This window comes from Bombina bombina, chromosome 1 (assembly GCF_027579735.1).
Source record: "Bombina bombina isolate aBomBom1 chromosome 1, aBomBom1.pri, whole genome shotgun sequence".
Taxonomy (NCBI): domain Eukaryota; kingdom Metazoa; phylum Chordata; class Amphibia; order Anura; family Bombinatoridae; genus Bombina; species Bombina bombina.
Window position 1 is genome coordinate 1,234,281,216 of NC_069499.1, and position 121,896 is coordinate 1,234,403,111.

The 121,896-nt window shown below is 36.0% G+C and overlaps 1 long non-coding RNA gene across 1 annotated transcript; it reads right to left on the bottom strand.

Annotated features, from left to right (window-relative positions):
• Window positions 1-43,719: 43,719 nt before the first annotated feature.
• On the bottom strand, window positions 43,720-120,699 carry LOC128642133 (uncharacterized). Its single transcript, XR_008399627.1, has 2 exons — window positions 120,649-120,699; window positions 43,720-46,703 (listed from the first exon to the last, which is right to left on the bottom strand). It is a non-coding gene; the product is annotated as an uncharacterized LOC128642133 (long non-coding RNA).
• Between the last annotated feature and the right edge of the window lie 1,197 nt (window positions 120,700-121,896).

The window sequence follows — 121,896 nt, forward strand, 5'->3', positions numbered from 1 at the left end:
TTGATCAGCCAATCGGATTGAACTTGATTCTGATTGGCTGATTCCAGCCCCCGCTTGGGTTGGATGAAGATTTTGGAGCCAGGACCGATCTGTGATACCCGGTGAGGTGAAGGCAAGGTAGGATGATCTTCAGGGGCTTAGTGTTAGGTTTATTTAAGGGGGGTTTGGGTTAGATTAGGGGTATGTGGGTGGTGGGTTGTAATGTTGGGGGGGGGGTATTGTATGTTTTTTTTTACAGGCAAAAGAGCTGAACTTCTTGGGGCATGCCCCGCAAAGGGCCCTGTTCAGGGCTGGTAAGGTAAAAGAGCTTTGAACTTTAGTAATTTAGAATAGGGTAGGGCATTTTTTATTTTGGGGGTCTTTGTTATTTTATGAGGGGGCTTAGAGTAGGTGTAATTAGTTTAAAATTGTTGTAATATTTTTCTTATGTTTGTAATTATTTTTTTATTTTTTGTAACGTAGTTCTTTTTTATTTTTTGTACTTTAGTTAGTTTATTTCATTGTAGTTATTTGTAGGTATTGTATTTAATTAATGTATTGATAGTGTAGTGTTAGGTTTAATTGTAGGTAATTGTAGGTATTTTATTTAATTAATTTAATGATAGTATAGTGTTAGGTTTAATTGTAACGTAGGTTAGGATTTATTTTACAGGTAATTTTCTAATTATTTTAACTATTTTAGCTATTAAATAGTTCTTAACTATTTAATAGCTATTGTACCTGGTTAAAATAAATACAAAGTTACCTGTAAAATAAATATTAATCCTAAAATAGCTATAATATAATTATAATTTATATTGTAGCTATATTAGGATTTATTTTACAGGTAAGTATTTAGCTTTAAATAGGAATAATTTATTTAATAAGAGTTAATTAATTTCGTTAGATTTAAATTATATTTAAGTTAGGGGGGTGTTAGTGTTAGACTTAGCTTTAGGGGTTAATACATTTATTAGAATAGCGGTGAGCTCCGGTCGGCAGATTAGGGGTTAATAATTGAAGTTAGGTGTCGGCGATGTTAGGGAGGGCAGATTAGGGGTTAATACTATTTATTATAGGGTTAGTGAGGCGGATTAGGGGTTAATAACTTTATTATGATAGTGGTGCGGTCCGCTCGGCAGATTAGGGGTTAATAAGTGTAGGCAGGTGGAGGCGACGTTGAGGGGGGCAGATTAGGGGTTAATAAATATAATATAGAGGTCGGCGGTGTTAGGGGCAGCAGATTAGGGGTACATAAGGATAACGTAGGTGGCCGTCGGCAGATTAGGGGTTAAAAAAAATTAATCGAGTGGCGGTGATGTGGGGGGGCCTCGGTTTAGGGGTACATAGGTAGTTTATGGGTGTTAGTGTACTTTAGAGTACAGTAGTTAAGAGCTTTATGAACCGGCGTTAGCCCAGAAAGCTCTTAACTACTGACTTTTTTCTGCGGCTGGAGTTTTGTCGTTAGAATTCTAACGCTCACTTCAGACACGACTCTAAATACCGGAGTTAGAAAAATCCCATTGAAAAGATAGGATACGCAATTGACGTAAGGGGATCTGCGGTATGGAAAATACGCGGCTGAAAAGTGAGCGTTAGACCCTTTTTTGAGTGACTCCAAATACCGGAGGTAGCCTAAAACCAGCGTTAGGAGCCTCTAACGCTGGTTTTCACGGCTACCGACAAACTCTAAATTTAGGCCTTAGGATTTATATTTATTTTACAGGTAACTTTGTATTTATTTTAGCTAGTTAGAATAGTTATTAAATAGTTATTAACTATTTAATAACTACCTAGCTAAAAGAAATACAAAATTACCTGTAAAATAAATCCTAACCTAAGTTACAATTAAACCTAACACTACACTATCATTACATTAATTAAATAAATTAACTACAAATAACTACAATTAAATACAATTACATAAACTAACTAAAGTACAAAAAATGAAAAAAGGTAAGTTACAAAATATAAAAAAAATAAGCTACAAACATTTTAAAAATATTACAACAATTTTAAGCTACTTACACCTAATCTAAGCCCCCTAATAAAATAACAAAGCCCCCCAAAATAAAGAAATGCCCTACCCTATTCTAAATTAAAAAAGTTCAAAGCTCTTTTACCTTACCAGCCCTTAAAAGGACCTTTTGTGGGGCATGCCCCAAAGAAAACTGCTCTTTTGCCTGTAAAAGAAAAATACAACCCCCCCAACATTAAAACCCACCACCCACATACCCCTAATCTAACCCAAACCCCCCTTAAAATAACCTAACACTAATCCCCTGAAGATCATCCTACCTTGAGTCGTCTTCACTCAGCCGAGCAACGATGGAACCGAAGAGGACATCCGGAGCGGCAGAAGTGATCATCCAAGGGGCGCTGAAGAAATCTTCCATCCGATGAAGTGATCCTCCAAGCGGCGCTGAAGAAGTCTTCCATCCGGGCGATGTCATCTTCCAAGAGGCACTGAAGAAGTCTTCTATCCGGGCGATGTCATCTTCCAAGCTGGGTCTTCAATCTTCATCCCGCCGACGCGGAACATACTTCTTTACCGACGGACTACCGACGAATGAAGGCTCCTTTAAGGGACGTCATCCAAGATGGCGTCCCTTCAATTCCGATTGGCTGATAGGATTCTATCAGCCAATCGGAATTAAGGTAGGAAAAATCTGATTGGCTGATTGAATCAGCCAATCAGATTCAAGTTCAATCCGATTGGCTGATCCAATCAGTCAATCAGATTGAGCTCGCATTCTATTGGCTGATCGGGGGCTTTGTTATTTTATTAGGGGGCTTAGATTAGGTGTAAGTAGCTTAAAATTGTTGTAATATTTTTAAAATGTTTGTAACTTATTTTTTTAGCTTTTTTTATTTTTTGTACTTTAGTTAGTTTATGTAATTGTATTTAATTGTAGTTATTTGTAGTTAATTTATTTAATTAATGTAATGATAGTGTAGTGTTAGGTTTAATTGTAACTTAGGTTAGGATTTATTTTACAGGTAATTTTGTATTTCTTTTAGCTAGGTAGTTATTAAATAGTTAATAACTATTTAATAACTATTCTAACTAGCTAAAATAAAAACAAAGTTACCTGTAAAATAAATATAAATCCTAAGATAGCTACAATGTAATTATTAATTACATTGTAGCTATCTTAGGGTTTATTTTACAGGTAAGTATTTAGTTTTAAATAGGAAAAATGTATTTAAGTATAGTGTAGTGTTAGGTGTAATTGTAACTTAGGTTAGTTTTTAGTTTACAGGTACATTTCTCTTTATTTTAGCTAGGTAAGCTATTAAATAGTTAATAACTATTTAATAGCTATTGTACCTAGTTAAAATAAATAGAAAGTTACCTGTAAAATAAAAATAAATCCTAAGATAGCTACAATATAATTATTATTTATATTGTAGCTATATTAGGGTTTATTTTACAGGTAAGTATTTAGTTTTAAATAGGATTAACGGAGGCCTAGATTTGGAGTTCGGCGGTAGAAGGGCTGTTAACGCTCCGCGGGCTTTTTTCTGGCCGCACCATAAATTTAACTCTGGTATCGAGAGTTCAAACAAATGCTGCGTTAGGCTCCAAAAAAGGAGCGTAGAGCATTTTTACCGCAAATGCAACTCTCGATACCAGAGTTGCTTACGGACGAGGCCAGCCTCAAAAACGTGCTCGTGCACGATATCCCCATAGGAAACAATGGGGCTGTTTGAGCTGAAAAAAAACCTAACACCTGCAAAAAAGCAGCGTTCAGCTCCTAACGCAGCCCCATTGTTTCCTATGGGGAAACACTTCCTACGTCTGCACCTAACACTCTAACATGTACCCCGAGTCTAAACACCCCTAACCTTACACTTACTAACCCCTAATCTTCCGCCCCCGCTATCGCTGACCCCTGCATATTATTTTTAACCCCTAATCTGCCGCTCCGTAAACCGCCGCAACCTACGTTATCCCTATGTACCCCTAATCTGCTGCCCTAACATCGCCGACCCCTATATTATATTTATTAACCCCTAATCTGCCCCCCACAACGTCGCCGACACCTGCCTACACTTATTAACCCCTAATCTGCCGAGCGGACCTGAGCGCTACTATAATAAAGTTATTAACCCCTAATCCGCCTCACTAACCCTATCATAAATAGTATTAACCCCTAATCTGCCCTCCCTAACATCGCCGACACCTAACTTCAATTATTAACCCCTAATCTAACGACCGGAGCTCACCGCTACTATAATAAATGGATTAACCCCTAAAGCTAAGTCTAACCCTAACACTAACACCCCCCTAAGTTAAATATAATTTAAATCTAACGAAATAAATTAACTCTTATTAAATAAATTATTCCTATTTAAAGCTAAATACTTACCTGTAAAATACATCCTAATATAGCTACAATATAAATTATAATTATATTATAGCTATTTTAGGATTTATATTTATTTTACAGGCAACTTGGTAATTATTTTAACCAGGTACAATAGCTATTAAATAGTTAATAACTATTTAATAGTTACCTAGTTAAAATAATAACAAATTTACCTGTAAAATAAATCCTAACCTAAGATATAATTAAACCTAACACTACCCTATCAATAAATTAATTAAATAAACTACCTACAATTACCTACAATTAACCTAACACTACACTATCAATAAATTAATTAAACACAATTCCTACAAATAAATACAATTAAATAAACTAGCTAAAGTACAAAAAATAAAAAAGAACTAAGTTACAAAAAATAAAAAAATATTTACAAACATAAGAAAAATATTACAACAATTTTAAACTAATTACACCTACTCTAAGCCCCCTAATAAAATAACAAAGCCACCCAAAATAAAAAATTCCCTACCCTATTCTAAACCTATTCTAATACCCCTAATCTAACCCAAACCCCCCTTAAATAAACCTAACACTAAGCCCCTGAAGATCTTCCTACCTTGTCTTCACCATCCAGGTTCACCGATCCGTCCTGAAGAGCTCCTCCTATGTCCTGATCCAAGCCCAAGCGGGGGGCTGAAGAGGTCCATGATCCGGTCAAAGTCTTCATCCAAGCGGGGCAGAAGAGGATCTTCCATCCGATTGAAGTCTTCATCCAAGCAGCATCCATCCGGAGCGAAGCGGCAGGATCCTGAAGACCTCCAGCGCCGAACATCCATCCGGCCCGACGACTGAACGACGAATGACTGTTCCTTTAAGGGACGTCATCCAAGATGGCGTCCCTCGAATTCCGATTGGCTGATAGGATTCTATCAGCCAATCGGAATTAAGGTAGGAATTTTCTGATTGGCTGATGGAATCAGCCAATCAGAATCAAGTTCAATCCGATTAACTGATCCAATCAGCCAATCAGATTGAGCTCGCATTCTATTGGCTGTTCCGATCAGCCAATAGAATGCGAGCTCAATCTGATTGGCTGATCGGATCAGCCAATCGGATTGAACTTGATTCTAATTGGCTGATTCCATCAGCCAATCAGAAAATTCCTACCTTAATTCCGATTGGCTGATAGAATCCTATCAGCCAATCGGAATTCGAGGGACGCCATCTTGGATGACGTCCCTTAAAGGAACAGTCATTCGTCGTTCAGTCGTCGGGCCGGGTGGATGTTCCGCGCTGGAGGTCTTCTGCCCCGCTTGGATGAAGACTTTGACCGGATCATGGACCTCTTCAGCCCCCCGCTTGGGCTTGGATCAGGACATCGGAGGAGCTCTTCAGGACGGATCGGTGAACCTGGATGGTGAAGACAAGGTAGGAAGATCTTCAGGGGCTTAGTGTTAGGTTTATTTAAGGGGGGTTTGGGTTAGATTAGGGGTATGTGGGTGGTGGGTTGTAATGTTGGGGGGGTGGTATTGTATGTTTTTTTTTACAGGCAAAAGAGCTGAAATTCTTGGGGCATGCCCCGCAAAGGGCCCTGTTCAGGGCTGGTAAGGTAAAAGAGCTTTTACCTTTTTTAATTTAGAATAGGGTAGGGAATTTTTTATTTTGGGGGGCTTTGTTATTTTATTAGGGGGCTTAGAGTAGGTGTAATTAGTTTAAAATTGTTGTAATATTTTTCTTATGTTTGTAAATATTTTTTTATTTTTTGTAACTTAGTTCTTTTTTATTTTTTGTACTTTAGCTAGTTTATTTAATTGTATTTATTTGTAGGAATTGTATTTAATTTATTTATTGATAGTGTAGTGTTAGGTTTATTGTAGGTAATTGTAGGTAGTTTATTTAATTAATTTATTGATAGGGTAGTGTTAGGTTTAATTATATCTTAGGTTAGGATTTATTTTACAGGTAAATTTGTTATTATTTTAACTAGGTAACTATTAAATAGTTATTAACTATTTAATAGCTATTGTACCTGGTTAAAATAATTACCAAGTTGCCTGTAAAATAAATATAAATCCTAAAATAGCTATAATATAATTATAATTTATATTGTAGCTATATTAGGATGTATTTTACAGGTAAGTATTTAGCTTTAAATAGGAATAATTTATTTAATAAGAGTTAATTTATTTCGTTAGATTTAAATTATATTTAACTTAGGGGGGTGTTAGAGTTAGGGTTAGACTTAGCTTTAGGGGTTAATCCATTTATTATAGTAGCGGTGAGCTCCGGTCGTCAGATTAGGGGTTAATAATTGAAGTTAGGTGTCGACGATGTTAGGGAGGGCAGATTAGGGGTTAATACTATTTATTATAGGGTTAGTGAGGCGGATTAGGGGTTAATACATTTATTATAGTAGCGCTCAGGTCCACTCGGCAGATTAGGGGTTAATAAGTGTAGGCAGGTGTCGGCGACATTGAGGGGGGCAGATTAGGGGTTAATAAATATAATATAGGGGTCGGCGGTGTTAGGGGCAGCAGATTAGGGGTACATAGGGATAACGTAGGTGGCGGCGCTTTGCGGTCGGAAGATTAGGGGTTAATTATTTTAAGTAGCTGGCGGCGACGTTGTGGGGGGCAGGTTAGGGGTTAATAAATGTAATACAGGGGTCGGCGGGGTTAGGGGCAGCAGATTAGGGGTACATAAGTATAACGTAGGTGGCGGTCGGCAGATTAGGGGTTAAAAAATTTTAATCGAGTGGCGGCGATGTGGGGGGAGCTCGGTTTAGGGGTACATAGGTAGTTTATGGGTGTTAGTGTACTTTAGGGTACAGTAGTTAAGAGCTTTATGAACCGGCGTTAGCCCAGAAAGCTCTTAACTACTGCTATTTTCCTGGGGCTGGAGTTTTGTCGTTAGAGCTCTAACGCTCACTTCAGAAACGACTCTAAATACCGGCGTTAGGAATATCCCATTGAAAAGATAGGATACGCAATTGACGTAAGGGGATCTGCGGTATGGAAAAGTCGCGGCTGAAAAGTGAGCGTTAGACCCTTTAATCACTGACTCCAAATACCAGCGGGCGGCCAAAACCAGCGTTAGGAGCCTCTAACGCTGGTTTTCACGGCTAATGCCAAACTCCAAATCTAGGCCTTAGTTAATAAGAGAAATATTATTTAGATTTATTTAATTAATATTTAAGTTAGGGGGGTGTTAGGGTTAGTGTTAGACTTAGGTTTAGGGGTTAATAATTTTATTACAGTGGCGGCGGTGTAGTGGGGGGCAGGATAGGGGTTAATAAATTTATTATAGGTGGCGACGGTGTAGGGGAGGCAGGATAGGGGTTAATAAATTTATTATTGGTGGCGACGGTGTAGGGGGGGCAGGATAGGGGTTAATAAATTTAATATAGGTTGCGGCGGGTTCAGGGAGCGGCGGTTTAGGGGTTAAACTATTTATTTATTTGCGGCGAGGTGCGGGATCAGCAGGATAGGAGTTAATAACTTTATTATAGAGGGCGACGGTATAGGGGGGCAGGATAGGGGTTACTAGGTATAATGTAGGTGGCAGCGGTGTCCGGGAGCGGCGGTTTAGGGGTTAATACATTTATAAGAGTTGCGGCGGGGTCTAGGAGTGGCGGTTTAGGGGTTAGTAACTTTATTTAGTTGCGGGAGGCTCCGGGGGCGCCGGTATAGGGGGTAGAACAAAAAAGCTGTAAAAAAGCCGAAGAGCAGCGAGATCGGATGAGTGATAACTCTCACAGTCCGCTGCTCATCGCCCCGTACTTGGTGCGTGGCTTTTTGACAGCTTTTTTGATAACTTAGGCGAATTTTTGCAGGTCCGCGGCGGCGATGTGAGGCAAGCTTAGGCGGGCGTATTGGGCCGGCGAAGGCAGAAAAAGTAGACACGTTGATAACTACCCCCCCATAGTCTCATTTTGTCCAGAGAGAGCTCCACGTTTTTTGGGGTCAGTTGCTGGGTCTTCCCACTGCTTTCCTAGAGCTCGTTGGAGGGGCTAACAATGTTGGAAGTTCCAGTACAAACAGTGCAATAAGGGTGCTCCCTGTTTGTTTTGACATGTTTGCTGATACTGAAGAGACCTACATCCTGATGTCAACTTCCACAAAAAGTGAGATTAACCAGAAGATAAGGCAGGATCATATGGTCCTGCTACTTAAAAGTGTATCCACTCCACTGAGTTGGGTCACTCTTGAACCTAGGCAGTCTGTCAGCTAGTTTGTTGATGAAGGTTTTGAGAAAGGGGTTTCGGCCTGATACCTGATAATACTTGCAATGATAAAGCATTGACGTATGTTGTCTGTGTTGTATGAAGTCTACAATAGTTGTATCTCACCATCCAAAAGGACAGTCTGCTGCAGAAGGTTAACAGGCCCATGGATCCCACGGGGACCACCCAGCCCTGTAACAAACAGCACACAATCTTTTCACTGGCAACTCATTGTCTAGAAATCATGGCACCAGAGCAAAGAAGACTGTAGCTATAGTGGCTATAGAGACAGGGCTCAACAAACATATTTATTGAAAAATGTTTAAAAACATAAAGCTATAAACAAACACATATGTTTTCAAACAATGTTTAAATAAACGTGTTTTTATAAAGAGTATACTGATTCCAAGAGTAGAATCAGAGTTTTACAGGATATAGTGTCAGACCTGAGGGTATCGGAAAGATTTTTTATGTTGATTTCAATGAGGTTTGTGTGCAGAACAGTCCAGCGACTTCAAATCATTCTCTTCACTTATTCACTGATGTAGCAAGTGAGTTTGGTTATGGTGTTTACCTTGTGGGTGAATGGAGAGTCTTAGCCTACTGGAGGGTACAGAATGGTTTGACTAAGAATCTTTATGTGTTGGAACTTTTTCGTATTGTTTGGCTACTGAGCTCTGATCTGGTCGTTTGTGTGGTCCTTCAGTGGTCTTTTGGTGCAGCAATTTGAGTATAGTATATTCCATTCATTGTTTGTCTGCTGCTACCCCTGTAGTTGTCTGTTTTCTTTGTCATTTAGTGCTGCGCTGTCTGAAATTAATATCCATTTTACAGCAAGACATGTGCCCAGGGATTTTAATGTAATGGCTGATGCTCTATTGAGGTTTAGATTGAAGGAATTTAGGTTTTAACCATACTTAGCTGATAGTGTTGGAGTGGATGTTATCTTTGAGGAGCAGGAAAATTAAAGTATTTTTATTTTCCAGATCATTTAGAAACATTTTTGCTCAGGCAAAGGGTGCTATAAAGTTCAGCATGCTGATATCTGGGAGCACATAATAATCTATTTGTTTATCTGTTTATGAGGTTCATCTGTTTCAAGTAGCTTTTGCACTGGTTTTGCATGGGGTGTTGTGCATTGGAGAGCTGGTTGCTATGTTGATGATTGCTTGTGGTTTTGGTTTGCAATTATACCGTGTTAGGATTTCCCATGATGCTGTTTTGCTCTTTGCCTTTCATTCAGTAACAGATCATGAGGGGATTTGGCTCTCCCTGAAGAGCTTTGAGGGTTTGTCTACTTGTCTGGTTAGACTTTTGTCACAGTATGTTGGTTTCGGTCCTTCTACTGTAGGTCAATTATTGGTTCACAAGGATGGTTCATGGCTCAGGTGTTCTCAATAGCACAATCTGATTTGTATGTAATATTAAAATGGCATTGTAAATGGTTGTTTAGTTCTTTGTGGGTTGATGGCAAAAGCTTTTTGTTTTGAAAGTGGTCTCTTATGGTGAGTGGTCTTGGCCCAGGTGGCAAGCAGAGATCAAGGAGGAGAAACTGACATTGATAGGGGGAGAGACAACCTTAGATGCAGAACTGAGGGTGCTCCTCCTGGGTATGGGTGGGCTGAACAGCTTATGTTGCTTCTCTCTAGTAGGGTGTTGTAACTAGGCTGCACACTGTGTAAGACGTTACAAAAAAGTCTTTCTTCATTTTTTTTACTTAAGCTTAAGTGCCTTTAACAGCGTGGTCTTTCATTCCAACTCTCTGTGCCTGTGTTGTTTCTTTAGTTAGAATTTATTTATATGTGTTTCTACAGTTATATTGTTTAATTGAATAAGTTGGTGTTGTTCACACTGATAATGATAGGTCATTCAGTCCCTTATAGTAGTGCAGGGCTGAAATTTAGCTTGGAATGTGCTAAGGGTCAAGGGCCTTAGGTGGTTGTGTTAATGTGTGTGGGAGTGTAGGTATATTCAACTTTGTTGCATTGTTTGGGGAGGACTTTTATTTAGAGGCTAAAAGGAAGATTCCAGAGGCTTCAGGCCTCTTTCCTTCTGGACACTATGAAGTTTCTCCCTCCCTTTCTATCCTGATAGTCAGAAATCATTTTACAGCTGCATTTAAGGTCACTTTAGTATCAAGGTGCTGACAGGGTTAGTCGACTCACATTTTTGGTAAGTTCTGCATTGGCTATATAGCAGCTCCCCTCGGTTTACTGGATGCTGTATGACTCACTGAACTGGGGCCCTTATGGATGGAACAATGTTTCCCCGAGTGGTTGCGGTTGTTCTTACCCCGGGCATCAGGCAGAGAGCAGGGAGAAGTGACAGCCATTGACATGGGGAGTGAAACCCTTAGGTTTGGGCCTGAGAGTGCTCCTCCTGGGTGTGTGGTGGACTGAACAGCTTGTATTGTGTTGCCTCTGTCTGGTAGGGCATGTTGCTAGGCTTCGCACGTTGTTGGCATGCCAGGGCCTACGACCAGTTTTACAGGGCTTATGTTAAAACTTTATTGATGCCATCATGAGTTATAAGATACAACAAAGTTTGCCTTGATGTTTTTCAAGTGCCTTTAATAACGTGACCCATGCAGTCATTCCTTTTAACTCTCTGTGTCTTTGTTATTTGCTTAGAATGTATATATATGTGTTTCTCCAGTTATGCAGGTCAATTTTTTAAATGCCGGGCAGACATGATTTGCTGTAGCGAATCATGTCCACCCGACATCGCTAAATGATGAAAGCTGCACCATGGGACCGCTGCATCTTAACTTAAGTTTCCGGCAACCCGGAAACTTCGGACAGAAAAAGCAGCATCCGCACCATAATAAAGCTATCCCATGGTGTTTAATTGAGGTATTTGTGGTTTTCACACTGACGACGATAGGTTATTTAATTCCTTATGCATGAAAGATACATACCTAGAGAAGACAAAATGCTAAATCTGTAACCTAGGTTTTCAAAATACAGCAAATTGCTTAAATCAGCTATTTGAATTACAGCATTAGCAGAATCCTCTTTGCTTTTTGGCCTCCTAGGGATAGTGGGGCAAAGCACATCACACAAAAGAAAGGGATGTTTAAACGGACAGTCTACTTGATTTTTTGTTATTGTTTTAAAATACAGATAATGCCTTTACTACCCAATCCCCAGCTTTGCATAAACAATATTCTTATACTAATATACTTTGTAACCTCTAAGTTTGCCTGTTTCTAAGACGCTGCAGGTCACCCCTTATCTCTGTGCTTTTATTAGGTTTTTAAATCTTGCACAACAGCCAGACATGTTCAAGTTTGCCATATAGATAACATTGTGTTCCAAGGAGAATGATAATAGTTATACAAGAACCAGCACTGATTGGCTAAAATGCAAGATTGTAAATAGTACTGATATAAGGAGGCAGTCTTCAGAAGCTTAGATACAAGGTAATCATGGAGGTAAAAAGTATATCAATTTAACAGTGTTGGTTATGAAATACTGGGGAATGGGTAATAAATTGCCAACACTAAGATGAATACTTCCCCAGACATAACTGTATCAGCCTTTTACTCCACCATCTCAAACCAGATATCCTGCTAATGCTTACAACTCCCAGAAGTCAGTGGGTATTAAAATGTCAATGAAAAATTAAGCCACAACTGCAATTATTCAAAAATTAAGTGCCACTTAGTTGTGAAAACTTTCAGATTTTTTTTAACTTTCTTAAATGTTAATGATTTATTATTTGAAGTTCTTTTAAATTCAACCTTTGGGTGTTGCCGTTTATTTTGGGGGGGAAAAATACACATTGTTATGTTGCAATTCAGGCTACCAAGTACATTCTTCAAAATGTCCATTCAAAATATGTTTTTTGTTTTATCATAAACAATACTATTCAGTAGTAAAATCAGTAAAAATGTATGATTAATTAATTTGAATACACCATGATGTTAAAAAATTCCATCATTGAAAGAAATCGACTGCAATTTATTATTAATTCTTAGTGAAAAGATAATTACAATTTAAAAAAAAAAAAAAAACATATTTGTTTCTCTTTATTTCTTAAGGTCTCAGTAAATTGTTGGAATAAATATTCCAGAAATAAAATGTATTTTACTGGTTTATGCATTCTAGATGATTTTCTTCTTAAAGGGGCATGGAATTCAAAATTAATTCTGAATCAGATAGAGCATAAAAACACCTCTCCTTTTTACTTCTGTCATTAAATATACCTCTGTATATTCATTGCGTTTTCCAAAAATGATAAACAGCAATTTTAAACAACTTGCCAGTTTAGCTTATTATTTAATTTGCTCTGTCCTCTTGGTGCCATTTGTTAAAATGAATACCTAGGTAGGATAAAGAGCAGCAATGCACTACTGGGAGCTAGCTGCACTTACATGCCTCCTGTCATTGGCCCAACCAATATTTTCAGCTGTCCCTGACAAAGTGCCTCCGGGCAAGAAACGCGTCGGGAAAAATCAGTGCTGCAGCATTAATATGAGCCGGAGCCATAACGCCTTTTTAATCTTTACTAATAAAAGTTGTTTTTAACTCAGCTACGAGCGTCTTACCTTTTCCATAGCTGGACCAAGACTCATGTTTGTCTAAGTCAATATTTTCAACTAGCTCCCAAGATAAAGCAAAAAATTCAGACACATAATTGGTTTAAAGAACCTTGCTATGAGATTGATCGCAATCTATGCTTTGATAATTACTGGCATGTTAATGGGAAGGTAAAGTAAAAAATAAACTTTCATGATTCAAATAGAACATGCAATTTTAAACAACTTTCAAATTTACTTCTATTATCTAATTTGCTTAATTCTTTAATGTCCATTGTTGAAATCAATACCTAGGTAGACACAAGAGCAGGAATGCACTGCTGGAAGCTAACAGCTAATTGTTGGCTGCACATATATGTCTCTTGTCAGTAGCTCACCTAATGGGTTTAGCTAGCTCCCAGTAGTGCATTGCGGCTCCTTCAACAAAAGATATGAAAAAATTTAAACAATTAATTTTGATTATAGAAGTAAACTAGAAATTTGTTTTAAATTGTATGCTCTCTCCAAACTAAGAAATAAAAATGTTGGGCTTTATTAAAGGGACAGTCTATTAAAAATTAAGCATTTATGATTCACATAGGGCATGCAAATTTAAACAACTTTCCTATTTACTTTTATCATCAAATTTGATTTGTTCTTTTGGTATTCTTAGCTGAAAGCTAAACCTAGGTAGGCTCATATGCTAATTTCTAAATCTTGAAGGCAATAGACAGTTTTTCCCAGCTAGAGGGCGTTAGTTCATGTGTGCCATATAGATAACATTGTACTCACGCCGTGAAGTTACTTATGAGAGGGCACTGATTGGCTAAAATACAAGTCTGTCAAAAGAACTGAAATAAGGGGGCGGTCTGCAGAGGCTTAGATACAAGATAATCACAGAGGTAAGAAGTATTTTAATATAACCGTGTTGGTAATGCAAAACTGGGGAATGGGTAATAAAGGGATTATCTATCTTTTTAAACAATAAAAATTCTCGTATAGACTGTCCCTTTAAGTTTAAGCTGCTGTCCAGCTGACCATTTGCTGCTGTAAAGATGTTTCCCATAGGAAATAGATTATGAATGGATTTTAATTAACTAATTCTGCTTAACAAACATTGGACAAAACAATATTTTTTTCATGACAATTTGTTAAAAAATGTTTATTGCACATATTTAGTGCTTGCATATCATCTGGAGAAGAGACTGCATATACTGTCACATTTGGTTGCATTTTCTAATAGTGTTACGTAACTTACTATTATATAAATCATTAAAAAAAAGATGTAGGGACCTTTTTTTATAATCGTGGGAGCCAATGACTCAATGCACCATTATCTATCTCAATCTTTTTTTTACTCACTTGAACTTGAAGGCTGATGTCAGATCTGGCGCTGCTGAAGAAACAGGGATTCCAGGTTGTATGAAAATCAAGAAAAATTAGCAAACAGGGAAGTCCACTGATAAACAGCTACTCATTGAAAGACTGAAGTGATTGTCAAAGCATATTTTATCACAAATCTAAAAGATAATTGATCAAGGTAAAGGAAAGCAATCAGATTTTATATTTTGTTTATTAATTAGAAATTCCCTTGAACTTCTATATTGAAACATAGTAGTTTAAAATGTGCCAAATTGCTTTTACTTGAGTGTGATAAAATCACAACTCTGCTGGATATCTTCATAGAACAAAATCTGCCAGTGAGTAATAGAGTCACAGAACTTAGTTGTACACAGTTATACTCTTTGGCCCCTATTTATGAAAGGCCTGTCGGACATGATCTGACATTGCGGATCATGTCCGACAGACCTCGTTGAATGCGGAGAGCAATACGCTCTCCGCATTCAGCATTGCACCAGCAGCTCTTGTGAACTGCTGTTGCAACGCTGTCCCCTGCAGATTCACGGCCAATCACCTGCTAGCAGGGGGGTGTCAATCAACATGATCGTATTCGGTCGGGTTGAATTACGGCGATCTCTGTCCGCCTCCTCAGAGCAGACGGACAGGTTATGGAGCAGCGGTCTTTAGACCGCTGCTTCATAACTGGTGTTTCTGGCGAGTCTGAAGGCTTGTAAGAAACACGGGGCTTCAAGCTCCATCTGGAGCTTGATAAATATGCCCCTGTCTGTTAGTTTCATTTCAACTTTACACAGATTTTACTTAACGGTTTTTCATGATTATTGTTTTTACAATTTTAACTGCTGCTATTTTGAGTACTATATTTTGAGTACTATATGTCTTTAAGTCGAACGTGTTTAAGAAAGTCCTACGAAGCGGCCCTCCCTCCCTACCTTTTGGTAAATAAATTTGCCAACTGAAGATCATTGAATTGATACAATGATTTAAAAGTAAATAAATATAATGTATTCAGTAATTGAGTTTTAGAACAATTTGTGAAAACAATGTTGCATACACTAATCTGTGATCAAGCATTACTTTTTCCTCTGGCTTTGACACTTTAATCTTAAACTGAATAGAAATGCCTGAAAGTTCTCTCCAATGTCTAATCTCTCCGGTCTCTCCAGCTCCTTCACCAGTTCCTAAATTATTCTAAGCAGCTGATACATTAAAGTTAACACATCTCTCTTATGCCTCTGGTGCCACTGGGGAAACTGTACACTGAGTTTGCCCACAGAGGCAGTGGCATTGCTAAAGATTAAAGGCCACACATTGGGAAAATAGTTTTGCCCCCCCAAATGTAATACTAAGTGGTAACTAATTATTAAAATTGAAACTAAAACATTGATCATATAACAAATATAGCACAATGTTTATTCAATAACCAAAAACAGAGGCATTTTGTCATCTATATATCCAAGCAAAACTTCAGATCAGATGCATGTCCCTGCTGTTACCAGTGTTCTAGCTATATACAAAAGTGATAAATCAAATTAGATGTATGCCCATGTTGTTCTATTTGTGCTAGCTATACATTCAAGTCAGACCTTGGATCAGTCAAATGTCCCTGCTGTCACATTTGTACCAGCTATATACCAAAGTCAGAACTCAGATTAGATGTGTGACTTACTTCTAATTGTGCTAGATATATACCAAAGTGAGACCTCAGACCAGATGCATGCCCCTACTGTCTCATTTGTGCTCGATATATACCAAAGTGAGACCTCAGACCAGATGCATGCCCCTACTGTCTCATTTGTGCTAGTTATAAACCAAAGTGAGATCTCAGACCAGATGTGTGCCCTAGTTCTATTTGTGCTAGCTATTTACCAAAGTCAGACCTCAGATCAGATGCGTGCCCTTGTTCTATTTGTGCTAGCTATATACCAAAGTGAGACCTCAGACCAGATGCGTGTCCCTACTGTCTCATTTGTGCTGGTTATATAAAAAAGTGAGCTTAATGCCAGCTATTTAAATACACTATACATCAGGTTAGTTACATGATCCCTGTATCTGCCACATGCTAACAATATGCAAACATTATTATTATCGGTTATTTGTAGAGCGCCAACAGATTCCGCAGCGCTATAAACATTAGAGCTCAGATCAGATACTATCACCTTTATACCAGTTATGTGCCCAAATTAGATATCAAATCTGACTGCTGATGCAATGTCACACTAACAGCAGAGCAAAATTAGAGCATACAGGCATTAAAGAGAAAGGATAAGAAGGTGCTGCATGCACAAGCAACTCTGTAAAGACAAGTCTCCAGTAAGAGCTCAGAAGGTGAGGTCTGACTATGCTTGCTGTGTCTGGTATACTGTAGAAGTCTATTATTTATCTGTGCAAAGTTGATATAATTATACAATGAGTTAAGTTATGCTTCTTTATTTTATTGATTCCAAAATGGCCAAAATGGAAGCTGTGCTCAATATGAGCAGATTAAAGGGGCCGGATTATCAATGTCCACCGCACATCGATAAATGCAGACAGCATACGCTGTCAGCAATTTTCATTGCACAAGCATTTTACTAGAAATGCTTGTGCAATACCGCCCCCTGCACGATCCCAGCCAATCGGCCGCTAGCAGGGGGTTTCCATCAACCCGATCATATGTGATCAGGCGGATTGTTGTCCGCCACCTCAGAGGTGGTGGACAAGTTAAGGAGCAGCGATCTTAAGACCGCTGCTTCTTAACTCCTGTTTCTGACGAGCCTGAAGTGAATACGGGGCCATACGGGGCTTAATAAATGTGTTGAATAATTTCAAAAACATAATCTGACACTGTTAGTTGTAGAGCAAATAGCAACATTGGGGGTCTCTTCATGAAATAATCTCTTCCCAAAATATGCATTTCAGGTTTGCAGGCTACTACAATGTGTCAGATGGGTACAGCAGATGTTCCCTTGTGGTATAGAATACAAACAGAGGCATATAAAAACCATATATACTGTGGGTAGCAGAAAAGCTAAATATTAGACATTTCAGTGGCTTGTGGTGGTTTGTACCCCTTAAATCACCCCTTCCCCTTATACTGCCCCTTTGCAATATTTAAAACATTTGACATAAGAATGGGTGTAAGTTGGGATTTAGTAATATTAGCAGAAGAATACTCTGAGAACTTAGTAAAGCACAAATATGAGTCTGACAGATTCAGAACTGGTGTAACTTTTAAGTATTGTGTAGTTTTGTTTTTTTAGTGCACTGGACTTTGGCTCAGTCAGAACCCAATTACCCACAATAAGTTTAGCTTATAATTAAACTGAAGACCAGGGTCACATGGAGGGTATCATCCCTTATATACAGCCATGGATCATTGATTTCTGATACAATTAAGAAATAGAATACATACACCTTAAATGTGCTGCCCTTTAAATCATGTGGTCTTAGGCTCATGCCTAGTTGGCTTAGGCCAAAATACACCCCTGATTTTGTGGGTTGTGGGTTTGTGGTTACAAATAATATAATTAAATAGTAATTATTAATAATATTATGAATAAATAACAAATGATAATATTAGAAATCTCAAATGATCTATCTGTCTGTCTATCTATCTTGCTATCTATACTTGATAGAGAGATATATAAATATATATTTTATTTTGTTCTTGCTGTGAGGTATTTCTAGAATGCATACAATAATCCATGCATTTTAAGACATTTTTTTATGTAGGCTACAGCTAATATACTTACTTAAATATATAAAGTCTGTAGCAGCCTGGATGCTGTAACCAACTTATGTTGGAACATTATGTATTCTACGTGAACCAGAAAAACCTCATACAGCTTCACTGTTTCCTAATTTGATTGCAATTGTGTTGTTTCTGATACTTTGTTCAGCTACCCGCATAAATATCTAAGCTCATGCATAATAAAATGCCCCATCTAGCCCAGAATGCATTCTCCTTTGGGGAGAGGAAAACAAAGAAGTCATCCGGATATTAAATAAAAATAATAATCATGATTTGATTCGGAGCCGCAATTGCTTGAGTATCTGCAAGGAATCTTTATGTGGTAATGCAACAAAGCAGTGGACTCAATGCTCAGTGATTGTAGCAGACTTGTATTGTGCTAAACAGATCTACTGACTGCAAAATGCATTGTTTTATTTTATTTTAGAAATCAGTGTGTTTTTAGCACATTCCTGTAATACATAGTTTTTGTTTATGCATAGAGTACAAATCAAATGATTATCATAATCTTTTAAAAAGGATTTAAAACTGCAATAATTTTTTTGTGATGTATAGGAACTTTTTCTTATTGCTCTATTGCTTACATGTAACTATGTGTTTATAATTCCCAGGGTTAAACAAGTGTTAGAGCTCCATTAATTAGCCTGTGGAAAGACAGCTGCTGCCTGAATTTATCATTACACAAGCAAATGCTTGGCAGTCCTGCTCTTGCGCAACCAACCACATGAGAGCAGAGCTTGTCAATCTCTACTGCTTGCATATAACTTTGTTAAACACAGTTAAAGTCAGCCAAAGTGCACTGCAGATATTGAAACGGGTTGGTTTATGTGCATAGTCGTCATTCACTGTATTCAGCGCTGAAGGTAAAGTACATTGTCATTCCAGAATTGACTTTAACTATGTGTTTACCTAATGAAAAATCTTTTCCTTCTTCCCTGTACTTCTCTATTATAATTTTGTTTAGTATCCTCACATTTACTCAGTTTTTACACCAGAAACACAACACCTGAAAGTCTCCTTGTTTTTGTCAGCTCAATGATTCAGCCCATATACCAATTCCACTGATTTGTAGCTATATTTAATTTCATTCTTACTGCATTACACTAGCATAAAATATTAAAAAACTCCCCCAGTGAATCTTATTGCTAGGTTATCTTATATAATTAATTCATTTAAATTTGGAGAGCTGCTGCGCACTTAAAGGGACATGAAAAACGATTTGTTTTTCTTACAGATAGAGCATACAATTTGATACAACTTTCCAGTTTACTTCTATTATTTTATTTGCTTCATTCTCTTGGTATTCTTTGTTGAAAAGCATACCTAGGTATGCTCAAGAGCTGCACTGCATTACTGGGAGGTAGCTGCTTATTGGTGGCTGCACATATATGTCTCTTGTCATTGGCTTACTTAATTTGAATATCAAGAACATGAAGCAAATTTGATAATAGATGTACATTGTTAAGTTGTTTAAAATTGTATGTTCTATCTGAATCTTGAAAGAAAAATGTTGGGTTTCATGTCTCTTTAAGTGAATCAGCACTGTAGTGTAACACTTTAATTATTACGTTTTCTCAAGTTGGAGAGTTCTTTAAATTGTTAGTAAATTAAGACCACTTTTTTCCTCAAGACAAAGAAAAATGGCACTTACTCAAAATAACAGTTCTCTGATTCACAGATTTATCTTGTTGCCGACTGTGATTGACTCAAAATGAATAGTATATATTACTGTACCTTCCAAAATGTTGTAGATCCCTTGGACTGGGCTTAAAGGAACATTAAACCACATTTTCTTTCATGATTCAGATAGAAAATACAATTTTAAACAACATTCCTATTTACTTCTATTATCTAATTTGCTTCATTCTTTAGATATCTTTTGTTAAAGAAATAGCAATACACATAGGTGAGCCAATCACATGAGGCATCTAAGTGCAGTCACCAATCATAAGCTACTGAGCCTATCTAGATATGCTTTTCAGGAAAGAATATCAAGAGAATGAAGCAAAATAGATAATAGAAGTAAATTAGAAAGTTGTTTAAAATGGTATTCTACATCCGAGTCATGAAAGAAAAAATTGGGTTTTAATGTCTCTTTAAGGAGCTTAAATATCTGAAACATTTTAGTTATTATAGGGGGATTATTGTATATTGGGTGTAGGGTTTTAGAAGTTGTCTATTTCTAATAGAGAAAACAGAACAAAAATAGAGAAATGACACAAAAATGTCTAAGCTACCTATTTATAACAGTCAGTAAATTATTTTGTTACTAGAAGTTTTACAGCACCCTGCTGTTTTCATTGAATCTTAGCCTTTAACAAACTGGGTTAGTATGCGCATCAAAGACCAATATTTTTCTGTGGCCAATGACGTGCTGTTAACATTACAACCTCCATCACTGGTTCATGGGGCAGCATACAAGGTAGGAAGTCATTTGGCTGCTTGTTCATGCCCTATGACCTGGGCTGAGAAGTGCACAGATCTTTAGACTATCCAGACATGTATATGTCAATAAGGTCCACAAAGCCCAGACATGTATATGTCAATAAGGTCCACAAAGCCCAGACATGTATATGTCAATAAGGTCCACAAATCCCAGACATGTATATGTCAATAAGGTCCACAAAGCCCAGACATGTATATGTCAATAAGGTCCACAAATCCCAGACATGTGTGCAAGTTTAGATGGATGCTACTTGTTGTTGCGTGCACAATCCAGTTCACCCTACTCATTTCTCCTCCCATCTGTTCCACTTTGTACCCCTTAATTAGCTAAATTATTAAAAATAAAGCCTGTATTGCAAACTCCTATGTATTTTCACACATATTTACCATCCTCTTTACACTATTATTAATATCTTGTAGTTGGGTTTCATTTACCAGTTGAAGAAGGTCTAACATAAACCCCTATTCACATTTATAACTTACCCACATAAACCTCAATCAATTGACTTGCCAATACTTCCTATCCCCTGAGATTCACTAATGCAGTAATGAATTAATAATATAAAGGTGAAGCAATCGTATGTTTAGAATCAGCTTTTGACAATTAATAGAGACTAACATTTATTAGTGTTATAATTAAAATAAATACAAAAAACATCTTGCATACTTGGCTTGACTGATGTATGCTGCTCTGATTTCTCCATTAGCTCCTTTTGTTGCCCTCAACCACCACAAGTGTTGCCTGTGCAGATGAATAGAAGAGAAGGATAGCCTGGCTGACAAACAGCCTGACAGCCAGGCAGAAATATAACAAGTGTGGCAACAAAAGCTAAATGAGCCCTAGGTGTAGCATACTGACATTAAAAATCCCACCTATTTGCTGACCCCTGCACTAAGACTTTAAATAACTCTCTAGTGAGATTACATTATCTTCCCATATAATCCAATAAATGTAAATAACAAATTAATTTGTGAAGTGTGAGGCAGCCATTAGCATTTAGTGTAACTGCTTCTCAGTATAATATAATGCCTATTCTTATTGATTGAATTCTTCACTGTGACCAGTAATACCCTACAAAATAAATGTATCAACACCAATGACATTAACTAAATTAGCATCAATATGTATATACAGTATATTTATAGTAATAATTATCATGCACCTACTGGACTAACCTTGGCACACTGCAACACACAAAATAATATTTCCACAGCACTCACTTGATGAATAGTTTATTCAAGGAAACATATCCAGGTTACAAACTGCAACATTTGTGTAGTGCACCCTTCCCTTGCATGACTAAGGGTGCATTACCCAAAACATTGCAGTTTGTAACCTGGATATGTTTCCTTGAATAATCTATTCATCAAGTGAGTGCTGTGGAAATATTATTTTGTGGATCTATTGGAGAGTTTGGCAGTTAGCTCTTGTCTTCACGTGCACTCTTTGCTAAAAGGGACATAGCTGGTTTCCATTTGTACACTGTAACACAAACTACAGAGCTATAAAAATGCACTATAATGATTAACCTCAACAGAGGTCACTTTAAAACAATTGCAGCATCTATATAAAATTTCTTTGAAAACTTCATACTCCAGTTTTTACTTTACCAAGATCAAATATTTGCTGGTTATTTATATTTTAAAAAACTTGGCATTAAATATGTTCATTCCTTATCTGTAAACCACATTGTTATCTGCTTTGATTATTCCTGTTAATAATATTTCAGACCCAAAAATCCCTCACAAACAAGGAGAGATCCCACAGATTTTATGACTGTAATACACATCATTAATTAAAATAAAGGATTTGTGCCCTATTTTTGTTGCCCAAAACTCAGGAAATATCAAGGACATTCCACAGGTCCCCTCCCCACTGCTGGGACCCTACATTTCTGTTTTGTTAATTCTGCTGAGGTTAACTTTTTAGCTGCCACACAGCAGATGAACACATTGCATATCACTAAATTGAATCCATCTTTGACAGCCAAGGGGGTTAAGGGAGTATCATATAAATGTAGCAATATATATCCCTCCTTCATCCAAATACACTGACACTGATTTATACTTCCTAGGGTGTTGGTCAAGTTGCCAGTCTAACATTGACAAATTTAACTCAAGAAAAACAAGAGTTGGATTTTTTTATGACATCAACTCTTATCTATTAATCCAATATGCAGTTAGAATTTCAGGGAGTATTCTGGCCTTTATGTGACCTAACATGTGACTAATATCATACTAATGAGCCAAAACACTAAGATGTACATCTCAGGATTATACCCCTACACATTTCAGTTTTTAACCCTTTATCCCACCAACATCGTGTTTAAATGCAGTTTACAGGGCACATCTTACTATAATATGCACACTATATATATATATATATATATATATATATATATATATATATATATATATATATATATATAAATATATATATATACCGGAGATATATATATATATATATATATATATATATATATTATGTGTTGTAGGAAATCAAAGATATATGACTTTCAAGCCCAATAAATAAAGAGTATAGAAAGAAAAAAAAAAGTGGAGTTTACTTTTTTAACACCAAACGCCCATTTTTCCTAAGCTATTGATGATTTCTTTTCAGATTTGAATATAAGCCATTATTACAGCGCATTGGAAGGATTTATAACTTGCATGTATCAGACTTTCTGGCTTCAATTTTATTGATCAAACCAGGTAAGCAAGGTTGTGTAAAACTACAGAGGTGACTAAGTTTTATATATACTGTATATATATATATATATATAGATATATATATATATATAGTCCTCTAATGGAGCTGCCCATGGTTATGTCAGAATGCATAACAATGCACTAAAGGCCTCTAGGGAACTCATATGATTAAAGGGACATCATTCTGATAGGGCCTGTAATTAAAAAAAAAACATTTCTACTTTACTTCTATTGTCAAATTTGCTTCTTTCTCTTGGTATCCTTTGTTGAAATTCTGCTCTTTTACAGGACAAAATAGCTAAATAGTCTTAGGAACATATGAGCGCTTTATGTATAACATTGTTTCAAACATTGTTGCAAACTGCTGCAATATAATGCTTGTCCTACCTCAGTATGCTTTTATGGAACAAATGCTAAAGAGACAGTCAAGTCCAAAAAAACTTTCATGTTTCAAATAGGGCATGTAATTTTAAACGACTTTCCAATTAACTTTTATTACCAATTTTGCTTTGTTCTCTTGGTATTCTTAGTTGAAAGCTAAACCTAGGAGGTTCATAAGCTAATTTCTTAGACCTTGAAGGCCGCCTCTAATCTAAATGCATTTTGATAGTTTTTCACCACTAGAGGGCATTAGTTCACATGTTTCATATAGATAACATTGAGCTCCTGCACATTAATTTACCATGGAGACAGCTCTGATTGGCTAAAATTCAAGTCTGTCAAAAGAACTGAAATAAGGGGGCAGTCTGCTGAGGCTTAGATACAAGGTGGTTACAGAGGTAAAACGTGTATAATTATAACTGTATTGTTTATGCAAAACTGGGGAATTGGTAATTAAGGTATTATCTATCTTTTAAAACAACAACAATTCTGGTGTTGAATGTCCCTTAAGTTTCAACAAAAGATCTCAAAATTTGATTTTAAAGGTAAATTTGAGTTTTTTTATTTTTTTTTTAATAAACTTCCATCAAAGCAGAATTGTTTACACTATGCAGAGCTTTGTTGCAAAGTGAGAAAACACATTAATGTTTTTGATGTAATTTATAGACGTCAATCTACAAAAAATTACAACAGAGAATGATATTTTCAGAGACTAGTTCTTACATAGAATATTGTGAGTAATATATAAGAAAAGATTCACATCACTGAATTTAATAATGTGCTCTGTGTCTATTTTACAGTAAAATTATAATACAAATATATATTCAGGTATTCTTTGTTTCTACACAATACACAAATTCCCCATGATACCTCTAGTGAAAGCAGCTTGATTACCAAATATATGTAAAATGACACTTTGATATCCAACTTTTTTGGGGGGTTTTAATTTTGATTTATCGGCCACTTTAATTCTCACATTTGATTCATTGGTTCATTTATATTCAGGATTTGATTTATAGATCAATTTCTTTTTGGTTATGATTGAAATCTGCATCAAAAGCTATTTTTAAATAAAATGTGTTCACAACAAAGGTGTAAAACCGTTAACAAATGTGTAAAATCAATTGCATCAAATGACGGATGTCTTTATGCATAAACTCAACACATCCACATTTTCGAGTTGTGCTAGAAGATTTAACCCATCATCTCTCAGAGAGTGCTGTATTGCATTGGATTGGGAGTCATCATGAACAGGCAATCTACGGTAAAAAAGGGAGAGGGGAGAAAATGACATTTTAATGTGAGTAGTATAATCTTACCAGTGACATTATTTTCATATATTATTATATGATGAATGATTATATGGTGACTTGGACGGCAGAAGAAGTTGATGAATAATGACTACACAAAATATACAATTTGTGGTCTTAAAGGGACATTTTTGTGCCCCAAAATGCTGGTCTTGAACAGGACACAATTGTTGAGACAATCAGCAGTGGTTGTGGCACAACTCTGCCAGTCACCAGTTGTGTTCTACTCAGGCTCTGCAATGCTTGCTACTGCCATGTGGGACTTTATCTATGTATTATCTGCTTTGCAGTGGTTAAACACATGTAGTTGGAGAGTTGGTGGTGCAAAAATTACATTCTACAATTAATTTAAGAATTATATATTACGATAAAATGTCCCTTTAAGTCCTTGTGTGACAGAAAGGGCTGCAATGTAATGATATCTACTCACAATTGCCAGTTAAGTGGCCGTACTCTACAACCGACTTTCATATCCCAAGTCAGTTTGGTAAAATAAAGTAGCTCACTTGCTATTACAGACTATTAAAATCAGCAGTCCACAAATAAATGACTTGCAACCTGATTAAGAGTTCATTACATTTAAAGCTGCAACAGGAGCACCCTTTCAAATGGGTTGTAGTCTCTCTCTCACCTCCACTGGGAGGTTGATTTCTGCTGCTGTATCTTGTTTACATAGCATCTCTATAACCAAAACAGCAGTATCAAAATTCTCAATATAGATGGCATTTTTCAATAGGATAAATCAGCTATTTTAAATGACAAAATAAAGGTAAATGAGCTTAATATGTACTCTTCATCTATTGGCCTATAAACAATAATTATGGTTATTTACAAAAAGAGATATTCCAATGCAATGATTAACATTGCAAACACAACCGCCTTTAGTATTCTCTTGTTTTAAATACATTTATACTTACATTAAAACATTCCACAAAATCCTCTTCAATTATTTAAATTAAGAATTTTTTAAAATAAAGTACAAAATCATTTAAAAAGTTACTTTAACTGTCTTTTGTACAATTCAAACACAGGTAAACGCAAATTTGAAAAAATACATAAAATCAGCTGCTTTTAAAGTCCGTTTACATAATGGTTACATTTAGCTAATTTCAAGTCAGTCAAACTCAGCTTCTGAGATTAGGTGGACTTTTAGCTGACTTTAGGGTTGATTTCATTTTGAAAAACTTATCAAATGATGTATCTACAATAACCATCACAGGGGCCGAATGATCAAATGCCTGGCTGACATGACTGTAGCGTATCATGTCTGCCAGACATTGCTGAATGCGGACAGTATACGCTGTCCGCATTCAGCTTTGCACAAGCAGTTCTAGTGAACTGCTTGTGCAATGCTGTCCCCTGCAGATTTGCGGCCAATCGGCTGCTAGATGGGGGTGTCAATCAACCAGATCGTATGGGATCGGGTTAATTGCTGTACGCCGCTCAGAGGCGGCGGATACAGTTAAGGAGCAGCGTTCTTAAGACCGCTGCTTCTTAACTGCGGTTTCCGGCGAGCCTGAAGGCTCGCTGGAAACAAGGCAAGATGGCCCCATTCGGGCCATCATAAATCAGCCCTATATAGTTCAATGGTGATTTTCTGTTGAAAATCATTACAAAAGTATTTCTAAATTATTATGATTGACCCCTTAATGTTTGAGCTGGGATTGCTAAAAATAAAAAAAAAATAAAAAAAATTGACTGGACAGTCCCCATTTATCATGTTCGCTACCCCCTTAAACATTGCATAAGCTGCTGCTTGTGCAAAGCTGCCCCTTGCTTGCGTGTGGCAAATTGCATGTAAGCAGGGGTTGTCAAGCATCTTGATCAGATCAGGGTGATTGAAATCTACCAAGTTTTGGTGGCAGAAAGGTTAGTAATCAGCTACTTAATTAGAATTTCAGGCTCACTTGCACTGGGGCTCCAAAGTCGCCTTAAAAATGTAGCCCAATGTCCTTAAAGGGACATGAAACCTCAAAATGTTCTTTCATAATATAGGTAAAACATACCCTTTTAAAAAAAATTCCAGTTTACTTCTATTATCCATTTTTTTTCATTCTCTTGCTATAATTTGTTTGAGGAGCAGCAATGCACTACTGATTTCTAACTGAACACACGGGAGAGCCAATGACAATCAGTATATATAGGCAGGCACCAATCAACAGCTAGAACCTAGGTTATTTGCTGCTCCTGAGCTTACCTAGATAAACCTTTCAGCAAAGGATAACAAGAGAAGGAAGCAAATTAAATAATAGAAGTAAATTGGAAAGTTGTTTTAAATTGTATTCTCTGTCTAAACCATGGATGTCTAATAATGACTTTACTGTCCCTTTAAATCTTGATGAAAAGGGATTGTTCAGTGAAGAAAAGTTCTCCAATTGTCAGAAAATGTATTTTGTAGCTTGTGCAGAAATATGTTAAAGTGAATGTAAAGTCAGCTTGTTCTCTAAAGTTCTGCGTAACAGTGAATGTTAAATAACATGAGTTTAATTCATCAAATTTTTTAAAAAATTGTAATTACCGTGATTTTTATTGATTATAGCCTTGCACCCGTCATTGTAATCCTCCGCCCGGCATTTTCGCTAACTCTCTGTGATTGTATGCACGATCCTTACAACCAATTACTGGATTAACCACGGGGGGACCAAACCCCTTTCTGTGTCGTCACGCGTCCGTATTGCGCTTGCGTTAGACTGCTCTTCCTACGTTTTACTCAGAAGCTCGTTCACATTTCACATTTCGCGCATGCGCAATTGGATAATTATCGGACTTCATTCATTCAAGAAATCTTATAGCGCTAGGTAAGTTTATTTTAAAAGGGCTACGTATTCGACAATCACATATGAATAAATGGGGGATGAGGATAATATGCTTTGCTTCGCTACCCAACGATAGTATTCAGTGAATGTATTGATTCACTGAATACTATGTTGACTGACAGCGGAATCGGGGTTTGACGCATGCGCAGTGATTAGCAGAGACGGGAGCGCGCATTGCCACTACGTAAACAGCGGGTGGGACCGCTGTATACGTAATGTTGAACAGAATAAGGAAGTTTAGAGTGGGAGGAGCAGGTATAGTCAAAGACCGATATTTAGAAATGTATATAAAAATATTATTACACATTTTATGAGAAAATGAAAGTGGCGTTTTTTTTATTATACTTATAAACTATTGAATTATACTTTCCTAACATACAAAATTTACATTCACTTTAAGCATTAGATGGACCCTACATGTAAAGTCTATCGACTTAAAGGCAGATGAAAGACATAATTAAACTTTAAGAGAATTTTCAATGTAGTTCTATTGTAAAATTGACTTAATTTTCTTGGCATCTTTTGTTAAAACGTTTATCTAGTTACCCTTAGGACAAGGCACTGCTGAGAGGTAACTGGTGATTGGCTGCTACAGATATATGCCTTTTGTCATTGGTTAATCAGATGTGTTCAAAGGGCTCCTATTAGTGTATTGCTGCTCTGGAGTTGACTTTATGTGTTGGACATTTGTGCAGAGGTTATACACATGGTTATATGCAAGGACTAGTGCCATAATGAAATGCGCAAACACATTTTTATGTGCCTTTTATGTTAAATGTTTGAACAACTGAAAAAAATACAATACATATATATATATATATATATATGTATATATATATATATATATATATATATGTCACATATAAGAATATAGAAATAAAAAAGTACTGGTTATTATAATGGGTTTAGAACATTTTGCTATACATAAAACATATACACATAGGATGTATATATATATATATATATATATATAGGTGTAAAAACAATATAAATGGATTTCAACAGTTCTCCTTCAGGTCAGATAGTATAAGACCTTTTATTTGATCCCTTTTTGGGTGTCCACTTACTTTATACTACCTCAATCGCTATGAGGTAAGTATAAGACGTATCCAGTGTATCTGCTCTCAGGTGAATGTTTTCACAGTAGCTTGTCTTGGGAAAATGATTCCTTTTGTCAGTGGTAGAAACCTCCAGATTAGAAACTTACTCCCAGGTCATTGTATATTCTTGTAGTTCTCATAAAATAGTGAATAAAAAAACAACAACATCAAAATAGTGTAATACTGTTTATTTAAAGTCACAAGTAAAAAACTTTCAATACATCACACTCACATTTGAAAACCTCATATATGAGGTATTGATATAGCACATAGAGATTTCACCAACTGGAACCCTCTGACAAAGAAGGCGCTCTGAAATGCTTTACTGACCTTCGAAACGCGTAAGGGTAGCAAGATTGGGGACTTTATATATAGACCCTTGTTGTTTTTGAGTTTTTTTGTGTACTACTTGTCTATTCGCTTTTACCTTGGGATTGAGCACTGCATAGAACATAGGTTCCAGAGACTTGCTATATTTTCTGTAAAGCTGAATGCTAAGAGATAGAAAATTATCTGTACTGTCGATTGGGAACTGCAAAGAAAAAACACCAGTTGGTTAAATCTCTATGTGCTATATCAATACCTCATATATGAGGTTTTCAAATGTGAGTGTGATGTATTGAAAGTTTTTTACTTGTGACTTTAAATAAACAGTATTACACTATTTTGATGTTGTTGTTTTTTTATTCACTATTTTATGAGAACTACAAGAATATACAGTGACCTAGGAGAAAGTTTCTAATCTGGAGGTTTCTACCACTGACAAAAGGAATCATTTTCCCAAGACAAGCTATTGTGAAAACATTTACCTGAGAGCAGATACACTGGATACGTCTAATACTTACCTCATAGCGATTGAGCTAGTATAAAGTAAGTGGACACCCAAAGGGGGATCAAATAAAAGGTCTCATACTATCTGATCGGAAGGAGAACTGTTGAAATCCATTTATATTGTTTTTACACCTATATACTGTATATACATTCTATTGGGAACTTTGTGAATATCAACATATATATTCTGTATACATATGTGTATATGTTTTATGTATAACAAAATGTTCTAAACCCATTATAATAACCAGCGCTTTTTTATTTCTATATTCTTATATGTGATATTAGCGTTAAGAGAGATCTTGAGGAGGATCACTCTGATTTTAGAAATTAGCAGCAGGTGATATAATTGGTTTAATATCAGCTCTTACTTGTTAACCATCAGATATACTAAGTAAACTATACCAATTCTTGGAGTGCTTTTAAATCTTGGGGGTTTCTTTCGGTATATACCGAGAATCCTACTTGTATTTTAATTTATATATATATATGTATGTATGTATCCTGAATAAAAACAACTTGAACCCTTGACTTTTTGCATTCTTGGCATTTTCAATGTAATAATGCAAAAGCCTGTAAAATGATGACTTTTTTGGTACATCTGCTGTGACTGTCATTCTAAACAACATCCTTCACAAAACATCTGCTAAGTATCTTGTAAGCACAAACCATCAAATGAGATACAATACATCTTGTGTTAGTTTGAACGTTGCATAAATTTGAAAGTGTTTTTGAAAAAAAAAGTTTGAGATTTCTAAAGCTCTGCGCCATCTGTGAATAAAGGGCAATTGTACACTTGTAAGGACTTCAGTCTAGGATCTGTCAATGTGTGATCTCTTGTACAAACAGCACTTTGCTCTTCTAGTACATTTTTGATATTCCTACTTTTGAAACATGAACAACAAATAAAAAACTTAAAGGGACATGAAACCCAGCGTTTTTCTTTCATGATTCAGATAGAACCTACAATTTTAAACAACTTTCCAATTTATTTCTAGAAGAAAATAAGCTTCATTCTCTTAGTATCCTTTGTGGAAGGAGCAACAATGCACTACTGGGAGCTATCTGAGCAGATCGGGTTAGCCAATGACAAGAGGCAAATGTGCAGCCACCATTCATCAGCTAGCTCCCAGTAGGGCATTGCTGCTCCTGATCAGATGCACAGATCCTATATTATAAAAGGCCTGGTATAGACAAACATACCTGGTCGTAAGAAAGGATCAGCAGTGACCGCCGTGAGGATCAGACAGCAGAGAGGGTGTGCGGGGGTGGAAGGGGCAGGGCGGGAGAGGGGCATGGCGGGGCCTCTGTACTGCAGAAAATGGCCTGTGTACACAGGCTTTAAGATTAGTAAGCACATAATTTACTTAATCAAATGCTAATGTGGAAAACAATATATACAGTAGGTGAGTCCACAAGACTTGTTAGAGAGAGAGTGCGTGAACATATCCTGTCCATACAAAATGCATCAGAGGACAAGAATAAAGATCTTCCAGTACCTAAACATTTTTCCATATGCAATAATTGCAACAACTGCAACTTAAAACATTTTAAATATACAGCAATTGCCAAATTAAAATCCAATTGGAGAGAGGAGGTGATAGGGAGAAAGAGTTATTAAAACTTGAGAAAAAGTGGATCTGCGAACTAGAGATCTTGCAACCAAAGGGCTTTAATATTGAATTTAATATCATCCCTAATTTAAATTAAATAGGTCCAGATCACTTTAACTCCTTTTTTGTTTAGTATATTTAATAGTATCTTTCGGGGTATCAGTAAGATCATATGACATGATCTACATTTTACTTCTCTGTACTGTTCAACATTTTATTTATTTATTTTTAATCATAGAACAAATCTATAATAGAAATTAACTTTTATTTGATAATTATTTGATAACCAGTTAGTCCCTGCTGCTGCTTTAAATGTTTCAAGGTAATTATATGATTTTTTTATATATTTTATGGGTTACTTTTAAGAAAGATACAATATGGTTCACTAATACATGTAACATATAAATGAAATGTTGATTTATATCTTACTTATTAATTTCTCTAAAAGTGAATAATTGGAGGCATCAAATAGCTACAAATATCCTGCTATTATAAGGAACTAAACAAATGAGGATATAGACTGTTTTTATGTATTGCATATCCGTTAATATCTGCCAAACATGATTATAAGTAGGATCCCAATAATACTTTGAAACTATGGAGTATCAACATGTGATAACAATTAAATCCTAATTAAGATTGACTGGATAGGGTATATAAAGTCTCAGGGTAATGGTAAACAAGTTGCTTGAGAAAGGCTGAGGATACAGCTGAAACGCATAGCAGAGTAGAGAAAACGTTGGTGTCCCATCAAAGTTGCCATACACTAAAGGCCGACACTCCCCACATGTCACGTGATCGTTTTGTCTGACACACAAGCTGAACGGTTTTGTGGCGCTCATAACTTTCAAAGATGGAAAAGGAGATGATCAGAGGCTATAACCAAAAAGAGAGCTAATACAAGCAAAGAGGCTTAAAGGTTCTTATTGGGACCCAATGGCATTTTCCGGTATTTGCAACACAGATAATCTGGAAGTCTGCCATACTTATACAAATCTTATATAAACTGTTCGCATTAAGTTGACAGATATTGAAAACTGAATTTTAAAGTGAAGGATAATGAACTCTCCAATGGAATTCCTTTAACAGACATTTTTAGGTTTTATTCCGCTAGGATAGATTCGTAATGATACTGACCCAGGTCACATGTAAGGTTTATTTATTTACTCTTTTTAAGATTTTATACTTCATGGTATTAGATCAAGGTATATTGGTTTGAAATTTAATACAGTTATGAAATCAAAAGGCAAAGATTCTATGTTCTGAATGTATATCCAAATGTTATGGGTATTTAGGCGCATCTAAATATTTTTTTGTATTCTAAAGATTCTTAATATAATGCAATTTTAGGTTTTATTGGTGTTCAGTTTTAGATGCTGAATATAGTATAATTTTCAGCTAAATTAGAGCGCACTTCGGTGGTAGTTAATTTATTTTTCACATTGATGCTCCCTAACCTACTTAGATATGCTTTTCAATAAAAGATACCAAGAGAATGAAGCAAACTTAATAACAAAAGTAAATTGGAAAGTTGTTTAAAACTGAATGCTCTTTCTGAAAAATGAAATTTACAACACATTTTAAATGCTTGAATTAAAGCAACATGAAATTCATAGCATATATCAGTAACTAAGCCCTACAATGCAAAAGGAATGTTTTAAAATAATTTAACACTGTCATTTTTGTTAACAAAATTACAAGTTTTCCTTGAAAAACCTAGAGGAATTCAGATGTCTGGCCTCCTTTGGCCATTTATGGTCAGATATAAAAAAGCAATCACTTTTGCAGCAGGAGATCTCTCTTCTTAGTCAAAAGGGCATTCAGTACTGCTTTTAATTCTGAAAAGTGAAAAAAAAAGACTTGCAGCGGGCAGCATTGTAGTTCAGGGACACACCCCATTGAGTGTTGTTTCACTTATCTGCTTTGCTGCAGCCAATTAGGAACAGCTATCAATGAAGTCCTGCACTGATAAAGCAATCAGTGCACAGAATGCTGCAGGATTAAAGTAATTCATTCCACAGAAGCAATCCAGCTTCTCTGGTGGCAGTGTGAAAATATTAGCTGGAGCAGTGTCATGAAAAGTGAGTTAATTTTTCAACATTTTTTTTTCAATATATCTTGAAAATTAGGCAAATGTCGTTAACAAAATGATTATCCTTTACTAAAAACTTACGCCTAGATTACGAGTCTTGCATTAGCCTTAAAAAGCAGCGTTGAGAGGTCCCAACGCTGCTTTTTAACGACCGCTGGTATTATGAGTCAGGCAGGTACAGGTGTACCGCTCACTTTTCTTCCGCGACTCAAGGCTACCGCAAATCCCCTTACGTCAATTGCGTATCCTATCTTTTTAATGGGACTTGCATAACTCCGGTATTACGAGTCTTGGAAGAAGTGAGCGGTACAGCCTCTACCTCCAAGACTCCTACCGCATTTAAAAGTCAGTAGTTAAGAGTTTTTATGGGCTAACGCCGGAACATAAAACTCTTAACTAAAGTGCTAAAAAGTACACTAACACCCATAAACTACCTATTAACCCCTAAACCGAGGCCCCCCCCACATCGCAAACACTAAAATAAAATTTTTTAACTCCTAATCTGCCGACCGGACATCGCCGCCACCTACATTATACCTATGAACCCCTAATCTGCTGCCCCTAACATCGCCGACACCTACATTATATTTATTAACCCCTAATCTGCCCCCCCAATGTCGCCAACACCTACCTACATTTATTAACCCCTAATATTCCGACCCCAGCGTCGCCGCTGCTATAATAAATGTATTAACCCCTAAATCTAAGTCTACAATATAACTAATAGTTACATTTGTAGCTAGCTTAGGGTTTATATTTATTTTACAGGCAACTTTGTATTTATTTTAACAAGGTACAATAGTTAATAAATAATTATTAACTATTTAATAACTACCTAGCTAAAATAAGTACAAAATTACCTGTAAAATAAATCCTAACCTAAGTTAGAATTACACCTAACACTACACTATCATTAAACTAATTACCTAAACTACCTACAATTAATTACAATTAAATGAAATAAACTAAATTACGGGAAAAAACCCCACAAAATTACAGAAGAAAAAAAAATTACAAGAATTTTAAACTAATTACACCTATTCTAATCCCCCTAACAAAATAAAAAAGCCCCCCAAAATAAAAAGCCCTACCCTACACTAAATTACAAATAGCCTTTAAGGTAGGAAAAATCCTATTGGCTGATGTAATCAGTCAATCGGATTGAAGTTCAATCCGATTGGCTGATCCAATCAGCCAATAGGATTTACCTTGCATTCTATTGGCTGTTCCAATCAGCCAATAGAATGTGAGGTCAATCCTATTGGCTGATTGGATCAGCCAATCGGATTGAACTTCAATCCTATTGGCTGATATCTATTTATAAATACTTAGAATAGAACATATTCTGCTATGTGCAGAGCATTGGAAACTTTATTAAATATTAATATTGCATAAATATGATTTTACATGTTTTCATCTATTTAACTGCAAACGCTCCAATATATATATATATATATATATATATATATATATATATATAAAAAGAAGCAAAGGGAAAGTCACTCACAGGGTCTTGCAAAAAGATACAGTATTTATTTTGACGTTTCAGGTGTTACCCCTTTCTCAAAAAACAGCAGTGTGAAACAGTATACTCACCCCCCTTAAATACCCCTCCACAGCAAACAATCAGTGTGGCAAACACCCTGGCACCCGGAAGTAAAACCACGTCACATGACACAAGGTCAAGCCCCGTTGGCATAGCAACCAGAAGTTCAGTAGTGTAAACCAAGTGAAAGTTAAAAACATAGTGAAAGTTAAAAACACAAAAAAACAGATTGTTAGGAGCAATATACAAATACAAACATGGGTTTAAACAAAAAATGTTAACAACCAAACAAGCAGTAGTATATTATCATGCTGATAGCATTAATCACCAGGGTGACCGTAATCACACAGCATAAATACACGTAGCCATATACAGCCTCAACCATATCATATCATAAAGTACAGGTAATGAACTACTGGACAATTTTCGGAGCCCAGGTATAGAACTACCAATTGTCCAGTAGTTCATTACCTGTACTTTATGATATGATATGGTTGAGGTATCAGTAAAACACAAGTTAAAACATTGAAGCAGTTACTTCCATATAGTGAAAACAGTCTGGTTTGCAAGTGATCTAGCAAGGATCAATATTAGCCCCAAACAGCGTGTATAACATCACCAGATAGCTCCGGGTTATTCCTTACGCGCTTCGAAGGTGTCTTCCTTCTTCATCAGAGGATTTGTATATATATATATATATATATACATAAATATATATATAAATGTGTGTGTGTACATAAAATATAAAATGTATTTATGTATTTATATGTGTATATGTCTGTAAATACATATATAAAGATATAAATACATATGTATATACAGTAAGTAAGTGAGTACACCCCTCACATTGTTGTAAATATTTTATTATATCTTTTCATGCGACTACACTGAAGAAATGACACTTTGCTACAATGTAAAGTAGTGAGTGTACAGCCTGTATAACAGTGTAAATTTGCTGTCCCCTCAAAATAACTCAACACACAGCCATTAATGTCTAAACCGTTGGCAGCAAAAGTGAGTTCACCCCTAAGTGGAAATGTCCAAATTGGGCCCAAAGTGTCAATATATTTTGTGTGGCCACCATTATTTTCCAGCACTGCCTTAACCTTCTGGGACATGGAGTTCACCAGAGCTTCACAGGTTGCCACTGGAGTTCTCTTCCACTCCTCCATGACGACATCACTAAGCTGGTGGATGTTAGAGACCTTGCGCTCCCCCACCTCCCGTTTGAGGATGCCCCACAGATGCTCAATAGAGTTTAGGTCTGAAAACATGCTTTACCCTCAGCTTCTTTAGCAGGCAGTAGTCATCTTGGAGGTGTGTTTGGGGTCTCTATCATGTTGGAATACTGCCCTGCGGCCCAGTCTCTGAAGGGAGGGGATCATGCTCTGCTTCAGTATGTCACAATACATGTTGGCATTCATGGTTCCCTTAATGAACTGTAGCTCCCCAGTGCCGGCAGCACTCATGCAGGCCCAGACCATGACACTCCCACCACCATGTTTGACTGTAGGCAAGACACACTTGTCTTTGTACTCCTCACCTGGTTGCTGCCACACACACTTGACACCATCTGAACCAAATAAGTTTATCTTGGTCTCATCGGACCACAGGACATGGTTCCAGTAATCCATATCCTTAGTCTGCTTATCTTCAGCAAACTGTTTGCAGGCTTTCCAATACATCATCTTTAGGAGAGGCATCCTTCTGTAACGAAAGCCATGTAGACCAATTTGATGTAGTGTGCGGCGTATGGTCTGATCCCTGACAGGCTGACCCACCAGCCCTTCAACCTCTGCAGCAATGCTGGCAGCACTCATACATCTATTTCCCAAAGAAAACCTCTGGATATGACGCTGAGCACGTGCACTCAACTTTTTTGGTCGACCATGGCGAGGCCTGTTCTGAGTGGAACCTGTCCTGTGAAACCGCTGTATGGTCTTGCCCACCATGCTGCAGCTCAGTGTCAGGGTCTTGGCAATCTTCTTATAGCCTAGGCCATCTTTATGTAGAGCAACAATTCTTTTTTTCAGATCCTCAGAGAGTTATTGCCATGAGGAGCCATGTTGAGCCTCTAGTGACCAGTATAAGATAGTGTGAGAGCAATAACACCAAATTTAACACACCTGCTCCCAATTCACACCTGAGACCTTGTAACACTAATGAGGTAAAATGGCTAATTGGGCCCAATTGGGACATTTCCACTTAGGGGTGTACTCACTTTTTTAGACATTAATGGCTGTGTGTTGAGTTATTTTAAGGGGACAGCAAATTAACACTGTTATACAGGCTGTGCACTCACTACTTTACATTGTAGCAAAGTGTCATTTCTTCAGTGTAGTCACATGAAAAGATATAATAAAATATTTACAAAAATGTGAAGGGTGTACTCACTTTTGTGAGATACTGTATATATATATATATATATATATATATATACAGACACACACACACACACACACATATTTAGATATGTATATGTATGCATCTATATGTGAAAGCCCTTTGCCTGCTTTTTTTTCTCTAACACCTGAGACCTCATATATTTGAGCCCTTATAACTTTTGTATGCAATATTTTTTGTGAATATATTTTATTAGATAGTGTTAATATGAGTGTAAGTGTACGTTCTAATGTATTTTTGATGTGTTTTGTGATACTTTTTAGTTTTTCCACACAGTTACCCAGAGCTCTGAAGTCGCGGTAATCATTCTAGTGTAAATCGCAATTGCGCTGAAGTGATCGCGTTTTCTTTCAACTTGTAAAAAACAGTGGTAAGTTCGACGAGTGCAAAACCCTGCGATAAACCCCTTATCGCTCCACTCGTAATCTGGTCTATAGACTTTTGTAACTTTACTTTTTAAGCAAAAGTGTATGCTTTAAATAGTTAAATCATAATTGTCAGGCCTAGAGTAGCTGCCCTGCCCTGCTTATATTTTACCATTTTGGAAGGTAAGTTAAGGCTACATTTCCAAACTGTATCAGACATAAACAGGACAGTTATGATATTAATATAGAAGATAAAACATATAAAATTGCATCTCCATAAAAGTTTTCCCATTCTTTTTGCTGTGTGTTCTGTTTAAAATAAGAAGTTAGCAACGCTCTGAGTCAGCGTATCCGACTTCAGCACAATATCTGAATGGAGATAGTTCAGCACTTGCATAGCTTGAAAGCACTTATCAACACGTGCACACCAGCCTCAGATACTGATAACGCTCTCATTTAAAAAAAAAAAACGTGTTTTTGAAAGCGAAGAGTACAATAGAAAAACATGTTTTGTATAGCAAGTGTCAGACAGTGAGATTGTGTGCATGTAAATGTTATTAGTTCCGCTGTATTTGTCATTCATTGCTGTAAAGCCCACATGGATGGATCACACATATGAAACACAGATCTGCTGTACAACTAAAATTCAGCACACACTGAACCGCACAGAAAACCGGAGTTACTGTAATCAGATCAGTTCCAGACAGGTTCATTTACTCACCTATTCTTGCTATTGGTATGAAAAATAAAATATTGTACGTCTCAGCATTTTAAGCTGAGTTAGTGGAAGGACCATACCAATAGCGAACCTACTCAACTGAGGAACCTGGTGTAATATTTTTTGTTGTTGGGCCTGCCAAGGGTAACTCAGTAGTAAGCAATAGTAGATGGATAGATAGATAGATAGATATATAGATAAATTATAGCTAGATAGATAAATGATAGATAGATAGATAGATAGATAGATAGACAGATAGCTAAATGATAGATAGATAGATAGATAGATAGATAGATAGATAATAGCAATATAGATAGATTGATAGATAGATAGATAGATAGATAGATAGATAAATGATAGATAGATAGCTAAATGATAGATAGCTAAATGATAGATAGATAGATAGATAGATAGATAGATAGATAGATAGATAGATAGATAGATATATAGATAGATAAGTGATAGCTAGATAGATAGATAAATGATAGATAGATAGATAGATAGATAAATGATAGATTGATAAATTATAGATAGATAGATAGATAGATAGATAGATAGATAGATAAATGATAGATATATAGATAGATAGATAGATAAATTATAGATAGATATATAGATAGATAGATAGATAGATAGATAGATGCTGCACCATTGGTAGTTCCGCCCCTGGACTATACATATTGCAAAGTATAATCATGAGCAGATGTTCAACACCAGTGTCTAGAACTAGAACTATCTGTATAACATATCAGGCCAGTTGCTCTCTAAACTGTTCTTCTGCTTTCTGAATTGTTTCTTGCTGACATTAGAACCTCAAAGCAAGCTAAGCATCTGCCTATAATCAAATGACATGTTTACCTTAATTGTGACTTTATCACCAAGTGCAGTGTGTATATATATATTTGCTTCATAAGGTACAATGCAATAATGATATGACAGGTAGAGAAAAAAACATTGTGTTTGTGTATGTAGGGGAACAAATTAGTATATAGGCTTCCTTAAAGGGACAGTTTACACCAGAATTTTTATTCTTTTAAAAGATAGATAATCCCTTTATTACCCATTCCCCAGTTTTGCATAACCAACAGTTATATTAATGTACTTTTTAACTATGTGATTAACTTGTATCTAAGCATCTTCTGACAGCCCTCTGATTACATTACTTTTTATTTATTATCTATTGACTTGCATTTAAGCTAATTAGTGCTGTGTTGTGCTGACTCTTAAATTACTCAATGGGTATATTAATATAACAATGTTTGTTGAATAAAGCTGGGGAATGGGTAGTAAAGGTATTGTCTATCTTTTTAAACAATAACAATTTTAGTGTTGACTGTCCCTTTAAATCTTTAAATTGATATGAAGCTCAAAAATAAGATTTGCTTCTTTCTTTAATATCCTTTGTTGAATGAGCAGCAATGCACTACTGGAAGTTAGCTGAGCATATCAAACGAACCAATGACAAGAGGCATGTACGTGCATCATCTAAGCAGCAGCTAGCTCCCAGTAGTGCATTGCTGCTTCTGAGCAGTAATTTGGGACATTGTTTAAACTTGAAAGTTTAATTATGACTTTACTGTTTCCTTAAATGGGTCTGGTGGATGTATAGTATCTTGAAAAACTATTAACAAAAAAATAAATGTTATATATATATATCTATATCTATATCTATATCTATATCTATATATATATATATATATATATATATATATATATATATATATATATATATATATATATATATATAAACATGTTGGCACACAGAGCTGTGACTGTGAGACATTCATAGCACCACAGGATATGATACAATTTTTTACTCTTCAATTGTTTTTTAACACCAACAATTAAAAGAAAGTAATGATAATTATATAGATTATAGAAGGTTTATTTTTTAACAATTTTAAATGGATTCTAAGTAGTGATATAGTAAGCATTTGAATATGGCTCATTATTATGATTTGAAATCATTTTTAAAACTGTAGACTGAAATTATTACTTTCAATTCCTCATACATCAGATGGACACCATACAAAGTACAAATTATTTTCGTTATTATATTACCTTCCAAGGGATACTAAGCATTTTCATGTGACAAATGCTTGAAATTCATTTAAAAATATTTCCTCACAGAGCATACAATATTATCACAATCAAGGAATTAGAGTTTGTTTACCTGAAGGGGTTGTATAATCCTTATGGTGAACTTTCAGAATGCTTTAAACACTTTTTATAGCTATTTTTTTTTTTTCAATTTGATGTGACATTAAAATCTCTATATAATGCATAGGTTGAAAATAAGAGGCATTTTAAATTTAAATAGCATACTTACCTTAAAGGGACATGAAACCCAATTTTTTTCTTTCATGATTTAGAAAGAGCATGTCATTTTAAACAACTTTTTAATTTACTTATATTATCTAATTTGCTTCATTCTCTTGATATCACTTGCTGAAAAGCATATCTAGATATGCTCAGTAGCTGCTGGTTGGTTGCTGCACATAAAGGCATTGTGTGATTGGCTCACACATGTACATTGCTATTTCTTCAACAAAGGATATCTAAAGAATTGAGCCAATTAGATAATAGAAGTAAATTGAAAAGTTGTTTAAAATTGCATGCCCTATCTGAATCATGAAAGTTTAATTTTGACTAGACTGTCCCTTTAAGATTAAAAAAAACTCTGGTGTTGGTCTGGAAAGCACCAAAGGCAATGAGGTCTCCAGTGCTTTCCACTGCCCTCAGGTACAGACATCATATCAGCTAAGATCATAAGTGCAACTATAGAGCCTTTTTTGTTAGATAAATATCCTATTTCAATTTAAAAATGGCTCTTATTTCCACATTATTCAAGTATTATGAAGGTAAATATATGTGATTTTAAAATATAAACATTTAAAATAAAGATACTGTTTTGTAAAATTCATGTTCCTCATAGACACTATGAAAACAGCTATCAAAATGTATGAAAATCAATGTTCAAATGTTAAAGGGACAGTCAAGGCAAAATTAAACTTTCATGATTCTGATAGGGCATGTCATTTTAAACAACTTTCCATTTTACTTTTATCATCAAATTTGCTTTGTTCACTTGATATTCTTTGTTGAAAGCTAAACCTAGGTAGAAAATTATTTCTTAGCTGTTGAAGGCTGCCTCTTATCTTAGTGCATTTTGACAGTTTTTCACAGTTATACAGTGCTAGTTAACGTCTGTTATATAAATAGCATTGTGCTCACTCCCATGGAGTTATTTATGAGTCAGCACTGACAGGCTTAAATGCAAGTCTGTCAAAAGAACTGAGATAAGGGGGCAGTCTGCAGAGGCTTAGATTTAAGGTAATCACAGAGGTAAAAAGTGTATTAATACACTATCTAGACCTAATACATCATTTTGATGACTTGGTTGTAGATTTACCAATGTCTGTCCGACATGATATGCTGTAGCGTATCATGTCCGACAGACATCGCTGAATGCCGACAGCATACGCTGTTGGCATTTATTATTGCACAAGCAGTTCACCAGAACTGCTTGTGCAATGCCGCCCCCTGCAGATTCGCGGCCAATCGGCCCCTAGCAGGGGATGTCATTCAGCCCGATCGTATAGGATTGGGCGGATTGAAGACCGCAGCCTCAGAGGCAGCGGACAAATTATGGAGCAGCGGTCTTTATAACTGCTGTTTCCGGCGAGCCTGAAGGCTCACGCGGAAACAAGGGGAACAAGGGCTATTCAGCCCTTGTTAAAGCTACCCCTTATTGTTGTATACCAGAGTTGTAAGAAGTACATGAAACATTTAAATATTCATCATTTGTTAGGAGTTGAAAATGGCCACCAAGCTCCGCCTACCTATTGCGTTTATATTTTGGTATGTTAAGATTCTCCAACCATGATCGACTCTTAAATAAGCTTTCCTACTTGCATGCGCTGATTTGTGCATGTGCAATTTGAAATAGCTAACTAAAAATTTTAAACGTGAACTGCTAAACTTTCATTTAAGAAAACAACTTGCTGGACAAAAAGAAAGCTGTGGGCGGATCTTGGCAGCCATTTTCGTCTGCTAACAAACGATTATTTAAACGTTTCATGTACTTCTTACAAGCTTATAGATGTGGAACCGGTTGCAAGATGCTTTTCTGGTATGCAACAATAAGTAATAAAGAATAAGTATTAGGTCTAGACCGCCACTTTAATATAACAGTGTTGGCTATACAAAACTGTGTAATGGGTTATAAACAGATTATCTATCTTTTTAAACAATATAAATATTCAAGTAGACTGTCCCTTTAATATCTCCATTTTTTTTGTTCCCCCCCCCAAACAGAATTTAGCTTTAAAAAATGTGAAATTAGCATTCCGCTATAGAAATATTCAGCAATAAAAGCTAATGTCAAGGGGATTGTTAATTCTGTTATTCAAATTACATTTTTTAGATATTCTCATAATAAGCAGTTTCTTAGAAAAATAATTTCAAAGTAACAACAATTATGTATTGTAAATGTGTATTTATGCAGCATCACTTCCTGAGAGCTAGAAACATAATCCCCTGCTAGGACACATATGGGTTATTTGCGATGGTATAACATATCATTGTTTGAGCAGAAATCACCATAAACCCTTAGTTATTTGGTAGTTCTTCAGAAGTGGAGTTTTCAGGGGTGGAATGTCCGCTCACAGTCCTAGTGAACTATTCCAGCCCATTCTTCTGTTTAGTTTGGTTTCCTTTAGCTTACAACAGGGATGGCCAACTGGCAGCCCAAGGGCCTCATGCTGCCTTGTGCAATAGTTTTTGCGGTCCCAGGGAAAAAAAACAGGAAAACATAAAAAAAAATGTGTGCTTTGGGTGGCCAAGACTCAGGGGAAACAGAAGATGAGGGTGCCCTGCAACTTTACCTAAAGCTCCTTATTATTCAATCCCCTTGTAAATATTATTTGTGTTTAATAATCATACATTTGGCTTCTAAATATTGACTTGTGGCCCCTTGTGTTAGGAAGTTAGCCATCGCTGGCAGACAATTAAGCAGGCTGCATTTGTTTCAGCGGCTAGTTCTCTTTTTAAATTGCTCTTTGAGAAGCAGATCAACATGGCTTTATGCCTGATCATACAAGTGCCAACCTTCTTTCAGGAATACATTCATTTGTCCTGTTTGTTGTGTTCCAGAGATCATAGGTAAAAAGACACATAAAGCAGCAGAATGTGATTCATACACCCAGGTAGTATGTATGTGTGTCAGAAATAAATGCAAACAAATAGATTGATATTGCTTTAATACTTTTACTTCTATCCTATGATATATACACACAGATTTGTTTATTTCAGTAGGTGACTAAGGCTTTCCAGTCTGGACATAGCGAAGAATTCATTATACATTGTAGTTTATATTTTGTACAGAAATGAGCATGAAACTCATTATTGTAAGACCATATACATTGTTACTAACAATACATGCCTAATCTTTTATTTATTTCTTTGAACTGTGCTTCTGTTTTTTTTTCCTCCCATAAATTGTCACAGATTGACAACAAAAATGGTGATGGCTATGAATAATTGATTTAATTCATAATATCAGAGCCTATGACATTATTCAATATGTTTTTAGCGGTTGTATCCAAGGCACAACATCTTGTGTTTTAGAAAGAGCAGAGTCAATAGATTTGAAAAAGATTATCAACTTGTTAGTTCTAAATGTGATCTGATTACTAACAAAATCATAAAGGGGACTAATCTAACTGTGTTTGGAAAAATGGATTAATTTAAAAGTTTTGACTGCTTTAAGTGATAACTCATATCATGCATGTCACCTCCTGGTGATATTGCAGTAGGCTACATGTATCTTCCTCCTGCACATGCGCCAAGTCCTGATGAAGCTATGTAGCAAATTAAACAGAGGGAGAATGTGCATACTCACAGCAGGCCTTGTACTAGCAGTGGGTACTGATAGTGTACATTGTAAAAGTATTCACAAAATCAGTCACTACTTTTAAAAGAAGCATTTTAACAAACACAACTTTATTGCAAACATATTTCGACTTTAATTTAAAATGCACTATTGCACATTTGTGACCCTTTAATAAAATAAAGCCATAGCACCACAAATATCTTCAAAGGATATTATCTTTATTCAACAGAAAACATGCAACATTTAGGCCTCATAGGCCCTAATCATGCAATTTGCATGATTGAGGCTTAGGAGGCCAAAATTTCACGTTTTCTTTTGAATAAAGGTAATATCCTTTGAAGATATTTGTGGTTCTGTGGCTTTAATTTATGGATTGATGCTCTATATGAGAGGGGAATGCCGTAACCCCTGCTACGTGCACCTACCACAAGATTGGAACTAAGAAAAATTGTGTTCAGTGCTGGGACTATTTATAATTTGTGCTCCTTTAAGGAGACATTGGGGCATATGTATCAAGCTCCGAATGGAGCTTGATGCCCCGTGTTTCTGGCGAGTCTGCAGGCTCGCCAGAAACAGCAGTTATGAAGCAGCGGTCACAAAGACCGCTGCTCCATAACCTGTCTGCCTGCTCTGAGCAGGCGGACACACATCGCCACAATACAACCCGATCGAGTACGATCGGGTTGATTGACACCCCCCTGCTGGCGGCCCATTGGCCGCGAGTCTGCAGGGGGCGGCGTTGCACTAGCAGCTGTTGTGAGCTGCTGGTGCAATGCTGAATACGGCAAATTCAGCAAGGTCTGGCGGACCTGATCCGCAGTGTTGGATCAGGTCCACCAGACCTTGATAACTAGAGGCCATTGCCTAATAATGAGAGATTACATAATAACTAAAACTTGGAATAATTAAACGTTATATGTCTGTTATGTTTGCTTGACGCAACTTATGTATTTCTGGTGTGTACTCTCCATGAGTTCATCAAAATACACTCCTCCCTCAGTTCATAGGGATTGTCATAGGGTATTTTACTAGATTTGTGAGTACACGACTGGGCAGCTGCTCATGCTCAGTAAAGACAAAAGTGTGACATCACCAGTATGAGTCTGCATAGTCAGTGAACATTCCCCTGCACCAGAGGTGACATATTTGACTGTTTAACAGTTGCACATATGGACGTCCTAACAGCATAGCAGCTTCTATGAACCGTGGGTACAAGTGTAAATAGCTAACATGGAAATAAAATGTGCAAATATAACTGATATATTCTTTAAAGTGCAATAATTTAGTTTAAGTATGCACTCTAAAGTCATGTTGTCTAATGCCTCCTTAGCTGCCCTGTTAATTAAACGATGAATTCTTAGCTGAATCTGCATCCATTATCAGGAATGTGCCAAATGCTACAGTTAATTTATAAAGCACAGAAACACAATTCTAAAGAACACAAACTAAGATATGTTTTATTATGTATTATTTACCTGTACTGTCTTACAATGTTATGTCCATGTACCTTTTTTTTCCTTCTACAGATCTGACCACATTTCTTTACTTTATCAATGTGTAAAGAGCTTTCAAAAAAACCTTTATATACAGTGGAAGTTTGTACATATGTATATACAAATATGGTGTAATTGCTTCATCAGTGCCATCATTAAATAAAAAAGTTTTAATGTCTGTATGGAGTATCCACTTCTCAAGCATTGTCTATGAAAGTATAAAAGGAGATGCTCTAGCTATACACTGTTAAGCACAACTGGAATTGTATTTACTGTATGGTTGTAGTAAAATTTCATGTGTCTGTATGGAAGATCAGCGATGTGTATAAATCTCTGGTCCTGAGGCTTAGCAGAAAATGTGTGATATTTTGCAACATTTGAAAGCTGGAGCTGTAATGTTAATTAATGTAAGGTAGGTCACAACGCCCCCTGAGACGACATTTGGGGCAGGGTAGCACATTTCAGTTCAGTATCATGGATGAATCCACTTCAAATGTGACGAGAATGAGAGAAAAGATCCTACTCGGGCCCCGTTGCAAGGGAATATTGAGCGGATGCATGTCGTACGTCGAGTGGTCATCTTTAGGAAGCACTAGAAATATATTAATAAAAGCATGCACCCAAAAGTGTTGAGAGAGAAGGTTGTGACCAGAACTGCGACCAGTTTCAATGGTATTTACAATGATGTGCATTCCCCTTGTCCTTAACAGCATAGGAAGTGGAATTACAGCAGGCCTCTGTGGGTAAATTTTCAGTCCAAAAATGAAGAGAATTACATTGACTGAAGTCCCTGGGAGCAGAGTGGGGGAGCTCTCACAGTAAGCTGCCCGACTTTACTTGACCTGCAAATAAAAAAAGAGTACTTCAGCTTTATTTACAGCAAGACTGTTATGATTCAATGACATGCCAGTTACTTAAACTAAAAAATGTCATATTTGACCATTCTGATGGGAACAAATTGTCATGGTTTTGATTTATGCTATACTGGTGCCAGTTAGTGTTTAAAGGTATACTATAGTCCCAATCAAAATCTATTTCCCTTGATACACCTGTAAAAATCACACACATATCTGTGATATAAATAAATAACATTTACGTGTTTAAATGCCAAACCTCTAGTCTTTTTCCTTTGCCTTTTGTACATATTGGCCAATAAGCACCCAAATATGGCTGCAAGGTGTTAAGTATTCCTCATCAGTTCATGCATATAATTCAGTTGTCAAAATGTTAAGCTTTGAGTAAAATTATGTTACAGATATGGCTGATATTTAAGGGTCTATGAAGGAAAATAGATTTATAGTTTGCCTATAATGTTGTTTTTAGCTAAGACTTTGAGAAAGTGACTTCCTCTAGGAAAGTATATCCTTGTAATGAGATAACGTAGTGAGTGATACCTGAAGGAAATCAAGTTGGCTGCAGTTAATGATGCCTTTTAGTGGATTCAACTATAATTTGGCTTCACACATAATTTGTAGAACCACATATATAATTTGTTCTTACAAAAGCTTTGCAATTCAGCTGTGAAGAACAATTATTGTGGTCCTGTAATAGGCATCATTAACTACTGCCCCACCAGGTTATTAATGTAACATTTTACTGAGTGAAATAGCAATAAAACATATACAGTATATATATCTATCTTCAAGTGCAAATATTAGAGAGATACATTTAAACAAGAAAAAATTGTATTCTATTTTTCAAACATAATGGAGTTAGTACATTTACAAGAACCATAAAAAACAGGCTAAACAGTCACAGTGTCATTTCACTAAGTAACTATAATTTGTCTATAAAAGGGGAGTTTATATTCTATTTTAAAAAGGGATAAAAACAGAACTGAATTTAAAAGATTCCCTATATACTTTAAAGTAAATTAATAAAATGTTTAAAAGCATTTTAAGGGGGTATAGAATATAACTCCAACCTGGAAAGAATAAAGTTATTGTTTTTTTCCACAAACTTAACAACCCCATTTACATATATGAAGTTTCTACCCATGCACATTTTCTGTTAGTATTGTAGTAACAGTTAACCTCACCCCAACATATCTTAATTGGTTATTTTAATTTGTGTAATTCCAAAAATACTTTTTGCAACCAAGTAAACACAGCTGGTGAGCCAATCAGGAGTGGCAGTTGCTAATCAGCAGCTGTGTCCTGCTGGTTGCAGGCAGGGCCGGATTTACCATTAGGCAGAGTAGGCGTTTGCCTACATGAGCCTTTCATATCGGGTCGCCTGTCTCTCTGCTCCATATCCCTTTTCTGCATACCTCTGCAGTTCTGCCCTCACTCACCATAGTAGAAAATAACTTTGCCATAAACAAAGATGGCCACCCCGCTGGCAGGTCCGTTCTGTTTCTCCAGTGAATGCAGCCAGAGCGGTCTGAGAGTAAGTGTGTGGGGGTTAGTTATTTTATGGGGAGTGACAGTGAGTGACTATTTGTGCACTATTACAGATTGCTCTGAGTGCACGGTGGGCATGTATCAGCTGCAACAGCAGCGGCTGTAAAAATCAAAATGACAGATTGTACAGTCAGAGGGCAGTCTTTCACATAAAATACCATAGGTATGAATATTATAGCTAAAATTCTAAATGCCAGGGCTGTTGCACAGGATAAATACACTTTAAAAAAACAACTGACCCTTGGTTGATTGTGAACATTGCAGGCTTGGTCAGCAAAGTTTTTAAATGAAGCCCTAGGGGCCTATCTATCAAGCTCCGTACGGAGCTTGAGGGCCCGTGTTTCTGGCGAGCCTCCAGGCTCGCCAGAAACACCAGTTATGAAGCAGCGGTCTAAAGACCGCTGCTCCATAACCCTGTCCGCCTGCTCTGATGAGGCGGACAGGAATCGCCGCAATTCAACCCGATCAAGTACGATCGGGTTGATTGACACCCCCCTGTTTGTGGCCCATTGGCCACGAGTCCGCATGGGGCGGCGTTGCACCAGCAGCTCTTGTATCGCTCGCCGCATTCAGCGATGTCTGTCAGACCTGATCTGCACTGTCGGATCAGGTCCGACAGACATTTGTTAAATAGGCCTCCTAGTCTAGACAACCTGCACTTTTCTTGTATACATAATACATTAAAAAAAAATATTGTTCTGACTGGAAACTCATCATACTGGGCAAATACTGTCTGGAGTGTTTTGTTAAAGATCTTGGACAGTCTTTTATGTGGCAAAATTAGCAGCTGCTGTAAAAAACAAATCATAATTCTATAAAGTTTTAGGCTGCGTCTATAGGTTCATAGATGTGAGCCAGGAGCGCGTGGGGGCGCTTTAGATTTTGGTGCCTACAGGCACCTGGGCTGTAAATCAAGCCCTGGTTGCAGGATGTGATCCACAAAAATACTGGGGGTTAACTGGTTAGTGGGGTCACACAATGACCACCCCCCAAAGCTTTCTTAGTCCCCACCCTTAAAGGGACATTATACACTCATTTTTTTCTTTGCATAAATGTTTTGTAGATAATCTATTTATATAGCCCATAAAGCTTTTTTTTTAAATTAATGTATAGTTTTGCTTATTTTTAAATAACATTGCTCTGATTTTCAGACTCCTAACCAAGCCCCAAAGTTTTATGTGAATACGCTCGACTACCTACTCCAGCTTGCTCCTGTTTGTGTAAAGGGTCTTTTCATATGCAAAAGAAGGGGGAGGGGGGAGTGTCTTATTTGCCACTTGCAGTGGGCTTTCCAGCTAACTTTTCAACAGAGCCAAACTGACAGCTTCTAAGTAAGTTTTTAAACAGTTTTATACTGGATTTTTATATCAGTATCTGTGCATATTATTCTTTATAGTAGTGTCTATTACATGCAGTTATATGAAAATGAGTGTATACTGTCCCTTTAACCCTACCAAATATATAATATATATCATTTTTGCAACTAATGACTTTTTGGCTGCCAGCAAGACACAAATCAGTGTATGTACCTGTTGGCTGCCACACACACAGAGCAGTGTTTTATACCTTCCTTACCAGTAAAAAACACAAAGTAGTGAGTTTACTTCTGTGGCTACAAGTAACACACAGAGCAGTGGTTTTATAAAATCACAACCAGTAAAAACACAAAGTAGAGAGTTTATTTCAGTGGCTACATGTAACACACACAGCAGTGTTTTTATACTATCACAACCAGTAAAAACACAAAGTAGAGGGTTTATTTCAGTGTCTACATGTAACACACACAGCAGTGTTTTTATACTATCACAACCAGTAAAAAAACACAAAGCAGAGAGTTTATTTCATTGTCTACATGTAACACACACAGCAGTGTTTTTATGCTATCCCAACCAGTAAAAACACAAAGCAGAGAGTTTATTTCAGTGGCTACATGTTACACACACAATAGTGTTTTTATACTATCATAACCAGTAAAAACACAAAGCAGAGAGTTTATTTCAGTGTCTACATGTAACACACAAAGGAATATTTTTATACTATAACAACCAGTAAAAACACAAAGCAGAGAGTTTATTTCAGTGGCTACATGTAACACACACAGCAGTGTTTTTATACTATCACAACCAGTAAAAACACAAAGCAGAGAGTTTATTTCAGTGGCTACATGTAACACACACAGCAGTGTTTTTATACGATCAAAACCAGTAAAAACACAAAGCAGAGAGTTTATTTCAGTGTCTACAAGTAACACACGCAGCAGTGTTTTTATGCTATCCCAACCAGTAAAAACACAAAGCAGAGAGTTTATGTGGCTACATGTAACACACACAGTAGTGTTTTTATACTATCACAACCAGTAAAAACACAAAGTAGAGAGTTTATTTCAGTGGCTACATGTAACACACACAACAGTATTTTTATACTATCACAACCAGTAAAAACACAAAGTAGAGCGTTTATTTCAGTGTCTACATGTAACACACAAAGCTGTGTTTTTATACTATCACAACCAGTAAAAACAGAAAGTAGAGAGTTTATTTCAGTGGCTACATGTAACACACACAGCAGTGGTTTTATACTATCACAACCAGTAAAAAAACACAAAGCAGAGAGTTTATTTCATTGTCTACATGTAACACACACAGCAGTGTTTTTATACTATCACAACCAGTAAAAACACAAAGCAGAGAGTTTATTTCATTGTCTACATCTAACACACACAGCAGTGTTTTTATACTATCACAACCAGTAAAAACACAAAGCAGAGAGTTTATTTCAGTGGCTACATGTAACATACACAGTAGTGTTTTTATACTATCACAACCAGTAAAAACACAAAATAGAGAGTTTATTTCAGTGGCTACATGTAACACACACAGCAGTGATTTTATACTATCACAACCAGTAAAAACACAAAGTAGAAAGTTTATTTCAGTGTCTACATGTAACACACACAGCAGTGTTTTTATACTATCACAACCAGTAAAAACACAAAGCAGAGAGTTTATTTCAGTGTCTACATGTAACACACACAGCAGTGGTTTTATACTATCACAACCAGTAAAAACAGAAAGTAGAGAGTTTATTTCAGTGGCTACATGTAACACACACAGCAGTGTTTTTATGCTGTCACAACCAGTAAAAACACAAAGCAGAGAGTTTATTTCAGTGGCTACATGTAACACACGCAGCAGTGTTTTTATACTATCACAACCAGTAAAAACACAAAGTAGAGAGCTTATTTCAGTGTCTACATGTAACACACACAGCAGTGTTTTTATACTATCACAACCAGTAAAAACACAAAGTAGAGAGTTTATTTCAGTGGCTACATGTAACACACACAGCAGTGTTTTTATGCTGTCACAACCAGTAAAAACACAAAGCAGAGAGTTTATTTCAGTGGCTACATGTAACACACGCAGCAGTGTTTTTATACTATCACAACCAGTAAAAACACAAAGTAGAGAGCTTATTTCAGTGTCTACATGTAACACACACAGCAGTGTTTTATACTATCACAACCAGTAAAAACACAAAGCAGAGAGTTTATTTCAGTGGCTACATGTAACACACACAGCAGTGTTTTTATACTATCACAACAAGTAAAAACACAAAGCAGAGAGTTTATTTCAGTGGCTACATGTAACACACACAGCAGTGTTTTTATACTATCACAACCAGTAAAAACACAAAGCAGAGAGTTTATTTCAGTGTCTACAAGTAAAACATGCAGCAGTGTTTTTATGCTATCACAACCAGTAAAAACACAAAGTAGAGAGTTTATTTCAGTGGCTACATGTAACACACACGGCAGTGTTTTTATGCTATCACAACCAGTAAAAACACAAAGCAGAGAGTTTATTTCAGTGGCTACATGTAACACACACAGCAGTGTTTTTATACTATCACAACCAGTAAAAACACAAAACAGAGAGTTTATTTCAGTGTCTACATGTAACACACACAGCAGTGTTTTTATACTATCACAACCAGTAAAAACACAAAGTAGAGAGTTTATTTCAGTGGCTACATGTAACACACACAGCAGTGTTTTTATACTATCACAACCAGTAAAAACACAAAACAGAGAGTTTATTTCAGTGTCTACATGTAACACACACAGCAGTGTTTTTATACTATCACAACCAGTAAAAACACAAAGTAGAGAGTTTATTTCAGTGTCTACATGTAACACACACAGCAGTGTTTTTATACTATAATAAACAGTAAAAACAGAAAACAGAGAGTTTATTTCAGTGGCTACATGTAACACACGCAGCAGTGTTTTTATACTATCACACCCAGTAAAAACACAAAGCAGAGAGTTTATTTCAGTGTCTACATGTAACACACACAGCAGTGTTTTTATACTATCACAACCAGTAAAAACACAAAGTAGAGAGTTTATTTCAGTGGCTACATGTAACACACACAGCAGTGTTTTTATACTATCACAACCAGTAAAAACACAAAACAGAGAGTTTATTTCAGTGTCTACATGTAACACACACAGCAGTGTTTTTATACTATCACAACCAGTAAAAACACAAAGTAGAGAGTTTATTTCAGTGTCTACATGTAACACACACAGCAGTGTTTTTATACTATAATAAACAGTAAAAACAGAAAACAGAGAGTTTATTTCAGTGGCTACATGTAACACACGCAGCAGTGTTTTTATACTATCACACCCAGTAAAAACTCAAAGCAGAGAGTTTATTTCAGTGTCTACATGTAACACACACAGCAGTGTTTTTATACTATCATAACCAGTAAAAACAGAAAACAGAGAGTTTATTTCAGTGGCTACATGTAACACACGCAGCAGTGTTTTTATACTATCACACCCAGTAAAAACACAAAGCAGAGAGTTTATTTCAGTGTCTACATGTAACACACACAGTAGTGTTTTTATGCTATCACAACCAGTAAAACACAAAGTAGAGGGTTTATTTCAATGTCTACATGTAACACACAAAGCAGTGTTTTTATACTACCACAACCAGTAAAAACACAAAGTAGAGAGTTTATTTCAGTGTCTACATGTAACACACACACAGCAGTGTTTTTATACTATCACAACCAGTAAAAACACAAAGTAGAGAGTTTATTTCAGTGGCTACATGTAACACACACAGCAGTGTTTTTATACTATCACAACCAGTAAAAACACAAAGTAGAGGGTTTATTTCAGTGTCTACATGTAACACACACAGTAGTGTTTTTATACTATCACAACCAGTAAAAACACAAAGTAGAGCGTTTATTTCAGTGTCTACATGTAACACACACAGCAGTGGTTTTTATACTATCACAACCAGTAAAACACAAAGCAGAGGGTTTATTTCTGTGGCTACATGTAACACACACAGCAGTGTTTTTATGCTATCACAACCAGTAAAACACAAAGTAGAGGGTTTATTTCAGTTGCTACAAGTAACACACACAGCAGTGTTTTTATACTATCACAACCAGTAAAAACACAAAGTAGAGAGTTTATTTCAGTGGCTACATGTAACACACACAGCAGTGTTTTTATACTATCACAATCAGTAAAAACACAAAGCAGAGAGTTTATTTCAGTGGCTACATGTAACACGCACAGCAGTGTTTTTATGCTATCACAACCAGTAAAAACACAAAGTAGAGAGTTTATTTCAGTGGCTACATGTAACACACACAGCAGTGTTTTTATACTATCACAACCAGTAAAAACACAAAACAGAGAGATTATTTCAGTGTCTACATGTAACACACACAGCAGTGTTTTTATACTATCACAACCAGTAAAAACACAAAACAGAGAGTTTATTTCAGTGGATACGTGTAACACATGCAGTAGTTTTTTAACAACCCTCCTACAACTGCTAGAAACCAATAAGACTTGTTTTGCTTCCTTAGGCCTCCAGTAACATACAGAGCTGAGCATGAGCTATATTTACAATGCAAAGAGGAAAAGAGACCTATAAAATGTATCTGGCAGTCAGAGGATGACACAAGCTGGACTTTGCAAATGTGTTTAACTCCTTTTCTTTTAAACGCATAACAATCTAGTGTCAGTGATACAAAATAACATGCCCTAGAGAATTTGATTGTGCAATTTTTGCTGTAGAATGTTTGGTTGAAAATAAGCAGATAATTTCTATGTTCCTAGATACTGCACCAAGAAAACTTTCCATAAATGTTGTTTTTGATTATAAATTCTCTCTTAGGTATTCTGTTTATGGTTGAGACTCAATAGATATGAAGTAGTGATGAAGTATGGAGTTAGTCTGGACAAATTTCACACAAACTTCAACACAGTCAACCTAAACTTGCTGATTAGAACCTTGTGCTGTAAGGCTGTACGTATATCCTCACCTAGTTTATGCCTCACATTCCCTTGAAAATAGAGAACTTGCTTTCATCTCATATTCTCTTTGTTTTCACTTACAACATCTCAAGCTCAAAAGTAAAAACCTTATCAAGCTATGAAAAATATGACAGGCATCTTTTCTAGCAGAAAAACACCTAACTTTTTTTTTTCATTTGTAATCATCACTATTTACATATAAGCAACCAGTTACCTGGGAATATGATGTGTAATATGACAAACACATTTATTGGGGTTTCTATGTAATGTATGTGTGAATATGTTAAGATACATTTTGTGTGCTCATTATAAAACAAAACAAAACTGAAGGGTGAGATTGTGGTGCAAGTAAAGCTTTTATCAACATTGTAATGCGTACACCTAAATAATCTGCCAAATAAAGCAGACACAAAAAATCTAGTGCACAAATGAAAAGTTCTATTTTGTCATGGCATTTTTATTTGTAAATAACATCCTTCCCTTTATCATGTGTTTAATTTCTCCAAAGAAGTTAAATACATTGTCAAAGTTGTGCACCTGAAACTATAGCTCATGATATAAATTACATGAGACTGCTTTTAGCTAAATACAGTGCGGGAAAAAGTTATTTGATCCCCTGCTGATTTTGTACGTTTGCTCACTGAAAAAGAAATAATCAGTCTATAATTTTAATGGTAGGTTTATTTGAACGGTGACAGACAGAATAACAACAAAAAATCCAGAAAAACGCATTTCTTCCAAAATGTCCACCCCCAATCTCTATATAACTGTCGACAACTCCATCATTACCCCTACCTCACATGCCCGATGTCTTTATTTCACTCCTCACATTCAGTCCTTTGCTAAATCCTGCCGCTTCAATCTTAAAAATATCTCTAAAATTAGACATTTCCCTTCACAGGACACAACTAAGATTTTAATCTACTCTCTCATCCTTTCCCACCTCAACTAGTGCAATTCTGTCCTCTCTGGTCTCCATTGCTGCCGACTAGCTCCTTTACAATCCATAATGAATGCCTCTGCCAGGGTCATCTTCCTTACATATCACTCTTCATCTGCTGCACCTCACTGCCAATCCCTTCGCTGGCTTCCTCTTGCCTCCAGGATTAAACACACAATTCCGACTCTGCCATACAAGGTCCTCAACTGCACTGCTCCCCCCTTTATCTCAGATGATGAGGCCTATCTATCAATCTCCGAATGGAGCTTGAAGGGCTGTGTTTCTGGCGAGTCTTCATCTGTCTGCCTACTCTGAGCAGGCGGACCGGAATCGCCGCAATTCAACCCAATCGAGTACGATCGGGTTGATTGACACCTCCCTGCTGGTGGCCCATTGGCCGCGAGTCTGCAGGGGGCGGTGTTGCACCAGCAGCTCTTGTGAGCTGCTGGTGCAATGCAGAATACGGAGAACGTATTGTTCTCCGCATTCAGTGAGGTCTTTTATACTTAAATTTCCCTTTTATTCAGTACTGAGAGTCAATTTACAAATCATGCTGAGAGTCTACAGATACAGTATTATGGCTATTACAGTGACAATGCTATATGTCTTGTCAAGCAATAAACCAGGATGCTTGAGAGCATTTCTATTTGTAAAAAGGGCATCTACTACTGACTATGCTCAAGCTCAGGGCATTTCTCTCCGTTTGTTCATGTAAGTGTTGTAATAAATGTAACATATTATCATTAATGCAACTTTCGCCTGTATAGTGCTTAGTAATATGCTGGAGCTTTAGGGGTTCCTAAAATGTTTTGCTAAGTGACACTATTTTGCAAATTGTGTTCATCTGAACTTATTCTTAATAAACTCAAAACCCTAACTTGAAATCAATATTTCAATGCGCCATGAGCAATACTACCCTTATAGATCATCTGTTTTAGGTCATCCACTTGCACTGTGATTACTTTACAGTATCAGGTCCATTCAGGTCTATTGTGCCCAAAACAATCAAAAGACTCTACCAATAGGTCTCTAAGTGCTAATGACTTTTGTGTGATTTCCTGTTTCCCTCTAAGCCTGTAGTAACTGTAATGATACATACGGGCAGCGGATCCTGTTTGTTGCTGCACGTATGTTGCAAAGGCGAGTGGACAACTTCTCGAGTTGAGAAGCTTGTCCACTCGACCTTTGGTTTATGGGGCCCCCTGTGTAAAAAGATGATCATTTTTGTGTAAAAACTCAGATTTTCCTATAATTAGCACATGCATACGTAGATCACACTGACAAACTTCATAAAAAATAGATCCTTTCATCTCACTAAAGTGTGTGCACTTACTGTCAGTAATAAATTATTCTTATTTTTATATATATTTTTTTATTTTATATTTTGTTTTTTTCTTTTGTGTAGGGACCCACCTCACTCTCCCACCCACCCAAGATATTTTTTTTCTGTAGTGTAGGGTCCCCTCCCGACAATATGTTTCCGTAGTGCAGGGCCCCATCCCTCCCATTTACCTTCATTGCCTTCTGCCGTAGTTTAGGGAACCCCGCCCTACCCTCCTCTCTCCTCCGCTGGACTGCCCACCCGCATCTCTGCCACCGTTCCCACTCGGCACCAATGGAGAATCATTACAGAGAGTGACAGAGACAGTGTCACTTTCAATAACGATTGTCGAGCTGGATCATCATCAATTCATCATTTTTGTCCTGGTTATGATGATAAATGACACCTATTTTAACAGAATGGGCTCTCTTTTTCAATATAGTGTCCATATATTATAATATAGCAATCATCCACTACCTCAAGAGCATGAGACCTCTCCCTTAAATAGGGGGATTAATTACTGATATGAATGGAGTTTGTGGTGAATGTGATAGGAGTTTCTTAGGAGCCTGGGTAGTAAATGTATTCCATGGTAATCATTTATCAGTGAGAGGGCATATCAGTTTTAGTATTTTATTGGGAGAGAGGAGGTCCTCCCTATCAAAAACCTCTCTGAATGCCTTCTAGGGCAGGTGATTATCAGCTTATTAAAGGGGAATGAGACCACTCATTCTTTCAACTGAAGGTTTTCCGTCCCCTACTAGTACTATCCAGATGCACTACTGTAGCTGCTAATTGGGTTAGCAGCAGTTTGCCTTTGGGAGCAGCAGTTCCCTGGACATCTGAGCAGTACTTTAACTGTGTGTTTAACTACTTTCCAGGAGATATACAAATAGAATTGCAGTGTCATTAGTGAATGGTCTTGAGAACTGATATATACTATGCATGGTGCTCGGACAAAATTCCGACGGACAAAATGCCGAAACACATTCGTCCGTCAGACATATGTCCGAAATACACTGCTTCCGACTGCACGCCGAACAGCACAATCACGCAATCACGTAATTGCGTAATTGTCATCAGTAAAAAAGCGGAAAATTTAAATATATATTGTGGCTACTGAGGTAAAAAAACAACACAAACACTTAAATAAATAAATTTAAAAAAAACATCAAATTAAAAAAATGGAGTTCATAAAGACGTGTAAAGGAGGAAGAAAAATGTTATATGAAGGTTATGCATACATTGTAGACAAAAAAAAAGAAAATGTCACATATTGGAGATGTGAAAAAAAAGGTTTTTGTGGAGGAAGGCTAAAAACCATTAATGATATAATTGAAAAAGATGCATCAAATCATTCACATCCACCTAATGCAGCAAGAATTTTATCTATGAAAACAATTGAAAAAATAAAAGAAGTTGCTAAAAATTCAGAGGAAGTAACATCAAGCATAATACAAAATTGCACATCTAATTTCCCCCTTGAAGCAGCAGGAGCTCTACCTAAAAAAGAAACTCTTGCCAGAATGGTACGTCGACATCGAACAACACCAAATGGAAACATTTTAAATGATGATTTAAGAAAAACAACCAGAGGAGAAGATTTCATCATGTACGAAAGTGAAAATTTAATCATTCTGTCTACTAAAAAAAATGTAGATCTTCTTTCAAAAAAACAACACTGGCTCTGTGACGGAACATTTGACTCAGCTCCATTAGGTTTTCAGTTGTATACAATACATGTTTTAATAGAAGATAACCATACCATACCATTAGTATACTGCATATCAAAAAATAAAAATCAGGAAACTTATAATTTAATTTTTAGTATTATAAAAGAAAAAAATCCAGATATCAATCCTATATCAATTACTGTAGATTTTGAAAGAGCAGAAATAAATTGCATGACAAATTTTTTACAAAATACAATAATTTATGGATGCTTTTTCCATTTTTCCCAATGCCTGTGGAGAAAAATACAATCTTTGGGCTTAAAAATATGGTATAATAATGAAAAAAATGCTCTGATCATAAAATGCTTAGAAGCATTAGCATTTGTGCCAGTGGAAGATGTAGTTGAAACATTTAATGACTTTGTAAAATCAATAGAAAAACAAAACAGTAACATTTTATCTGAATTTTTAAATTATTTTTAAAAAACCTGGATTGGCGAACTACAACAAGGTACAAGAAGAAAACCTACTTTCGATATTACGATGTGGAACACTTTTGAAAGAACAAAACTAGGGTTACCTAGAACAAACAACTCTCTAGAAGGATGGCACAGAGCATTTGACCAACGAATGTCTATAACCCACCCAAGCATTTGCAGACTAGTTTCAAAAATAAGAAAAGAACAAGCAGAATGGGAGTTAACAATTGAAAAAATTAATTCTGGAGTTGAACTGAGAAAACCAAAAAAAAAAAATATGAAATCATAAACAACAGGATAATGAAAGTTTTAGAAAAATACAGTGAATACTCAAGATTAGACTTTTTAAAGGCAATAGCACATAATATATAAGATTTACTTAAATAAATCAAGATACATTCGGCCGAGGGCAGATACGATCCAAAATTTTCTGTTACAATCAGTGACTCGGGCGCCGCAACCGCCTCTGGGAACCTATCCATGGGTCCCTACCCTCACGATGTACTTTTAACACATAATATAATTATTATAATTATAATATTATAATTAATATGTTATATATAAATTGATTTAATTGTCTTTTGTCAGTCCACTATTAAAAATGTTATAAATGTTATATATTATTTGATTTAATTGTCTTTTGTCAGTCCACTATTAAAAATGTTATAAAACAGTGATTTTTAAGCTTCATTCCCACCCAGCAGCCGGATAAATGTCTTTCGGAATATTGTCCGTCGGACAAATGTCCGTCGGACAAGCGTCAGTTGGATAACAGTCCGGCCACGACTATGCATATATTAAAGAGACATATGCATATATTAAAGTAACATAGTATTCTAAATATAACATTCACATGTTGATTTCCCATTGACTTTAATACGAGTCATTATATTTGAATATTTTTTTTCTTTATTTTGAATGTCAGCATTTTTCTAAAACATTTACTTCAAGATAGAAAAAAATCAAAACAGAGAAATTAACATCTGAATAAACCAACAAATGTTTGAATACACAGCAAACATTCAAAATTCTATTAGAATAACATTCCTACACCTATGTCTGCACAACACAAGTAGACCCTTTAAATCTTCCACAACAACAAAAAACATGCAATGTGGAGACATTTTAGAAACAGCAAACTATATATCTTGGTGTTGTAAGTAGGAACCCTAGCTGGTAATTAAAAGAGAAAAGCTCCCACTGAAAGAATTTGATTTTGTTTCTTTTTATGTTGGAATTTTAGTAGCAAATATGTTCTCTGAGCAAATTCTCTCCTTGCTTGCTTGGCTCAGGTGTTCTTTCAGTGTTCATTAATAATGTATTGGTTATTGCAGAAGTACAAATATATCTTTCTTTCATGTATTGTAGTTCTCTTGAATACAGTATTCTAGCACTAACAGACAGTCTTCGAAAAGAGATAAAATGAGCTTTTAATAAAGTGAGTATCGCTAGGAAATGGCATTTGTTGCGCTCTATGGGGTCAATTTGTTAAAGTCTGGCGGACATGATACACTGTAGCGTATCATGTCCGCCAGACAACGCTGAATGCAGACAGCATACGCTGTCCGTATTCAGCATTGTACACGCAGTTCTAGTGAACTGTTTGTGCAATACTGCACACTGCAGATTTGCGCTAGCAGGGGGTGTCAATCAGCCCGATCGTATAGGATCGGGCGGATTGCTGTATGAAACCTCAGAGGTTTCATACAGCTGCTCCTTAACTCCTGTTTCCGCCAAGCCTGAATTGGCCCAATTCGGCCAATAATAAATTGACCCTATATCTGAAATGTACCAGATTTATTTTTTATTCAAGTCTGAACAAACACAAATATAATTAAAACTATGCTCCTTCTTAGGGATTTACTACTGAAATGCTGGCACTCGTAATTCTGGTCAAAATAAAAAAGTGTAAAGAGTGAACGATTTTTAAGAATGCTGGCATGAAACATACACTGATCAATATAGTAAAAAGGTTTAGGTCAAGGTTAAGGATAATGTTAGTAACCCAAGCCTAACCCAAACCCTATCCCTTATTTAAACAACATAGTAAATCTCATACTATTCTTTCTGAGAATTTATTAGTATTTTGGTGTTTTCATATAGTAAATCAATTTTAAAAAGTATCATTGCAAAAAAAATAAAAATTCTATATTTTCAAATCCTCTAACACATAACTGCTGTGAAGAATATTTCACAGTGTGTACCATTTAATTTATCTAATGATGTCACAGAAAGTGCTGGACTATGCTTCGACTATGAAATGAGTTAAAAAAATCTTCAAGTCAGCTATTCTGTAAATGCAAGACAGGTGTAAAGTCACCATGTTCTCTGGAACTCTGAAAACTGTAGTATTTCTACTCCTATCAGAAAGGTCAGAGTGCATTTCATGGAATTCCGTACCCTGACACCCCCCCCTGCCTCATGTGCATGCTGCACAGTGATTGGTTGTTGGGGCTCATTTATACCTGTCTCTATCTGGTCACAGCAAATAAGATAAATTTGAAAACAAACATTCAGGAGGCTTTGTAATAGGGGTGTCCTTAAACTGCAAAACAATACAAGCTGCAATGTGGGCAGAGACAATCCCCAGGAAACAAGACATTTGCCCTTACCTGTGGAGCTGTGGGAGGTGCAACACATTTTCTATTTTTGCTTTGCAAATTGTACACTTAAAAATATAAAATTCAGAATATGTTGTACATAATATCATATTACTCTTATGATGTCTTTATCTTGATTTTCAGTTTTCACTAAGTAACAAATTAGTCGATACACATATATATATACTATATACTTTAGAAACACTAAAACAGAAAATAGTTAATCATGTCTGGAAGGAAATAATTGGGCTAAATGTCAGGAATTTCTTTATTTGTACAACAAGGATTCTGCATTTCCATTGTCCTGTATGAGAATTAAAATGCTACTGCTGTGTAAGCGATCAGTTTTTTTAAAAAAAAGATTGCTGCTGAGTTTGTAATACAGTGTGGCCTGTGTATTGGGCTAGTTAAGAACTCAGCTTCTGACATAGAACTCTGGATGTAAAGGTGAGCGAAGAAACCGCCCCAGTTTTCAGGGAAAAACCCAAAATTTAATTCCTCATAACATATTTAACCCTTTTGCTGCTGAGCCATTTCATTCATTGCTGGAGCTGTTTTTAGATAATTGGTGCTCATTTACAAAAAAACAAACAAAAAGAAATATCCATTTTTTTTCTGCAAGGTATCCACACAGATAATAACTTTAGTCTGCAGGAAAACATTGGTATCGGAGAACACTACCATATGAAAATCAAAACAATAAAATGTTTGTGTTATTTTTTTTATAGCGTCATTATTTCTGAAATATTTTTTACACACTTCATATGGTCTCAAATTTAGCATCAGTTTATCTTCTCAACAACAAAAAAAGGTTTCTATACTTATATTGTTCAATAAAAAAATAATTAAAAATCAGAAGATGAAGTATGTTTTGTCACTTTGTACCATCTTGTAAATTTTAGGCAGAATAAGAATAGTGAGAAAATAAGTAACAATACAAATATGAAATGTATTTTAAAGTTCACAATCCAGAGGGGTGACTTAACACATTGTGCCTGATAATCATACACTCGCCAGCGTAAAAATCCACATCACAAAAAACATTTGGGTTTGGGGTTTTTGAGCATTTTATTATAATATATTTATTGCTCTTTCACATTTAGAACCTGCATAGCAAAATAACAGCTCACCAGCCAAAAAATTGCCTTTTTAAAAATTCTTTGAGGGACTTCACAGTACTAAGACTTGTTAGATGATTTTGCCAGAGCGGTGAGCTTTAGATTATCAGATCCAGTATGACAATGTATGGATGCTCCTACCCCTAACCAAACCAAAAAATCATCCTTTAGAGAATTTCACAAAATATCATCTTTTTTTTGCTCTCATGAAAATCATTTTGATTCCTATAATTAATCATGGATATATCAACCATAAAGTCAAGGACACTACATAATGAGGCTAGGGGCTGCCAGGTCACCATTATTCCTGTGTCTATCACTTGATAACTTTCAGGACACACAACACCTTATATGAATTGTGGAACTTCATTCTTTCAAATGAAGGGTATCGCAATATATTTCTATGGTGAGGGGGTAATACAGTTGTCTTAAAATCACCAGAACCCCCAAAATAGAAGCAATACTGAGTGGTATTTATCATTGATATGACAATCTGCTTGCAGTGGGACAGACACAGACCAATCATTTGAAAGAGAAGGATTGTTGTTTTCAAGCAAGGGGTCTCAGTTTTATCTATGTAGTGTATAGGGCAGGTAGCTGTAGTGCTTATTTTGGGGTGCGAGGAGCCATTTTATAGCCAAGAGCACTTTAAAATGCACTGATTGGACAAACAATTGCAATTTCTCTGGCCATCAGCTGCTATCTAAAGGGAACCCTCAATGGGTAATGCCATCTATGTGTGTGACATTGGGTTGTATGCTGCCTTTAGGGGAATATATCTCCCAACATTTTCAAGCAATCTGGAAGGCGGCAGTTGGTGGCTTAGGTATGGGCTCTATTTGTATTATTATCTATCTGAGATCTAGATAATCTTACATAGTTCCACATACTAGTTCACCAGACATCTGATAAATAGTTAATCACTGGCATCTATGGTCGGTTTGCTTTTTCCCCTCTGTTATTTTTCCTGTTCTCCTGTCTATTAGTCTATTTTGTTTCCGTTCAGTTTTAGCAATTAATCTAAAATTAGTCTTTCCATCTCCAATTACTTCATTTTATTTATCTTATGTTTGTTGGTAATTAGAGTGCCTAGCAGTTGTGTGAAAGGGTGGGGGAAGGTCTAAGATTGACATTTAAAAGTAAAACAAATATTTGTCCATGGCATTAGGGCTACTAATCTGAATATTTAATTTTAATATTTTAAGTGTTTGTTTTTTAATTGAATATCACATTTGATTGCCAAATGTTACATTTAATATATTGAATGCCATATGTTCAGAAAACATTCAACATTTGTTTAGAACGTATAATTTCAGAAAAAATTCAAAATAATTAAGAATGAACATACATGTAATTATTTATTTATTTATTTACCATAGTTTCCTTTGTATTTCTTTTTGGTGACCGGTAAATAATAATGTGGTCATTTAACATATTATGCACATATATATATATGTTTGGCAAAGACTAGATTTACTAAAGTATTGTGCATACATTTTAGAGGTTTGTATATGAGTCACTCTGGGCAATACTGGCTGAGTATTATAAATATTATAATAAAAAGTATTAGAATGTTTTATTTATTTATTTTTATTTATTTTTAAAAACAGATGTCTCTGCCCTGAACAAAACATCATTTTTCATGGTTGTATAGCTGTGTCCCTGTCCACTAAGAGCTGTAGGTATTGTCCTTATTAACCAATGGGAATCAACCCATTTAATCAGGGGCGGAACTACCATTGGTGCAGCAAGTGCAGTGTAACCAGGGCCTAAGAGCTGGAGGGTTCCCATAACAGCCAGGCATGTGCACAATGTGTACAATTCTAATGCAGAAGAGCCTTTTATTAGTGCAGGTAGAGCAGAATCTATATTATTACTTTTGCTTTCTACTGAGTTACCTTTGGTGGGGCCCCAAAAAAACTTGCACCAGGGCCCTCTGTTGAGTAGGTCTGCTACTGCTTGGAATGCACCGTGCATTTCATATCTACTCAATAAAGATTTATCTTGAGCTTTTTCTTTCATACAAAATAGTTTCAACTTATTTACATCACTCAATATGGTTAAATTGAATGTGCCTGTTTGGAAAGCTTCTGATATTTAGTTCACTTTCTAATCTGTTTTTCCTTCATCACCTTAAATAGTTTGCAGGATAAACATTTAAAACTATATCCAGTGTAATATAAAGAAGCATTTTTACACAGTTTTTGCAGAGTATATGTTCCTGACAGCATGTTTTTGTTTTTACTTTCATAACCATTTACAATATTTTTCTATTATAATATTTGTAATTGTTTTTTGCGTGTTTTTGTACTGTGCTAAGGTATTTCTAACACAAAATAGCAACATTTGCAATAATTTCTGCCAATCAAGGAGATAAAGGAATATTAAAATATTTTTTTGTATGCATAGATTAAGTAGGCAATTTTAAATACCTGCATACAAAATAAAAGTTTTAGGGACATTTAAAATTTTCACAATTTAAATTAAGTTATTTAAATTAGTAATTTGCAAAAATTACTTTACAAATCTGGTGAGTATGTTTATCTTATGTTCCTTAAAGGGACAGTCTACAAAAAAAAATAGTTTTAAAGATAGATAATCCCTTTATTACCCATTCCCCAGTTTGCATAACCAACACAGTTACATTAATATACTTTTTTACCTCTGTGATTACCTTGAGGCCTATTTATCATAGGTCTTGCGGATCTGATCTGACAGTGCGGATCAGGTCCGCAAGACCTCGCTGAATGAGGAGAGCAATACGCTCTCCGTATTCAGCATTCCACCAGCAGCTCACAAGAGCTGCTGGTGCAACGCCGCCCCCTGCAGACTCACCAGAAACACGGGGCGGGGCGTCAAGCTCCATTTGGAGCTTGATAGATTGGCCCCCTTGTATCTAAGCATCTTCTGACAGCCCCCTGAATTCAAGACTTTTTATTTATTATCTATTGACTTTCATTTAGTACTGTGTTGTGCTAAATCTTAAATAACTCCTTGGGTGTGAACACAATGTTATCTATATGGCCCACATGAACTTGCAGTCTCCTGTTGTGAAAAGCAAATAAAAAAGCATGTGATAACAGGCTGTTTTAGTGGCTTAGAAACAGGCAGACATTTAGAGGTTTAAATGTTATAAAGTATATTAATATATCAATGTTGGTTGTGCAAAGCTAGGGAATGGGTAATATAGGCATTATGTATCTTTTTAAACAATATCAATTTTAGTGTAGACTGTCCCTTTAATTATGGAGAATTAGGGCTATCTGTAAAGGAGTTTGTCCACTGATATAACCAATCACTGTCTACTATAGTAGCTAGTTTAGACAATAACCTTAAAGAACCTTAAAAACAAGAAGGGTTAAAATTGTGCCTGGTGTCCGTAGCAAGGTCATGGCAGATGGAACGCATGGTTGAATGGATATGGAAATTCACGCAGCTGAGATCATAGCTTTTAAAATCAGTTGGTGGCTTTATTTTTCAGAACTCCTTCCATAACTCATCATTCGTTATCCTATCCTGTTCCAGATCTGCTGTCATTGCTGACGTACTTCACACTATAACTCACTCTACAAATGGCTTCTCTAAAATAGTCTCACACTTTTGGATCCAAGACCCATTACAAGAAAGCTTCAACAGTCATTAAGGAAAGTGCTAAGTATTCCAGAAGACTGAATTTTGCTTCTAAGTTACTGACAGGACTCAAGAACAGTTTAGTGTGATAAACACACATAAGGCAACAAATATGTCTATGCAGTTACACAATAAAAAAAAGGAAAAAATTAACTTAAAGTTAAAATAAGAAGCTGACAGACTGACAGAATAACATCAGGAAGTACAGAGGAGTTTTACATTTGTCTCTTGTCAGGTTATACCAGAAAACCACATTTTTCTAATGTCTACTTAAGTTTTAGATTGTATAAAACTAGATACAAATTACGCCAATATGTGTATAGGTTAAACTGATATATGTACAGAGGGGTCAATCACAATTCTTTAGAAAAATCTATCTGATTATCAACACAAAACACCAAGTCCATGGGTATTTTTGGAGGTAAGTCATTTGTTATGTCTTCCTAAAGGATTGTGATCAACCAGTAGAAATACACCGGCAAGAGTCTCTAAAAATGCAGAGTCCTTAAAAAAAAAAAAAATTCTGCCATGCTTTTAAGGAAATTCAATAAAACATGAAAGGTCTGTGTGCATGTGCACAGGGCATGTGCAGTCTCAATTTCCCAAAGAAACAGCTGGGAGCAAGCTGCCCTTCACACTAATGGCACAAACAATATAGCCTCTAAATCGGATCTATAGACCTGCAGACCAGATACTGCAAAATAATAGCAAAACACCAGCTGCGGTGCCAAGCAGCTTACCTACGGAAGTGCAGGAACTTTAATCAAACAACTCCCCCAATCTTGGAGTGGCAATGCAGTGGCTGCTCATAATACAAAAGGCACAAAGAAGTTAAAAAAAAAAAAACACAAAATTAATTTAAAATGTATAAATATACAGACATGGATAGCGTCTAGGTACAGGTAGTCTGACGCATTTCATTCCAATATGATTAGGCACCACTAGGGGGCGGGAAACACATCAGACTACCTGTACCTAGACACTTTTCATGTCTGTTTATAACCATTTTTAATTATTTTTGTTTTAAAACAGTGTTTTTCATTTTTGCACATCTTGTAGTGCCTTTACTTCTTTGTGAGTGCAAAATAATACGTTTTATTTAAAATATGAAAATTAAAAAAAAAATAAAAAAATTTAGAAGGCATCTTCACATTAGTAAACTAAAATGTAATGCATCACTACCATGTCCTTTTAATTGCTAATGGAATATGCATAATAGAACACTATTGCCACAATATACCTTTAATAATTGGTCTGATCAATTATTTACCTATATTTACAACACCTCATATATCTTCAGACTTTATAAAGTATTTAGTAGGAGCTAAATACCCTAAATTGTATTCTCAGAGAGGATGAAAATGTAATTAAATATTTTCTGGCTTACTCCACCCAAAGCTCTATGTTTTGCATTGTATTTAAGTGGTTTTGTATAAAATTGTATTGCTCATTTCTTTTGAATAATTACAAGCTGCCTTATGTACTAAAGATATGATAAAAAAAATCCCACAGCCATGCATATAAAGAATAGTCCTTGAGTAGATTTAAAGAGGGACCATAAAAAAATATCTAAATTTACATGTTTAAAGTATTTGTTTTAGTTTATACAGCTACAATATATTAAATAAATATACTTCAGCAGAATTACCTTGGCTAAAGTTCTCACTACCCCTTATAGACTAATTAAATTTGTTTAACATGACCCATCCCTTGTAAAACTATGCTGCTGACTCTCTATTTATAATCTTGTTACAATGAACATTTTCATGTAAAATATCCTTAAATAACCTTTAAATAAAAAATGCAGGTATACTTCACATTCTGACAATCTGGACACAAAGGACCAAAATGTTGGTAAGTTTAAAGTAACTTTCCCAAACTTAAATTTTTCCTCACTAAATTATCATAGTTTAGCAATTTAAAGGGACAGCAAAGTCGGAATTAAACTTTAAAGGGACACTGAACCTACATTTTTTCTTCTGCGATTAAGATAGAGCTTGATAAAGGCTACGGCCGAAACGCGTAGAGCTGCCCACACTCTATCTTTGTATTACACTGTGTGCAGGTTCACACAGTCCACAGCAAAAACCGACATAAACTTTTAATTAAGAAGCCGGTACATTTGAATTCTTTTGGCGCCACACGGAGCATCTGACACGCTCAGTAGATAACGGCTCAAGTTATCCTGCAAAATCTCAACACCGTGACTACTTCCAATACTGCTATTACTACTACTTTTGGATTGCAACAATTTTGCTTCTACTTGCTACTTTGGATTACAACACAAATTTGATATCCTGTAACGGAGGTCAGCTGTCATAAGAGCTTGTAAAATCTTTCACCTGCCTGAGAAGCACAAAGCAACGGAGACCTGAAAAAGATCCTAGTCCATACTGATTGAGAGTATTGGGACACCGTAACCCACAAAGGTGTATGAAAAATCTCAGGATCCATAGCTATTACTAATAGCAGCCCTCTGACAACAGGTACTATATAATTTTTATCCTACCTAAGAATATTTGAAAACGCTGAACGCTGTACACTACAGAATTAAAGCTATTACTAATAGCAGACCATTTATTATCACATGTTGGTATTCTGTAGACCTATTTGAAATATTCTACAAAACCATTCTTAAGGCATACTCAATTATACAGCATTTTCCTCAACGGAGTCTGCCACAAATAGTATTGAAATATACGTCTTTCAAAGTTACACTGTATCTTGTTCCATTCAAAGGCTCTCTTAAAAAAGTTTTTTATCTGGCATTTCTGTGACTCTTTTGTTTTACATTATCCACTGCAGTGTGATTTATTAATTTTACTAACAGCACAGATATCTGCTATTTAAATGTTTGTTTTCCAAACTGTTTTTTTAACTATATGAGCTCATATTGTATCAATATTGTATCTGACCTTTTGTTAATTAAGATTTTTTAACTTTATTATAAATTTTGATATATCTGTTTACCTATTAACAATATAAAACGAATTTTACATAAACTCTTCATTTTTTTTAAATCATTTATTAGTTCATTTTAGATATCAAATTGCACTAAGTACACACACATTTCTGCACTATTACAAAGTTTTTTTAACAATTTATTGTAAACAATTTCTTAAGAATTTTTGAACATATAATCAGCTCCCCTTCACCTTTCCTAATTATTCAGATAGATAGATAGAGCATGCAATTTGAAGCAACTTTCTAATTTACTCCTATTATGAATTTTTCTTTGTTCTCTTGCTATCTTTATTTAAAAAAGAAGGCATCTAATCTTTTTTTTGGTTGAGAACTCTGGACAGCACATTTTTATTGGTGGATTAATTTATCCACCAATCAGCAAGAACTACCCAGGTTGTTCACCAAAAATGGGCCGGCATCTAAACTTACATTCTTGCATTTCAAATAAAGATACCAAGAGAATGAATAAAATTTGATAATAGGAGTAAATCAGAAAGCTGCTTAAAATGTCATGCTCACCAGATGTGTTCAGTTAGCTCGAAATAGTGTTTTGCGGGTGGTCTGCTCAATCCGAATCACAAAATAAAAATTGTGTTTTATGTCCCTTTAACGCTCACAATATCATGCATCAAAACAGGCTGTTCCCAGGTTTCATATAGAGAAACCAGGAGAAAGGGCTAGCTTCATAGACACTGTTGAGGGTGCCGAGAGGTCTTGCTGTGAAGGCGATGTAATGTGCCATATAAATTAACCATTGAATCACCTAATTGTATACAGATGTGGTAGTGGACTTTCCTGACATTAACATCAATAGTATTAAGTCCTTAACACATGAAATGAAGACTTATTGCTAAGCAGTTAAAGCAATTACAAGTGGCATCACCAAAAAGTAATAATAGGGGGCACTTGTTGAAGGCCCATCTGCATTCTGCAGGTTGGTCTGCAATGTTAGGAGCAGGGCAGGGTGTGGCATGGGTTGGGGATGGGACCAAGCATGCTGTGAGTGAGGCTTAGTGGGATGTTTCACAGTGTGGGTGGGGAAGCCATTATGCTAGTGACCCACTGCAACAACAACCTCAGAAACAGGCTTGATGTTTGATGCAATTGTTTTTAAGTGTAAAATATTTCCTTCTCTATCTGTGTCAGGAACTTCATAAACACAAACACGGATCTTCTGGGGTGGTCTGGGGGTGTGGTCAGGATCATTCATCTACACTAGCACCAATCATGCAGAATTCATAAAGACTCTATATTGCCCCTGTGAAGTATGTATTTGTTTATTTCATGCATGATAGATGGGACTGTTTCATTGAGGGTGTTTCTACAATTTTATTTAATTTGTTCTGTAAGGTTTTCGAGGCTTTTTTGTTATGTAATTATCTTTCCCAGTGTAGCTCTTTCTTGAGAGGTGAACGATTATGAAATAGGCGCTGCTCCATTGATTATGATGAGAGTAACTGGCAAATCATGGATGTTACAAGGGGTACAAACAGGGATAGGCAAGGTGTCCGTACAAGGACACTGGTGTCCGAGACTAGCCCTTGCAGTGTCCGCAACAACCATAGTATATCTTTTCTGTCTGATTAAATAATAGGAATAAAAAAAATATGTAGTGTGAATTATCTAAGTGGCTTTTCAAAAGACTGCTAGTGATATTGGGTCATAAGTTATGGAATAAATAAAGCCTGAGTGAAATACTGTATGTGTATCTGCATCTGTATAATAACGCCAAGCTATATACAAAGACACAGTAGTGACACAGGCACATGCGTATAGCCAGAGAAGGGCTGGCTATAGGATCAGTGGTATCTACATCAGTATAATAACACCCAGCACTATATAATGACACAGTAGTGACACTAGTTCATGGGTATAACCAGAGGAGAGTTGGGTATAGGATCAGTGATATCTGCATCAGTATAATAACCCCAAGCACTATACAAAGATACAGTAGTGACACTGGCTCATGGGTACAGCCAAAAAAGGGCTGGTTATAGGATCAGTGGTATCTACATCAGTATAATAACACCAAGCACTATACAAATACACAGTAGTGACACTGGCTCATGGGTATAGCCAGACAAGGGCTGGTTATAGGGTCAGTGGTATCTGCATCAGTATAATAACACCAAGCACTATACAAAGACACAGTAGTGACACTGGCTCATGGGTATAGCCAAAAAAGGGCTGGTTATAGGATCAGTGGTATCTGCATCAGTATAATAACACCAATCACTATACAAATACACAGTAGTGACACTGGCTCATGGGTATAGCCAGAGGAGGGCTGGTTATAGGATCAGTGGTATCTGCATCAGTATAATAACACCAAGCACTATACAAAGACACAGTAGTGACACTGGCTCATGGGTATAGCCAGAGAAGGGCTGGTTATATGATCAGTGGTATCTGCATTAGTATAATAACACCAACCACTATAAAATAATGTTTTTAATTTCAAATGTACCTTGGTGTCCTTCACTAAGGTCTGTGCTTTGGAAAATGTCCGCCACAGCCTTTGTCTGTGCCTATCCCTGTGTACAAATCTCTTTGAATTGTTCAGTTGTCTAATGCTGTGGCAAGTTATCTGTGAGATATTCATTATATAAATGGGTTTTTATTGAGTGCAGGCTGTGGGGAAAGGTGGAAGAGTGAGATTAAACCCTTCACACGGGACTATTTTACAAGATGAGGTATTGCTCTTCATTTGGCTACGTTTTGGCATTCTCACCAACAGAATTTGAATTTGCTTATATCTCATTATGTTAAGCCACTCTAAAATGAAAATGGGTGAACATGCCAATACAAGACTTTTTTGCAGACAGACACAGACACATTGTTGCTGATGGCTACCGTGTCTGATTGCTTACAAGTTGTTATAGTCTTCAAGCAAGCTCAACTCATGTTATGTACATAATTAACAAACCATTCCCTTATCAATTTTTTTTTAAAGGGCCACAAAATACAGTACAATTGAATAAATGGCATATACACAATAAAAAGACAATGCAATAGCACTTACTTTGAATTTTAAATGAATAATAGAATGAATTCTGGCAAATTTTAAAGTGGATCCAATTTTTCCCTCCCCCTATATCATATGACAACTATCAGCTAATCACAAAATGCATATATGTATATCCTGCACACTTTTGCACATGATCAATAGTAGCTGGAGCCTCAGAAAGTGTGCATATAAAATGAAAGTGCACGTTTTGATAATGGAAGTATACTGTAATGTTTTTTTTAAATTGTATGCTTTTTTTTAATCAGAAAACTTCAATATAAGCTTAAAATCTTTACAACACTTTAACCCTTATTTGCAAATCATGAAGAAAACATATTTTAGCAGGGTAAAGGTCTTGAAAAGTATTTTTTTGTTTATTTTGCAAACATTTTTTACTGAAATGTTTGAAAAAGACACAGTGAAAAAATATTTAAAAACTATACAGCTTGTTAAGCCTCATTAAAACACCACTGCAATAAAAACATCATCAATTATTGTAAACTTGCATGAGCATTGATAATAACTCACACTAATATTACTCTAATAAGCCTTCATAGCCAGTAGTAAACAAATTATTCGTCACAAAAACAAATCTTTCATTTCATCCGACATTCGCGAATTGGGTAGTTCCAAAATCATCTGTTAATGAAAATCTGTTACCCATTATTTCCTAGAGGGAAATTCTGTAGAGCCGCAGATGTTAATGTTATTGCTACAAGCCAGCAGCACATAAAAGATGAAATATATATATATTGTTTTAATAGGGTCAGGATTGGCCAAGAACAAATGAGAAGCTTACATACTTATTGTCTGACATGGGAATTCATATGACAAGAACACTGATGTATTGTTATTGAATAGTGTAAATTTAAATTATTTGCTATCTTTAGAATAAGGATTTTAACCACATAAATTGATCAACATTTATTTTGTTGCATGTATTCATTCATCCATTGAGTTGTTAAAGTGTCTGCTCAATTATCGTATTTCTGACAAATGCAAAAAACAGAGAAATCTATTAATTTTTGCATTTATCCAAAAACAAAAGCACATGTATAATAGTTTATGTGACCACATGTAAACATGGTAACATCACCTTATGCATTTCTATATAACACCAGCTTGCTTGGAAATGCATAAAACCTAATCAGAAAATATATTAGTATTAATCTACAAATGTATTTTACACATTAAGAACCCATATTTGAATGTATTTAACCATTTACTTTCTATGTGCTGTTGTCTATACTAATTCAAATAAATAAAAATTGATATGCATGTCCTGACAATCATGACATGTATGACACATGCACCACACCTCTCAGGCACAACTTTCCGATATTATGGCCTTTGAGAAAGCAGTGGCAAAACGTATGTCAGGCGTTCGCAATGCTCCCTAAAATGTACTCATGTTAAATAAGAGCTCTTAATAGAAGTAGATGTAACTTTCTGTTACATAATACCAGACTCTATATTTTAGTGATACTTGATGATATTATATTATCTTTACTAGTAGGCTGTGCACGGGAGTACCCAGTAATTGTTAGAACTACCTAGGAGTACTGTGACAGCATAGTTAAAGCCCCTGTGGCTAAACATAACTATAATAGGGATCCTTCTTATGTTGCAGCACACTGAGTAGTGGGGTCAAGTACCCAATTTTGTGCAAAGTCTAACCATTGCTCTAATCCGGTATCTTTATTGATAAAATTGACGATTATACATTTTGGGAGCACCAATATGTTATATGTTTTTTAATGGTTTTAAGTGTTTGTTTACCATGTTTTTAATGTATTATTAAAAATTATATTTTATTTTTAGCCTTACACATTCCGTCCCCTTGATACTTGTATACCACTACCTTAATAGTAATTAGTGTGCCAAATAGGGTTTCGCTTTTCTCTCTTTCAATGTACCATTTTTTTTGGCACTAGGCCCTGCCCCCCATAGGTATATAGTCTCACTTTAGGAGGGATTAGGTAGTATGTATATTACCACCCCTGGCCCTGATACTTCTCAGGATCTCCCCCCTTTTTTTTCACTTGAATAACATTACCCATACCTGTTAACTTAAAACAATATATTATAATAATATTATATATGTTTTCACTTAATTTTACACAATAAATAGATAAAAGAAGATGCATTTATTTAAGTGATTTGAATAATGTTTATATATGTATATATATATATATACATATATATATATATATATATGTTTATATATATATATATATATATATATATATATATATATATATATATAAAATCAATGTAAATATTTGCATAGGAAATTAGCGCATCTAGGCAAGTATCCCTGCATGCTTTTCCCCAGAAATTCTTAATATACAATGTTTCCATTGAAAAATGGAAAAGCATGCAGGGATACTTCCCTAGATGCGCTAATTTCCTATGCAAATATTTACATTGATTTAATTTTGAGACATGGAGGATTTTAATTTCAGTTTTTTATCTCCCCCCATAATTTTAATGAATTTTGGTTTATATATATATATATATATATATATATATATATACATACACACATACACCTTGAGCTTCCTACATTTATTCAAATAGCAGTTGTATACAAATCTGACTTAATTATGAAAATAAAATATATCTAGAAAATAAAAATAAGTATAATTATTACGTTTTTTTTTATGAATATAATTATTACTTTAAATAAGAATATATGTTTTGTTTACTTGTTAAAAAAGAAACTTGATAATGATCTTTGTAGAATACAATTTTTACAATTTTGTTTGATAAAAAAAAAAATTCAATGTTTTTGAGAAGGTACTAGGCATGCTATAAAATAATAGTGTAAACAATAAATAAAATAAATACATAACATATGAAAATACAGCAACAAGTTAACACGTAGTGAATATATGCAAAAGGGCCCTTTTAGGAAATATTTCTATCTTTATTGTTTGTAAACAGTTAAATGTTCCATCATAGCTATCTTATCTTATTAAATAAAAAATCACAAAGCAAATTGTGTTATATGAAGTGTGAGTTCTACATAGTTATACCCTTGTGCTTCAACCTCAGAAATCAGCAGTAAAAAAGCATCTTAAAATTATCTTAGGAATAAAAATATACATCATAAAACCCCTCATTCAAAACTAATTGTGAAACATTTGCTGTCTTTTATTAAATTAGAAGAAGAAGATGAAATAAATATTTTATACCACCGGCAGCAATGTAGAAAAATACCGTGTGTTTGGAATTTTAGTGCCCTCTGAGTGTTCAAATTTATTTGCTGCAAGTGGAAAATAGACAGCACACATAAAATTCTGCAGATTCCCGCTAGTAAAATTATTTATCAAGTTAACAAGGGAGGAACCCTAGCAGTGACAACAGGCCATCGAGAAAAAGACTGCCTTTATATTTTACCTTTGGGTTTCTGCTCCAGTAAAAATGCCAACTGACAACTACTTCGCATTTAGATTTCATTGGAAATTAGTTGTATTTTTAAAGAAAAAGAGCAAAAAAACATACATTCTTATAATGGTTAAGTGCATGCAGTTAACAATGAAGGGGTTAACAAACTCCAAATACCACACACACAAAAAATGCAATTTATTGCATGATTGCGGCAATTCTGTCGCAATGGCACATTGAAAATTGATGCCAAGCTTTTAATATTTTCACTGCAGAAAAAAAGTGGTGGTTAAGCCTTCTAATCTAAGGTAAAATCCATTTTAATTTCAGTTATACTTTAATGTACAGCAAAATATAGCAAATGTATTTTAAAAGTGTAAATTTCAGCATTTTTTGATTTTCACATAGGACTCCTGTACAGAGAGTATTTTAATCAAATGTACGTAGACTTTACACATTGCATTGGCAGTGCATAATGTTTTGAGAAAGTATTCTATATTATTTGCAAATATACATTTTAAACTACAAAATATAATGTACCTAAATATACTGTGCTTTCAAATTGCCAGTTGAGATTTTCTGGTAGAAGGATAATATTTTTAATCTTTATTACAAAAACAATTTCATTATTCAGAGGATTTGTTTAACTTGATAAAGCTTTAAATATTTATTTATTTTTATTTATAATGATCATTTTTATAATAAGCATAGTTCTGTAATGACAACTATATTCACTATGATAGACAGTATTAAAACACACGACCAAGAAAAAGCTATCACTATTTGCAGCTAAAGTGGATGAAATCATTTTATCGAAAATTGAAAAAGAAAAAATTATAATCACAATCTAGTTATTTTTGCAGTTAGAGATAATCTGTTTTGAAACAAAGCAAGATAATAAAAAAATAACAGTAAAAAAAAAAAAAAAAAGGACCAATACATCATTAAATTAAGAGTGAACCCAGGGTCAGTTTTTCAGGATGTTGTTAGTTCTATTCAATTCTCACTTTTCTGCCTTCAAGCAAATGAACTCACTATACCTTATATTGAAACCAAAACACTAACTGGATATCACACATTGCTTTATGTAAATAAGTGTATTTATCTGATAGTATGTGATGAGGACAAATTGCAATTTCCTGTCTCCTTTGCTGCCTCTGTGGTTGTCACACAAATTCCCTATCATATGTTTTCTGATAAATAAAATACCTTATGATTAAGTTGTAGGATGCTTTGACGCGTTTCTAATTAGGTGTTAATATAAACAAGAAGACGCATTCTGCTATAATCACAGATGACTGTTAGACACAACTTTGATTCAGTCTTATGGCGATTTTGAGAACACGCTCTTAATAACAGATTATTGTTTTCGCTATAGTGTGGCACCCAGCATTTGTTTTTGTAATAAAATTGGCTAAAATACTATATTAGGACTATTTCGAATTTAGGAATTATGAATTACCTAAAAGTTATTAATTTGCACAGCACTATATGACAACAAAAATAAATAAGGAAATACATTAAACAAAACATTGACACAAAAAAATAATTTTATCCTGTAATTATCAATTAGATATGCTAAACACTGTGAATTAAAAATATTTCAATACATGTAGAAATTAAATGGTGAAATGTAGTAGAATTAATTATTCTTTATAAATGTAACACATTTTTTGTTTACAAATCACTTCATTAATTTATTGTAATTATCTTGGACTCTTACACCATTAATCTCCAAATATTTACTCTTCATTAAATAACAAAATATTGTCAGTTTTCTTTTATATATTATTTCATGCAAGCTCTCAGTTTTTTTAAAGAAACATTTCTTTCATGCTTCAGATAGAGCAAACAAGTTTAAACTACATTACAAATTACTTTTATTATCTCATTTGCTTTGTTCTCTTGATATCATTTGCTGAAAAGCAAACTAAGGTAGGTTCGGGAGCAACAATGCACTACTGAGAGTTAGCTGCTGATTGGCTGCTGCATTTATATGAGTCTTGTTATTGGCTCACCTGAAGTTTACAGCAGGCTTTCCGTTGATACCAAGAGAATGAAACAAATTTGATAATGGAAGTAAATTGGAAAGTTGTTTAAAAGTGTCTGCTTTATCTGAATCATGCAAGAAACGTTTAGGGTTTCATGTCCCTTTAACCTTTCAATCCCAATTTTTAAAAGAAATCAATAGTACAACAGAGTTGAGGATTTCAAGCAACAGCCAATTAGATTTAATAGTTTAAATGCTAGTAATAACATCAATTAAAGCGTGTAGTGTTACCATTGCAGCCCTAACTCAGTCATTAAAGGGATATTAAACCCCAAAAAAAATTATGATTCAAATCGAGCATGCAATTTTAAGCAACTTTTTAATTTACTCCTATTATCAATTTTTATTTGTTCTCTTTGTATCTTTATTTGAAAAAGTAGGAATGTAAGTTGAGTCTGCCCATTTTTGGTTCAGTACCCTGGCTAGCGCTTGCTGATTGGTGGCTACATTTAGCCAACAATAAGCAAGTGCAACCCAGGTTCTGAACAAAAATGGTCTGGCTCTTAAAAGGGCAGTCTACGATAGAATATTTATTGTTTTAAAAGATAGATAATCCCTTTATTACCCATTCCCCAGTTTTGCATAACCAACACAGTTATATTAATATACTTTTTACCTCTGTGATTACCTTGTATCTAAGCATCTTCTGACAGCCCCCTGATCACATGACTTTTTATTTTTGATCTATTGACTTGCATTTAGTACTGTGTTGTGCTAAATCTTAAATAACTCCTTGGGCTTGAACAGATTGTTATCTATATGGCCCACATGAACTAGCAGTCTCCTGTTGTGAAAAGCAAATTAAAAAAGCATGTGATTAAGAGGATGTCTATAGAGCATTTAAAACAGGCAGAAATATAGAGGTTTAAATGTTAGAAAGTATATTAATCTAACAATGTTGGCTGTGCAAAGCTGGGGAATGGGTAGTAAGGGCGTTATTTATCTTTTTAAACAATAACAATTTTAGTGTAGACTGTCCCTTTAAGCATACATTCCTGCTTTTCAAATAAAGATAGCAAAAGAACAAAGAAAAAATGATAATAGGAGTAAATTAGAAAGTTGCTTAAAGTGAAGGTAAAGTTAATCTGCCACAAAAAAATCAATATATCACTCAAAATAATAGCATGTTCATTCATCAATTCTTATATTTTTCAATTTTACCTTTGTTATCTATTATAATGTGCTCCGATTTTGCTTCGAATAAAACAACACTTTTTTTTCTAAACAACGATCATGTTGTTTAGACAGCCAATTGATTATTTGACCGTTAGGCGGCCATTAATTGACGTCAGAAGGGGATGCTTAATTGCGTACATGCGCGACTATTTTTACTTCCTCCTTGAAAAGCGAGCGAGTCCTCGTGTAGCGCATGCACATAAAGCGGTTCATTTGTTTGCCAAGTCTCAACCGCATCGGATCGCATATTGCAACAAGTTTGTTACATTTCAATTGCTGCATCTATTCCTATAAGCTGTTTGAGCCATATTCACACACCTATACTGTCGCTTCACAATTATAGGGCGCGATCCGATATGCAGTGTCCCCCCCCCGCCGCCCGCAGTTTCAGCTCACAACTCGAGCTATCCCATATACGGCGCCATCAGAGGCTAAAGTGCCGTAAGTCTGAAAAACCTGAGATGTCCAGAAATCTGCATAAGTACAAATTTCTGGAGTCGCCAGTGACTTACCGCACTTTAGAAACTGCCGGCGCCTAAAAAACCTGACTAAACTATAAAATCACCCGTACTGTCTAACACGCCTCCTAAACATAGCCCGACACGTCTAACCCTCTATCCGCTATCCCCCCTCACTATCCTAACAATAAAAAAAAGTTATTAACCCCAAACCGCCGCTCCCGGACCCCGCCGCCACCTAATAAAGTTATTAACCCCTAAATCGCTGCTCCCGGACCCCGCCGCCAGCTATATTAAATCTATAACCCCCTAATGTGAGCCCCTACCCCGCCGCCATCTATCTTAACTACCCCCTAAAGTGAGCCCCTACCCCGCCGCCATCTATTTTAAAATTATTGACCCCTAATTTAATCCCCCTACCCCGCCGCCAGCTATATTAAATTATTTAACCCCTAAAATAATAAACTATCCCTACCACTAAACCTAAGTCTAACCCTACAAATAGCCGTGAAAAGGGCTTTTTGCGTGGCATTACCCCAAAGTAAACTGCTCTTTTGCCAGCCCTTAAAAGGGCTTTTGGCAGGGCTTTGTCACAAAGTAAACTGCTCTTTTGCATCTAATCTAAATCCCCCTACACCGCCGCCACCTATAATAAATGTATTAACCCCTAATCTAATCCCCCTACACCACCGCCACCTATATTAACTATATTAACCCTAATTATATTAGGGTTAATATAGTTAATATAATTATTATATATATTAACTATATTAACCCTTATTATATTAGGGTTAATATAGTTAATATCGTTATTATATTATATATATATTAAGTATAATAACCCTATCTAACTCTAACATCCCTAACTAAACTCTTATTAAAATAAATCTAATATTAATATTATTAATGAAAATATTCCTATTTAAATCTAAATACTTACCTATAAAATAAACCCTAAGATAGCTACAATGTAATTAATAATTACATTGTAGCTATTTTAGGGTTTATATTTATTTTACAGGTAACTTGGTATTTATTTTAACTAGGTACAATAGCTATTAAATAGTTAATAAATAAAATAAATTAAATAAAAAATAAAATAAGTACCAATTTACCTGTAAAATAAATCCTAACCTAAGTTACAAATACACCTACACTATCAATAAATTAAATAAACTACAAATATCTAAACTAAAATACAATTAAATAATCTAAACTAAATTACAAAAAAAAACACACTAAATTACAAAAAATAAAAAAAAGATTACAAGATTTTTAAGCTAATTACACCTATTCTAAGCCCCCTAATAAAATAATAAAGCCCCCCAAAATAAAAAAAAATCCCTACCCTATTCTAAATTTAAAAAGTTAGCTCTTTTACCTTACCAGCCCTTAAAAGGGCCTTTTGCGGGGCATGCCCCAAAGAAAACTGCTCTTTTGCCTGAAAAAAACAAACAATACCACCCCCCAACATTACGACCCACCACCCACATACCCCTAATCTAACCCAAACCCCCCTTAAATAAACCTAACACTACCCCCCTGAAGATCTCCCTACCTTGTATTCACCCAGCCGGGCAGAACTCTTCATCCGATCCAGGCGATGTCTTCAATCAAGCTGCAGAGAATCTTCTTCCATCCGGCGATGTCTTCAAGCAAGCGGCAGAGAGTCTTCTTCCATCCGGTGATGTCTTCAAGCAAAGCGGCATCTTCAATCTTCTTTCTTCGCTCCTCCGCTGCGGAGCATCCATCCGGCACGACGACTTCAAGACGAATGAGGTTCCTTTAAATGACGTCATCCAAGATGGCGTCCGTCGAATTCCGATTGGCTGATAGGATTCTATCAGCCAATCGGAATTAAGGTAGAAAAATCCGATTGGCTGATTGAATCAGCCAATCAGATTCAAGTTCAATCCGATTGGCTAAACCAATTAGCCAATCGGATTGAACTTGAATCTGATTGGCTGATTCAATCAGCCAATCAGATTTTTCTACCTTAATTCCGATTGGCTGATAGAATCCTATCAGCCAATCGGAATTCAACGGACGCCATCTTGGATGACGTCATTTAAAGGAACCTCATTCGTCGGGAAGTCGTCGTGCCGGATGGATGCTCCGCGGCGGAGGAGCGAAGAAAGAAGATTGAAGATGCCGCTTTGCTTGAAGACATCACCGGCTGGAAGAAGACTCTCTGCCGCTTGCTTGAAGACATCGCCGGGATGGAAGAAGACTTCTTTGCCGCTTGATTGAAGACATCGCCGGATGGAAGAAGACTCTCTGCAGCTTGATTGAAGACATCGCCCGGATCAGATGAGTTTGGCCCGGTTGGGTGAAGACAAGGTAGGGAGATCTTAAGGGGGGTAGTGTTAGGTTTATTTAAGGGGGGTTTGGGTTAGATTAGGGGTATGTGGGTGGAGGGTCGTAATGTTGGGGGGTGGTATTGTGGGTTTTTTTTCAGGCAAAAGAGCAGTTTTCTATGGGGCATGCCCCGCAAAAGGCCCTTTTAAGGGCTGGTAAGGTAAAAGAGCTAACTTTTTTAATTTAGAATAGGGTGGGGAATTTTTTTTATTTTGGAGGGCTTTATTATTTTATTAGGGGGCTTAGAATAGGTGTAATTAGCTTAAAAATCTTATAATCTTTTTTTTATATTTTGTAATTTAGTGTTTTGTTTTTTTGTAATTTAGTTTAGATTATTTAATTGTATTTTAGTTTAGATATTTGTAGTTTATTTAATTTATTGATAGTGTAGGTGTATTTGTAACTTAGGTTAGGATTTATTTTACAGGTAAATTGGTACTTATTTTAACTAAGTAGCTATTAAATAGTTATTAACTATTTAATAGCTATTGTACCTAGTTAAAATAAATACCAAGTTACCTGTAAAATAAATATAAACCCTAAAATAGATACAATGTAATTATTAATTACATTGTAGCTATCTTAGGGTTTATTTTATAGGTAGGTATTTAGATTTAAATAGGAATATTTTCATTAATAATATTAATATTAGATTTATTTTAATAAGAGTTTAGTTAGGGATGTTAGAGTTAGAAAGGTTATTATACTTAATATATATATAATATAATAACGATATTAACTATATTAACCCTAATATAATTAGGGTTAATATAGTTAATATATATAATAATTATATTAACTATATTAACCTTAATATAATTAGGGTTAATATAGTTAATATAGGTGGCGGCGGTGTAGGGGGATTAGATTAGGGGTTAATACATTTATTATAGGTGGCGGCGGTGTAGGGGGATTTAGATTGTAGGCAAAAGAGCAGTTTACTTTGTGACAAAGCCCCGCCAAAAGCCCTTTTAAGGGCTGGTAAAAGAGCAGTTTTCTTTGGGGCAATGCCACGCAAAAAGCCCTTTTAAGGGCTGGCAAAAGAGCAGTTTACTTTGGGGTAATGCTACGCAAAAAGCCCTTTTCAGGGCTATTTGTAAGGTTAGACTTAGGTTTAGTGGTAGGGATAGTTTAGTATTCTAGGGGTTAAATAATTTAATATAGCTGGCGGCGGGGTAGGGGGATTAAATTAGGGGTTAATTAATTTAATATAGGTGGCGGCAGGGTAGGGGGTTTAATTAGGGGTTAATAATTTTAAAATAGATGGCGGTGGGGTAGGAGCTCACTTTAGGGGGTAGGTAAGGTAGATGGCGGCAGGGTAAGAGCTCACTTTAGGGGGTAGGTAAGGTAGATGGCGGCGGTGTAAGGGGCTCACTTTAGGGGGTAGTTTAATATAGTTGGCGACGGTGTAGGGGGATCACATTAGGGGGTAGTTAATGTAGGTGGCGGCGGTGTCCGGAAGCGGTGGTTTAGGGGTTAATAACTTTATTAGGGATTGCGGCGGGGGATCGCGGTTGACAGGTAGATAGACATTGCGCATGCGTTAGGTGTTAGGTTTATTTTGCAGGTAGTTTAGGGAGTTACGGGGCTCCAATAGACAGCGTAAGGCTTACTACGGCTGCTTTTTGTGGCGAGGTGAAAATGGAGTAAGATTTCTCCATTTTCGCCACGTAAGTCCTTACGCTGTATATTGGATACCAAACTGCGCTAGTTTGGTATACCTGCCTATGGCCCAAAAAACTACGGGCGATGGCAGAAATATACGAGTGTAACTTCTAGGTTACGCTGTATATAGGATACCAAACCAGCGCAAAATTCAGCGTCACGCCGGCATTTGCGGGCGACGCTGCATATCGGATCGGGCCCATAGTATTGAATGAGTCTCGCAACTCATTCAATACTATGTTGCAGATTTTGGACGCATGCGCTGAGGAGTTCTATGACCGCGATTAACGCATGCGCAATAGCGAGAGATAATTTTTGGGCGCATGCGCGGTATATAGAGGCTCGATGTACACGAGCGTAGTTCAAACGTATAGAGCGGGTGTGACCGCTCTATACGTCAATGTATAGCAAACACAGAAATGCTGGATGGGAGGAGTTAGGATCGCAATAATTAGAAAAATCAAGGTAGGTAAATACGGTCAAATATAAGATTATTGAAAAAATAAACATAGCGACTTCGTTGTACGTTAGAAAAGGAAAATACATATCTATTTTTATGTGAAAAACTTTACCTTCACTTTAAAATTGCATGCACTATATGAATCATGAAAGTTTAGTTTTGACTTTAGTGCCCCTATAAATAAGTAAAAAACACACATTATAACTAACAAGGTAAAACCTAAATATTATGCCTAAGAGTGAAAGTACCCATAAGCAGATGCATACTGAATATAATCATCATCACTATTATGCCAATATTAATTTAAAATATATTGTTTAATGTACTAAAATGATTCATTTTAATTATATTACTATATTTTAAAACCTTTTTAAAATTTTACATTTTTGGCTTTCAATAATGATCATAGAAGTGTTTGTTTCCCCTGCTTCTGCACATGTTGTTAAGGGTTGCAGCTGATATAGGGTAATACAAGCACAGAGAGCTTTTAGCAGATTCCAAGGAAAGTAATAGGAGCCATTATTAAATCGCATTTTGTTGGTATTAATTCTGCATTGCTAATTAATTGGTATGTGAGATGTAAATGATAACAGCATGTCTTAGGCCTAGATTTGGAGTTTGGCGGTAAAAGGGCTGTTAACGCTCCGCGGGCTTTTTTCTGGCCGCACCATAAAATTAACTCTGGTATCGAGAGTTCAAACAAATGCTGCGTTAGGCTCCAAAAAAGGAGCGTAGAGCATTTTTACCGCAAATGCAACTCTCGATACCAGAGTTGCTTACGGACGCGGCCGGCCTAAAAAACGTGCTCGTGCACGATTCTCCCATAGGAAACAATGGGGCTGTTTGAGCTGAAAAAAAACCTAACACCTGCAAAAAAGCAGCGTTCAGCTCCTAACGCAGCCCCATTGTTTCCTATGGGGAAACACTTCCTACGTCTGCACCTAACACCCTAACATGAACCCCGAGTCTAAACACCCCTAACCTTACACTTATTAACCCCTAATCTGCCGCCCCCGCTATCGCTGACCCCTGCATATTTTTTTTAACCCCTAATCTGCCGCTCCGTAAACCGCCGCAACCTACGTTATCCCTATGTACCCCTAATCTGCTGCCCTAACATCGCCGACCCCTATATTATATTTATTAACCCCTAATCTTCCCCCCTCAACGTCGCCGACACCTGCCTACACTTATTAACCCCTAATCTGCCGAGCGGACCTGAGCGCTACTATAATAAAGTTATTAACCCCTAATCCGCCTCACTAACCCTATCATAAATAGTATTAACCCCTAATCTGCCCTCCCTAACATCGCCGACACCTACCTTCAATTATTAACCCCTAATCTGCCGAGCGGACCTCACCGCTATTCTAATAAATGTATTAACCCCTAAAGCTAAGTCTAACCCTAACACTAACACCCCCCTAACTTAAATATAATTTACATCTAACGAAATAAATTAACTCTTATTAAATAAATTATTCCTATTTAAAGCTAAATACTTACCTGTAAAATAAATCCTAATATAGCTACAATATAAATTATAATTATATTATAGCTATTTTAGGATTAATATTTATTTTACAGGCAACTTGGTATTTATTTTAACTAGGTACAATAGCTATTAAATAGTTAAGAACTATTTAATAGCTAAAATAGTTAAAATAATAACAAATTTACCTGTAAAATAAATCCTAACCTAAGATATAATTAAACCTAACACTACCCTATCAATAAAATAATTAAATAAACTACCTACAATTACCTACAATTAACCTAACACTACACTATCAATAAATTAATTAAACACAATTGCTACAAATAAATACAATTAAATAAACTATCTAAAGTACAAAAAATAAAAAAGAACTAAGTTACAAAAAATAAAAAAATATTTACAAACATAAGAAAAATATTACAACAATTTTAAACTAATTACACCTACTCTAAGCCCCCTAATAAAATAACAAAGCCCCCCAAAATAAAAAATTCCCTACCCTATTCTAAATTAAAAAAGTTACAAGCTCTTTTACCTTACCAGCCCTGAACAGGGCCCTTTGCGGGGCATGCCCCAAGAATTTCAGCTCTTTTGCCTGTAAAAGAATAAATACAATACCCCCCCCCAACATTACAACCCACCACCCACATACCCCTAATCTAACCAAAACCCCCCTTAAATAAACCTAACACTAAGCCCCTGAAGATCTTCCTACCTTGTCTTCACCATCCAGGTATCACCGATCCGTCCTGGCTCCAACATCTTCATCCAACCCAAGCGGGGGTTGGCGATCCATAATCCGGTGCTGAAGAGGTCCAGAAGAGGCTCCAAAGTCTTCCTCCTATCCGGCAAGAAGAGGACATCCGGACCGGCAAACATCTTCTCCAAGCGGCATCTTCGATCTTCTTCCATCCGGAGCGAAGCGGCAGGATCCTGAAGACCTCCAGCGCGGAACATCCATCCGGACCGACGACTGAACGACGAATGACTGTTCCTTTAAGGGACGTCATCCAAGATGGCGTCCCTCGAATTCCGATTGGCTGATAGGATTCTATCAGCCAATCGGAATTAAGGTAGGAATTTTCTGATTGGCTGATGGAATCAGCCAATCAGAATCTAGTTCAATCCGATTGGCCGATCCAATCAGCCAATCAGATTGAGCTCGCATTCTATTGGCTGTTCCGATCAGCCAATAGAATGCGAGCTCAATCTGATTGGCTGATTGGATCGGCCAATCGGATTGAACTAGATTCTGATTGGCTGATTCCATCAGCCAATCAGAAAATTTCTACCTTAATTCCGATTGGCTGATAGAATCCTATCAGCCAATCGGAATTCGAGGGACGCCATCTTGGATGACGTCCCTTAAAGGAACAGTCATTCGTCGTTCAGTCGTCGGTCCGGATGGATGTTCCGCGCTGGAGGTCTTCAGGATCCTGCCGCTTCGCTCCGGATGGAAGAAGATCGAATATGCCGCTTGGAGAAGATGTTTGCCGGTCCGGATGTCCTCTTCTTGCCGGATAGGAGGAAGACTTTGGAGCCTCTTCTGGACCTCTTCAGCACCGGATTATGGATCGCCAACCCCCGCTTGGGTTGGATGAAGATGTTGGAGCCAGGACGGATCGGTGATACCTGGATGGTGAAGACAAGGTAGGAAGATCTTCAGGGGCTTAGTGTTAGGTTTATTTAAGGGGGGTTTGGGTTAGATTAGGGGTATGTGGGTGGTGGGTTGTAATGTTGGGGGGGGGTATTGTATTTATTCTTTTACAGGCAAAAGAGCTGAAATTCTTGGGGCATGCCCCGCAAAGGGCCCTGTTCAGGGCTGGTAAGGTAAAAGAGCTTGTAACTTTTTTAATTTAGAATAGGGTAGGGAATTTTTTATTTTGGGGGGCTTTGTTATTTTATTAGGGGGCTTAGAGTAGGTGTAATTAGTTTAAAATTGTTGTAATATTTTTCTTATGTTTGTAAATATTTTTTTATTTTTTGTAACTTAGTTCTTTTTTATTTTTTGTACTTTAGATAGTTTATTTAATTGTATTTATTTGTAGCAATTGTGTTTAATTAATTTATTGATAGTGTAGTGTTAGGTTAATTGTAGGTAATTGTAGGTAGTTTATTTAATTATTTTATTGATAGGGTAGTGTTAGGTTTAATTATATCTTAGGTTAGGATTTATTTTACAGGTAAATTTGTTATTATTTTAACTAGGTAACTATTAAATAGTTCTTAACTATTTAATAGCTATTGTACCTGGTTAAAATAATTACAAAGTTGCCTGTAAAATAAATATTAATCCTAAAATAGCTATAATATAATTATAATTTATATTGTAGCTATATTAGGATTTATTTTACAGGTAAGTATTTAGCTTTAAATAGGAATAATTTATTTAATAAGAGTTAATTTATTTCGTTAGATGTAAATTATATTTAAGTTAGGGGGGTGTTAGTGTTAGGGTTAGACTTAGCTTTAGGGGTTAATACATTTATTAGAATAGCGGTGAGCTCCGGTCGTCAGATTAGGGGTTAATAATTGAAGTTAGGTGTCGGCGATGTTAGGGAGGGCAGATTAGGGGGTTAATACTATTTATGATAGGGTTAGTGAGGCGGGTTAGGGGTTAATAACTTTATTATAGTAGCGCTCAGGTCCGCTCGGCAGATTAGGGGTTAATAAGTGTAGGCAGGTGTCGGCGACGTTGAGGGGGGCAGATTAGGGGTTAATAAATATAATATAGGGGTCGGCGGTGTTAGGTGTAGCAGATTAGGGGTACATAGGGATAACGTAGGTGGCGGTCGGCAGATTAGGGGTTAAAAATTTTAATCGAGTGGCGGCGATGTGGGGGGAGCTCTGTTTAGGGGTACATAGGTAGTTTATGGGTGTTAGTGTACTTTAGGGTACAGTAGTTAAGAGCTTTATGAACCGGCGTTAGCCAGAAAGCTCTTAACTCCTGCTATTTTCAGGCGGCTGGAATATTGTCGTTAGAGCTCTAACGCTCACTTCAGAAACGACTCTAAATACCGGCGTTAGAAAGATCCCATTGAAAATATAGGCTACGCAAATTGCGTAGGGGGATCTGCGGTATGGAAAAGTCGCGGCTGAAAAGTGAGCGTTAGACCCTTTAATCACTGACTCCAAATACCAGCGGGCGGCCAAAACCAGCGTTAGGAGCCTCTAACGCTGGTTTTGACGGCTACCGCCGAACTCCAAATCTAGGCCTTAGTTTGCTGATCACATGCTATTAAAGGGGACACTACAGCTTAAACATGCAATATTAAAGCACTGAAATATAAAGTGCATTACAGAAGACTGATTAAATGGACATGAAACGCCAAAACATTATTTCAAGATTCAGATAAAGAATACCATTTTAAAGGGTCATTCCAGTCAAAATATAGATGAATCACTTTTTTTTAAAAGACCAGTAAATACAGTAGATTTGCATAAATAACAAATGCATGATACAAAGACAATGTAATAGCACTTAGTCTGAACTTCAAATGAGTAAAGTTATGTCTATTTCCACTCCCACTGCACCATGTGACATCTATCAACCAATCACAAATACATATACGTATATTCTGTGAATTCTTGCACATGCTCAGTAGGAGCTGGTAGCTCGAAAAGTGTAAATATAAAAAGACTGTGCACATTTGTTAATGGAAGTAAATTGGAAAGTTCTTTACAATTGCCTGCTCTATCAGAATCATTAAGGTTTAATTTTGACTTGAGTGTCCCTGTAATAGAAACATATTTGCAATATAAATGTATTGGTAAAAATGCTTCTAGTAAAAGTTACCACTGTTTTAGTGTTAACATTTTTCTCTGCATGTGAAGCATAGCTAGATATTATCAATGCACCAGCATTTTAAATATTGCAGCTGCTCAGATTGCCAGTGGGGCTTGTATCATGTCAGCAACTAACAAATTGAATCATTACCAGATGGTACAAGCACCTTAGGATCTCTGAGCAAGTGCTGTTTTTAAAATGCTGGTGCACGTGCATACTTAAATACACTTTTGAAACAGCTATAACTTTAAGTAGAAGCATTTTTGCTAATACTTGTATGTTACAAAAATGCTTCTATTCAAAACTGTAATGCATCCATGTAGATTCCAATTTTGACTGGAATGTTTCGTTAAACTACATTACAATTTACTTCTATTATCTAATTTGCTTTATTTTTTAGATATCCTTTGTTGAAGAAATAGCAATGTACATGGGTGAGCCAATCACACAAGCCTTCTATGTGTAGCCACCAATCAGCAGCTACTTTAAAACTACTTGCGCTTTCTAAATCCTACAAGAAAGAAAAAAATGGGTTTTATGTCCCTTTAAGCCTTTTTTAACTGTAAGACTTGCACCCTGTGTACAAGGGCTTAGGTAATTCCTGGTTTCACTTTGTGAAATCGAGATATAAATAATTGAAGGAAGTACAGTAGTACAGAGCTCTATAACCAGGATCGTTTGATCAGTGTGTTTGGAAATTGCAGCAAAACAAATTACTCCTAATGTCCTTAATTCTTGTAAAACAATTTGAGTTTAGAGTTCTGCATTCAGCTGAAAACAAAAGCAACTGGAAACGTATCACTGATGCTTCCAATGTCTAGATTGACTAGTACTGAAAATCTTCAGGCTGATGGTATTTAAGATGATATATTTCTAGTTACTAATCTGAGATTCCCTGATAAAAGTGACAGAAGATTAAAGTGAAGGTTAACTTACCTTCATGCCAATCGAGTATTTTACTTTTTGTACACAATCAATAGGAGTTTAATTCATCATTTTTTTATTAATCTTATTATTAAACAAGTTATCGGCGCTATAAATAGATTCCCAACGCTTTACAAATTCGACCATTTTTTTATTTTTTTTTTCATTCTTGATCACGTTTTTAGTTTGACTAATTGAAAACCTGGCCGTTAGGCGACCGTCACCCCACGTCATCCGCCTCCATGGACGGCCCGATTTTCAATTGGACAAGCTAAAAACGTCCTCGAGAGAAAAAAACAAAACTGTCTAATTTGTAAACTGCCGATAACCTGGTTGAAAATAAGATTGATAAAAAATGATGAATTAAACTCCTATTGATTGTGTACAAAAAGTAAAATACGCGATCGACATGAAGGTAAGTTAACCTTCACTTTAACAAGATCCACTATATACTGCATGAAACTATTGGAGAATACACCAGAAAAAGTGCTGCATGAAAGACAGCAATACAATCTAAAACAAGAACAGCTCTTTAGCTGATGAATTAATAATGCTAGCACGTATACAAGATGATAAGTATGATATGTAAGTGTGTGTTTGTATGTTTGTGTATGTATGCGTGTGTGTGTGTATATCTATGTGTGTGTATCCCTCTGTGTGTATCCCTGTGTGTGTGTGTCTATGTGTGTGTATATCTATGTGTGTGTATATCTATGTGTGTGTATGTTTGTGTATATCTATGTGTGTGTAACCCTGTGTGTGTATTTATGTGTGTGTATGCATGTGTGTGTATGTGTATTTTTGTGTATGTCTATGTGTGTGAATCCCTCTGTGTGTGTGTGTAAGTCTATGTGTGTATATGCATGTGTGCATTTGTATGTGTATGTCTATGTGTGTGAATCCCTCTGTGTGTGTGTAAGTCTATGTGTGTGTATTCTTGTGTGTGTGTGTATGCATGTGTATGTCCATGTGTGTGTATGCATGTGTGTATGTCTATGTTTGTGAGTGTATGCATGTGTGTATATGCATGTGTATGTCTATGTGTGCGTGTATGCATGTGTGTGTATGTCTATGTTTGTGTGTGTATGCATGTGTGTATGTTTGTGTGTGTGTGTATGTGTATATACTGTATATATGTGTGTATGCATGTGTGTATGTTTGTGCAAGCGTGCGTGTGTGTGCATGCGTGGCTGCCACAATGTTGCAGGTGAGATGTTTCTATGAAATCAAATGTCATTTTGGATATAATGTCCCCTGTGCATCAACATGGCAGTAATTATTGGCATAGCAAATTGGTATATTAAGATCATGAGATTTGAGGTTGAAAGTCATCTGGATTGTACAAGTTGATCTGAATTTAGTTCTTTGAGGATAGTTGTCTACTAGCAAGTCAGCCGCTTACCTTGCAAAACAAAATTAAACCGCTTCTGCCTATGTGAGTTGGTTTTCAAAGAAGACCATGCAACTGACTCACCTTTAACACCATTAATGAATAGTTGACTTGAAGATTTTTCTACAAATTGGCTATTTCATCGCATTATAAAAAATATGATACCCAATTGATTCAGATTCGGATCTTTATGAACAGACCCTAAAAACTCTATTCTTTTTTATATTAGTCAACTACTAGTGCATAATTGTAAACCTTTCATTTTAAAAATGTTAAAAATACACTATATAAAAAAAGCAAAATGAGCTGTTTTTTTTTTTATAAATTTGCATAAAATAAAGTACCTATTTGACCAACTAAAATAATAAAACTGATTTATCTTTCAAGTATTTCCTCTCAATCTGTGCATTTAATAAATGTATAATAACAAACTGACCAAGACAGACATTTTAAATCACTTTCAAATAGAAGCACTAGCAGGCTAGACACAGGAAAATCCATCGTTCAAAAATGAATATGGAAACCAATAAAAATCTAAAAAACAAGCATTTGATAACCAGTGATGTGACTTGCATAAAATGACTTTTAGCCATTAAGAGCAGTAGTTGTAGCAGCTAAAAGCATTTAAAAGAACCACCGATTTTATATACATAGAGGATATATAAAATATATTAAAAGACTAATTTTATGTTCAGACCGACCATTCATTTAAGCCTAATTTGTCAAACTGTCATAACTATAGATTACACAGTTTGGTATTTCGGTTGTAATTGACAGATACTACTAAACCTTAAAACTTAAAGTAAATATATTTGGTGGTTTTGAGATACATGCTGAAGAAAAAAAGGTAGATTTCAGTTTGGACACCATGAAGTACATTATTGACACACACACAAATACACAGAAACCAATATGTACACACACACATGCATAGACTCAGACATACACATGCGATTGCATAAATAAACACACACTTATACATACACTCACACATACACATATACTCACACACACATTTTCACATAGTGCTCAAGATCCATGCAACCTTCTGAGCCTACCTAGGTATGCTCATTATTAAAGGATTCCATGAGAATTAATTACATTTGATAACAGAATTAAACTGTAAACTTTGGAAAATTTGTAAACTTGTATGCCCTCTCTGACTCATGAAAGTTTAATTTTGACCTTACTGTCCCTTCAACTGGTTACAATAAAAACAATAAAATAAATAATATTCATTCTATTATTCTGGACTGCAAATAATAAAAATTGTGCCATAAATGAATGGTTTAAATGTTTTTAAAAATGTCTATGCCGTTCCACCAGGAACACAAAAGCAACCCAATATTTTATTTTGGGCTGGTTTGGCTGAAGAGGAGGGTGAAAATTACCCTCCCTTGCGACGATCCTTTCACCCCTAGCCACACCCCTGGACCACCCAGTTCTTTTCACAGAACAACACTTCTACATGCCTTAGCTCCTCCCATGGAATGCCTGCAACTCCACCTCCATATGCCCTGGCTCCTCCCAAAACAAACCCACAACTCTCCCCGTAGATCTCCCTGACTTAGTCCCCATCTCCTGCATGAACCTCTGCAAAAGCTAGCTCCTTGCTCCACTAAAACTTTCTTTCTGGAACCACCACTGAAAAGAAATGGAGCAAATTTTATTTTTTTATCAAACTAAATATATTTTGTTGTGTTAATTTTGGGTGTTTGAGAATAAACAAACCTATGTTTTAGATTTAGATTTTCAGCTCCATGTGGATTTCCTTTACCTGCAGTCATTATCACTGTGGCAATCCTCATTTTTATTTGCTTTCTGAGTTATTTATTTTTAATGTCTTATAAATTTGAAAAGTGGAACTGACAATGTTATTCCAGCCAAGAGTCCAAAATTGAATTGTCTTGCATTAAAATTAATAAGAAGTAAAATAAAAGAGCATGTTCAATGTATTAATCTTTAAAAAATAAATAAATAACAATATGCATAGGCACTGGGAAGCTATATATATTTGCACAAAGGTTAATTTAATTATGTTTATTCTAATTTTAAACTAAATAGGAAGTGCATGTTTTCATAGAAGCAGCAAAGGTATCCCCCACGGCACGGAAAAGGAACAAGGTAACAGATCCTCAATTTGGAACACACACTATGCACAAGCCTTAATTAAAACATTTATTCAATATTTATTCAATATGCATTAAAACAGTGAAGATAAACTCACAGTGAAGCAAAGGTGCAATAGTCATGTCAACTGACGCGTTTTGTGCCCACCTGGCGCTTTCTCAAAGATGATTTGGAAACCAGGTGTACTCCGACTTATCAAGCCTTACATACCCGCCCCCAAAACATGAAATATACAATTTGTGTAGGTGCAGCTGACAAAATACACGCCACTGAACATGGGTATATATCCAAAACCCAGTTGTTCAAATACCCAGTTGCTCAAATACTTGTGCAGCCTACACAAAGTATACAATATAAACAACACTAAAAATGATCAAAAATAAAAACAATGATAATGTTACATATTTTACAATATAAACCTTCAAAAACAACAAATTGGCTATGATGTGTAAATTCTATTATTTTTATGTTTTAAATATTAAATTTCTTACATGATTCAGATAGAGCATGCAATTTTAAGCAACTTTGTAATTTACTCCTATTATCAATTTTTCTTCGTTCTCTTGCTATCTTTATTTGAAAAAGAATCTAAGCTAAAGAGCCAGAGTTCAGAACCATGGACAGCACTTGTTTATTGGTAGCTGTCCAATCAGCAAGGACAACCCAGGTTGTTCACCAAAAATGGGCCGGAATCTAAACTTACATTCTTGCATTTCAAATAAACATACCAAGAGAATGAAGAAAATTATTTGATAATACGAGCGAATTAGAAAGTTGCTTAAAATTGCATGCTCTATCTGAATCGCAAAAGAAAAAATTTGGGTTCAGTGTCCCTTTAAGCACAAAATATAGCCGGGAGGCTGTTCTGGAGCTATAATGCAAAAAATATGTTTTCATAGACTGATCTGCTGGATAGAACTCCAAACCTTCATACTATCTCCAGTCTTGTAGGATTTTCCAAACACAGTCATACTCCACCTGGTTCCTCCCATGACATGACTCAGTCCCTCCCATCCCATCACTAGCCCAGCCTACAAAAAGCCAGTGGGCCACTGCTCACTCATTCCTGGGAAGTGTTCGGAGGTGTGGAAATCACCAGCTGATTAGGAATTCTCCCACAGGTTTATTGGTGGTAAATGACACATCCCACAAGCATAAAAACGTAATATTATTTTTACCAGTTAAAGGGACATTCCGGTGAAAATATAAATGCACATAGGTAAATTACATCTATGACTAGAAACATATTTGCAATATACATGTGTTGGCAAAAATGCTTCTAGTAAAAGTTATCACTGTTTTAGTGTTAACATTTTTCTCTGCACATGGATGTGAAACACAGCTAGATATCCTCAGTGCATAAGCTTTTTAAGTACTGCAGCTGCTCAGAGTGCAAGTGGGGCTTGTATCTTATCAGCTATCAACAAATTGAGTAATTTCATGATGGTACAAGCACCTTAGGCTCTCAGCGCAAGTGCTGTGTTTAAAATGCTGGTGCATGCTGCTTACTTAAATACACTTTTGAAACAGCTATAGCTTTTACTAGGAGCATTTTTGCTAATACATGTATATTACAAAATGTTTCTATTCAAAACTGAAATGCATCCATGTGGAATTTAATTTTGGCTGGAATGTCTCTTTAAACATCAAAAACTGTAATGTATTAAAATGTCCTCTTTTAGATGCAGCAAAATGAACAAAAAATAATGATCCTTTCACTTCTTGCAGAATCCAGCACAAATGCTAGGAAATTCTTGTTTTATGTAGTAGGGTTGCCATATTTTCTGGAAGAAAATACTGTACTGGATATGCTTGTTATCATATAGTTGCATAAATAACTATACAGCATAAATCAGGAACTAAAGCTGCTAGGACTGGATTTAAATTACCATTTGTTTATAAGTAGATTACAATACACTTAGATGTTTGACCGTAATAGCATCTTTATTTCTATATTTAATCTTTTTTTCAACTTTGACATGAACCTTAAAAATATTAGCCATGTCAATAAAATACCGACTGGGTGGCAGCCATATTTATGTGCTTATTGAGAATTAAAAACCTAACCTCTACCCTTCCCTTTCTCTGAAGCTTCTTACCCAGAACCTATTAATTCAACCACAAAAGGACATAAAACCCATGATTTCATGATTCTGATAGAGAATAAAATAATACCATTTTAAAAAAGTTATCAAATTACTTCTATCATCAAATTTGCTTTATTCTCTTGTTATTCTTTGTTGAAAATATAATAGGTAGTGTGTACGTTTGGAGCATCACATGACAGGAAATAGTGCTGCTATCTAGTGTTCTTGCTGCTATATAGTGTTCTTGCTAATGTATAACAATGTTGCAAAACTCCTGCCAAATACAGGTATACCTCACTTTACAGCGCTTCACTTTACAGCGTTTCGCTAATACAGCGCTTTGTGGAGCTGAAGTTCATCCTCCAGTGATTTTGAAACAGTGCTGTAATCATTGTGAGATTGCAAGAAAAGTGACTGGCACCATTTTGTTATGATTAGTTCACTCTGTTTACAGCATTACAGTGCAATCTGTGTCTCGGTGCTATAGTCTGGCAAATTTTACTACAGTAATTGTCACTATTTTACAGATACAGTATTTATTTAATACTGTGCTTTGCTAGTGTTACACTAAACCTAGCACTATTGCACCCCTAATATATGTTAGTTCAAGAAAGCTAAAACTGCTTTGTTTCACTTTAAGGCGGTTTTCACTTTACAGCGGGGCTCCGGTCCCTAACCCGCTGTATGAGTGGGGGATATACCTGTAATACTGCAGACACTTGCACACTCCTGAACTCACCTTTTTTGCTTTTTAACAAAGGATAACAAGAAAACAAAGAAAATTTGATAATATAAGTCAATTAGAGAGTTGTTTAAAATTGTATGCTTTGTATATATACACACACACACATACATAAACACACTCATACTATGTATATATAAAGACAGACAGACAGACAGATAGACAGATAGATTGATAGACAGATATGAGTCTCTCTCTCTCTCTCTCTCTCTCTCTCTCTCTATATATATATATATATATATATATATATATATATATATATACCGTATATATATATATATATATATATATATATATGTATATATATATATATATATATATATATATATATATATATATATTTATACACATATGTAAATATACTTGCATACAGATAATAGACAGGAATACATACAAACTCAGACATAAATAGCATATTTGAGGCACAGTAGTAATTTCCCTAATCAGATAAGCAAAGTAAACTACAGAGGCCCCTAGAGAACATAAAGTAGGAGGTTTAAAGACAAAAGGTTATGATTTCTCTTAAAAGCAGCAGTTTCCTGCAGTTGTCCTTCCCTTACCCAAGCTCCCCATCTGACCAGAGGTCTCTCAGTGCCTCACCATTACCTCTCTGTGATTTCTTTCCCAAGATATAAAACCTATATGAGGCAGGAGGGGCTGCTCCCTTTTAACCCCTTGATACCAGAGCAGCTAGCAGTGAGTCACAAGTGACAATAGTATGAACAGATTCAGCACATCCTAACACGAAGAACATTCTACATTACTCTGTAAGCGGCTAATGCAGGTTGTTCAACTTTTGTGAACATTTAACATATTGCTTTAACACAGACTGCAGTCGTATGAGATCTGTTGTTTATTACAATAACATGGAACTCAAAATTAAAAATGCATGATTCAGACAGAGCATGTCGTTTTACAAAGCTTTTCCATTTTATTTCTTTTATCAATTTTACTATTAACTGTTGGTATACTTTGTTGGAATCTCGCTCCTTTCCATGAGAGCATTCTGAATCCCTCTCAGGAGGTTGCACCATTTAAGCACTATTCATGTTTAACACTGATAATGCAGCCATATATTTCTTTACATATGTGCATGCTCCTGAGCACACCTGGGTATGCTATTATGGAAAAGATAATTAAGTAAAATTGTTAACAGACTGAAAATGTGTTTAATAAATGTGTGCTCTATCTCTATCATGGAGGTTTAATACTGACTTCCATGTTACTTCAACTGGATACTGTTTTTTAATGCAGATATATATGATGCAACCATTTAAATGTGTGTATTCTAATTACTTAAAATGAAACTTTGTTCTCTAGCTGCTGGGTGGACTGGAAGGCAGGATTGTTTAGATATCTTTGTAATTGTGATGTTTGTAGAGTGTCTAAATAGCAAGTTAGTATGTATGGGGTCTATATAATGCATATGCTACATGTCTATGGTATGTTATTATGTATGTTCTCTACATGTCATGCTTATTACAGAGATCCCTATCATACTGTATGTTGCAGGAGGGGACTGGTTTGGGAACTCTGGGAACTCTGTTCTGCTTTCACTCCTTCCTCCTTTCATATCCTGGTGTCACAGTGTAAAGCCAGGTACTGCCTAAAATGTAGTCCAGAAAAGTACAACTCTGCCCGTAGACTTTCCACATACACCCTAGACCACCATACGTCATGTTCTAACCTAGCCACAGGCTTACCCAAAGCCTTCTGGGAGGCCTAGTGTGAGGGAGATATGTGGGTTAAGTTGTGGGTTCTTTAAGATGGAGCCATGGACAGAAGAGGCATATTCAGGGGGTTTAGTGGATGGGACAAGGCTGAGCATGGGTAGAGTTGAGGAAGTCCCTTGTCTTACATTGAAAAACATAATTTATGTAAGAACTTACCTGATAAATTCATTTCTTTCATATTAGCAAGAGTCCATGAGCTAGTGACGTATGGGATATACATTCCTACCAGGAGGGGCAAAGTTTCCCAAACCTCAAAATGCCTATAAATACACCCCTCACCACACCCACAAATCAGTTTAACGCATAGCCAAGAAGTGGGGTGATAAGACAAAAGTGCAAAAGCATAAAAAATAAGGAATTGGAATAATTGTGCTTTATAAAAAAAATCATAACCACCACAAAAAGGGTGGGCCTCATGGACTCTTGCTAATATGAAAGAAATGAATTTATCAGGTACGTTCTTACATAAATTATGTTTTCTTTCATGTAATTAGCAAGAGTCCATGAGCTAGTGACGTATGGGATAATGAATACCCAAGATGTGGATCTTCCACGCAAGAGTCACTAGAGAGGGAGGGATAAAATAAAGACAGCCAATTCCGCTGAAAATAATCCACACCCAAAATAAAGTTTAAATCTTATAATGAAAAAAAATGAAATTATAAGCAGAAGAATCAAACTGAAACAGCTGCCTGAAGAACTTTTCTACCAAAAACTGCTTCAGAAGAAGAAAACACATCAAAATGGTAGAATTTAGTAAAAGTATGCAAAGAAGACCAAGTTGCTGCTTTGCAAATCTGATCAACCGAAGCTTCATTCCTAAACGCCCAGGAAGTAGAAACTGACCTAGTAGAATGAGCTGTAATCCTTAGAGGCGGAGTTTGACCCGACTCGACATAAGCATGATGAATTAAAGATTTCAACCAAGATGCCAAAGAAATGGCAGAGGCCTTCTGACCTTTCCTAGAACCGGAAAAGATAACAAATAGACTAGAAGTCTTTCGGAAATTCTTAGTAGCTTCAACATAATATTTCAAAGCTCTAACTACATCCAAAGAATGCAATGATCTCTCCTTAGAATTCTTAGGATTAGGACACAATGAAGGAACCACAATTTCTCTACTAATGTTGTTAGAATTCACAACCTTAGGTAAGAATTTAAAAGAAGTTCGCAACACCGCCTTATCCTGATGAAAAATCAGAAAAGGAGACTCACAAGAAAGAGCAGATAATTCAGAAAATCTTCTAGCAGAAGAGATGGCCAAAAGAAACAAAACTTTCCAAGAAAGTAATTTAATGTCCAGCGAATGCATAGGTTCAAACGGAGGAGCTTGAAGAGCCCCCAGAACCAAATTCAAACTCCAAGGAGGAGAAATTGACTTAATAACAGGTTTTATACGAGCCAAAGCTTGTACAAAACAATGAATAACAGGAAGACTAGTAATCTTTCTGTGAGAAAGAACAGAAAGAGCAGAGATTTGTCCTTCAAGGAACTTGCAGACAAACCTTTATCCAAACCATCCTGAAGAAACTGTAAAATTCTAGGAATTCTAAAAGAATGCCAAGAAAAATGATGAGAAAAACACCAAGAAATGTAAACCTTCCAGACTCGATAATATATCTTCCTAGATACAGATTTACGAGCCTGTAACATAGTATTAATCAGAGAGTCAGAGAAACCTCTATGACTGAGAATCAAGCGTTCAATCTCTATACCTTCAAATTTAAGGATTTGAGATCCTGATGGAAAAAAGGACCTTGTGATAGAAGGTCTGGTCTTAACGGAAGAGTCCACGGTTGGCAAGTGGCCATCCGGACAAGATCCGCATACCAAAACCTGTGAGGCCATGCTGGAGCCACCAGCAGAACAGACGAGCACCCCTTAGAATCTTGGAAATTACTCTTGGAAGAAGAACTAGAGGTGGAAAGATATAGGCAGGATGATACTTCCAAGGAAGTGACAATGCATCCACTGCCTCCGCCTGAGGATCCCTGGATCTGGACAGATACCTGGGAAGCTTCTTATCTATTTCTGGAAGTCCCCACATTTGAACAATTTGAAGAAATACCTCTGGGTGAAGAGACCATTCGCCCGGATGTAACGTTTGGTGACTGAGATAATCCGCTTCCCAATTGTCTATACCTGGGATATGAACCGCAGAAATTAGACAGGAGCTGGATTCTGCCCAAACCAGAATTCGAGATACTTCTTTCATAGCCAGAGGACTGTGAGTCCCTCCTTGATGATTGACATATGCCACAGTTGTGACATTGTCCGTCTGAAAACAAATGAACGACTCTCTCTTAGAAGAGGCCATGACTGAAGAGCTCTGAAAATTGCACGGATTTCCAAAATATTGATTGGTAATCTCACCTCCTGAGATTCCCAAACCCCTTGTGCTGTCAGAGACCCCCAAACAGCTCCCCAACCTGTCAGACTTGCATCTGTTGAAATCTCAGTCCAGGTTGGAAGAACAAAAGAAGCCCCCTGAATTAAACGATGGTGGTCTGTCCACCACGTCAGAAAGTGTCGAACAATTGGTTTTAAAGATATTAATTGAGATATCTTTGTATAATCCCTGCACCACTGGTTCAGCATACAGAGCTGAAGAGGTCGCATGTGAAAACGAGCAAAGGGAACCGCGTCCAATGCAGCAGTCATAAGACCTAGAATTTCCATGCATAAGGCTACCGAAGGGAAAGATTGAGACTGAAGGTTTCGACAAGCTGAAACCAATTTCAGACGTCTCTTGTCCGTCAGAGACAGAGTCAAGGACACTGAATCTATCAGGAAACCTAAAAAAGGTTACCCTTGTCTGAGGAATCAACGAACTTTTTGGAAAATTGATCCTCCAACCATATTCTAGAAGAAACAACACTCATAAAAGACTGGAAAGGTTCTTTCTAGTGAAAATGAGCAAAGGGAATTGAATCCAATGCCGTGGCCATAAGACCTAAAACTTCTATGCATATATAGCAACTGAAGGAAATAATAGAGACTAAAGGTACCGACAGACGGAACCCAATAGAATTATCCCTCGTCTGATAGAGACAAAGACAGTGACACAAACTTTCTGGAAACCTAAAAAAGGTGACCCTTGTGTGAGGAATCAAGAGCTTTCGAAAAAAAGATCCTCTAACTATGTCCTGAAGAGCAAGTGAATCATATGAGATTCCGCATCCTCAGAAAATAATCTGAATGAAAACAGAAAAATGAAAATATGCATTTATTGTATCTAATGAAAACAAATAATGCTATCAATGACCATAAAAAGGCAAAATAGTTTGAATAAAACTCCAAACCCGGTTCATAAAAAAGGAACTGGAAGAAATACCCCAGAAGATTCCAGGTCTGAGCAGCGCTTGAACCCCATGGGTGCCCAGCCATGCTTCAACAGTACCCAAAATATATAGGACAGAAACACACTTAAAGAAAGTGTTAGCCTTACTGGAATAAAATCAAAGAAATTTGGACAAAATAGAACCAAATAAATTTCAAAGAAGTCTTAACCTGCCCCTTACCAGCCAAGCTGGAATACGGCACGAACATCGCAATATTAGGGAGCTGATTTCGAACCCCAATTACAAACATGTTACTTGGGAAAGAACTCAGGAATTCGTTCCTTAATAAGAACAACTAAACTTGTATAAGCTTAAAGTTTTAGTCTTAGAACTCAATCTTGAAGCCCAGAGTAACAGTTAAGAATTGAATCCAATTATAAAACAAATAATTGATTATCTTAAAACAAAATTCTTCTAGCTAAAATAGCTAAAGACATAGATTAACCCTCATTTGTGAAAATATTCAATAAAATGAAGACACAAATGTAATTATTAGCATGATAGTCCAGTTTAAAGGACCAGTCAATACAGTGGACTTGCATAATCAATAAATGCAAAACAACAAGACAAATGCAACAGCACCTAGTCTAGTAAATGTTGTCCTTTAACAATGCTAAAATAAATCATAATCTGATACTTGATCTTAAAGTAAACAGAAAAAATGAAGCAATTGCAATATCCAAATAAATCACAGGACCAAGAAAAGTACCTGAAACTAAATAATTTTCCATAAATAAGATACAACTATCTAAAGGAAAATAAATACTATTTTGCTATAGAAACAATAGCATAATTAGTAGAAGTAGAGATAGCCCCAATAAATTGGAGAACCCTCCAAATTGAATTTAACTGCTGGCAAAGAATATAGTTTAAAACCTTTGAAAAAGGAATAAAAGAAAATTCTCAGCCTATTCCATTCCCTAGAATAGGGAATTGGAAAGAAAACCTCTGAAAACACAGAAGAAATAAATAGGCAGAAATAGTGTCAGCTAGTCTTAAATAACTAGTTACCTTAATATCCAAAATAATCAACACCTTTTCAACAAAGAACAAATGTACTTTAATAATAGAAAAATAATAAAAAAGTAGATTTGTTAGTGTCAATATCTGATGAAGAAAATTTCTGAAAGAGAAAAAACATCATCAGAGAAAGATAAATCAGTATGTTGTTGGTCATTTGAAACTTCAATAATTAAAAAAGTGAAAAAGACCTAAAAATTTTATTAGAAGGCACGAAGTCAGACAAAGCCTTTAAAATAGAATCAGAAAATATTTCTTATAAATCTTCTAAATATTTCTTGTACATAAAATGTAAGAATGGAAATATATAAAGCATAAATACTAATGGATTCTGTAAAAGTATATCATAATACCTTATTACAAACCATAGCTAAAGATAAACATTTATAACATTTAAAATAAATGAACTTAGCTTTGGTAGAACTGAAACTCAGTTAAGTGTTTTTCCAGAAGTGGCTTCTGATTCAGGGACAATCTGAGACATCTTGCAATATGTAATAGAAAAAACAACATATAAAGCAAAAATGATCAAATTCCTTAAATGACAGTTTCAGGAATGGGAAAAAAATGACAATGAACAAGCTTCTAGCAACCAGAAGCAATAAATAACAAGACTTAAATATTGTGGAGACAACAATGACGCTTGTAGCGCCAAAAAAGCCGCCCACATTATTTGGCGCCTAAATGCTTTTGGCGCCAAAAATGGCGCCACATCCGGTAACACCGACATTTTTTGGCGCAAAAACGTCAAAAAAATTACGCAACTTCCGGCGACACGTATGACGCCGGAAATGACAAAAAAAATTTTGCGCCAAGAAAGTCTGCGCCAAGAATAACGCAATAAAATGAAGCATTTTCAGCCCCCGCGAGCCTAACAGCCCACAGGAAAAAAGTCAAATTTTAAGGTAAGAAAAAAATGATTTATTCATATGCATTATCCCAAATATGAAACTGACTGTCTGAAATAAGGAACGTTGAACATCCTGAATCAGGGCAAATAAATGTTTAAACACATATATTTAGAACTTTATATAAAAGTGCCCAACCATAGCTTAGAGTGTCACAGAAAATAAGACTTACTTACCCCAGGACACTCATCTACATGTAGTAGAAAGCCAAAGCAGTACTGAAACGAGAATCAGTAGAGGTAATGGTATATATAAGAGTATATCGTCGATCTGAAAAGGGAGGTAAGAGATTAATCTCTACGACCGATAACAGAGAACCTATGAAATAGACCCATAGAAGGAGATCATTGAATTCAAATAGGCAATACTCTCTTCACATCCCTCTGACATTCACTGCACGCTGAGAGGAAAACCGGGCTCCATCCTGCTGCGGAGCGCATATCAACAAAGAATCTAGCACAAACTTACTTCACCACCTCCACAGGAGGCAAAGTTTGTAAAACTGATTTATGGGTGTTGTGAGGGGTGTATTTATAGGCATTTTGAGGTTTGGGAAACTTTGCCCCTCCTGGTAGGAATATATATCCCATACGTCACTAGCTCATGGACTCTTGCTAATTACATGAAAGAAACTCAGCTTTTGCAGGAAAGGGGAAACTACAGCAGGGAAAGGGGTGTGTGCTGCCTGGTCATGCAACAGCGCATAAAACATGTTGGATGACATTGCTCAATAATCTCCAATCTTCTGGCATTATCATAGGTTGGAAGGTCTACCTTGTGTCTCTCCCACAGCTTCCTAGGTAATGGTAAATGTCCCAGTTTTCAGGAATGTCCTGGATGCCACCCATAACACCCCAAGATTCTGTTCAGTCATGTCCATGTCATTCTCAGTGCACTGCACACCCCTCTTGATACAGCTCTGCCCACAAAACACGGTCCAGCTACCTTGCGCAAGTTCCTCTTGCATCACTGTGGTCTCTGGGAAATGTTAAGAGGTATCTCTGGATATATAGTGTATATAGGCTAAAGTCTGGATGTCAGGTGGTACATTTGCCAGTGTCACACTATGTATGTGCTTATTTCCAGGCAAATATTGATGTTTACGACAAATAAATTACACACACACACAGATATATATATATATATATATATATATATATATATATATACAGCATAGATAGATAGATAGATAGATAGATAGATAGATAGATAGATAGATAGATAGATAGATAGATAGATCAAGAATTTAGTTTGTTTACAAATAAATTAAATGTGCCCACCAGTCCTTCAGGTAAAATGTAATTTCTATTTGTTGTCTCGTGTGAAAAAGTTAGACTTCCTGCTTTAAGTTAATACAATATTTAAGATGTCATGTAACAACTATTTTGCATCTGTGATTTGAAAAGAAACACATGCATTTTCAACTTAGAGAGAACTACATTTTCTTTCGTTTGATACATTCATACAACATAAATGGACAACTGAATAATAAACTTTTCATGATCCAGATAGTGTACAATTAAAAAAAAGTTTGAATTTACTTCTCTTATCAAATGTAATTCCTTCTCTTGGTATCCTTTGTTGATACTTAGTTCGTTTTTTATGAGGTATATCTAGATAGGCTCAGTGTGCATATGTCTTGAGAACGAGGGGGTCGATCCGATAAAAATCGTCGCCCGCAAAAGCTGGCGACGCCAATATTTGCGTGGGTTTGGTATCCTATATACGGCGTAACCTAGAAGTTACGCGCGTATATTTCTGCAGTCGCCCATAGTTTTTTGGGCCATAGGCAGGTATACCAAACCAGCGCAGTTTGGTATCCAATATACAGCGTAAGGACTTACGTGGCGAAAATGGAGAAATCTTACTCCATTTTCACCTCGCCACAAAAAGCAGCCGTAAGAAGCCTTACGCTGACTATTGGAGCCCCGTAACTCCCTAAACTAGCTGCTAAATAAACCTAACACCTAACGCATGCGCAATGTCTATCTACCTGTCAACCGCGATCCCCTGCCGCAATCCCTAATAAAGTATTTAACCCCTAAACCGCCGCCATCTACATAAACTAACCCCCTACTGTGAGCCCCTAAAACCGCCACCATCTAACTGATCTATCCCCTACTGTGAGCCCCTAAAACCGCCACCATCTAACTGATCTATCCCCTAATGTAAGCCCCTAAAACCGCCACCATCTACCTGATCTATCCCCTAATCTGACCCCTTACACCGCCGCCAGCTATATTAATATTATTAACCCCTAATCTAATATCCATAAAGTAATAAGCTCTATTACCAGGCCTTAAAAGGGCCTTTTGCGGGGCTTTGCCCCAAAGTTAACAGCTCTTTTGCCCTATAACCTGCCCTCCCTACACCGCCGCCACCTATATTAATGGTATTAACCCCTAATGTAAGCCCCTTACACCGCCGCCATCTATATTAAAATTATTAACCCCTAATTTAATCTACCTACCCCGCCGACAGCTATATTATCTATATTAACCCTAAGTATATTATAGTTAATATAGTTATTACATTATATATATTAACTATATTAACCCTAATTATATTAGGGTTAATATAGTTAATATAGTTACTATAGTATTTATATTAACTATATTAACTCTATCTAACCCTAACACCCCTAACTAAATTCTTATTAAATAAATCTAATTTATATTATAAACTAAAATATTCCTATTTAAATCTAAATACTTACCTATAAAATAAACCCTAAGATAGCTACAATATAATTAATAATTACATTGTAGCTATGTTAGGGTTTATATTTATTTTACAGGTAAATTGTTAATTATTTTAACTAGGTATAATAGCTATTAAATAGTTATTAACTATTTAATAGCTACCTAGTTAAAATAATTACCCAATTACCTGTAAAATAAATCCTAACCTAAGTTACAAATACACCTACACTATCAATAAATTAAATAAACTACAAATATCTATCTAAAAATACAATTAAATAAACTAAACTAAATTACAAAAAAACAAACACTAAATTACAAAAAAATAAAAAAAAGATTACAAGATTTTTAAGCTAATTACACCTATTCTAAGCCCCCTAATAAAATAATAAAGCCCCCCAAAATAAAAAAAATTCCCTACCCTATTCTAAATTAAAAAAAGTTCAAAGCTCTTTTACCTTACCAACCTTTTGTGGGGGCATGGCCCAAAGAAAACTGCTCTTTTGCCTGAAAAAAAAAACACAATACCACCCCCCAACATTACAACCCACCGCCCACATACCCCTAATCTAACCCAAACCCCCCTTAAATAAACCTAACACTACCCCCCTGAAGATCTCCCTACCTTGTCTTCACCACACCGGGCCGAACTCCTCATCCGATCCGGGCGATGTCTTTATCCAAACGGCAGCAAAGTCTTCTTCCATCCGGCAGCATCTTCAATCTTCATTCGTCGCTCCTCCGACGTGGAGCATCCATCCCGGCCGACGACTGAACGACGAATGAGGTACCTTTAAATGACGTGATCCAAGATGGCGTCCGTCGAATTCCGATTGGCTGATAGGATTCTATAGGTGATAGGTGGCCGCGGTATAGGGGGATGTAGATTGTAGGCAAAAGAGCAGTTTACTTTGTGACAAAGCCCCACCAAAAGCCCTTTTAAGGGCTGGCAAAAGAGCTGAATTCTTTGGGGCATGCCCCGCAAAAAGCCCTTTTAAGGGCTGGCAAAAGAGCCGTTACTTTGGGGCAATGCCACGCAAAAAGCCCTTTTCAGGGCTATTTGTAGGGTTAGACTTAGGTTTAATGGTAGGGATAGTTTAGTATTTTAGGGGTTAAATAATTTAATATAGATAGCGGCGGGGTAGGGGGATTAGATTAGGGGTTAATAATTTTAAAATAGATAGCGGCGGGGTAGGGGCTCACTTTAGGGGGTAGGTAAGGTAGATGGCGGCGGTGTTAGGGGCTCACTTTAGGGGGTTATAGATTTAATATAGCTGGCGGCGGTTTAGGGGTTAATAACTTTATTATGTTGCGGCGGAGTTTGGGAGCGGCGGTTTAGGGGTTAATACATATTTTATTGTTAGGCTAGTGAGGGGGGATAGCGGATAGAGGGTTAGACGTGTCGGGCTATGTTAGGGAGGCGTGTTAGACGTGTCGGGCTATGTTAGGGAGGCGTGTTAGACAGTGCTGGTGATTTCATACTTTAGTCAGGTTTTGTAGGCACCGGCAGTTTCTAACGTGGCGCAAGTCACTGGCGACGCCAGAAATTTGTACTTGCGCAGATTTCTGGACATCGCTGGTTTATCCGACTTACGGCACATTAGCATCTGACGGCGCCTTATATTGGATAGCTCGAGATACGAGCTGAAACTGTGGGCGACGCGGGTTCCCTCGATTGCGCCGCAAACTACGCCGTATATCGGATCGCGCCCCATATTTATAACATTGTTACAAACATTTTTGCTAACACTGCTGCCATATAGGGCTCAAAATGTGTGCATCCTAAATCGAATATCTATATATGTTCTTATGAAATGGATACCAAGCACATTATCTAATAGAAGTACATTAGAATGTTTTTTTGTTTTTTTAAATGTACACTTTATAAACCATCAAGAACAACCACCTTCCCAGAAAATCTTAGTATCTCTACTGTATCACAGCCTGATTTTAACTCCCATGGATCTATAATGGAACCCAGACCATTACACCTCTGTTTATAATATCATCATATCAAGGAAATAGGAAGAAAAAAAATATCATATTCAATATTTATCACCTCCAAAACATATACCAATAGAAATACCATCAAAAAAGTCACACACCATCAAATTAAACTTAACATTTTTCGACTTCAAGACACCCAACTGCACAACACAACTTTTAATAAAACAAAAATGTCACTACCTCAACAAACTATTTTTACTGGCAGCGCTACACTACATTACTAGCACATCAGCTGGTGCCTATGTTTATATCATTTTCACAAAAGTCTGTTCAAATCACACCATATGCAACCCCACTGAACACTAAATTATACTCACATTCACTGCAGAACAAATTGGTGATGACACATAACCTGGCATGGCACAAATAAATGCTGTGAAAGACACCTGAATAATTTAAATATACAGCCATATTGTCAACAAAATGTTACTAAAATGAGGGTAATCAGTTCTGTTGTATCAAGCCACCAGTACACCAAACTAATTTAAAGGAATAGTCTAGTCAAAATTAAACTTTCATGATTCAGATGGAGCATGCAATTTTAAGCAACTTTCTAATTTACTCCTAATTATCCATTTTTCTTTGTTCTCTTGGTATCTTTTTTAAATGTAAGCATAGGAGCTGGCCTATTTTTGGTTCAGTAACTGGGCAGCGCTTGCTGATTGGTGGCTACATTTAGACACCAATCATAAAGTGCTACCCAGGTTCTGAACCAAAAATGGTCCGGCTCCTATGCTTACATTAAAATAAAGATACCAAGAGAACGAAGTAAAATTGATAATAGGAGTAAATTAGAAAGTTGCTTAAAATTGCATGCTCTATATATTCCTTTAATAATATATTTTAAAGGGATATATGTTATAAACATACATTAATGGTTTTAATAACTAGTGCCTTTTTTAATATATTTTCATTAATGCCATTTATTAAAGTTAAATAATTTTATGACTTTTTAATAGTACTTGTCAGACCCATACAAATATTGCAACCACAGCTTCCTTCAGTGTTGGCTTTGGATCTAAAGTTGCAAAACTACAATTGTAGCACATGCATTAACAGATTATAGAGAGAATTAATTTAATTTTAAAAATATTGCTTCAGTGAGTTCTAATGCGCTAAGGTGGGTACCCCCAGAAGGGTGAGGAACTTTCATGATAGATATTTTAGATAAAGAGATGAGATGTAATAAATACTTTCATTCTTTCCTCCATGCACCCTAATAATCTTTTGTTGGGGGTCTCAGGGTAGCAAAGGAAACACACAGCCCTATTGGGGTGCCTTAAAGGGACAGTAAAGTCAAAACTAAATGTTCATGATTCCGATAGAGCATGCAATTTTAAACAATATTCCGTTACTTTATCTAATTTATTTGTTCTCCTAATATCGTTTTGTTGAAAAGCATAAAAACATACCTAGGAAGGTTTAGGAGCAGCAGTGCACTATATATCGTCGTATGCAAAAGTTTAGGCACCCCTGACAATTTCCATGATTTTCATTTATAAATAATTGGGTGTTTGGATCAGCAATTTCATTTTGATCTATCAAATAACAGTAATATTTCAGTAGTGAAATGAGGTTTATTGTATTAACAAAAAAATGTGCAAAATGCATTAAAACGAAATTAGACAGGTGCATAAATGTGGGCACCCTTGTCATTTTGTTGATTTGAATACCTGTAACTACCTAGCACTGATTAATTGGAACACACAATTGGTTTGGTTAGCCCATTAAGCCTTGAACTTCATAGACAGGTGCACCCAATCATGAGAAAAGTTATTTAAGGTGGCCAATTGCAAGTTGTTGTTCTCTTTGACTCAACATGGGGGCCTCAAAACAAATCTCAAATGACCTGAAAACAAAGATTGTTCAACATTATGGTTTAGGGGAAGGCTACAAAAAGCTATTGCAGAGATTTAAGCTGTCAGTGTCCACTGTGAGGAACATAGTGAGGAAATGGAAGACCACAGGCACAGTTCTTGTTAAGGCCAGAAGTGTCAGGCCAAGTAACATATCGGAGAGGCAAAGGCAAAGGATGGTGAGAATGGTCAAAAACAGCCCACAGACCACCTCCAAAGACATACAACATCATCTTGCTGCAGATGGTGTCCCTGTGTATCGTTCAACAATTCAGCGCACTTTGCACAAGGAGAAGCTGTATGGGAGAGTGATGCCACGCCACTAACAGAGTCGCTTGAGGTATGCAAATGCACATTTGGACAAGCCAGCTTCATTTTGGAAGAAGGTTCTGTGGACTGATGAAACAAAGATTGAGTTATTTGGTCATAACAAGGGGCGTTATGCATGGCTGCAAAAGAACATAGCGTTCCAAGACAACCACTTGCTACTCACAGTATAATTTGGTGGATGTTCCATCATGATGTGGGGCTGTGTGGACAGTGCCAGTACTGAGAATCTTGTTAAAGTTGAGGGTTGCATGAATTCCACTCAATATCAGCAGATGCTTGAGAATAATGTTGAGGAATCAGTCACAAAGTTGAAGTTATGCTGGGGCTGGATATTTCAATAAGACAACGACGCAAAACACTGCTCAAAATCTACTATGGCATTCATGCAGAGGAAGAAGTACAATGTTCTGGAATGGCCATCCCAGTCCCCAAACCTGAATATCATTGAAAATCTGTGGGGTGATTTGAAGCGGGCTGTCCATGCTCGGCAACCATCAAACCTAACTAAACTGGAGATGTTTTGCAACGAGGAATGGTCCAAAATACCTTCATCCAGAATCCAGACACTCATTACAAGCTATAGGAAGTGTCTAGAGGCTGTTATTTCTGATAAAGGAGGCTCTACTAAATATTGATGTGATATTTCTGTTGGGGTTCCCAAATTTATGCACCTGTCTAATTTCGTTTGGATGCATATTGCACAGTTTCTGTTAATCCAATAAACCTCATTTCACTACTGAAATATTACTGTGTCCTTCAGTTATTTGATAGATCAAAATGAAATTGCTGATCCAAACACCCAATAATTTATAAATTAAAATCATGGAAATTGTCAGGGGTGCCTAAACTTTTGCATACGACTGTATCTTGTCACTGGCTCGCCCTATATGTTCAGCCTGCTCCCAGAAGTGCATTGTTTATCCTTCAACAAAGGACATCAAGAGAATGAAGAAAATGTGATAATAGAAATAAATTGGAAAGTTGTTTTATGTCCCTTTAAGCTAAGTGGCTTTGTATGCTATATAATTTGCTACTTTGTTTTATGGTGTTTATAAAATATAAGCAATACAAAGCAACGATTCACTCCTTCAGGTTAGGTAAAAGAACAACTTTATTCAAACATCTTTAAGACAAGTAGGAGACTTCAATTCAGTGTCATGGCATAGCGGGCGCAGCACTAGTGACTTACGCGTTTCGGCTGTCTAGCCGTAATCATAGCCTGTTAGTGCTGTGCCTTACCCACACATTTAAAATACAGGGATCAAGCTCATTGGCTCTGCTGAAACCTTAATTAAAAGAAACGTACATCCACTAAGTAGTAGCCATTTAAAATCTGTGGTGAGCAAGAGTGAAGGCAATTTAACTATTTGAAACAAAGTTGAAGATGTACACACATTTAAACAGAATGGGTACTAATTTACTAAAAATTTAAACTGCCCAAGATAACGTATTGTATATTATAATCATTGTGAATCGTGGAGCTTCTCTACGCCACAGCATTCACACCGGCATCACATAGGACAGATGTATGGACCAGGGTAAGCTGACACCCAGAAGTATTGGCTCTATGTATATGGGGAGAGAGTGTTAAGAGTGACAGTGGGACACACTGGGAGTAACCGCTCTACTTTTCTTTCTTCGTTTATAAAATATATACTTATAAGCTCAGTTTGCACCTTAGAAATGTTGGTACTTAAAGGGACAGTCTACACCAGAATTTGTATTGTTTTAAAAGATAGATAATCCCTTTATTACCCATTTCCCAGTTTTGCATAACTAACACAGTTATAATAATATACTTTTAACCTCTGTGATTATCTTGTATATAAGCCTCTGCAAACTGCCCCTTTTTTTCAGTGCTTTTGACAGACTTGCAGTCTAGCCAATCAGTGCCTGCTCCCAGATAACTTCTCGTGCACGAGCACAGTGTTATCTATATGAAATACGTGAACTAACACCCTCTAGTGGTAAAAAAGAGTTAGAATGCAATCTGAAAGAGGTGGGCTTCAAGGTCTAAGAAATTAGCATATTAGCCTCCTAGGTTAAAGGGACACTGAACCCAAAATTTTTCTTTTGTAATTCAGAAAGAACATGCAATTTTAAGCAACTTTTTTGGGTTTGAGTACTCTGGACAGCACTTTTTTATTGGTGGATGAATTTATCCACCAATCAGCAAGGACAGCCCAGGTTGTTCACCAAAAATGGGCCGGCATCTAAACTTACATTCTTGCATTTCAAATAAAGATACCAAGAGAATGAAGAAAATTTGATAATAGGAGTAAATTAGAAAGTTGCTTAAAATTCCATGCTCAATATGAATCACAAAAGAAAATTTTTGGGTACAGTGTCCCTTTAACCCTTTAATGACCACAGCACTTTTCCATTTTCTGACCGTTTGGGACCAAGGCTATTTTTAAATTTTTGCTGTGTTTGTGTTTAGCTGTAATTTTCCTCTTACTCATTTACTGTACCCACACATATTATATACCGTTTTTCTCGCCATTAAATGGACTTTCTAAAGATACCATTATTTTCATCATATCTTATAATTTACTATAACATGTTTTATAAAATATGAGGAAAAAAATGGAAAAAAACACACTTTTTCTAACTTTGACCCCAAAAAATCTGTTACATATCTACTACCACCAAAAAACACCCATGCTAAAAAGTTTCTTAATTTTGTCCTGAGTGTAGAAATACCCAATGTTTACATCTTCTTTGCTTTTTTTGTAAGTTATAGGGCCATAAATACAAGTAGCACTTTGCTATTTCCAAACCATTTTTGTTTTTCAAAACTAGCGTTAGTTACATTAGAACACTAATATCTTTCAGGAATTTCTGAATATCCATTGACATGTAAATATTTTTTTTTTAGAAGACATCCCAAAGTATTGATCTAGGCCCATTTTGGTATATTTTATGCCACCATTTCACCGCCAAATGCGATCAAATACAAAAAATCGTTCACTTTTTCACAAATTTTTTCACACACTTTAGGTTTCTCACTGAAATTATTTACAAACAGCTTGTGCAATTATGGCATAAATGGTTGTAAATTCTTCTCTGGGATCCCCTTTGTTCAGAAATAGCAGACATATATGGCTTTGGCGTTGCTTTTTGTTAATTAGAATGCCACTAAATGCCCCTGCGCACCACACGTGTATTATGCCCAGCAGTGAAGGGGTTAATTAGGGAGCATGTAGGGAGCTTTTTGGGGTAATTTTATCTTTAGTGTAGTGTAGTAGACAACCCCAAGTATTGATATAGGCCCATTTTGGTATATTTCATGCCACCATTTCACCGTAAATGCGATCAAATAAAAAAAAAACGTTACATTTTTCACAATTTTAGGTTTCTCACTGAAATCATTTACAAACAGCTTGTGCAATTATGGCACAAATGGTTGTAAATGCTTCTCTGGGATCCCCTTTGTTCAGAAATAGCAGACATATATGGCTTTGGTGTTGCTTTTTGGTAATTAGAAGGCCACTAAATGCCGCTGCACATCACAAGCGTATTATGGCTAGCAGTGAAGGGGTTAATTATGTAGCTTGTAGGGAGCTTGCAGGGTTAATTTTAGCTTTAGTGTAGAGCGCAGCCTCCCACTTGAAACATCAGACCCCCTGATCCCTCCCAAACAGCTCTCTTCCCTCCCCCACCCCACAAGTGTCCCCGCCATCTTAAGTACTGGCAGAAACTCTGCCAGTACTAAAATAAAAGCTATATTTGTTTTTTGTTTAGGTTTTTTTATAGCATATTTATATATGCTGCTTTGTAGGATCCCCCATAGCCCCCAACCTCACTGATCTCCCACCAAACAGCTCTCTAACCCTCCCCCTCTGCCTTAGCGGGCGCCATCTTGGGTACTGGCAGCTGTCTGCCAGTACCCAGTTTAGTAAAAAAAGTCATCTTTTTTTTTTTTTTTAAAATGCCCTTTTCTGTAGTGTAGCTTCCCCCACCAACCTCCCACCACTTGCAGTTTACTTAGATAATTTACAATATTATTTTTTTTAATATTTATTATAGTTATTTTCAGATTTTTTTTTCTGTAGTGTAGCGGTTCCCTCCCGTTCCCGCCCCGTGCACGCGCCCGCCCGTCGCCCCCCGTGCATGCGCGGGCTCCCATGCGCGCCCCCGTCAGTCCTGCCCCAGATCCCACCCCCCTGCACATTATACGGCGCATCGATGGCCGCCCACCCGCCTCCCAAGTCTGCTCCCACCCACCAACGATACCGGCCATCGATGTCCGGTGCAGAGAGGGCCACAGAGTGGCTCTCTCTGCATCGGATGGCCATTTAAGGTTATTGCAGGATGCCTCCATATCGAGGCATCACTGCAATAACCGGAAAGCAGCTGGAAGCGAGCAGGATCGCTTCCAGCTGGTTTCCACACTGAGGACGTGCAGGGTACGTCCTCAGGCGTTAACTGCCTTTTTTTTGAGGACGTACCCTGCACGTCCTCGGTCGTTAAGGGGTTAAGCTTTCAACTAAGAATACCAAGAGAACAAAGCAAAATTGGTGATAAAATTAAATTGGAAAATTGTTTAAAATTACATGCTCTATCTGAATCATGAAAGTTTATTTTGGCCTAGACTGTCCCTTTAAAGGTATATGAAACCCATTTTTTTTCTTTCATTATTTAGAAAGAACATGCAAATTTTAAACAACTTTCTAATTTACTTCTATTATCTAATTTGCTTTATTATCTGAAAAGCATATCTAGATAGGCTCAGTAGGTGCTGATTGACTCATCCATGTGCATTGCTATTTTTTCAACAAAGAATATCTAAAGAATTAAGCAAATTAGATAATAGAAGCAAATTTGAGTGTTGCTTAAAATTGTATTCTGGATCTGAATTGTGAAAGAAAAAACCTTTGGTTTAATGTACCTTTAAACCTGGGAATGTATGTTCCCCTAGGGGGCGCTAATAATTGGCTCTAAACAGAAGACCTTCAAAATGATAAAAAATATACAGACTTATATTTACATATAAACTCCCACAGTGTAGTGTCCATATAGTGATGGTCAAAACTGGGTATTGAAAGTTCCCAAGATGTAGTAGGATAATCCCTTATTCTCGGAGTGCACAAAGCCACAGCTGCTCCTCTTCACCGATTCTTCAAAATGTGGCATAGATTCTAGATGAAGAAAAAAGAGGGCGCTTCCTGTGCATATTAATATATCAATGGAAACCATACGGTATAATATCACAGGGTGCTGCTAGACTGTGTGAGTACCCTGTGATATCATACCGTCTGGTTTCCATTGATATATTGATACGCACATGAAGCGCCCTCTTTTTTCTACATTAAGAATTGTTAATGTAACATTTTCAAATCAATTTTGATTACAGTTTATTTTTGCCTCTTTACCAAATGAACAAATAATAATTATAATAATACAGTGGTATAAACATATTTGCTCTGTTGTGTCTCCTCTCACGGTGTTAAGCACTAATATTTGTTTGGCTATAATATGATTTTCAATTTAGATACAGCTTTACCTTAGGGCCAGATGTACTAATGTGCAGCACTGCCCCTTGCTCTTGCACGACCAATCAACTCAGAGGTAGTGGAGAGGTAAGAAGCAGCAATCATATTACTGCTATTTCTTACATAGCTGGCACCGCAAGGGCTCCTAAGCAGCGTTTGGTGCTTAGTGCATGGAGCCCTATATCTCTTATGCTACACTTTTTGTATTTTTATATTTTTAATCTTTTAATCTTTGCTGATTATAGCAAACCGTTTTATAACTGAATGCACAAGTAAACTATGTACAGTATGGAAGCAGTTCTTTGATTAGCATTTATAATAAAGGAAACACAATTAAATCTTGGAAATCTTTTTTAAAACTAACTGATACTGGCAGCTATACATCAGTTTAATTACATTTTCTAAGACATTCCTTATTTACTAAGATATTCCTGTGGTCTCAGACAATTTTCCCATAATCCAGTGGCCTGTCCCATTATTTGAGTGCAAAAAAACCCGCAACAAAAAATGCCCAAACATAATGGCAGGAATAAACTTCCAACACATGTTTATTTAAAAAAAATAAAAATCAGATTTAGTGCAGAAAGGGAATATATCTCTGTGCCCCCGGTGCTGCGCTGGAAACGAAACCAATACCTGAATAATCTATTTGTATTGTATTGTATAACACTGTGATCAGCACTGAAAGGGTTATTTAAACTGTATATAACGATAGGACACTTTGGGACACTGTGTGGCACTGTTCTCTCTTCCTCTCTTGCCTCAGATTGCACTGAGGAAAGAGAGAAGCAGAGACAGTGCTGACAGACAATGATTACACTCATTGGCTATCACTCGTCGTCACTGAAATCGAAGTGATGATTGGATCCTGGGGGACTGTCTGAGTTCTGATCAGCTGATTATTTCACTTGTGCTTTAGTTAAGATATAATGAATATCTGGCCTGTTAAGGGTCCTGAGGACTGGAGTTGAGAAACACTGTCTCGGAGTATTATTTATTATCATAGATACAAGACATCAAGCCAGCAATGAGGGAAAATTAAAACACAGTGTTCATTGATTCCATTAAAACAAATACAGAACATAGAACATCAGCCAATGAATAGCTAGAAAATCCAAATAATACACAGATAATCACATACACATTTAAACTCATAATTTGTCAAGGTCATGCTATCAATTTTTTACTGACATATCTACCCTCATACTGATGCATTCAAACACAATAGCTGGCCATATCTGGATGCTGAAACAGTAAAGCCCTGAAGACACTTAAGACTATACTGAAGATGAATCTGGGCTCCAGTCCCTAGTGGACCCCCAAAAGTTCCTGTTCATTACAGCATCGTATGATGCCCTCTGTGCCTATGGCTACAAACAGATAAGACAAGGAAGGATGTCATATATAATTAGGGCAAAAAATGTTTGAGATTTTGGAGGATAACTAATTTGGGAGACAAAATAAATGGCAGCTCTCACCTTTATAAGCATATGACTGCTGATTATGGCTGTGTAGGCCATTAAACAAAAAAACTGCTGTCTGAATTAGCTATTTTTTAAACTTCCCTCCATTTATGCAGTACCAATCAGAAGGTAATTTAGGGCTTGATTACAAATGGCAAACTAACATTAGCGCACATGGGATATTGAATATTGTGTCTGCTCTAAACATGACTTTGCGCTCATCGAGTTAGTCTGACTGATGTCCTCATGTAAAGAGGTTAGGGCTAAATAAAATGTTGCACCAAACACAACATACATACATTAAAAAAATTGTTACACTCATATACTGTATACACTATCTGATAAAAAAATATTTATATATATATATATATATATATATTGAAAATGTTATAAAGGTTAAAAAGTGTATGGTTTATGACAAGGTATTTGTATGTATATATATATATATATATATATATATATAAAAAGACCTGAGAGTGCTGTTATTTATATTGGAATTATATATATATATATATATATATATATATATATATATATATGTATATAAAGTTTGTGATGGTGAGCACTCAGTGGTCTGAGACGTCTGTAGCAACAAAAAAGACTGGTTTGTCCTGAAACGTTACATAAAATAAAAGTTTTTTTTGTTGCTACAGACGTCTCCAGACCAGTGAGTGCTTACCATCACGAACTTTGTATTTTCTTATAGCACCGTGGCAGTTATCTACGGATAGTGGGAGTGCATACACACCATTTGCTTTGCATATATGTATATATATATATATATATATATATATATATATATATACATGCATATACATGTCTAAATATGTGTATGTATATATATATATATATATATATGTGTGTGTGTGTGTGTGTGTGTGTGTGTGTATACATGTGTATTTATGTTTATATGTGTATATATTTATATACATACATATACATACATATATACACATGTACAAATATATATATATATATATATATATATATATATATATATATATACTTTGGAGCCCTTTCCACTCAAATACCTGAAAAGAAGAAAAACATTTTTTATTCAATTGTAATATTTAATAATGTGTTTTACTGTGTATTTACTATAAATATTTTACATTCCAATGATCTTCAATAGGGGAAATGTTCTATCTACCTTCGGGTTATCAATGTAGGTGAAACGCGATGTCAGTTAGCACGCAAGCACTTTTCCAGTTTACACTCTTCATTAAAGTCTATAGGGAGAAGAAGTGCACGTCGGCTTTCACTCATGTGCAAACATTTTACTTTCAGCTTGTAATACGAGAGCTAACCTGAGCACATTTAAAGTTACTTTTGTCAGTGTTTGCATGTAAGTGAAAGTGTTAAATAGCGTGCCACTTTGTTGCTTTATTTTTTACTATATTGCACTATTGGGTTCTTTCTTTAAAGATTCACTAAATTTTGCAGAAAGAAAGTTTCCATTTTGGACTTTTGTATTTGAATACACCACTGGAAGTTTAAGTAATATGTCATTTGGAATTTATCGTTTTTTAATTATTTTAGCATTAAAAGGACATAATATTCATATGCTAAATCCCTTTAAAGTGATGCAGTATAACTTTTTAAAAAGCTGACAGGAAAATATCACCTGTGCATCTCTATGTAAAAAGGAAGATATTTACCTCACAATTTCCTCAGCTCAGCAGAGTAAGTGCTGTGTAAAAAGTTATACTTCAGTTACTGCTCAGCTGCAGGTAAAAAAAAAAAAATATATGAAGAAATTAACTGCAGCTAATCAGCATCAACAGTGCTGAGGTCATGAACTCTTTTACTGTGATCTGATGAGATTTGACTTAACTCTCATGAGATTTCATAGTACACTTCCTTAAATTGAATAGGGAAATAACATGAGTGTGCACGAGGCTCACTCCCTTGCCTGTCCCGGGACCGACATATTGATTTGCTGCTTAAAGTCCTTTGCGATGGGGTTTGAATACTTAGGACATTTTGAGGTAAAATATCTTTCTTTTTTACATAGAGATGTTCAGGTGATATTTTCTAGTCAGTTTTTGACAGCTATGCTGCATCACTTTCAAGTGTTTCAACATTTGGGTATCATGGCCCTTTAAGTTTAATCTAATTGTTTTGTATTTTTATTGTGATATTTCATATTTCATATTTATTCTACCACAATAAATTATTTGATAATAAACAAATAATATCATATTTTATAAATAATGTACCCAAAGTAAATGTTTTGTAATTAACTATAACAAATTACTGTACAACTAATTATTTTATTTGTCCCATTACTTATCTGAAATAAGCAAAACAAACCTGCCTTCTGTATAAAATCAATATACAGTAAATATGTCCAATCAAATGAGTGTAGGTGTGCTCACACTTTCATTTCAATATTATTTTACATAGCTGCACTACAAATGGCACTTTTAAAAGCATGAGTGAAATAAGCCTGAATGAAGTGGCATGACTAAGGGAGAAGATCCCCAAACGTTGCTGCTGTTTCTCATTCTGTCTTTTTTATATGCTGCTTGAATAAAGAAGTGTAACAAAGTGCTGTCACCATTGGATTTTTTCGGTAAAGTAAGCCTGACCATAGGGCACTATCTGGTCACTATTTATTTTATTAGATAATCTGACTCAATTACATTTCCTTTGATTTGATAAACGATTATATTCTCTCATAAACAACTAAGTTTCACTGTTATTCTTTTTACTGATCTGCAAAGCACCACTGATTTTAGAATAAAAATGGACCAGAAAAAAACATGCATGCCATACATATATAAACAAAACTATACCTTTAGTTCATTCCTTCTCTTTTTGTAATTTGTTGTTGGCCAAAAACTCTTGTTAAACAGATTATAACCTATTAATGGCACAGATCATTACTCAAAATGATGAAATAAAAATAAAGCTTGTGGAATGTGTGGGTGTCTAAAACGCATTACAGGCATGCATCCTTGTGGCAAGAAAAATAAGCAGTAACTACTTATATAACAGATTAAAAAAAAACGATGTTAAAAAAGAAGCCTACATATATATATATATATATATAGAGAGAGAGAGAGAGAGAGAGAGAGAGAGAGAGAGAGAGAGAGAATATACATTTTCTGCTTTTAATTTTACAAACTATACAATATTTGAATATTTTTGGACAGCAGTCTAATTTCCAAAATATTTAAAACCGGCAGTATGATTGCATCTTTAGCCATGAACCCTGCTCTCTCTATTTTAGGAATACGTTTTAGTGCTCTGTAGCTATTTGTAGATATGCATGGACTGAGTGCCCTTGTTTTTACAGATTCAGAATATAAAGGGAAAATGTACCTTTTGAACTTCAGGCATCAACGATTTTCACATCACTGATGTGGAAGAATCCCGTGTGTACCTGGGCAAGCAGATATATCAAAAGAAACAAAAAAAAAAAACATGAATATTCAGAAGAAAATACATTGAGATTTTACACTTGCAATAGCTACGTACATTGATACTATCATGTCTTAAATAAAATATTTATAAAACACAGTACGACAAAAATGAATCTAAAGGTTAACCTATTTGCTAGATAGAAAAGTTTATGTGCTGCTGAATGTTTTACTTCAACTTGTAAAGGCACAAAACTGTTTTTTTTTTTCTTTTTACTTTTTAAGATAGCTGGTTTTATCTCGTCATCAGATCAGTCAAGAATGAATGGGTTTCTTAAATAATAGGGGAAAAAAATGCAAGATTTTATTTCATGTACTTTTTTTATTAATATTTTTGTTCTTGTTTGGCAAACAGGAAATACATAAAAAATCTTATATGTGTGTGTTTACAAATATATTTTATTTTAAGCCCTCTAAAGAGAATACATATGGATATTTGATATCAATTTATATGTATTTTTACAGTAAAAAAATAATTATACCTCATTGCATATTTTGAAGTATTTTCTAATTTGAGATATTTCTGCCTTAGTACATGTAATTGTTTAAAAAAGAAAAAAAGTAATTGCAAATATTATCTTGCCGTTTAAGGTGGATCGCTAATCTCTTCTGTGAAAATGTTTCTAATCCACCTTAAATGTTTTACTTGGCTCTTTGCCTAGGATCTCTTAGAGTAGATGGCATTTTAAGACATTTGGTGTCATTTTCCTCAATATGACCTCTACTTTCATAGCAGGGATGAATTCATCCTGTTATTGTTGCATTTTGTTTCCTAAAAAAAAAACTTTTTTCACACTTGAAGTTGATAATCTTGATACCAATACACTAATAATCTGGAACTGGATTTTTTGGGGACTTTTTGCAGTTGGGAGAAAATTTTACACAGAACTGGACTAATGCAAAGACTGTCTGAACCATAATATTTGGTGAAATTCTATAAATCTCCAATGACAACACAGCAAAAATGTAATGTTTCCAAGAATGTAGACATCTAATTTTAAATAGCTTTAATTAAAGTGCATTTTCTTGCCAAAGCAAGGAAGAATACTAATATTTTGACATAAGTAAAAGGATAGTTACAATTATATATTGTAGTTAAAAAATGCATTCTTTAAAATGTTTAAAAACAAACAAAGCTGTTGTAGCCAAA